This window comes from Bufo gargarizans, unplaced genomic scaffold (genome assembly GCF_014858855.1).
Source record: "Bufo gargarizans isolate SCDJY-AF-19 unplaced genomic scaffold, ASM1485885v1 fragScaff_scaffold_210_pilon, whole genome shotgun sequence".
NCBI classification, from domain to species: domain Eukaryota; kingdom Metazoa; phylum Chordata; class Amphibia; order Anura; family Bufonidae; genus Bufo; species Bufo gargarizans.
This window is the reverse complement of record NW_025334071.1, coordinates 1-142415: the sequence shown is the minus strand read 5'-3', so window position 1 is coordinate 142415 and position 142415 is coordinate 1. Positions and strand designations below refer to the sequence as shown.

At 50.2% G+C, this 142415-nt stretch overlaps 1 protein-coding gene across 1 annotated transcript; it reads right to left on the bottom strand.

Moving 5' to 3' along the window:
• Positions 1–38895: 38895 nt before the first annotated feature.
• On the bottom strand, positions 38896–116564 carry LOC122922335 (inactive dipeptidyl peptidase 10-like). The gene is made up of 7 exons (XM_044272909.1): positions 116350–116564; positions 93290–93344; positions 73016–73115; positions 72175–72233; positions 71961–72033; positions 55314–55387; positions 38896–39611 (listed from the first exon to the last, which is right to left on the bottom strand). Exons 1-7 carry the CDS (start codon positions 116562–116564, stop codon positions 39474–39476), a joined length of 714 nt encoding a protein of 237 aa, XP_044128844.1. The 3' UTR covers positions 38896–39473.
• Between the last annotated feature and the right edge of the window lie 25851 nt (positions 116565–142415).

Below are 142415 nucleotides of genomic sequence, written 5' to 3'. Positions count from 1 at the left end.
GGTGTCATGGAACCATGAACCAGACGTACAACAAGAGATAAGTGGAAAATAAGAAGGTTTTATTGAAGAGCAAGCCGTAGCAAAGTCCGAACGGATGGCTAAACCGAAGCAGGGTCTTGCGGAGACAGAGGTCAGGAACCAGAAGGGTAGTCAGACGAAGCCAGGAACAGGAACCGGAACCAACGGGGTAGTCAGACGAAGCCGGAATCAGGAACCAACGGGGTAGTCAGACGAAGCCGGAATCAGGAACCAACGGGGTAGTCAGACGAGGCCAGGATCAGGAACCAGAAGCAGCAGCAGTCTTGGAAGCATGTGAACACAGGAGGACCAAGCAAGGAACTGAAGCCACAGACCTCCTATATATATGAGCTAGGCATCCAGCTCCTCCCAGTGGGAAGGAGGAGCCGCAGGGTGGGAGGCTACAAGAAAACCCAGAAACCAAGATGGCCGCCAGCACATGTCAAACGAAGGGAACAGCAAGGAGGTAAGACCATGACAGTACCTCCCCCTCAAGGGCCCCTCCTCCGCGGAGTAAGGAACGGTTTCTGAGGGAAGCGTGCGTGGAAGGCTCGGAGCAAGACAGGAGCATGGACATCTGCGGAGGGAACCCAGGAACGCTCCTCTGGACCATAACCACGCCAATGGACCAAAAACTGCACCCGGCCGCGGACCAGGCGTGAGTCCAGGATATTGCTCACCTCATACTCCTCACGATTGCCCACTTGGACCGGACGAGGCCGAGGAATCGAGGAAGTGAAACGATTACACACCAGTGGCTTCAACAGGGAGACATGAAACACGTTGGAGATCCGCATGCCAGGAGGAAGCGCAAGGGCATAGGCTACCGGGTTTACCCTGCGAAGCACTCGGAAGGGACCAACAAAGCGAGGCGCCAGCTTGGGAGTGGGCACTCGAAGGTTGAGGTTGCGGGTGGACAACCATACGCGGTCTCCGACCTGGTAGGAAGGAGCGGGCGCTCGTCTGCGATCAGCCTGGAGTTTCTGGCGCTGCGCAGAGACCTCAAGGGACCTCTGGATCTGTACCCAAGAAGCACGTAGGACGGAAAGGTGATCCTCCACAGCCGGAATATCCTGGGGAGAGAATACCTCCGGTAACACGGCAGGTTGGAACCCATAATTGGCCATGAAGGGAGACGTCCCAGAGGAAGAGTTCACCGCCGTGTTCCTGGCAAACTCAGCCCAAGGCAGGAGGTCAACCCAATTGTCTTGGTGATCGGAGACATAGCAACGAAGGAATTGCTCCAAGGCCTGATTGGATCGTTCTGCGGCCCCATTGGACTGAGGGTGGTAGGCCGAGGAGAAAGAGAGATGAATCCCCAACTGGGAGCAAAAGGCGCGCCAGAACCTGGACACAAACTGACTCCCCCGATCCGACACAATCTCCTTGGGCAAACCGTGCAACCGGAAGACCTCCCTGGCAAAAATCGAGGCCAACTCTTGTGCAGAGGGTAACTTCTTGAGAGGAACACAGTGGCACATTTTGGAAAACCGATCCACAATCATGAGGATGACCGTATGGCCTCGGGATGCAGGGAGGTCCACAATGAAATCCATCCCCAGGTGTGACCATGGACGCTCCCCGGTGGCTATGGGTTGCAAAAGGCCCAACGGAAGGTGCCGAGGGGACTTACTCTGGGCACAAACGGAGCATGCCGCTACATATGCGGCGATGTCGGAACGTAGAGAAGGCCACCAGAACAGACGTGAAACCGCCCAGGACAGCTGATTCTTTCCAGGGTGCCCCGCGGCCTTGGAGTTATGGTAGGTTCGCAACAACCGAGTGCGCAACTCCTCAGGCACAAAACATCTGCCGTTGGGTCTCCCAGAGGGAGCACCAGATTGAGCCGCCAAAATCTGCTCACCCAGAGGAGAAGTCAGGCTGGTGCGAATAGCGGCCAGGATCTGATTCGGGGGTATGACCGTAGTCGGAATCGACTCCTCCCCGGACAGCTCGGAGTACTGCCGTGATAAGGCATCCGCTCTGATGTTCTTGGAGCCGGGTAGGTAGGAGACCACGTAATTAAAACGTGACAAGAACAGAGCCCATCTGGCCTGACGTGGTGTCAATCTCTTGGCCTCAGAGAGGTAGGTCAGATTCTTGTGGTCCGTCAGGATGAGAACCGGAACCACCGAGCCCTCGAGCAAGTGCCTCCATTCTTTAAGGGCCTGCACGATGGCCAATAACTCCCTGTCACCAATCTGATAGTTGCACTCCGCGGAAGACAGTTTCCGGGAGTAAAACCCACAAGGAAGCAGAGGACCCTCTGGTGTTCTACGCTGAGACAGGAGGGCGCCTACTCCCGTCTCAGACGCGTCCACCTCGAGGACAAAAGGCAACCCAGGGTTGGGATGCGACAGAATCGGAGCCGACACAAAGGCGGACTTTAGAGCCTCAAAAGCTCGGATGGCCTCGAGCGGCCAGACCTGAGGATTACTGCCCTTCCTGGTCAGATCCGTGAGAGGCTTGGCTAGCATGGAAAAGTCCCTGATGAACTTCCGATAATAATTGGCGAAGCCCAAAAAGCGCTGCAGGGCACGAAGCCCACTGGGCTGGGGCCACTGTAAGACAGCCGAAACCTTCTCAGGATCCATGGAGAACCCCTCAGCGGAAATGATGTAACCTAAGAAGGTTACCTGGGATCGGCGAAATTCGCATTTCTCAAGCTTACCGAACAGCTTGTTCTCTCGTAAGCGTTGCAACACTCGTCTGACATCCAGAATGTGGGCCTCCATGGATGCAGAATATACCAAGATGTCATCCAAATAGACCACCACACACTGCTGCAACAGGTCACGGAAAACATCGTTGATGAATTCCTGGAAGACTGCGGGCGCATTGCACAACCCAAAGGGCATAACCAAGGATTCATAATGACCGGTCCTGGTGTTAAACGCGGTCTTCCACTCATCGCCCGCCTTGATCCTTACCAGGTTATATGCCGCCCTCAGGTCGAGTTTGGTAAAGACCGTGGCCCCTTTGAGGCGATCGAACAGCTCGGAAATCAAGGGTATCGGGTAAGCGTTCTTGATCGTGATGCGATTGAGACCCCTGTAATCGATGCAAGGCCTCAACTCGCCGCCCTTCTTTTTCACAAAGAAAAATCCAGCCCCTGCCGGGGACGAGGATTTGCGAATGTGTCCGCGTGAAAGCGCCTCCCTCACGTACTCCTCCATGGCCTCATTCTCCGCTACCGACAGTGGATAGACTTTGCCACGAGGAGGAACGGCACCGGATTGTAACTCTATGGCACAATCGTATGGGCGGTGCGGAGGTAGGGCAACCGCGCGCACCTTATCGAATACATCCCGGTACTCTTCGTATTCAGGAGGCAACAGAGAGTCCGAGGAAGTACACAGCAACTTGACAGGCCCATGGATGCAACTAGCCCCACACTGCGGTGACCACGAGAGGATCTCGACCGATCTCCAATCGAAAGTCGGATTATGCTTCTGGAGCCAGGGGTACCCCAAGACTACCGAGTAGTGTGGAGACGAAATAACCTGGAGACAGACCGACTCTCTGTGAACGGCACCAATGGCCATCCCCACTGGAAGGGTCTCATGAGTCACGTGTGGCGGCAGAAGGGGTCTGCCGTCTATCGCCTCAAGAGCCAGTGGGGAACCTCGAGGCTGCAGAGGAATGGAATTGGCGGCAACGAACACTCTATCAATGAACAAACCACCAGCACCAGAGTCCACCAACGCCTGGGTCGTCACCGAGCCCCCGACCCAGGAGAGGACAACCGTGATCAGTGGTTTGTCAACACGGGAAACCGGGGACGAGGAGACTCCACCCAAGATCTGCCCCCGACAGGACCTCAGGTGCGAGCGTTCTCCCGGACGGTTCGGACATGCCAACCGAAAATGCCCACCGAGACCACAGTACATGCATCGGCCCTCGCGTCTCCGGAGTACCCTCTCCCCCTCAGACAGGCGAGCAAACCCCCGCTGCATGGGTTCACCCCCAGACAAGTCATCCCCAGGAGGCGTGGGAGGAGAGGGAGGCACGGGTGGGACAGCAAACGTAGGCGCCAATCTGTTAGGAGACCTCCGCAGGCTCTCCTTAAAGGAAGGTCTCTCCCTGAGTCTGGTGTCAATCAAAATCAGGAAAGAAATAAGAGACTCGAGCTCCACTGGTAGGTCCTTAGCTGCAACCTCATCCTTCAAGGCATCCGAGAGACCATGAGAGAAAGCAGCGACCAGAGCCTCATTATTCCAGCCCACCTCTGCTGCCAGGGTACGAAACTCAATGGCGTATTCAGCTACGGATCGTGAACCCTGTCTGATGGACATAAGGAGCTTCGCAGCAGAGGCAGCACGAGCCGGCACATCGAATACCTTCCGAAGAGAAGCAACAAAACCGGAAAACTCGGCAACCACCGGATTGTTGTTCTCCCATAAAGGGCTGGCCCAGGCCAAGGCCTTGTCCGAGAGCAGCGAGATCAAGAAGCCCACCCTTGATCTCTCAGTAGGAAAGGCATGTGGCAGCAACTCGAAGTAAATGCCCACCTGGTTAAGGAAACCTCGGCACTGAGTTGGCTCTCCCCCAAAGCGCTGTGGAAGGGGGGCAGAACCGGTCATACCCTGAAACACCACAGGCGCAGCAACAGGTGTCAGGGTAGACTCTGGCGCAACAACCGGAGCGGCAGTAGGAGCGGGCCCAGGAGCGACAACCGACCCATCGGCAACGGAAGCTAAATGAGCCGTGCGTTCAAGCAGGGTTTGCAACGCCACAGCGAACCGACCCAACAGGTGATCCTGCTGATCAAGTCTGGCAACCAGCGTAGGTAGCGAGGGTGGCCCTGTACCTTCAGAATTCATGGCTTGGTCCTAATGTCATGGAACCATGAACCAGACGTACAACAAGAGATAAGTGGAAAATAAGAAGGTTTTATTGAAGAGCAAGCCGTAGCAAAGTCCGAACGGATGGCTAAACCGAAGCAGGGTCTTGCGGAGACAGAGGTCAGGAACCAGAAGGGTAGTCAGACGAAGCCAGGAACAGGAACCGGAACCAACGGGGTAGTCAGACGAAGCCGGAATCAGGAACCAACGGGGTAGTCAGACGAAGCCGGAATCAGGAACCAACGGGGTAGTCAGACGAGGCCAGGATCAGGAACCAGAAGCAGCAGCAGTCTTGGAAGCATGTGAACACAGGAGGACCAAGCAAGGAACTGAAGCCACAGACCTCCTATATATATGAGCTAGGCATCCAGCTCCTCCCAGTGGGAAGGAGGAGCCGCAGGGTGGGAGGCTACAAGAAAACCCAGAAACCAAGATGGCCGCCAGCACATGTCAAACGAAGGGAACAGCAAGGAGGTAAGACCATGACAGGGGGGGGGTGATTACAACCCCTATATTCGGGAATCACAGCCTGGATACCAGGACACCAAGCCGATAGGGTGAAAAAACGCGGTACATAAAAAAAAAAAGGCTTAAAAAGGGGGGAAAGGGTATTGTGTTATTCCCCACATTCAACCCCTCACCATAATAAGGGGGAGGGGACGATGACACATTTTAGACCAACTCAAAATTTATTAATAAAACAGGCAAAAGAGATATGTTCGTTCAAACCATATGGTCGGATCGTATTCAGGCGGAAGGTCCACTGAGCCTCCTTCTGAAGAATCCAACGATTCTAATTGCCCCCTCTAGGCGAGGGTCTGATTACCTCAACCCCCTGAACGCTGTGTACAAATATGACGCGCCGCGGGGGTGTCTGCCTGTTTCCTGATGTCGGTGAGGTGCTCGCCTATTCGCCGGCGAAATTGATGGGTGGTTTTACCCACATAAGTATAGGTTAGAGAGGGCTCACCTACTAGTCAAAAATGGTATGGGTGCTCCTACGAGAGGATTCACCCACTCCTCTAAAATTTATGACAAGAAATATAAAAATAGTAGGGCACACCAGCACTTGGATTACACACGGAGAGTTTGGATATAATAATATGTATTTATTAAACACATAAAACAATCTATTCCGACATATTATAATGCATAGCTAAAATCTCTAAAATACATAGATACAGTGGGTATGTGAATATAAAAATATAAAAATATAATATAAAATAAAAGTAAAAATTCCTTATAATGACCTATGGGTCAGAGTCTTTTGAGACAAAAGAGCTTCACGTGCTCGGCGTAATAAATTGTTGCTGCGAAGTCAGTAAAATAAATTCACTATTAGTGGTAGAAAAGATTAGATAGATCGCAGTTGTTTTACTCACTGTTTCGACACTGCTGATTTGATTGTAACACTGGTGGCGTCCCACGAGTGATACTATTCTTAACAAGTTGCGGTGTAATAGGAATTTCCACCGAGTCTATGTGAATATCAGGTCCGGGATCTTCAGTGATATATGAAGCTGTGCTGTCGCAGAAGCCGCTCAGTGGTATCTTTATGCTGCGCTATTTTTTTGTATCACGCAAGCTATAGAGTCACCAGATGCGCTTCCCATGAGTTACCGACAGGTATCCAGCTTTCCTTTAAGAAAGTATATTCTCACCGATCCCTTGGCTGTTGGTTCCTTTTCTTTAAGCGCTTAAATCTTCTGATTCTGTGTCTTATTTCATGGGATTTACCATACGCGTTTCAGAGTGCTCCGACTCCTTCCTCAGTGGCTAAATTTCCCATAGAAATGACCCATTTTTATATCCACCTACACAGGTGCAGTCTAAATTAATTAGCTTCAATTGTGTGCAGGAAATGACGTGGATGGTTGAATTTCACAATATAAGAACATATACGGCTTGTTTTAATCTATATTAAAAACTTATTAAATAAGCAGGTGAATAGATATATCACTAAAAGATTCAATTAATATATGCAATGTCGGAAATAACCTTATATTATACATTTAGTGGGATAGAGCAGAAGAGCTGGATTAAAACCGCATCGCTTGCTAAGCGTTAATTCTGCATTTTACACACTGCGGTTTTCAATGTCTACTTGCGTTTTTACTATAATTCAGCTCATATCTACCCGTACTCGTTATTAAAGGGTGGTCTTTGAAGATTTGCCCAAACACCTGTGTGAACATACTATTATAGAATTAAAAGAAAAATTTGGAGAAAAGAAAAAGAAAAAAATTATATATGCTACATTTGTGTATGTATTTTTGTATATGTAGTAAACCTTTGGGAAAGACGCTATACATCTGATTATTTAGTCTTGTTATCTATTGACTTTATAGATTTATTTCTTAGATGTATATGCTTTATTTATAGGGCATATACCACCCTTTAATAACGAGTACGGGTAGATATGAGCTGAATTATAGTAAAAACGCAAGTAGACATTGAAAACCGCAGTGTGTAAAATGCAGAATTAACGCTTAGCAAGCGATGCGGTTTTAATCCAGCTCTTCTGCTCTATCCCACTAAATGTATAATATAAGGTTATTTCCGACATTGCATATATTAATTGAATCTTTTAGTGATATATCTATTCACCTGCTTATTTAATAAGTTTTTAATATAGATTAAAACAAGCCGTATATGTTCTTATATTGTGAAATTCAACCATCCACGTCATTTCCTGCACACAATTGAAGCTAATTAATTTAGACTGCACCTGTGTAGGTGGATATAAAAATGGGTCATTTCTATGGGAAATTTAGCCACTGAGGAAGGAGTCGGAGCACTCTGAAACGCGTATGGTAAATCCCATGAAATAAGACACAGAATCAGAAGATTTAAGCGCTTAAAGAAAAGGAACCAACAGCCAAGGGATCGGTGAGAATATACTTTCTTAAAGGAAAGCTGGATACCTGTCGGTAACTCATGGGAAGCGCATCTGGTGACTCTATAGCTTGCGTGATACAAAAAAATAGCGCAGCATAAAGATACCACTGAGCGGCTTCTGCGACAGCACAGCTTCATATATCACTGAAGATCCCGGACCTGATATTCACATAGACTCGGTGGAAATTCCTATTACACCGCAACTTGTTAAGAATAGTATCACTCGTGGGACGCCACCAGTGTTACAATCAAATCAGCAGTGTCGAAACAGTGAGTAAAACAACTGCGATCTATCTAATCTTTTCTACCACTAATAGTGAATTTATTTTACTGACTTCGCAGCAACAATTTATTACGCCGAGCACGTGAAGCTCTTTTGTCTCAAAAGACTCTGACCCATAGATCATTATAAGGAATTTTTATTTTTATTTTATATTATATTTTATATTTTTATATTCACATACCCACTGTATCTATGTATTTTAGAGATTTTAGCTATGCATTATAATATGTCGGAATAGATTGTTTTATGTGTTTAATAAATACATATTATTATATCCAAACTCTCCGTGTGTAATCCAAGTGCTGGTGTGCCCTACTATTTTTATATTTCTGGTTTTACCCACATGTTGTGATCCACAAACACACGTTGCTAGGTATACCATACCTGTAGTCCTACAATTAATAAAATATTTAATTGTGTAGGATTTTGATGTAGAGGTTCTGGTAAAAACCCGGCCTGTCTTATAGAGTCACATGCTATACCGCCACTACAACGAATTCACCAGCCATGTACTAGGACGTGTAGGTTGAAAAAAGCTGTGAACAAGTCAGTCTTTTAAGTTGCAGCCCCTACGGAAGGTGACCGCTGGCACACTGCCCACTAGATGCCCTAATATCCATCTGGAGAACACCCCAGTGTTTATGTAGGATGTCTAAAATGGGCCCATTGGCAGCGTCAAATGTTGCAATCAACCGGATTTGATCCTCATTCTCATCCTTCTGTTTGGGGACCAAAAGTGACTCAAGTGTGCATGAAACGGCGTGTTGAGAGGCCGAGGATACCATTTTTTGGGGTACCCCCTGCACAGGAAACGGGACTGAAGTTCATTTGCCCTTATCTGAAAATTCAATAGAGAAGAGCAGTTGCGGTGAACCCGCAGGAACTGCCCCTTCGGTATACCTCTATTTAGAGGAAAAGGGTGGTAACTACCGCAATGGAGAAGGCTGCTTGTTTACGAAAGAGGTCCGTGTGGATTTTACCATCACTATTTTTGGTAATGGTGATATCTAGGAAGGTAATGCACACAGGATCTATTTTAGAAGTAAAAAAAGCCCACATTTGTGGATATTAAGGGCCTTCACGACATGAGTAAAATCCTGCTGCGTACCATTCCAGAAGATGATCACGTCATCTACAGTATATATCTCAGCCATAATGTGATATATGGAAACCAGGCTGCAAGATCATCCCCAAAACAACGGTCCTCTCCCACCAGCCCAGGTACAGGTTAGCATATGACGGCGCGCATGGACTGCCCATCCATGCCCCTGAGCTGGCGGCAAAAACGTCCATTAAAGAGGAACACGTTATGGTGAAGTATAAAATCCAACAAACAGATGATGAACTGGTTATGACATGAGAACTCATTCCCTCGCTCCCGAGGGAAAAATTGGATGGCATCAAGGGCCTCCTGATGGGGGATAGAGCTATGTTTGCAATCTCCATCGAATTCCTAACATACGAGGGAAGAGACACCACAAAAGGTCTCAGAATAATATCCACATGGTTGCTAATGTGACTAGTGAGACTGTTTGCCTTTCAAAGGTTGTAGCCCTTTGTGAACCTTTGGCGGGCTTTAAAAACAAGCCATCTGAGGGCGAGAAGATAATAATGCCTGAAATTCCATCTTGCTGATGAGATTTGATGTCAAGGCGGATGTCAGGATAGTTCTCAACTCCTCTGAGTGCTTCGCGGTGGGATTGCTGGAAGTATGTCATAACAGTCTCTATCACATGAAATATTTAGGCACATATTAAGATATTGCTCGTGTCCTAACACAACTGTATTGCCCCCTTTGTCAGCCATTTTGATGACAATGGAGGAGTCTTCCTCTAATGTTAATAAACCATTTAATTAATCACTGGTTAAGTTACGGTTACCATATTTACGACCCTCCAACTGTTTGAGTTCATCAGTAACAACTTTAAAAAATACATCCATCGGGGTAGTATCGCCAACCAGCGGGTTCAATTGGGAACGCTTTTTGAGAGTGGTAAAGGGACCCTCATCCGGGACCCGCTCGTTCTCCTGCAACAGGTCAACCAGATTTCTCACATCCGCCACATCAGAAACGTCAATACTCAATTCAGCACATCGACGTCTGTCATGGCTAGAAAAGAACTTCCACCATTTTAGCTTTCTGGTAAAAAGGCTCAAGCCTTTCACCCATCCAAATAAATCAAAGGAATGGGTGGGGACAGTTCCCTATCCGATAAATTGATGATCTTCAGATCATCCGAACCAGACGATGAGGGGGCGTTGGGGCACATAGTTACTGCTCCTTCCGCTCCCTCAGCAGGTAGTTCCAGATAGGGAGACCCTGTCCTAAAAAACTGCCCCTATTCTGAGCACCTCTACCCCTATTACCCCTGCCCCAAAACGAGGGCCTTGGGTACTGTGGGTATAAGTCACCTCGGGCTCTGTTTCACCCTCTAGAATCCTGACTGGCTTGGTATTATAATAAAAAAATCGACGCTCTCTAAAATGACTTGTATCCCGCAGGTACGGAGAGTGGTTTGTTTCGTTGAGCCGTGCAGTATACCTCTGGACTGTCTGCTCCAGGCCTGTTCTTTCTTGACAAACTCTTCTTGGGTGGAGAACTTTTTCACACCATCACTTTGTTCCTGCAGAGCTATAGCGCTCTTTTCAAAAAGGGTTTTTCCCCCCTCCAATAATAGACACGAGACGCAGAGAAGATGCGATTAATTCAGTCTCCCATTTTTTTATAAACTCAGGGGATCTTCAAGGCGCAGCAGGAGAGAGTGGGATTCTCAGACCTCTGGGCACAATCTTATTTTTCAAATAGATTTCCAGTCTGGATCTCCCACCAACCCCTGACATTATCCTTATATATACGTGTAAGGTTTTTAAATGAGCTCTTAACAAGCATTGCCTCTAATGCCACCAGATGCAAGTCAGCCACTGATTAAGGTGCTCTCTCCCTAAGGAGTTAAGTGTCGCGTTTGTTTGTATTTATTATATTCCCTGTTGTATCTGAGACAGAGACTTCCATTCGCCCATCTGGGGAGGAATGGGTTGTCTCTGGTGCTAACCTTATTCCAGGGCCTTATAGGGAAATCAGGGCCTAGGTATCCAGCATATGAATATTCCTACCTTCACGGTCTATTCATACTGATAGGTGGTCAGGGCCCGGATCAGGGTTGTCTAGGAGGTGACCTGTTCCGTCCCTAGTTTCCAGGCCCAGTTACTGTTCCCCTTCCCTCCTGTGTTCAGTGTGGAGTTTCCCCCCCACTGATTGTGACACTGATACCAGAATGGACCGACATCAATAATGGAAACATGCTGGAACTTAAAAAAAATCAGGTAATTAGCGGTCTGAAAAAATGGCGAGTTCCAGTTTGTTGCGTATTTTAGGTTCTGTCACAAGTTGTACTTTCTCTGTGAGATCGCTGATCCGTGCGGAGCCGATGAGATGAAGAACACGATCCGTGTAGCAGGGATATACACGTAACAGTGAAATAAATGTGGTAGAGAGGGTTGTATGGCAGGATTATAGACCACGGATTACAGGGCCACGAAGAAACAATGATTGTAGGTAAAAAGCAAGACCAACGAGGCACATGATTGACATAATACGGGGCACATGATGGAGTCACAGTACAGGTAATACAGCACCATTATACACCGCTTATTGCATTCACGTGATTTCCTGACACAAATAGTACTGACATGATATCTGGGGGCGCATAGCTTCATTACTAGTAATCCGGAGACAGTGGAATATGGCTGGGATTAGGGCTGCACGATATAGCGAAAAAATAATCGAATCGCGATAATCACCAAATGCGATATGGCGATTTGGCCGACCCGAAAATGCTGCGATTATATATGAAGGGGCCCCGCACACATAACTGGCTCTGTGTGTAAAGTATGTTACTCCTGTGTGAAGCAATCTCTCTCCTATTGATATCAGGTCCGGCCTCTGTACTCACCGTCACCATGAATGCAATGCTCTGCAGAGAGCGGCCGGACACTTCAGGAAGCAGGAGCGTTACTAAGTGAGGTCAGTCAGGCGCCGGCCCGCTCGCTGCAGAGCATTCATGGTGACAGTGAGTACAGAGGCCGGCCCGCTCGCTGCAGAGCATTCATAGTGACAGTGAGTACAGAGGCCGGCCCGCTCGCTGCAGAGCATTCATGGTGACAGTGAGTACAGAGGCCGGCCCGCTCACTGCAGAGCATTCATGGTGACAGTGAGTACAGAGGCCGGCCCGCTCGCTGCAGAGCATTCATAGTGACAGTGAGTACAGAGGCCGGCCGCTCGCTGCAGAGCATTCATAGTGACAGTGAGTACAGAGGCCGGCCCGCTCGCTGCAGTGCATTCATAGTGACAGTGAGTACAGAGGCCGGCCGCTCGCTGCAGAGCATTCATAGTGACAGTGAGTACAAAGGCCGGCCCGCTCGCTGCAGAGCATTCATAGTGACAGTGAGTACAGAGGCCGGCCCGCTCGCTGCAGAGCATTCATGGTGACAGTGAGTACAGAGGCCGGCCCGCTCGCTGCAGTGCATTCATAGTGACAGTGAGTACAGAGGCCGGCCCGCTCTCTGCAGAGCATTCATAGTGACAGTGAGTACAGAGGCCGGCCCGCTCGCTGCAGAGCATTCATGGTGACAGTGAGTACAGAGGCCGGCCCGCTCGCTGCAGAGCATTCATAGTGACAGTGAGTACAGAGGCCGGCCGCTCGCTGCAGAGCATTCATAGTGACAGTGAGTACAGAGGCCGGCCCGCTCGCTGCAGAGCATTCATGGTGACAGTGAGTACAGAGGCCGGCCCGCTCGCTGCAGTGCATTCATAGTGACAGTGAGTACAGAGGCCGGCCCGCTCGCTGCAGTGCATTCATAGTGACAGTGAGTACAGAGGCCGGCCCGCTCGGTGCAGAGCATTCATAGTGACAGTGAGTACAGAGGCCGGCCCGCTCTCTGCAGAGCATTCATAGTGACAGTGAGTACAGAGGCCGGCCCGCTCTCTGCAGTGCATTCATGGTGACAGTGAGTACAGAGGCCGGCCCGCTCGCTGCAGTGCATTCATAGTGACAGTGAGTACAGAGGCTGGCCCGCTCTCTGCAGAGCATTCATAGTGACAGTGAGTACAGAGGCCGGCCCGCTCGCTGCAGAGCATTCATAGTGACAGTGAGTACAGAGGCCGGCCCGCTCGCTGCAGTGCATTCATAGTGACAGTGAGTACAGAGGCCGGCCCGCTCTCTGCAGAGCATTCATAGTGACAGTGAGTACAGAGGCTGGCCCGCTCGCTGCAGAGCATTCATAGTGACAGTGAGTACAGAGGCCGGCCCGCTCGCTGCAGTGCATTCATAGTGACAGTGAGTACAGAGGCCGGCCCGCTCGCTGCAGTGCATTCATGGTGACAGTGAGTACAGAGGCCGGCCCGCTCGCTGCAGTGCATTCATAGTGACAGTGAGTACAGAGGCCGGCCGCTCGCTGCAGAGCATTCATAGTGACAGTGAGTACAGAGGCCGGCCCGCTCGCTGCAGAGCATTCATAGTGACAGTGAGTACAGAGGCCGGCCCGCTCTCTGCAGAGCATTCATAGTGACAGTGAGTACAGAGGCCGGCCCGCTCGCTGCAGTGCATTCATAGTGACAGTGAGTACAGAGGCCGGCCCGCTCTCTGCAGAGCATTCATAGTGACAGTGAGTACAGAGGCCGGCCCGCTCTCTGCAGTGCATTCATAGTGACAGTGAGTACAGAGGCCGGCCCGCTCGCTGCAGTGCATTCATAGTGACAGTGAGTACAGAGGCCGGCCCGCTCGCTGCAGAGCATTCATAGTGACAGTGAGTACAGAGGCCGGCCGCTCGCTGCAGAGCATTCATAGTGACAGTGAGTACAGAGGCCGGCCCGCTCGCTGCAGAGCATTCATAGTGACAGTGAGTACAGAGGCCGGCCCGCTCGCTGCAGTGCATTCATAGTGACAGTGAGTACAGAGGCCGGCCCGCTCGCTGCAGAGCATTTATAGTGACAGTGAGTACAGAGGCCGGCCCGCTCGCTGCAGAGCATTCATGGTGACAGTGAGTACAGAGGCCGGCCCGCTCGCTGCAGAGCATTCATAGTGACAGTGAGTACAGAGGCCGGCCCGCTCGCTGCAGAGCATTCATAGTGACAGTGAGTACAGAGGCCGGCCCGCTCGCTGCAGAGCATTCATAGTGACAGTGAGTACAGAGGCCGGCCCGCTCGCTGCAGAGCATTCATAGTGACAGTGAGTACAGAGGCCGGCCCGCTCGCTGCAGAGCATTCATAGTGACAGTGAGTACAGAGGCCGGCCCGCTCGCTGCAGAGCATTCATAGTGACAGTGAGTACAGAGGCCGGCCCGCTCGCTGCAGAGCATTCATAGTGACAGTGAGTACAGAGGCCGGCCCGCTCGCTGCAGAGCATTCATAGTGACAGTGAGTACAGAGGCCGGCCCGCTCGCTGCAGAGCATTCATAGTGACAGTGAGTACAGAGGCCGGCCCGCTCGCTGCAGTGCATTCATAGTGACAGTGAGTACAGAGGCCGGCCCGCTCGCTGCAGAGCATTCATAGTGACAGTGAGTACAGAGGCCGGCCCGCTCGCTGCAGAGCATTCATAGTGACAGTGAGTACAGAGGCCGGCCCGCTCGCTGCAGTGCATTCATAGTGACAGTGAGTACAGAGGCCGGCCCGCTCGCTGCAGAGCATTCATAGTGACAGTGAGTACAGAGGCCGGCCCGCTCGCTGCAGAGCATTCATAGTGACAGTGAGTACAGAGGCCGGCCCGCTCGCTGCAGAGCATTCATAGTGACAGTGAGTACAGAGGCCGGCCCGCTCGCTGCAGAGCATTCATAGTGACAGTGAGTACAGAGGCCGGCCCGCTCGCTGCAGAGCATTCATAGTGACAGTGAGTACAGAGGCCGGCCCGCTCGCTGCAGAGCATTCATAGTGACAGTGAGTACAGAGGCCGGCCCGCTCGCTGCAGAGCATTCATAGTGACAGTGAGTACAGAGGCCGGCCCGCTCGCTGCAGAGCATTCATAGTGACAGTGAGTACAGAGGCCGGCCCGCTCGCTGCAGAGCATTCATAGTGACAGTGAGTACAGAGGCCGGCCCGCTCGCTGCAGAGCATTCATAGTGACAGTGAGTACAGAGGCCGGCCCGCTCGCTGCAGAGCATTCATAGTGACAGTGAGTACAGAGGCCGGCCCGCTCGCTGCAGAGCATTCATAGTGACAGTGAGTACAGAGGCCGGCCCGCTCGCTGCAGAGCATTCATAGTGACAGTGAGTACAGAGGCCGGCCCGCTCGCTGCAGAGCATTCATAGTGACAGTGAGTACAGAGGCCGGCCCGCTCGCTGCAGAGCATTCATAGTGACAGTGAGTACAGAGGCCGGCCCGCTCGCTGCAGTGCATTCATAGTGACAGTGAGTACAGAGGCCGGCCCGCTCGCTGCAGAGCATTCATAGTGACAGTGAGTACAGAGGCCGGCCCGCTCGCTGCAGAGCATTCATAGTGACAGTGAGTACAGAGGCCGGCCCGCTCGCTGCAGTGCATTCATAGTGACAGTGAGTACAGAGGCCGGCCCGCTCGCTGCAGAGCATTCATAGTGACAGTGAGTACAGAGGCCGGCCCGCTCGCTGCAGAGCATTCATAGTGACAGTGAGTACAGAGGCCGGCCCGCTCGCTGCAGAGCATTCATAGTGACAGTGAGTACAGAGGCCGGCCCGCTCGCTGCAGAGCATTCATAGTGACAGTGAGTACAGAGGCCGGCCCGCTCGCTGCAGTGCATTCATAGTGACAGTGAGTACAGAGGCCGGCCCGCTCGCTGCAGTGCATTCATAGTGACAGTGAGTACAGAGGCCGGCCCGCTCGCTGCAGTGCATTCATGGTGACAGTGAGTACAGAGGCCGGCCCGCTCGCTGCAGTGCATTCATAGTGACAGTGAGTACAGAGGCCGGCCCGCTCGCTGCAGTGCATTCATAGTGACAGTGAGTACAGAGGCCGGCCCGCTCTCTGCAGAGCATTCATAGTGACAGTGAGTACAGAGGCCGGCCCGCTCTCTGCAGAGCATTCATAGTGACAGTGAGTACAGAGGCCGGCCCGCTCGCTGCAGAGCATTCATAGTGACAGTGAGTACAGAGGCCGGCCCGCTCGCTGCAGTGCATTCATAGTGACTGTGAGTACAGAGGCCGGCCCGCTCGCTGCAGTGCATTCATAGTGACAGTGAGTACAGAGGCCGGCCGCTCGCTGCAGAGCATTCATGGTGACAGTGAGTACAGAGGCCGGCCCGCTCGCTGCAGAGCATTCATAGTGACAGTGAGTACAGAGGCCGGCCGCTCGCTGCAGTGCATTCATAGTGACAGTGAGTACAGAGGCCGGCCCGCTCGCTGCAGTGCATTCATGGTGACAGTGAGTACAGAGGCCGGCCCGCTCGCTGCAGAGCATTCATGGTGACAGTGAGTACAGAGGCCGGCCTGCTCGCTGCAGAGCATTCATGGTGACAGTGAGTACAGAGGCCGGCCCGCTCACTGCAGAGCATTCATGGTGACAGTGAGTACAGAGGCCGGCCCGCTCGCTGCAGAGCATTCATGGTGACAGTGAGTACAGAGGCCGGCCCGCTCGCTGCAGAGCATTCATGGTGACAGTGAGTACAGAGGCCGGCCCGCTCGCTGCAGAGCATTCATGGTGACAGTGAGTACAGAGGCCGGCCCGCTCGCTGCAGAGCATTCATGGTAGGCCCCCGCTCTCTGCAGAGCATTCATGGTGACAGTGAGTACAGAGGCCGGCCCGCTCTCTGCAGAGCATTCATGGTGACAGTGAGTACAGAGGCCGGCCCGCTCGCTGCAGAGCATTCATGGTGACAGTGAGTACAGAGGCCGGCCCGCTCGCTGCAGAGCATTCATGGTGACAGTGAGTACAGAGGCCGGCCCGCTCTCTGCAGAGCATTCATGGTGACAGTGAGTACAGAGGCCGGCCCGCTCTCTGCAGAGCATTCATGGTGACAGTGAGTACAGAGGCCGGACCTGTTATCAATAGGAGAGAGATTGTTTCACACACTAGTAAAATACTTTACACACAAATCCAGTTATGTGCGCGGTCTAGGACACATAGGGCCATGAGGGGGACCAGCATAAGATGCTATATGTGTGTCTTATGCTGGCCCCCCTCATGGCCCTATGTGTCATAGCACACATCCCCCATATAACACTGTCCTCCGCAGATCCCCCATATAACAGCGTCCTCCGCAGATCCCCCATATAACAGCATCCTCCACAGATCCCCCATAACACTGTCCTCCACAGATCCCCCATATAAAAGCATCCTCCACAGATCCCCCATATAACAGCGTCCTCCACAGATCCCCCACATAACAGCGTCCTCCACAGATCCCCCATATAACAGCGTCCTCCACAGATCCCCCATATAACAGCGTCCTCCACAGATCCCCCATATAACAGCGCCCTCCACAGATCCCCCATATAACAGCGTCCTCCACAGATCCACCACATAACAGCGTCCTCCACAGATCCCCCATATAACAGCGTCCTCCACAGATCCCCCACATAACAGCGTCCTCCACAGATCCCCCATATAACAGCGTCCTCCACAGATCCCCCACATAACAGCGTCCTCCACAGATCCCCCATATAACAGCGTCCTCCACAGATCCCCCATATAACAGCGTCCTCCACAGATCCACCACATAACAGCGTCCTCCACAGATCCCCCATATAACAGCGCCCTCCACAGATCCCCCATATAACAGCGTCCTCCACAGATCCATCACATAACAGCGTCCTCCACAGATCCATCACATAACAGCGTCCTCCACAGATCCCCCACATAACAGCGTCCTCCTCAGATCCCCCATATAACAGCGTCCTCCACAGATCCCCCATATAATAGCGTCCTCCACAGATCCCCCATATAACAGCGTCCTCCACAGATCCCCCACATAACAGCGTCCTCCACAGATCCCCCACATAACAGCGTCCTCCACACATCCCCCACATAACAGCGTCCTCCACAGATCCCCCATATAACAGCGTCCTCCACAGATCCACCACATAACAGTGTCCTCCACAGATCCCCCATATAACAGCGTCCTCCACAGATCCCCCACAACACAGTGTCCTCCAAAGATCCACCACATAACAGTGTCCTCCACAGATCCCCCATATAACAGCGCCCTCCACAGATCCCCCACATAACAGTGTCCTCCACAGATCCCCCATATAACAGCGTCCTCCACAGATCCCCCACAACACAGTGTCCTCCAAAGATCCACCACATAACAGCGTCCTCCACAGATCCCCCACATAACAGTGTCATCCACAGATCCCCCACATAACAGCGTCCTCCACAGATCCCCCACATAACAGCGTCCTCCACAGATCCCCCACATAACAGTGTCATCCACAGATCCCCCACAACACAGTGTCCTCCACAGATCCCCCACATAACGGCGTCCTCCACAGATCCCCCACATAACGGCGTCCTCCACAGATCCATCACATAACAGCGTCCTCCACAGATCCCCCACATAACAGTGTCATCCACAGATCCCCCACAACACAGTGTCCTCCAAAGATCCACCACATAACAGCGTCCTCCACAGATCCCCCACATAACAGCGTCCTCCACAGATCCACCACATAACAGTGTCCTCCACAGATCCCCCATAACAGCGCCCTCCACAGATCCACCACATAACAGCGCCCTCCACAGATCCCCCATATAACAGCGCCCTCCACAGATCCACCACATAACAGCGTCCTCCACAGATCCCCCATATAACAGCGTCCTCCACAGATCCCCCACATAACAGCGTCCTCCACAGATCCATCACATAACAGCGTCCTCCACAGATCCCCCATAACAGCGCCCTCCACAGATCCCCCATAACAGCGTCCTCCACAGATCCCCCATATAACAGCGCCCTCCACAGATCCCCCACATAACAGCGTCCTCCACAGGTCCCCCATATAACAGCGTCCTCCACAGATCCACCACATAACAGCGTCCTCCACAGATCCCCCATAACAGCGTCCTCCACAGATCCCCCACATAACAGCATCATCCACAGATCCCCCACATAACAGCGTCATCCACAGATCCCCCATAACAGCGTCCTCCACAGATCCCCCACATAACAGCGCCCTCCACAGATCCATCACATAACAGTGTCCTCCACAGATCCCCCACATAACAGCGTCCTCCACAGATCCACCACATAACAGCGTCCTCCACAGATCCCCCACATAACAGCGTCCTCCACAGATCCACCACATAACAGCGTCCTCCACAGATCCCCCACATAACAGCGTCCTCCACTGATCCCCCATATAACAGCGCCCTCCACAGATCCACCACATAACAGCATCCTCCACAGATCCCCCACATAACAGCGTCCTCCACAGATCCCCCACATAACAGCGTCATCCACAGATCCCCCATAACAGCGCCCTCCACAGATCCACCACATAACAGCGTCCTCCACAGATCCCCCACATAACAGCGCCCTCCACAGATCCCCCATATAACAGCGTCCTCCACAGATCCCCCACATAACAGCGTCCTCCACAGATCCATCACACAACAGTGTCCTCCACAGATCCCCCATAACAGCGCCCTCCACAGATCCCCCATAACAGCGTCCTCCACAGATCCCCCATATAACAGCGCCCTCCACAGATCCCCCACATAACAGCGTCCTCCACAGATCCCCCACATAACAGTGTCCTCCACAGATCCCCCATAACAGCGCCCTCCACAGATCCCCCACATAACAGCGCCCTCCACAGATCCACCACATAACAGCGTCCTCCACAGATCCCCCATATAACAGCGTCCTCCACAGATCCCCCACATAACAGCGTCCTCCACAGATCCATCACATAACAGTGTCCTCCACAGATCCCCCATAACAGCGCCCTCCACAGATCCCCCACATAACAGCGTCATCCACAGATCCCCCACATAACAGTGTCCTCCACAGATCCCCCACATAACAGCGCCCTCCACAGATCTCCCACATAACAGTGTCATCCACAGATCCCCCACATAACGGCGTCCTCCACAGATCCCCCACATAACAGTGTCCTCCACAGATCCCCCACATAACAGCGCCCTCCACAGATCTCCCACATAACAGTGTCATCCACAGATCCCCCACATAACAGCGTCCTCCACAGATCCCCCATATAACAGCGTCCTCCACAGATCCCCTACATAACAGCGTCCTCCACAGATCCCCCACATAACAGCGTCCTCCACAGATCCATCACATAACAGCATCCTCCACAGATCCCCCACATAACAGCGCCCTCCACAGATCCCCCATATAACAGCGTCCTCCAAAGATCCCCCACATAACAGCGTCCTCCACAGATCCCCCACATTACAGCGTCATCCACAGATCCCACATAACGGCGTCCTCCACAGATCCCCCATATAACAGCGTCCTTCACAGATCCATCACATAACGGCGTCCTCCACAGATCCCCCACATAACAGCGTCCTCCACAGATCCCCCATATAACAGCGTCCTCCACAGATCCCCCACATAACAGCGTCCTCCACAGATCCCCCACATAACAGCGTCCTCCACAGATCCCCCACATAACAGCGTCCTCCACAGATCCCCCATATAACAGTGTCCTCCACAGATCTCCCATAAGTGTCCTCCACAGATCTCCCATAACAGTGTCCTCCACAGATCCACCACATAACAGCGTCCTTCACAGATCCATCACATAACGGCGTCCTCCACAGATCCCCCACATAACAGCGTCCTCCACAGATCCCCCATATAACAGCGTCCTCCACAGATCCCCCATATAACAGCGTCCTCCACAGATCCCCCACATAACAGCGTCCTCCACAGATCCCCCACATAACAGCGTCCTCCACAGATCCCCCATATAACAGCGTCATCCACAGATCCCCCATATAACAGCGTCCTCCACAGATCCACCACATAACAGCGTCCTCCACAGATCCCCCATATAACAGCGTCCTCCACAGATCCCCCACATAACAGCGTCCTCCACTGATCCCCCACATAACGGCGTCCTCCACAGATCCCCCACATAACGGCGTCCTCCACAGATCCCCCACATAACAGCGTCCGCCACAGATCCCCCACATAACAGTGTCATCCACAGATCCCCCACAACACAGTGTCCTCCACAGATCCCCCACATAACAGCGTCCGCCACAGATCCCCCACATAACAGCGTCCGCCACAGATCCCCCACATAACAGTGTCCTCCACAGATCCCCCATATAACAGCGTCCTCCACAGATCCCCCACATAACAGCGTCCTCCACAGATCCACCACATAACAGCGTCCTCCACAGATCCCCCATATAACAGCGTCCTCCACAGATCCCCCACATAACAGCGTCCTCCACTGATCCCCCACATAACGGCGTCCTCCACAGATCCCCCACATAACGGCGTCCTCCACAGATCCCCCACATAACGGCGTCCTCCACAGATTCCCCACATAACAGCGTCCTCCACAGATCCCCCACATAACGGCGTCCTCCACAGATCCCCCACATAACAGCGTCCTCCACAGATCCCCCATAACAGCGCCCTCCACAGATCCCCCACATAACAGCGTCCTCCACAGATCCCCCACATAACAGCGTCCTCCACAGATCCCCCATATAACAGTGTCCTCCACAGATCTCCCATAACAGTGTCCTCCACAGATCCACCACATAACAGCGTCCTCCACAGATCTCCCATAACAGTGTCCTCCACAGATCCACCACATAACAGCGTCCTCCACAGATCCACCACATAACAGCGTCCTCCACAGATCCCCCATATAACAGAGCCCTCCACAGATCCCCCACATAACAGCGCCCTCCACAGATCCCCCACATAACAGCGTCATCCACAGATCCCACATAACGGCGTCCTCCACAGATCCACCACATAACAGCGTCCTCCACTGATCCCCCACATAACGGCGTCCTCCACAGATCCCCCACATAACGGCGTCCTCCACAGATCCCCCACATAACAGCGTCCTCCACAGATCCCCCACATAACAGCGTCCTCCACAGATCCCCCATATAACAGTGTCCTCCACAGATCTCCCATAAGTGTCCTCCACAGATCTCCCATAACAGTGTCCTCCACAGATCCACCACATAACAGTGTCATCCACAGATCCCCCATATAACAGCGTCATCCACAGATCCCCCATATAACAGCGTCCTCCACAGATCCCCCACATAACAGCGTCCGCCACAGATCCCCCATATAACAGTGTCATCCACAGATCCCCCATAACAGTGTCCTCCACAGATCCCCCACATAACAGTGTCATCCACAGATCCCCCACAACACAGTGTCCTCCACAGATCCCCCACATAACAGCGTCCGCCACAGCTCCCCCATATAACAGCGTCATCCACAGATCCCCCATATAACAGCGTCCTCCACAGATCCCCCACATAACAGGGTCCGCCACAGATCCCCCATATAACAGTGTCATCCACAGATCCCCCATAACAGTGTCCTCCACAGATCCACCACATAACAGTGTCCTCCACAGATCCCCCACATAACAGTGTCCTCCACAGATCCACCACATAACAGCGTCCTCCACAGATCCCCCACAACACAGTGTCCTCCACAGATCCCCCACATAACAGTGTCATCCACAGATCCCCCACATAACAGCGTCCGCCACAGCTCCCCCACATAACAGTGTCATCCACAGATCCCCCACAACACAGTGTCCTCCACAGATCCCCCACATAACAGCGTCCTCCACAGCTCCCCCACATAACAGTGTCCTCCACAGATCCCCCACATAACAGCGTCCTCCACAGATCCCCCATATAACAGCGTCCTCCACAGATCCCCCACAACACAGTGTCCTCCACAGATCCCCCACAACACAGTGTCCTCCACAGATCCCCCACATAACAGCGTCCGCCACAGCTCCCCCACATAAGTGTCCTCCACAGATCCCCCATATAACAGTGTCATCCACAGATCCCCCATAACTATGTCATACCCAAGTCCCTTAAAATATCGCATCGCATATCGTTATCGTAATTCCCATATTGTGCAGCCCCAGCTGGGATACATTGGAATACCGCAGGTACGACGATACGGAATAATTCTGTTTAGTTGTCAGTTAATATTCCATGTGGAGAATGCCGCTATCATTAGGGGTATAGGGCCCCACCACGTGTATAGGAGTAATATACCAGGACATGGCTGTCGGCGGGTGGTCCCATTACATGCTGGGATAGCTGCAGACCATTAGTGACCAGAAGAGAGTCCGGCGGTGGTGGAGCATATTTAGAAGTACCTAGAGTAGTGGTAGTGTGAGACCTCAGGTGTACGAGAGATGTCCAAGTACCGACTACTGGATTGATGCAGTCACAGGGTACGGTAGGATAGAGGGGGCAGCACTCCTGGTGTCCATTACCTCATCCTATGCTCGGCCATGTGTTACTATGGTGTGCATTGTGCCCTGTGTGTAATAAGCCAATCTGAGGCAGAACTGGAATACTGATCAACAAGGCCGCATATGATAGGCTGTGGCGTCTGTAATGCCGGAGCGCATGGGCATGCACGGTGGGATCGGCACTGTTCAGGCGCCTTTTTGGATTCAAACATGTTGTGCAGGGAATCTTATGTGGCGGCCGAGGTGCGGGGGGACATGCGCACTAGGGTCAGGTGTGCCCGAGCGCCATCTTAACTATGCTGCACAGATCAAGGGTGTCTACTGCAATTTAGCTGGTACTTGGCGCCCTCTGGCGGGAGGGTAAAAAACAAACTAGGATTGCTAGTAATGAAGCTATGCGCCCCCAGATATCATGTCAGTACTATTTGTGTCAGGAAATCACGTGAATGCAATAAGCGGTGTATAATGGTGCTGTATTACCTGTACTGTGACTCCATCATGTGCCCCGTATTATGTCAATCATGTGCCTCGTTGGTCTTGCTTTTTACCTACAATCATTGTTTCTTCGTGGCCCTGTAATACGTGGTCTATAATCCTGCCATATACCCTCTCTACCACATTTATTTCACTGTTACGTGTATATCCCTGCTACACGGATCGTGTTCTTCATCTCATCGGCTCCGCACGGATCAGCGATCTCACAGAGAAAGTACAACTTGTGACAGAACCTAAAATACGCAACAAACTGGAACGCGCCATTTCTTCAGACCGCTAATTACCAGATTTTTTGAAGTTCCAGCATGTTTCCATTATTGATGTCGGTCCATTCTGGTATCCGTGTCACGATCAGTGGGGGGGAAACTCCACACTGAACACAGGAGGGAAGGGGAACAGTAACTGGGCCTGGAAACTAGGGACGGAACAGGTCACCTCCTAGACAACCCTGATCCGGGCCCTGACCACCTATCAGTATGAATAGACCGTGAAGGTAGGAATATTCATATGCTGGATACCTAGGCCCTGATTTCCCTATAAGGCCCTGGAATAAGGTTAGGAGCAGAGACAACCCATTCCTCCCCAGATGGGCGAATGGAAGTCTCTGTCTCAGATACAACAGGGAATATAATAAATACAAACAGGAACACCAGAGACGACCTCACACCAGCTCAGCCAAACCCAAATGAAGCTATCAACCGCATAGTCAGAAGGGTGGGGTCAGACTATAAAGGGTAGAAGTGATGACCAGTGAGCAACAGCTGAGACAAGGGAAGTGGTCATTAACCCTATCAACACAGATTTTTTTTTTTTGTTGAACCATTACCTTATTAGTATGGCAGGCTTCCTTTCAGGAACAAACTGGAACTCGCCATTTCTTCAGACCGCTAATTACCCGATTTTTGGGGAGCTCTAGCATGTTTCCATAAATTATGTCCGTCTATTCTGGGATCAGGCGCCATAGATGCATTATTCTAAAACGGTCTTTTACCTTATATCCATCAGCTTGAAAAAGGGGCCGAAACGTTGCACTGATGAATATTTTGCACTATTTTGTACTTTCTACCACTGGTGTCAAAAACCATTTTAAATTAATTAAATAAAAGAAGCTATGAAATAAATCTAAAAGTATATGAAAGAAGCCCGAGGGCTGGGCCCACAGGTTCCGAGGGTACACGATGCTGCGCAGACAGCGGTTCTCTCCCAGCAGTTTACTGAACAATGTAGGGAACAAGAAGCTGAGAATATATAACAGATCGGTAACAGACAATAAGCCAACAGTAACTGTAACCAGGGCCGTCTTTGCCGCAGGGCAAAAGGGGCAGCTGCCCCGGGCCCAGTTGCTCCCGGGGGCCCATGAGAGCTCCGTTTCCCGACTCCCATTCACTAGTGGGCATCGCAAGGTTAAAACATTCAGGGCCTGGGCCCCGGATGTTTTGTCCCAGGCCCCGAATGTCCTGCCTGCCGGCTAGATACAACTGTATTGCCGTACACAGAACGGCAATACAATGGAATCTCATACACTGGGAAGAGGCGAAGGACCTGTGGTGACATCATAGGTCATGTGATCAGCAAAACAGGCTGTGATAGGATGACCTGGATGATGTCACCATCATGTGACCAGTGCAGGATTGGACTGGAGTGAAGAGGAGAAGGAGCCTAATGCTGATGTCTGTATATCAGGACTGGAGAGGTAAGTGAAGTGAGAGGCAGAGCAATGCTGGGAGTTGTAGTTATTTAACTGGGATGTATGTTAGTGCTGAAGGGAGGGATGTTATTGACATGGGACTGTATGTGGAAAGTGGATGGGGGGGGGAATGATGTTTATGTACATGGGACTTAATGTTTAGGGTAGGCTACGTTCACACTTGCGTTTGGGGATCCGCTTGTGAGATCCGTTTCAAGGCTCTCACAAGCAGCCCCAAATTCATCAGTTTAACCCCAATGCATTCTGTATGGATGCGGATTCATTCAGAATGCATTCGTTCGGCTCCGTACGGCCCTCCGTTCCATTTTGGAGGCGGACCCCAAAATGCTGCAAGCAGCGTTTTTGTGTCCGTATGGCCTTGCGGAGCCAAACGCATCCGTCCTGACTTACAATGTAAGTAAATGGGGACGGATCCCTTTGCATTGACACAAAATGGTGCAATTGTATTGGGACTTAGGCTACTTTCACACTTGCGTTCGGGGCTCCGTTTGTGAGTTCGGTTTGAAGGCTCTCACAAGTGGCCCCGAACGGATCCGTCCAGCCCTAATGCATTCTGAGTGGATGCGGATCCGCTCAGACTGCATCAGTCTGGCAGCGTTTGTCCTCCGCTCCGCTCAGCAGGCGGACACCTGAATGATGCTTGCAGCCTGGCCGTGCGGAGGCGTGCGGATCCGTCCAGCCCTAATGCATTCTGAGTGGATGCGGATCCGCTCAGAATGCCTCAGTCTGGCAGCGTCTGTCCTCTGCTCCGCTCAGCAGGCGGACACCTGAATGATGCTTGCAGCCTGGCCGTGCGGAGGCGTGCGGATCCGTCCAGCCCTAATGCATTCTGAGTGGATGCGGATCCGCTCAGACTGCATCAGTCTTGCACCGTTCAGCCTCCGCTCCGCTCAGCAGGCGGACACCTGAATGATGCTTGCAGCCTGGCCGTGCGGAGGCGTGCGGATCCGTCCAGCCCTAATGCATTCTGAGTGGATGCGGATCCGCTCAGAATGCCTCAGTCTGGCAGCGTCTGTCCTCCGCTCCGCTCAGCAGGCGGACACCTGAATGATGCTTGCAGCCTGGCCGTGCGGAGGCGTGCGAATCCGTCCAGCCCTAATGCATTCTGAGTGGATGCGGATCCGCTCAGACTGCATCAGTCTGGCAGCGTCTGTCCTCTGCTCCGCTCAGCAGGCGGACACCTGAATGATGCTTGCAGCCTGGCCGTGCGGAGGCGTGCGGATCCGTCCAGCCCTAATGCATTCTGAGTGGATGCGGATCCGCTCAGAATGCCTCAGTCTGGCAGCGTTTGTCCTCCGCTCCGCTCAGCAGGCGGACACCTGAATGATGCTTGCAGCCTGGCCGTGCGGAGGCGTGCGGATCCGTCCAGCCCTAATGCATTCTGAGTGGATGCGGATCCGCTCAGACTGCATCAGTCTTGCACCGTTCAGCCTCCGCTCCGCTCAGCAGGCGGACACCTGAATGATGCTTGCAGCCTGGCCGTGCGGAGGCAAACAGATCCGTCCAGCCCTAATGCATTCTGAGTGGATGCGGATCCGCTCAGACTGCATCAGTCTGGCAGCGTCTGTCCTCTGCTCCGCTCAGCAGGCGGACACCTGAATGATGCTTGCAGCGTTCGGGTGTCCGCCTGGCCGTGCGGAGGCGTGCGAATCCGTCCAGCCCTAATGCATTCTGAGTGGATGCGGATCCGCTCAGAATGCCTCAGTCTGGCAGCGTCTGTCCTCTGCTCCGCTCAGCAGGCGGACACCTGAATGATGCTTGCAGCGTTCGGGTGTCCGCCTGGCCGTGCGGAGGCGTGCGAATCCGTCCAGCCCTAATGCATTCTGAGTGGATGCGGATCCGCTCAGAATGCCTCAGTCTGGCAGCGTCTGTCCTCTGCTCCGCTCAGCAGGCGGACACCTGAATGATGCTTGCAGCCTGGCCGTGCGGAGGCGTGCGGATCCGTCCAGCCCTAATGCATTCTGAGTGGATGCGGATCCGCTCAGAATGCCTCAGTCTGGCAGCGTCTGTCCTCTGCTCCGCTCAGCAGGCGGACACCCGAACACTGCTTGCAGCCTGGCCGTGCGGAGGCAAACGGATCCGTCCAGCCCTAATGCATTCTGAGTGGATGCGGATCCGCTCAGAATGCCTCAGTCTGGCAGCGTTTGTCCTCCGCTCCGCTCAGCAGGCGGACACCCGAACACTGCTTGCAGCCTGGCCGTGCGGAGGCAAACGGATCCGTCCAGCCCTAATGCATTCTGAGTGGATGCGGATCCGCTCAGAATGCCTCAGTCTGGCAGCGTCTGTCCTCTGCTCCGCTCAGCAGGCGGACACCTGAATGATGCTTGCAGCGTTCGGGTGTCCGCCTGGCCGTGCGGAGGCGTGCGAATCCGTCCAGCCCTAATGCATTCTGAGTGGATGCGGATCCGCTCAGAATGCCTCAGTCTGGCAGCGTCTGTCCTCTGCTCCGCTCAGCAGGCGGACACCCGAACACTGCTTGCAGCCTGGCCGTGCGGAGGCAAACGGATCCGTCCAGACTTACAATGTAAGTCAATGGGGACGAATCCGTTTGAAGTTGACACAATATGGCTCAATCTTCAAACTGATCCGTCCCCCATTGACTTTCAATGTATTCAATGTAAAGTCTGGACGGATCCGTCTGCGGCTACTTTAACACTTAGGATTTTTTCTAAACTATAATGCAGACGGATCCGCTCTGAACGCAAGTGTGAAAGTAGCCTTAGAAATTCAAATCTAATACAAACGGATCGGTCCTGAACGGATGCATTCGTTTGTATTATATCGGTGCGGATCCGTCCTGTACAAGTACATGACAGATCCGCACGAACGCAAGTGTGAAAGTAGCCTTAGGGGGTGATGTTTACCTGGGATTGTGCGTTGGAGGCAGCTGGGGAGGAGGTGATGTTATTTACATGGGACTGTATGGTGGAGGGAGGATTGGGGGCACTGCAGATCCAGGGGACATTATAGGCGTTCTTATTACTACTGGGGGCTCTATATTAGGGTCTTATAGATCTGCCTTATTTCTACTAAGCGCACTATGGGGGCCTTATTACTACTGAGGGGTCTGTAGGGAGCTTTATTACCACTGGGGAACAATAGGGCGCCTTATTTCTACTAGGGGCTCTGTGAGGGTATTATTAATATGGGAGGGCATTGTTGAGGAGCATTATCACGGTTGGGGCAGTGTTACTAATAAGGGCATTCTAGAAGGGAATTACTATTGGTGGGACTATGAGGAGCACTATTACTCTGGGGGGCAGTAATGTTTCTTCAGGATAGTATTTGGGGGTATTGGGGGGGGGGGGGCGTAACTAAAGGCTCATGGGCTCCGGTGCACGAGTTCAGCTTGGACCCCCCTTCTCTCAGTGCTTTGTGTGTCTTCTTATGCGGCACAAGTGTCCTTGGGCCCCTTCATGCTCCTGGGCCCAGTAGCGACTGCTACCTCTGCACCCCCTATAGCTACACTCCTGGGGGGAGGGGGGGGGGCACAGAAAGCAGCAGGATAAGACTGTGGGGACTCCAGTTGGGGGATAATGATAGAATGGGAGGAAGCTAAGATGTCTGTGCTTCACACTCTGCAGAGACGAGGCGGCTGAGAGAAGTTGTCCAGACCGAGTGGAGAAGATGATAAAAGAGAAGATGATGACAGAGAGGAGACATCACCTGGAGGCCCTGGACGTGACAGGTAAGTGCTGCTGTATAGCAAGTACAGCAAAGTGCGGGCGGGTGGGGAGGGCGGGATCCAGGGGGCCCAAGTAAATTCTTGCCCAGGGTCCAACCAATATTAAAGACGGCCCTGAATGTAACGCTGTCTAACAATAAACCAGTAACTGTGATGTTTTCCCCAAAGTCCATTAAGAAGCCTAGCTGCACTTGTACGTTCCTGGACGAGTTCCTCGTTGGGTGCACCCTAAGTATTGCGCAATACTATTTGTAATCCACAGGGAAATGATGTCTGTCTCTTGTAACTTTCATCCTTTCTCCAGCTCCCAGCATATAACACCCTCTGAGCAGGCAGTGAGATAGGAAGGTGTCAGCATACGAGTCCCTTAGGCCTATGCATTACCTTGGAGCGTTATTGTATGTCTAAATGCTACTCCAACAGTGCGGTTCAATGTGACGCGGAAAAGCCGCACTTACAGTTCCTTGAGCAGGTTCTTGGTGTTTTTTCTTATTTCCTGGTCCACTCCAGAACTTGATACTGCAAACCTCCCCTCCATGCTATCCCCGTAGGGACCGGCTACCATACGCAATGAGTCGTTCCTGTCTGCCTTGTTCTTGGGCTAGTACTGCTCCCAGTCCATGCAAACTTCCATCAGTGTAGAGTGTGAATGGTTTATCATACTGAGCATATGCCAGGATGGGGGCGCTAATCAGGGCTTTCTTCAACTCGTCAAACGCTTGCTGCTGTGGCATCCCCCATGATATGGGCCATGTCTTCGGACCCTGGGCAGTCCCTCTCAAGAGTTTGTGTAGCGGACCGGTGTAGCGGACCGGTGATCTTCTCAAATCTTCGATTCGAAATCCGAGGAATGCTTTCACTTCTCAAAGCGTCGTAGGTTGCGGCCACTTACTCACTGCCTCTACCTTACTATCCGCAGGGCGAAATCCCTTAGCTGATATGATGTGTCCCAGATACTCTAGGCTTGTTTGGAAGAGATGGCACCTTCCTCAGTTTGAGTCGATTCTGATCTACCTGGATAACATGAGGAGACTGCGGGAAGTGTTAGGTAGACTTCACTCTCATGGTCTTAAGATCAAAGTTCAGTTCACCCAGGCAGTGTTCCATTAGGCGTTGGAATGTACCTGGAGCATTTGTCAGCCCCATGGTTAGGATAAAGGTTGTCTTCTGTCTATCCTTCTCTGCCACGGGTACTTGCCAGTAGCCGCTCGCCAAGTCCATAGTTGAGAAAAACTTGGCGCGCTGTATTGCCATCAATGACTCTTCAATCCTAGGCGGGGGAAAAGTGTCCTTTACTGTGGCAGCGTTTAACTGCCGGTAGTCCACACAGAACCTCAAGGACCCATCCTTCTTCCGCACCAAGACCACTGGTGCAGCCCACAGGCTTTGGCTTTCTTTTACCATTCCACTATCTAACATCTGTGACATCATAATTTTCACTTCTTGGTAGAAAGTGGGCAGAATCTGCCGGTACCTTTCTCGAATCGGTATTTCATATTCGATAGCCGTTGTGCACCCGAAGTCCTCCTCACATCGGGTAAAGGCGGATTGAAACCCATAGCACTGCTTCAATCTTCTCCATCTGTTCGGCGGTGAACTGGTTTGCATCAATTTCCATTTGTTCCAAGATCCGCTGGCCATTCCACTCAGGCATGGTTTCATCCACAGAGTTCTGGTCCACTGCCAAAGTCCAGGCATCATTTCCAACAGCCCGTAGGGTGAACTGGCTACCTGCATGATCGCGTATGTTGACACACCGGACTAACACATGCCCCTCCGTGACTGTCACGATAGTCCTGGCAACCACTGGGCTCTGGCTGGCTTCCAACACGCCCAGGGCTATCAGCATATCTATCCCATTCTGTTTCCGCCAGCTTACAACAGGCATTCGTATAGTCTCCTGTTGCGGAGGTATGGAGCAGGCTCTTCCATATGGGGCATACACTTCTCCAACCGGCTTACCCTCAGGAGTGCTTTTGCAGATACTGCATGTTCGGATAAACCTCTGGAATGTTCTCTGGGTAGGCTTGTGGGAAGTAGTTTTCCTCCAATAACTCGGGCCCTCTTTTGTAAACATGAGCTGATCCAATTCCCGCAGAAAGTTAATTCCCAATACAACGGGAGCTCCATCCTGAGTCTGTTTCTCTACAAGCACCACTCCTTTTATGCCGACATCTTGTCCGCATAGCTTCATTCTCATCCAAGCCACTCCGAAGACCAGTATAACAGTCTGATTTACTGCCGTCAGCTTGATCACGGTGCGCTTGTCAGGCTTCATCAGGTGGCTGAAGTATCTGTCAAAGAACTTCACTAGCTTCCGACCCTGTGTCTACAAGACATTCCACCATCTGTTCTTCAATCTGCACCTTTAAGTAGGGGCTTTCGGTCACTAGGTCCCGGAGGTCATTAGGGGTACCTGGCAACTGGCCTCCACTGTGGTGTGCCCCACTACCGCGAGGGGTTCCTGTTTAACGGTGGATGTTCTGGATTCATGGCCTTTTGTGGGCATTAACGGGAGATATGTCCTTTTTTCTCGGGAAATCCAACACTGCGACCCCCTTGCTTTCTGGTAGAGATGGCCTTGCGGTTCGCCCGATGAACTTTGCGTGTTCGCGATTCGCTGAACATATGGAGATATTCGCGCCCGCCATATTCTTTTACATTATGAAGAACTTTGACCCATGGCACATCCATGAGGTGGGACAGGACAGCCAATTGAGACGTTTCAGCACATGGACACACCCCCTACCTTATAAATAAACCCGATCTGGCCGCCATTTTTCATTCAGTCTTTTGCCAGTGTAGGGAGAGGTTGCTGTGTGGAGCAGGGACAGGCTGTTAGGGACACCAAACGCTGGCTAATAGGGCCACAAAAGTCCTTGTAAGGACTGGTATAGGTGCGCTATCGATACGTGTGATATACTTATAATATACTTTTATAATTAGTAAAAAACACAGAGATCTATATAGTGATCACCTGGAAGTCAGGGGCCTCGGGGCTAGGGGCTTACTAGGGCAATTTTTATATAGGGTAAGGTTCCGGACGGGGTCGCTCTTATCAGGGCGGGTGGTCTGTGGTTAGGCTATCAGGGCCAGAATAGCCCCCCCTGTGGGGCAATATCAGGGACAGTTCTTTGCCCCCCCCGTCCTTCAATACCACATCATCATCTAGCCCAGGGATGGATGGTGTTTGCTTTCCCCCGGGATTCATGGATGTGCACTGGAGCCCCCGGATTGTGGTAGGACGTATGGGTTCTGATTTAGTGCCGCCGAGCACCTGATTTAGTGCCGCCGAGCACCTGATTTAGTGCCGCCGAGCACTTGTTATTGCCGACCACATCTAGGCTTTTTGCTTAACTTTTAATAATGTAATTTATTTTCATTTTGAGGGATATCTTTTCCATTCACACGTCCGCAAAATGGGTCCGCATCCGTTCCGCAATTTTGTGGAACAGGTGCAGCCCCATTCATTTTCAATGTGCTGTCCGCTACCGCATTTGCGGATCCGGACTTCCGCATCCGTGCTTCCGTTTCCTCAAAAAAATAGAACATGTTTTATTCTTGTCCGCAATTGCAGACAAGATAAGGCATTTTCTATTATAGTGCGGGCGATGTGCGGTCTGCAGATTGCGGAATGCACATCGCTGGTGTCAGTGTTTTGTGGATCCGCAAAACACTTACGGACGTGTGAATGGACCCTCATAGTAACATTATTAAAGGTTACGTTTTATCTTCATGTACATTCTAATGGATTGCCTTCCTGGTACAATGTTATAATATACTTTCCATGTTAGACGGTATATTATAGTGCATTTGTATTGTGCAGCAGTCGTGTGCGGTTCTGCTGTGATACTGCAGGTATATAGAGGGACAAGCGTTACTGGGACAAATCATTTTTACTGGTGTGATATACCAGTCACCCCCACAAAAAAACTGATTGAAACGGGGTGTTATATACCAATATACTTTCTTTATAGTGCATTTGGGTACTCTATAGTGCATTTGGGTACGCGAAAATTATATTGCCAATATTTTGCATTGAAAAAAATAATAAATGGAGATCGCAAATACGAACAATCCATCTGGTGTCGCTGTCCATGTTGTGGGACTATCTGTGCACTTCTAGTAATTATTTCTTGGCTGCAAATATGAGCTGAAGGTTTTTCAGGTTCGCCTGCCATTAAAATGAATAGGACCCGCCGCAAACTTGCGGTTTGCGAACCGTCCCAGCAGATGTTCGTCCATCACTACTTTTTGGTCTTTTGAAAGACCAAACGTCTGTGCATCTGTAGGTGGTGACAGACCAGGCCAGTGCATGGGAGAGTCTCCTCTGGAGTTGCTCGATATAGTGGGGAACCCATGGGGGCAGCACCCCTTTTCCAGTAATCAGACTGAGCTGGGGCCATCGATGGAGCCTGTAACTGTGCCAATTGCCTCTGAATCTCTCCCAGGGATGCACTAAGTGCCTTCACACTATGTAGCGTCCACCAGTATACGTTCCCTGAGAGCCTGGCGAAGAGGAGGGCTACTCAATCCAAGGACGAACTGGTCTGGGAGGGTTTGATCTCCATTTTCAAGAATGTTAGCACTGTTGGCCTCTCTCTTGCATACATGTGACCAGATCTCCTAAGGGCGTTGGCAAACTGGGGAATAGTATCATCTTCATGCTGGAAGCGAGTGAAGAAACAGGACCTAAGGCTGCCGGTACTGGTCATTTCTCCATAGGTAGACTCGAGAATATAGCATTCAGTTTCTTCCTTTCCTCTTCTGGACGTAGCATTACAGTGCATCTAGCATCCCCTTCCAAGGCGTTCAGTGCCACATCCTATTGTAAATCCAGAGCCAAGTTGTACAACCCGAGGATGCTCTTAAGGTGTGTGGCCCAGTCTTCTAGCAGCATATTTCGGCCATCAAACCGCACTAGTTGATTCAATATTGCTCCGCCGGGCAAACACATGATCAGAGCTACTCCCATGGCAGGAAGGGTGATGTGGGCCACAGCTGGAAACTCCTCGGAAACCGGTTGGGTTCTACATGGCGATCAATGTACCCTGCTTGCAGCGCCAAATGAAAAAAGCCCGAGGGCTGGGTCCACAGGTACAGAGGGTACACGATGCTCTTTCCCAGCAGTTGAGCTGACTGAACAATGTAGTGAACAAGAAGCTGAGAATATATAACAGATCGGTAACAGAAAATAAACTAACAGTAACTGTAACGCTGTCTAACAAACCAGTAATTGTGATGTTTTCCCCAAAGTCCATTAAGCAGCCTAGCTGCACTTGTATGTTCCTGGACGAGTTCCTCGTTGGGTGCACCCTAAGTATTGCGCAATACTATTTGTAATCCACAGGGAAATGATGTCTGTCTCTTGTAACTTTAATCCTTTCTCCAGCTCCCAGCATATAACACCCTATGAGCAGGCAGTGAGATAGGAAGGTGTCAGCATACGAGTCCCTTAGGGCTATGCATTAGCTTGTAGCCCATACACCGTACCCAATGTAACTGTACTTTGAGTGTTATTGTCCAAATGCCACTTCAACAGTGTGGTGCAATGTGAAGCGGCAAAGCCGCACTTACAGTTCCTTGAGTGGGTACTTGGTGCTTTTTCTTATTTTCTGGTCCACTCCAGAACTGGATCCTACAGACACGACACTCCTGTGGTCGTCACTGCAAACCTCCCCTTCATGCTGTCACCAGTCTCCACCGTGAGCCGGTCCATTCCCTTCCAGATTCACTAAAGATCTTCTCTTCTGGTTTCCAGCAGCACCAAGCACAGCCTCCGTCTGCTCACTTCCTGCTTCTGGAGGAACCTCCTCCCCTTACACAGGGAGAGTGTGATGCAATAAGTAATTTGCTAAGTGCAGTGTCAAACCTGCTATCAAACTTGTAAGGGTCCAAAACAGCCCATAAATTAGCTATTTTCCAACTTTGCAAACTGAATAGGCAGGGCCGTCTTTACCAAGGGGCAAAAGGGGCAGCTTCCCCGGGCCCAGTTGCTCCTGGGGGGGCCCAAGGCAGCTGCCTCTTGAGCCCTGCTAGCCACTGCCCCGGGTGTCAGGCTGTCAGCTAGACAGGGAGTGCTGCCATGCCATGCCTGCCGACACTGAGTCCAGGTATCGTACTGTGTTAGAGCTGTGAATGTGATCTAGGACCTTAGATGACATCATCACCATGTGACCAGTAACCTAGCAATATTACTGGTCACATGGCTATGAGGTCATCACAGGTCCTAGCAGGAGTGTTGCAGAAGTTAACTGTGGAGCTTTTTTGTGTGAAGATTACATCAGAAAAAAGGTGACAGGGGCTGTTATGTTAATATACTGTAAACTACTGCATAGTGGGGTGCTATATACTGTGTGGGGGCCTGTATACTGTGGGGGCCTGTATACTGTGTGGGACTGTATACTGTGGGGGTCTGTATACTGTGTGGTGGGCTGTATACTGTGGTGGGCTGTATACTGTGGGGGCCTGTATACTGTGGAGGGGCCTGTATACTGTGGAGGGGCCTGTATAGTGTGGGTGGGGGGCCTGTATAGTGTGGGGGGGGGCCTGTATAGTGTGGGGGGGCCTGTATAGTGTGGGGGGGCCTGTATAGTGTGGGGGGCCTGTATAGTGTGGGGGGCCTGTATAGTGTGGGGGGCCTGTATAGTGTGGGGGCCTGTATACTGTGGGGGGCCTGTATACTGTGGGGGGGGGCCTGTATACTGTGGGGGGGCTGTATATTGTGGAGTGCTATACTGTATACTGTGGGGGTCTGTATACTGTGGGGTACTGTATAGTGTGAGGTGCTATACTGCTGTATAGTGGGGGGGCTGTATAGTGTGGGGTGGGCTGTATATTGTGTGGGGGGCTGTATACTGTGGGGGCCTGTATACTGTGGAGGGGCCTGTATACTGTGGGGGGGCCTGTATACTGTGGGGGGGCCTGTATAGTGTGGGGGGCCTGTATACTGTGGGGGGGGGCTGTATACTGTGGGGGGGGCTGTATATTGTGGAGTGCTATACTGCTGTACTGTATACTGTGGGGGTCTGTATACTGTGGGGTACTGTATAGTGTGAGGTGCTATATTGCTGTATTGTATAGTGGGGGGGGCTGTATCGTGTATAGTTTGGGGTGCTGTATACGGTGAGGTGCTATACTGTGGGGTGCTGTATACTGTGGGCCGCTATACTGCTCTACAATATACTGTGGGGTGCTATACTGCATACTGTGTGGTGCTGTATACTATAGGGTGCTATACTGCATACTGTGTAGTGCTGTATACTATAGGGTGCTATACTGCATACTGTGGGGTGCTGTATACTATAGGGTGCTATACTGCATACTGTGGGGTGCTGGGGTGCACTGTAACACTAGGGTGAGCCGAGCCCTGGTCTCCTTCCTGCAGAGCGGTGCCCACTTCCAGCCTGAGCCCAGCTGCCCAGAGCACTGATCCTGAGCCGCTGGAGTCTTCAGAACTGGAAGTATTTACAGTCATTCACTGGACTCTACCAGATGTGTGGATTTTCTGTGTGTGTGTGTTGTGGTGGAGGCGTGATTACCTGCTAGGGTGTGGTAAGGCAGGATCCAGGGGGCCCAAGGAAATTTTTGCCCAGGGTCCAATCAATATTAAAGACGGCCCTGTGAATCGGTTATTAGTATTCCTCTGATAGGCAGCTCCAATGTAGACTTTTATCATCTTATCCTTTGCTGCCATCTACTGATCAAACTGAGATGTTGCAGTAATTATACAATTTACAACATAGCAGAGTAATATATTTAAGGTCCCTTGCCCCACAGCCTTACATATACACCGGCCTTCAAGTGGAGGGAGACCAATCCGGGGACATGCACCCACAAAAGCCATTTAAGGGAAGAGTGCTGTGGTCAATACCTTGCTCCCCCATAATCCAGTCCAGTTGTCTTAATCCAGTCCAGTAGTGACAACAGTAATCCAGTCTGCTAGTGATCCTCATAGTCCAGTCCTGTAGTGACAACCATAATCCAGTCTGGTACTGAACCTCATAGTCCAGTCTGGTAGTCACCACCATAATCCACAAAATAAATCAGCCGGCACTCACTGTGTTTGCACGCCGCACGGGATAGGAAGTAATCTCCACGTGTAATCAAAGAAAGATCCCAGCAGTCGTGTCTTGAATATACGTGCTGTTTTATTGCATCAAATCAAAAGATGTCCTCAATCCAGGACGTGTTTCGGCAAGCATGCCTTTATCAACGGACTTGATAAAGGCATGCTTGCCAAAACACGTCCTGGATCGAGGACATCTTTTGATTTGATGCAATAAAACAGCACGTATATTCAAGACACGACTGCTGGGATCTTTCTTTGACCACCATAATCCAGTCTGGTAGTGATCCTCATAGTCCAGTCTGGTACTGATCCTCATAGTCCAGTCCAGTAGTGGCCACCATAATCCAGTCCTGTAGTGATCCTCATAGTCCAGTCCAGTAGTGGCCACCATAATCCAGTCTGGTAGTGATCCTCATAGTCCAGTCTGGTACTGATCCTCATAGTCCAGTCCAGTAGTGGCCACCATAATCCAGTCCTGTAGTGATCCTCATAGTCCAGTCTGGTACTGATCCTCATAGTCCAGTAGTGGCCACCATAATCCAGTCCTGTAGTGATCCTCATAGTCCAGTCTGGTACTGATTCTCATAGTCCAGTCCAGTAGTGGCCACCATAATCCAGTCCTGTAGTGATCCTCATAGTCCAGTCTGGTACTGATCCTCATAGTCCAGTCCAGTAGTGGCCACCATAATCCAGTCCTGTAGTGATCCTCATAGTCCAGTCTGGTACTGATTCTCATAGTCCAGTCCAGTAGTGGCCACCATAATCCAGTCCTGTAGTGATCCTCATAGTCCAGTCTGGTACTGATCCTCATAGTCCAGTAGTGGCCACCATAATCCAGTCCTGTAGTGATCCTCATAGTCCAGTCTGGTACTGATCCTCATAGTCCAGTCCAGTAGTGGCCACCATAATCCAGTCGTGTAGTGATCCTCATAGTCCAGTCTGGTACTGATTCTCATAGTCCAGTCCAGTAGTGGCCACCATAATCCAGTCCTGTAGTGATCCTCATAGTCCAGTCTGGTACTGATTCTCATAGTCCAGTCCAGTAGTGGCCACCATAATCCAGTCCTGTAGTGATCCTCATAGTCCAGTCTGGTACTGATCCTCATAGTCCAGTCCAGTAGTGGCCACCATAATCCAGTCCTGTAGTGATCCTCATAGTCCAGTCTAGTAGTGATGCCTCAGTTCATGTCTCTTGTTGGTATGTTTTGCCCTTTTTTTTCATCTTTGGGTTTCTGTATATAGAGAATGCAGTGAGAGCTGCATCTCCTCTTCCAGTGTGAGAGAATGGACACACAGTGGCCCTAATAAAGTAGAAGCAGTGGAAATTAAGTACTGAAGAAGGAGGCCAGAGTTAAATGCAAACCATGGATATCAATCTTTCTTAGTACCTTCCACCATGATTAAATACAATGTAGACACAGCTTGTGATTCTCTACATGACAAGGTTGATAAACAAGGGCTCAAACTTTTCTAGGAAACCATAATTTAATATTGATGTATTCATATATACAAGTGAGAAATTTACATATTAAAGTAAAGCAAATCAGATATTAAACCAATCAGACAAAAAAAAAACACTCTCTTCGTCTTCACTGCAAATCCGCTATGTATCATGGACTTCCTGTCCAACAGAGCCTGAAACATAAGAGTACCTTTAGGTCCGAAGTATAAATAGAAAGGGAGATCGCAAAAATCCTCTAAGCACTGCCCCTCTGGACCAGAAGAAAGAGTCAGGATTTTGCAAAAGTACTGGAGGACCAAATCTGTCAGAAGGAAGAAAGGAGGAAAAACCTGAAGAAATTGCACTTGTTTAGTGACAGATGATGAGATCCAGCGGATTCAGAGACGGGAATAGAAACAATAGGACAAAGTCTAGTAAAGAAACCGAAGAAAACATGCACTACTCTAATTGTATCCAAAACGAGGTTCATGTGGAAAGAACCATCCCCTGTACATCCCCCGCAGGTAGAAACTCCTCTGTGTGCAGGGCTACAGGCCCAGTGTCTGCCAGGACACCAGTGAATAAGAAGAACAAGTCCTGAGCTCATCTTCATTCATCCTCCTCCACCTCCTGTGCCACCACAACAGCCTCTCCCTGCGAGCAGTCACTGAAGAAGCGAAGCAATGTGCTGTACAGATGAAAACGATTCTTGTCAGACAGGATATTGTGACCTTCATCAGGATAAATCTGCAGAAAAAAATGCAATTGTTTCTGAAATGATGAGAGCAGTGTGCCACAAGGACAAGCAAAATGCATTGTGATTCGAAGATGAGAAAATGAAGCATGACCTCAAGATGAGAAGATGAAATGTGGCACGAAGATGAACTGTTCCCGAGGATGATAAAATGAGATGCGACCCCAGGATGACACAATGCATTGTGACCCAAGGATGAGAAGATGCAGTGTGACCCGAGGATGAGAAGATGCAGTGTGACCCGAGGATGAGACGATGCAATGTGACCCGAGGATGAGACGATGAAGTGTGGCCTGAGGATGAAGAGATGAACTGTGTCTTTAGGATGAAAAGATGGACTCTGTCCCGAGGATGAGAAGCTGAGGTGTAACACCAGGATGAGAAGATCAAGCATGACCCAAGGATGAGAAGATGCAGTGCGCGAACTGTATCCAGATGATGAGAAGATTCGGTGTGACCCGATGAAGTGTGACCCAAGAATGTGAAAATGCAGTGAAACCAAAGGATGAGAAGATCTAATGTGACCCGAGGATGAGAAGACGCAGTGTTACCCGAGTATAAGAAAATATATTGTGACCAGAGGATGAGAAGACGCAGTGTTACCCGAGGATGAGAAGATGAAGTGTGACCCGAGGATGAAAAGATGCAGTGTGACCCAAGGCTTAGAAGATAAGGTTTGACCTGAGGATGAGAAGATGCAGTGTGACCCAAGGATGACACGATGCAGTCTGACCCGAGGATGAGAAGATGCAGTGTGACCCAAGGATGAGAAGATGCAGTGTGACATGAGGATGAAAAGATAAACTGAGTCCCGAGGATGAGAAAATGAGGAGTGACCCAATAAAGTGTAACCCAAGGATGAGAAGATAAAGCCTGGCACTAGGATGATCAGACGCAATGTGACCTATGAATGTGAAGATGCTGTTTGACCGGAGGATGAGAAGATAAGGTGTGACTCGATGAAGTGTGACCCAAGGATGAGAAAATGCAGTGTAACTCGAGGATGAGAAGATATAGTGTGACTCGAGGATTATAAGGCGCAGTGTGACCCATGGATGACATGAAGCAGTGTGATCCAAGGATTAGAAGATGCAGTGTGGCCCGAGGATGACACAATGCAGTGTGATCTGAGAATGAGAAGATGAAGTGTAACACGAGGCTGAGAAGATAAGGTGTGACCCAAGGATGAGAAAATGGGGTGTAACCCAAGGATGAGCAGATGTAGCGTGACTTGAGGATGAGAAGACACAGTGTGTGACCCATGGATGAGAAGATGCAATGTGACCCGAGGCTAAGAAGATGAGGCATGATCTGAGGATGAGAAGACGCAGTGTGACCCAAGGATGCCACAATGCAGTGTGACCCAAGCATGAGAAGATGCAATGTGACCTAAGGAAGAGAAGATGAAGCATGACCTCAAGATAAGAATATGAAGTGTGACCCAAGGATGAGAAGATGCAGTGTGACCCGAGACTTAGAAGATGAGGTGTGACCCAAGGATGAGAAGACTCAGTGTGATCCGAGGATGAGAAGACGCAGTGTGATCCAAGGATGACATGAAGCAGTTTGACAGGAGGGTGAGAAGATGCGGTGTGAGCCGAAGATCAGAAGATGAACTGTGACCAGTGGATGAGAAGATGAAGGTTGACCTGAGGATGATAAGACGTAGTGTGACCCGAGGATGACACAATGCAGTGTGATCCTAAGATGATAAGATGTAGTGTGACCCGAGGATGAGAAGATGAGGTGTGACCCGAGGATGAGAAGATGCAATGTGACCCGAGCAATGAGAAGTAGCAGTGTGACCCGAGGGTGACATAATGCAGTGTGATCCTAAGATGAGAAGATGAAATGTGACCAGAGCATGAGAAGATAAAGTGTGACTCAAGACTGAGAAGATGAGGTGTGACCTGAGGATGAGAAGATGAGGTGTGACCTGAGGATGAGAAGATGCAGCATGACCCGAAGATGACACAATGCAGTGTGATCCGAGGATGAAACAATGAAGTGTGTCCCAGTGATCAGAAGATGAAGTGTGACCCGATGAGGTGTGACCTGAGGATGAGAAGATGAAATGTGACCTGAGGATGAGAAGATGAAATGTGACTCAAGGCTGAGAAGATGAGGTTGTGACCCAAGGATGACACGAAGCAGTGTGACCCGAGGATGAGAAGCTTCAGTGTGTCCCGAGGATTAGAAGATGCAGTGTGAACTGAAGCTTAGAAGATGAGGTTTGACCCAAGGATGCGAAAATGCTGTGTGACCTGAGGATGAGAATGTGAATTTTGACCCAAGGATGAGAAGATGAAGTGTGACCCGAGGATGAGAAGATGCAGTGTGGCACAGTATGTAATAATCTATAAATTCCAATTATGAAATACCATTACAGACATAATCACCATCATTATCACCACCACAGTCATTATCACATCATTATTATCTACGCCATCATCATTATTACCACCACTTATTATCACCATCATCATCACCACCATACAAATAGGCACAGAAGTGGTAATGTTCAGGAACATGGGATGGATAATATATGTCATAGACATGTACATTTAGCAGTTGGTCCAAATCGTTTTGATTAGGCTACTTCCACACTGGCGTTTCTGGGTCCGCCTGTGAGATCAATTTCAGGGCTCTGACAAGCGGCCCAAAATGGATCAGTTCAGCCCCGATGCATTCTGAGTGGATAACGATCCGTTCAGAATGCATCAATTTGGCTGCGTTTGGTCTCTGTTACGTTTTTGAGGCGGACACTAAAATGCAGCGTTTTGGTGTCCGCCTGACGATGCAGAGCCAAAAAGATGTACAATGTAAGTCAATGGGGAGGGATGTGTTTTCCTTGACACAATATGGTGCCATTGAAAACGGATCCATCTCCCATTGACTTTCAATTGACTTGGACTTTTTTTTAATGAATAATGCAAATGGCCTCGTTCTGAACGGATACAAGCGTTTGCATTATCGGTGCGGATCCGTCTGTGCAGATACAAGGCGGATCCACACCGAACACAGGTGTGAAAGTAGCCTAAGTGATATGTGCCTAGAGAGGAAAAAATATAGTCCTTACAAATTGAGGTAAGAAGATAATCAAAAACAAACTCATCTGAGTTAGACACCTCCAGCAGAGATACATGAATCTCACACTGGATAGTTTCCCAGAAGAATTTGTTCCTGGTACCAGGTTGAGTAGAGGAAGCTTTCCCGAATGGCCTGTTTGATTTTTGATGGTAATATAGTAATAAAGCTTTCCCATGTCTCAAAGAATTGCTCTGTGCTTGGTTCTTTGTGTGGTGTGGTTTCAGCCCAATCCATTTTTAGGGTAAAGGACATTTTATCTAGAAATGGGCGTAAACGGGGTAGGTTCGGATGTGTCCAAGTGTGTAATCTTGGTATTAGGGCCTCGGTCACAATGATGTGCAATCATTTGTATTTGTCTGGGGTAACGTTGTATTTGTCTGGGTCTAGGTATCCAAAAATGCCCCACATCAGGTCCGATGGTACAAAGTTGGTTAAGTGTTTAGTAGTGATTTTTTTTTTTTGGCAAACTGTTTGGATTACTGGGCAAGATTATAAGCAGTGATATAGGTGTGCGTGAGGTTCAGAGCATCGGAAACACGCGGAGGTAGGGTGAAGACCCTTCCCATTGCCCCTGGTGGGTGTGAGGTAACTCCGTGACAGATGTTTAGTCTCATCTCCCAGAATCTGGTTGATGAGAGACATTTAGAGAAGTATTCGGTTGTTTAGGATTGTGGAATACATGATTTCAGGGATGTCTGTTTGCCATATTTTAAGCGGTGTTACGGCAGACGCATAGTCCAGAGGCTTGTGGAGTAGTTTATAGTTTCTTGTGATTTGGCCTCTTTTCCATCATATTAGGACAAAGCCATAAAGATGGATTCCATTCCTGGTCAGTCAGTTGTGGCTGTATTGTCATGACATAACTCTTTGCCTGTATATAGGAATAGAGAGGTATTTGGATATCTGGATATTTTTGTCGCAGCTTACTCAAGATGAGTATGCGTTTGTAGCGGATCTCCTGGCACCCCGACTGGGAACCGCCGTTGATGGATGCTCCTAGTGCTTCCCGAGGGCTCCAGGCACTCCGTTTGACACTGTAAGCACTGCTGACCCCACGAACCGCCGTAGCTTGGTTGGGATCTCGCTGTCTTCTACCCACCCTGGACCTACAACAAGGCTTCCAGGTTCCAGTGGGTGAGCCTCTCTTCCTTCAGAGAGTGATGCAGGAACAAGCTTTCAAAAGAGGATTATAGCCAGGGGAGTATACAGCGTATAGCATTCCCCAGTGTAGATGCAGCCTTTTCCCCACACACATGAGACAAGGCTCTATGTTGAAGGTAAAACAGGAACTCTTTAATGGGGCTACATGTCAGCCTTTTATACAGGTCTTCCAGCAAGGGACACTCCCCTGGGGACCTTGTGGAAGACTGAGACAGTATTTACATTAGCCAATCACATGCATTGACAGTATGGAAACACTCCCAGCGATTGTACACAATCCCCCTCCCTCTGCCTGTGATACAATTAACAAACACAATGGGCTCTGTCTGTGAAGGTTCCCATTTATCCAGGTCATGATACATCTGTAAAGAATGTTTCACTCGTTCTTCCAACAAGCTTTTTCAATTCTGAGTCTCAATTCTCAGAATTGAGAAAGCTCGTTGGGAGAATGAGTTAAAACATTTTCAAGAAATCTACAGTACGTCCAGTTCCCTTGATTTATTCTTTACAGATATACAATGGGCTCTGCCTATGATACAATTAACAAACACAATGGGCTGCGACTGTGATATAATTACCAAACACAATGGGCTAACTTAATCACTCACACATTTTTCCCCAAAACACAGAAAACACCCCAAAGCCCCACGTATCCCCATAACTTATACATCCCTGGATATCTCTGATCTGGGCGAATAACATATCCAGAAATCACCCAGATCCAAGCAGGAGTTCCCGAATTCCATGGAAGGCACATTTGACCGACCGCAAGCATGGCTTTCCTGCCCAAAACAGTTTCACAGATTTAGGCTGTGCAGCCGGTCTGTCTTCTCCTTCAAAGTTTTAGTATATGGGCCATAATCCTGAGGCAAAAGGCTGGCAAACAGGCCCCTCAAAAACCCAGTGGCGAGGTTATTTCCACCACACATCTCCCCCTTCCAGGGAAGACAAACCAGGTACCTGACCTCATGCCGGGCAATACCCGAGTCTGCCTGCCCACCCACAACCAAATACTGGACCTGTTGAATTTGGTAGCCTGTTTCTGTCTAGTGAGTCCACCAAGGTTGTGTTGGTAACTGGTACTCCCGGTCTCTGTGTTGCTCTCTGGCTGGGAGTGGGGGTTACTTTGTGGGCAGAGATAAGCAGTACTCTGCCCTGGTGCCAGCGCTTAAGCTGGGCAAACTGGTGCACAGTCCTGCCCCATAACAAAGTGACAGGTAGGGCAGAGGCCAGTGGTGCTCTGTCCGGATGCCAGCACTTCTTCTGGGGTAGCCTATGGGGAGTCAGGCTCTGGACACGAGGATAGGGGAGGGAAGAGGACAACTGCGCTCTGCCCTGATGCCAGCTCTTCCGCTGGAATATGGTCAGGGAATCCTACCCCCAGGACCTGGTTGCGGATCTGCTGTTGAGAGGAGGGATCACTTACCTTCTACTCCTGGCATTCCTGCAGGGTTGGGGATTTGTACCGGCTGTCCATCATCCCTGTAGGTCTGGTGCAGAAACCGCAGTCCCATCTGCACCATCGGAGTTAGGGGTGCTGTCCTCCTGTGGTTGGGGAGAGAGACCAGTTGTCTCCTCTCCCTGCAAGGTACACTGCCGCTGGGGAAGGGAGAAGATGCTCTCCTCTCCTGCAAAACATACTGCCGCTGGGGAGCGGGACCGACTCCCTGAAACTTCGGCTGCCGTTGGGGATCTGGGCCAACCGCCCAGCATCCCTGTAGGGCTGGTGGAGAGACCTCGGTCCCATCTCCACCTGCCATATTGAGTTCCCCCCAGAACCCGTTTATCAGGTCCCCTGCCTCTGTAACTGGTTGGGATCTCGCCATCTTCTACCCACCCTGGACCTACAACAAGGCTTCCAGGTTCCAATGGGTGAACCTCTCTTCCTTCAGAGAGTGATGCAGGAACAAGCTTTCAAAAGAGGATTATAGCCAGGGGAGTATACAGCGCATAGCATTCCACAGTGTAGATTCAGCCTTTTCCCCACACACATGAGACAAGGCTTTATGTTGAAGGTAAAACAGGAACTCTTTAATGGGGCTACATGTCAGTCTTTTATACAGATCTTCCAGCAAGGGACACTCCCCTGGGGACCTTGTGGAAGACTGAGACAGTATTTATATTAGCCAATCACATGCATTTACAGTATGGAAACACTCCCAGCGATTGTACACAACCCCCCTCTGCCTGTGATACAATTAACAAACACAATGGGCTCTGCTTGCGATACAATTACCAAACACAATGGGCTCTGTCTGTGAAGGTTCTTATTTATCCAGGTCATGGTATATCTGTAAAGAATAAATCAAGGCAACTGGACTTACTGTAGATTTCTTGAAAATGTTTCACTCGTTCTTCCAACGAGCTTTCTCAAATCTGAGAATTGAGACAGCTCGTTGGAAGAACGAGTGAAACATTTTCAAGAAATCTACAGTAAGTCCAGTTGCCTTGATTTATTCTTTACAGATATACAATGGGCTCTGCCTGTGATATAACTACCAAACACAATGGGCTAACTTAATCACTCACACATTTTTCCCCAAAACACAGAAAACACCCCAAAGCCCCACATATCCCCATAAATTATACATCCCTGGATAGCTCTGATCTGGGCGAATAACATATCCAGAAATCACCCAGATCAGAGGTTCCTAAATTCCATGGAAGGCACATTTGACCGACTGCAAGCATGGCTTTCTTGCCCAAAACAGTTCCACAGATTTAGGCTGTGCGGCCGGTCTGTCTTCTCCTTCAAAGTTTTAGTATATGGGCCATAATCCTGAGGCAAAAGGCTGGCAAACAGGCCCCTCGAAAACCCAGTAGCGAGGTTATTTCCGCCACACATCTCCCCCTTCCAGGGAAGACTAACCAGGTACCTGACCTCACGCCTGGCAATACCTGAGTTAGTCTGGCCACCCACCCACAACCAAATACTGGACCTGTTGAATTTGGTAGCCTGTTTCTGTCTAGTAAGTCCACCAAGGTTGTGTTTGTAACTGGTACTCCCGGTCTCTGTGTTGCTCTCTGGCTGGGAGTGGAGGTTACTTTGTGGGCAGAGATCAGCAGTACTCTGCCCTGGTGCCAGCGTTTCAGCTGGGCAAACTGGTGCGCAGTCCTGCCCCTTAACAAAGGGACAGGTAGGGCAGAGGCCAGTGGTGCTCTGTCCGGATGCCAGCGCTTCTGCTGGGGTAGCCTGTGGGGAGTCAGGCTTTGGACACGAGGATAGGGGGGGAAGAGGCCGACTGCGCTCTGCCCTGATGCCAGATCTCCTGCTGGAATGTGGTCAGGGAATCCTACCCCCAGGACCTGGTTGCGGATCTGCTGTGGAGCAGAGGGATTGCTTACATTCTCCTCCTGGCATTCCTGCAGGGTTGGTTGGGGATCTGTACCGGCTGTCCATCATCCCTGTAGGTCTGGTGCAGAAACCGCGGTCCCATCTGCACTATTGGAGTTAGGGGTGCTGTCCTCCTGTGGTTGGGAGAGAGACCAGTTGTCTCCTCTCCCTGCAAGGTTCACTGCCGCTGGGGAAGGGAGAAGATGCTCTCCTCTCCCTGAATAAACATACTGCCACTGGGGAGCAGGACCAACTGTCCCTACTCCCTGAAACTTCGGCTGCCCTTGGCCAACCACCCAGGTCCCATCTCCACCTGCCATATGGAGTTCCCCCCAGAACCAGTCTATCAGGTCCCCTACCTCTGTAGCTGGTAGTGAAGTAGGGGGTAACTCAGCCGGGTCTTCCCCGCCGCAGGGCTTTAAGTCTGCACTGCCACCCAACTCTCCTGCAGGGTATTCTCAATTACATGGAGCAGATGTCAGTAGTCCTTCTCCAGCCCCCACTCCAGTGTCACTAGATATTCCAAGTCTGGTCTCACCTCGTTGGGGTCAGCCCAATCTTGCATACCCTCCCTGAAGTCGTAGATGTAATAAAATCGGGTCTCCGTAGTGCTCCCGAACTCTGGTTCTGTGAAAGCCTCCCACGGCAGACCAAGGCCATCGTAATCATACCCCTCTGGGTTGTTGTGCTTCGCCGTCCAGGGTGTATGCTGATCAGTATACCACCAGAGCACCTGTTAGGCATTCTTCAGCCACCCACTCCTCTCGGGGCTGCTCTCCCCGGAGTGGCATCCATAGGGCCAGTCGCGTCTACCATCGCTGGGGATTCTCTTGCCCTGACGACGCTGTATGCCCACCAGACGCCTTTCTGGACTGTATCCCGATCGATCAGGTCCTCCTCCTTGAGTAGTGACGCTGTTTGGCTGTACGGGGACAAGCATTGCCCATCATTTTGTGAATCCACGAATAGTGTCTCCGAGCTGCTTCTCCTCGCACTAGGACGCCATCCCACCGCTGCCACCACTGTAATGGATCTCCTGGAACCCCCGACTGGATACCTCCGATGCTCCTAGTGCTTCCCGAGGGCTCCAAGCAATCCGGCTTGGTTGGTATCTCAACGTCTTCTACCCACCCTGGACCTACGACAAGGCTTCCAGGTTCCAGTGGGTCCCTGGACCTACGACAAGGCTTCCAGGTTCCAGTGGGTGAACCTCTCTTCCTTCAGAGAGCAATACAGGAACAAGCTCTTAAAAGAGCTCAGGGATTATAGCCAGGGGAGTATATAGCATATAGCATTCCCCATTTTAGATGCAGCCTTTTCCCCACACACATGAGACGAGGTTCTAGGTTGAGGGTAAAACAGGAACTCTTTAATGGGGCTACATGTCAGCTCTTTATACAGGTATTCAAGTAAGGACACTCCCCTTGGGACCTTGTGGAAGACTGAGACAGTTTTTCATTAGCCAATCACATGCATTTACAGTATGGAAACACTCCCAGCATGTGTACACAACCCCCCCTCTGCCCGTGATACAATTAACAAACACAATGGGCTCTGCTTGCGATACAATTACCAAACACAATGGGCTAACTTAATCACTCACAGGCAGAAAACACACATTTTTCCCCAAAACACAGAAAACACCTCAAAGCCCCACATATCCCCATAAATTATACATCCCTGGATAGCTCTGATCTGGTCGAACACAATATCCATAAATCACCCAGATCCGAGCAGGGGGTTCCCGAATTCCATGGAAGTCATATTTGACCGGTCTGTCTTCTCCTTCAAAGTTAGTATATGGGCCATAATCCTGAGGCAAAAGGCTGGCAAACAGGCCCCTCCAAAACCCAGTGGCGAGGTTATTTCCGCCACCGCGTTTATCTGCCACTAAACTGTATAGGGATGTGGTTCCACCCCTGTGCCATTTCTGAAAAACCAGGTATGATCTGTCTCCTTGGAAGGTTGGATTTTTAGTTGGTGGCAGAAAAAAAGTGGGAAGTATCAAGGCTCAGAAGTGGCCTGATTTTAATAGAAGGTTCTCTTTTGATTTTTCTGGAAGTGCAGAGAATGGTTGGTGGAGAAAGGCTTTTAACGAGAGTGTGGGGAGAAGTGAACTGTCCAGGGTCAAGTAATGTCTAGTAATGAGTGGAGTCTTGTAGCCAGTCGAGTACTATACGGAACTGTGTGGCTAGGTTAGGCTACTTTCACACCAGCGTTTTTGCTGAATCCATCATGGATCAGCAAAAACGCTTCTGTCACGATAATACAACCGTCTGCTTCCGTTATGAACGGATCCGGTTGTATTATCGTTAAAATAGCCAAGACGGATCAGTCATGAAAACCAATGAAAGTCAATGGGGGACGGATCCATTTTCTATTGTGTCAGGATGGATGCGTCTTGCTCCACACCACATCGCGGACAGAAAAACGCAGCTTGCAGCATTATTCTGTCCACGATGGGGAAACAACCAAATGGAAAGGAATGCATTCTGGTGACTCCTTTTCGTTCAGTTTAGTTTTCCCCCGCTATTGAGATCCTATGACAGGTAAGGTTGGGTTGTTTTGTGCCATATGGGGAATTTTATTGTTTGGTGTGTTGTGGCCATGTGTGATGTTATCATCTAGTCATCAGAGTTTGACAAATATGTTGAGTTTTAGGATCAGGATTTATAATATGAAGGGTTAAGGTGATGGGCACATGGTCAGATATGGTTATTGCTTGTATTGATGTGTCATGGATTTTTTTCAAATAAAAAAGGTGAGGTGAAGAAGTAGTCTATTCTGGAGAAGGATCCATGTGATGCCGAATGGCATATGTACTCTTTTGCGTTGGTGTTGAGTGTCCTCCATGGATCACAGAGATTTAGTTGGTCGATGGTTTGTAAAAGGGTGCGAGTTGCTAGGGGTGGTATAGTACTGGTGGAGGGGGACCGAACTAGTTCCGGGGCAATGGTGGTATTGAAATCGCCACAGTTGAGGAGTTGGAATAGTATATTTCTAGTATGTAAGAATCGGCAAACGGGCACAAAATCCTTCCTTTTTTGTGAGACCAATGCAGAAAAGTCTTGTGGCCATTCATCAGGAGTTTCTCTTGCTGGCCCTAGGTGGTGTGCCTGTTCTATCATGAGAGGTTCGGCAGGGAGATCCAGATGAAGGGATTTAGGTAGTTTGGTGGTTAAGTAGTTGATTAGATTGTCTCCTGACACAGTTTCTGGGATGCCCTCGATTCTGAGATTGTTATGTCTGTCCCGGTTTTCTAAGTCCTCTAGCTTTTCCCTCACGGCTTGTTCAGAAGCCTGCAGTTGGGTGATTGATGGTAGAAGTTGTGGAAGATTCACATGAGCTCACTCCTGTTTCGTGGTCAGCACTTTTTTTCTGCATTAGTGTTAATTTGGGCCAGATGAGTGGAGGACTTCTAGACACATGTCAAACAGTGGAAGCAGGACTTTAAATACCTTTTGCGCCACTAAGGATGCATGTTGTGCGTCCGTGGCTGGTGAGGGTGGGGAAAAGGTCATTGGAGACAGGATTGGGGGAGTGATGTCCCCTGAGATTAGTTCTGGTGAGCTTGGTTCCATTTCGGGTTGAGAAGCTGGTAGTGGGATGGCCATTGTTGGCATATTTTACTTGCCTCCCTTGATGTTAGGTTTTGGCTGTGATTTGCCTCCTTGGGTTGCGGAGGTAGCCTGGGACCTTCGCGTAGGTATTTGTGAATGCTGAGGGTTCAAATATTTGTCCCTAACCTGCTGGGTGGTTAGGGGATTGCCAAGGAAAAGCTGGTAGGAAGATCAGTTAGTCGATACATCGGATCAAACGTCCCTTTTTCCTTTGGGGTTAGGGTTACCCTCTCTGTATTACCTCCGCCCGCTACATTGGTGAGGGGGCGGGGGAGTTGTCAGCTAGTGGATAGTTGGTTAACACAAGTTGGCGAAAAGTCATGTTTGGTCCCAAAGACGGTGGTGACCCATCCAGTGGGGTGTAGCTAGTTAAGGTTTCACGGTTTGTTGTCGTCTGTCTGGGGAGCCAGTAAAATGTGAACACGCTAGTTACGCACTCTCCGGAGCTCAGCTTATAGTATTATGTTAACTGCAGGAGCAGGGGGGTACTTATAGGTATCCAATGTCAGACTGAGGTGCCTAAGACCCACCAGTGAAATTTATTTTGGGGGCACACCGTACGGATAAATTCAAATATAACCTGCTCACACAGCAGCAAGATGTGTTTTTTTTATATGAACATCGGCTGGTTGAGGAGCTGTACATTGAATATATGTATGTAGTGCAGTAAGTCTACTGTGTTATGTGCCACGTTAGGCCCACTGCGGGATTCACCTGTACCCCTGTGAGGCCAGTCTGAGCCTGCGGTTATCGCAAACCAGCGTATCTCAACTGTCCGGGCCCTACAGCAGGTATTTGGGACAGGTGACTTTACTGAAGATACTGCGAGGGAGTAAATCCCCTATTCATAGGGCCCTACAGCCTCTAAAGTCCAGGAGTACCTGGAACAGTGCCCCACTTCCCTGCTTGTAATTGTACTGGAGTCCCTGGCTTCCCCTCCGTGCAGGCCTCAGCTGTGGAAGGCCCTTCTGGAGCTGTAGGGGCTCTAGCAGACCTTCTGTTGTATTCATGAGGGAGAGTAGGGAGCCCAGGGAGCCCCCTTGTGATGTTAGCAGGTTCCAGGCAGGTCTTGGAAATCGCTGTTTGGGCCGCCAGAAATTTAGTCTCCGGCTTCAACTGGTGGACTAGGCCACAAAAATAAAGTTTGACCAATCTGGACACTATACTCCTCAAAATGTTCAGGGGGACTTTGGAAAGTGCAGTAGTGGCAGTGGTCGGTGGAAGAAAGGATGGCGCAGGATTCTGGTGAGGGTCAACAGAGCTCTGTGAAAACTCGTCTGCTTGGATCTGTAGCAGCCACGCCAGCTACCACCATCATCATACCTCCCAACATTTGAAAGAAGCAAGAGGGACACTATGTCTGGTGCGCCGCGGCCAATTTTTTCTGCACTAGGCCACGCCTCTAACTCCGCCCAAACCAAAACTAAATACTTTATCCAAACCAGTCCCCTAAGTTCCCCCACCTGGTAATTATTTCCCCTTTATGCCACCACACCTTAGTTATGCCAGCATTGTGCCCGCTCATAGTAGTTATGTCCAGATATGTGCCCCTCACAGTAGTTATGCCCAGATATGTGCCCCTCACAGTAGCTATGCCCAGATATGTGCCCCTCACAGTAGTTATGCCCAGATATGTGCCCCCTCACAGTAGTTATACACAGATATGTGCCCCCTCACAGTAGTTACAGCCAGATATGTGCCCCCTCACAGTAGTTACAGCCAGATATGTGCCCCTCACAGTAGTTATGCCCAGATATGTGCCCCCTCACAGTAGCTATACCCAGATATGTGCCCCTCACAGTAGTTATGTCCAGATATGTGCCCCTCACAGTAGTTATGACCACATATGTGCCCCCTCACAGTAGTTATGACCACATATGTGCCCCCTCACAGTAGTTATACCCAGATTTGTGCCCCCTTACAGTAGTTAAAACCAGATATGTGCCCCTCTCACAGCAGCTATACCCAGATATGTGCCCCCTCACAGTAGTTATACCCAGATATGTGCCCATCTCACAGTAGTTATACCCAGATATGTGCCCCTCTCACAGTAGTTATACCCAGATATGTGCCCACTCACAGTAGCTATACCGAGATATGTGCCCCCTCACAGTAGTTATACCCAGATATGTGCCCCTCACAGTAGCTATACCGAGATATGTGCCCCCTCACAGTAGCTATACCGAGATATGTGCCCCCTCACAGTAGTTATACCCAGATATGTGCCCCCTCACAGTAGTTATACCCAGATATGTGCCCCTCTCACAGTAGTTATACCCAGATATGTGCCCCCTCACAGTAGCTATACCGAGACATGTGCCCCCTCACAGTAGTTATACCCAGATATGTGCCCCTCACAGTAGCTATACCGAGACATGTGCCCCCTCACAGTAGTTATGCCAGATATGTGCCCCCTCACAGTAGCTATACCCAGACATGTGCCCCCTCACAGTAGCTATACCGAGACATGTGCCCCCTCACAGTAGTTATACCCAGATATGTGCCCCTCACAGTAGCTATACCGAGACATGTGCCCCCTCACAGTAGTTATGCCAGATATGTGCCCCCTCACAGTAGTTATACCCAGATATGTGCCCCTCACAGTAGCTATACCGAGACATGTGCCCCCTCACAGTAGTTAAACCCAGATATGTGCCCCCTCACAGTAGCTATACCCAGATATGTGCCCCCTCACAGTAGTTATACCCAGATATGTGCCCCTCACAGTAGTTATACCCAGATATGTGCCCCTCACAGTAGCTATACCGAGATATGTGCCCCCTCACAGTAGTTAAACCCAGATATGTGCCCCCTCACAGTAGCTATACCCAGATATGTGCCCCCTCACAGTAGTTATACCCAGATATGTGCCCCTCTCACAGTAGTTATACCCAGATATGTGCCCCCTCACAGTAGCTATACCGATTGTGCCCCCTCACAGTAGTTATACCCAGATATGTGCCCCCTCACAGTAGCTATACCTATTGTGCCCCCTCACAATAGTTATACCCAGATATGTGCCCCCTCACAGTAGCTATACCGAGATATGTGCCCCCTCACAGTAGTTATACCCAGATATGTGCCCCTCACAGTAGTTATACCCAGATATGTGCCCCCTCACAGTAGTTATACCGAGATATGTGCCCCTCACAGTAGTTATACCGAGATATGTGCCCCTCACAGTAGTTATACCGAGATATGTGCCCCTCACAGTAGTTATACCCAGATATGTGCCCCCTCACAGTAGCTATACCTATTGTGCCCCCTCACAATAGTTATACCCAGATATGTGCCCCCTCACAGTAGCTAAACCTATTGTGCCCCCTCACAATAGTTATACCCAGATATGTGCCCCCTCACAGTAGCTATACCGAGATATGTGCCCCCTCACAGTAGTTATACCCAGATATGTGCCCCTCACAGTAGTTATACCCAGATATGTGCCCCCTTACAGTAGTTATACCGAGATATGTGCCCCTCACAGTAGTTATACCGAGATATGTGCCCCTCACAGTAGTTATACCGAGATATGTGCCCCTCACAGTAGTTATACCCAGATATGTGCCCCCTCACAGTAGTTATACCCTGATGTGCCTCCTCACAGTAGTTATACCCAGATATGTGCCCCTCACAGTAGTTATACCCAGATATGTGCCCCTCACAGTAGTTATACCCAGATATGTGCCTCCTCACAGTAGTTATACCCAGATATGTGCCCCTCACAGTAGTTATACCCAGATATGTGCCTCCTCACAGTAGTTATACCCAGATATGTGCCCCTCACAGTAGTTATACCCAGATATGTGCCTCCTCACAGTAGTTATACCCAGATATGTGCCCCCTCACAGTAGTTATACCCAGATATGTGCCCCTCACAGTAGTTATACCCAGATATGTGCCCCCTCACAGTGGTTATGGCCAGATATGTGCCCCCTCACAGTAGTTATGGCCAGATATGTGCCCCCTCACAGTAATATGCCTAGCTGTGCCCCCTCACAGTAATATGCCTAGCTGTGCCCCCTCACTGTAATACCGTTACCATCACTGCTATCCTCCTCATCACTGTTATCACTACCATCCTCATCACCATCATCTTCATCACCATGCTCCTCATTACCACCATCCTCCTTATCACCGTTAACATAAACACCATTCTACTCATCACCACCACCATCCTCCCCATCACCATCATCGTCATCAACACCATCCTCCTCATCACCATCATCACCACCATCATAGTCATCACCACCATCCTCCTTACTATTATCATCACCATCCTCCTCATCACCATTATCATTGCCACTATCCTCCTCATTACCATTAGCCCCATCACCATTATCATCACCACCATCCTCCTCAATATTATCACTGCCATCCTCCTCATCACCATTATCATCACTACCATCCTCCGCATCAACACCACCATCCTGCTCATCACCACCATCCTCCTCATCACCCTTGTCAGTAAAGTGTGCAGGGGGGAGTCTCACCTGCACCGTGTGGTTCACCCCGACCTTGATCAGCTGTTTGATCAGTTCCGCTGAATGCTGGAAATGGACTTTTGCTGAGGAGACAAACACGGCAGTTAAATGACAGATCTTCTCTCCTGGTGTCATTTGTACCTTTTTCTGGGGCAGTGGTTTTAAGACACGGTCATCCAAAACAAACGACAGCGTGCACCGCGTTAAGTGGAGTGGAGTCATAATGTGCGCCATATTTATTACCAGTGTGCTGCAGGTTTAGGTGCAAGTTAAAGGGGTTCTCCGGAAATTAAGAAAATTAAAATACTTAAATATTACTTTATTATGAATATATTCCCAAATACCTTTCATCAGTTATAGCGGCTCGTTTGGTCTGGGGAGCGATCCTCAGGAGAAATAAAATGGCCGCTGTCCTATTAGTGCACACAGAACCTGTCCTAATCACACAGCAGGACGGGTTACTTCAGTATAGAGCTGATGAGATCTGTAAGAATGGGGGTCATGAGGAGACATGGAGTACAGCAGCTATTATCTGCAGTCTCCATTACCACCGCCCACAGTCTGTCCTCTCTGTACTTCATGTCTCCTCATGAACCCCATTCCTACTGAGAATCAGCTGAAGATCTTATATGTATTCAGGCCCATAAGCCCTGACAAGTTGGAGAGGAGGGGGAGGCCGCTCTTTACTTTACTGTTAGCATTCTGCTGCGCCGGGTAGCCTGTGTCACATGGCCTGTTATAGTCATCTCTCCCACTGCCTGAGGGATGTCACTATGGCTGTAAGTTGGATCTCAGCACCTCTCAGACCGTGTTCACACTCCGTAGGCAGCTTAGTGGTAGGACCCTTGCCACGCTGAGATACCTTGACGGTGGTGCCAAAGGGCTCCGATGTGTTCCTGACAGGACTACATTGGCTAAAGTCTCAGTTCTTAACATCAGCCTGAGGGATTAGCCCGTGTTGTCAGGTGCACATTATTGTAGTGCACCTTTGACATTGATTTACGGGTTCTGTGTGCACTAATAGGACGGCGGCCATTTTATTTCTCCAAATGATTGACAAAACGAGCCATTATAACTGATGAAAGGTACTTGGGAATATATTTATAATAAAGTAATATTTAAGTATTTTCATTTCTTAATTCACGAGGAACCCCTTTAATGGTCTAGAGTAAACCAGCGAAGAGCCGACATAAGTGTCTATCTTTCTCTCAGTGTGCACCACTGTGATCCTGTCCTCTGCGATCCTGTCATTTGCCTGATCCTGTCCCCTGCCTGATCCTGTCCCCTGCCTGATCCTGTCCCCTGCCTGATCCTGTCCTCTGCGATCCTGTCCCCTGCCTGATCCTGTCCTCTGCCTGATCCTGTCCTCTGCGATCCTGTCCCCTGCCTGATCCTGTCCTCTGCCTGATCCTGTCCCCTGCCTGATCCTGTCCTCTGCGATCCTGTCCCCTGCCTGATCCTGTCCCCTGCCTGATCCTGTCCTCTGCGATCCTGTCCCCTGCCTGATCCTGTCCTCTGCCTGATCCTGTCCCCTGCCTGATCCTGTCCCCTGCCTGATCCTGTCCCCTGCCTGATCCTGTCCCCTGCCTGATCCTGTCCCCTGCCTGATCCTGTCCCCTGCCTGATCCTGTCCCCTGCCTGATCCTGTCCCCTGCCTGATCCTGTCCCCTGCCTGATCCTGTCCTCTGCGATCCTGTCATTTGCCTGATCCTGTCCCCTGCCTGATCCTGTCCTCTGCGATCCTGTCATTTGCCTGATCCTGTCCCCTGCCTGATCCTGTCCCCTGCCTGATCCTGTCCCCTGCCTGATCCTGTCCTCTGCCTGATCCTGTCCTCTGCCTGATCCTGTCCCCTGCCTGAACTCAATCTTACCCTAACCCCCCCTCCACATCCCTAACTCTACCAAACCCTCTAACCCAACCTTATCCCTAACTTTCCTCTAACCACACCTTACCGCTAATTCTCCAACTACCCCTTAACCAAACCTTAACCCTAAATCACCACACCCCAAAACCTCCCCTACCACCCTTAACCAAACCGTGACCCTCTCCCTACTACTCCCCTAATCCAACCTTATGCCTAACCATTCCCTTCCACACCCCTAACCAAACCTTACCCCCTAAATCTACAGTACCACAACCACACTGCTAGCCAGACCTTCCACTTACTAAACCGTACCCCTAAACCTGTCCCTTATCACACTGCTACCAAAACGTTACCCGTAAACCTCCTCCTTACCATGTCTCTACCCACAACCCTACCTCTAACCATCCCCATACCTCTTACTCCATCAGTAACCCAACCCCTAAGCTTATCTCTAACCATACTCCTGAATAGAGATGAGCGAACCTTTTGAGATTTGGTTTAGTTCCGGTTTGCCAAATTTAAAAAAAGTTTTTTGGGGGGGATGAACCACATTGGCTCCAGTTGCTCTGGAAATTAGGGTACAGCACCCTCTAGTCCATGAATTTTTAGGAAAAGATGTTATTGCCCCCCCCCCCATGCCAGCATTAGTAACGGATGTCTGAGTGACACTGACACACGTAGCTGTGGGGAAACGCATGTATGATGGCGGTAACATACCGCGTAGTTAATATCACACCGTGCCGGCACATGTCTTCTGCTTCTTCATACTCCAAAGATTGTCCCTTATCAGGGGCAGATGGTGGTTAGTCACACGGCGTTCTGGGATAAAGCGTCCAAAAAGTGTGCCCTGACAGAGTGAGAAGGCTGCCCGAGGGTTAATTATCAGAAGAAAGAGTAAACGAGCAGCAGGAGTGCAGTGTGGAAAGAGAAGGTGGGAGTAGTAGTATTAGTGTGGATGTGGAAAAAGAAGGAGGAAGTAGTAGTAGCAGCAGTGCAGTGTGGATGTGGAAAGAGAAAGTGGGAGTAGTAGTGGTAGTACAGCATAGAGCACACCAGGTCAGCTGTCTGTGGGGGTAGTAGTAGTAGCACACCGGGCAGTAGGTTGGCTGTCTGTGGTAGTAGTAGTTGTGGTAGTAGCACACCGGGCAGTAGGTCAGCTGTCTGCGGGGGTAGTAGTAGTAGCACACCGGGCAGTAGGTTGGCTGTCTGTGGTAGTAGTAGTTGTGGTAGTAGCACACCGGGCAGTAGGTCAGCTGTCTGCGGGGGTAGTAGTAGTACGCCGGGCAGTAGGTTGGCTGTCTGTGGTAGTAGTAGTTGTGGTAGTAGCACACCGGGCAGTAGGTCAGCTGTCTGCGGGGGTAGTAGTAGTAGTAGTACGCCGGGCAGTAGGTCAGCTGTCTGCGGGGGTAGTAGTAGTAGTAGCACACCGGGCAGTAGGTCAGCTGTCTGCGGGGGTAGTAGTAGTACGCCGGGCAGTAGGTTGGCTGTCTGTGGTAGTAGTAGTTGTGGTAGTAGCACACCGGGCAGTAGGTCAGCTGTCTGCGGGGGTAGTAGTAGTAGTAGTACGCCGGGCAGTAGGTCAGCTGTCTGCGGGGGTAGTAGTAGTAGTAGCACACCGGGCAGTAGGTCAGCTGTCTGCGGGGGTAGTAGTAGTACGCCGGGCAGTAGGTTGGCTGTCTGTGGTAGTAGTAGTTGTGGTAGTAGCACACCGGGCAGTAGGTCAGCTGTCTGCGGGGGTAGTAGTAGTAGTAGTACGCCGGGCAGTAGGTCAGCTGTCTGCGGGGGTAGTAGTAGTAGTAGCACACCGGGCAGTAGGTCAGCGGTCTGCGGGGGTAGTAGTAGTAGTAGTACGCCGGGCAGTAGGTTGGCTGTCTGTGGTAGTAGTAGTTGTGGTAGTAGCACACCGGCAGTAGGTCAGCTGTCTGCGGGGGTAGTAGTAGTAGTAGTACGCCGGGCAGTAGGTTGGCTGTCTGTGGTGGTAGTAGTTGTGGTAGTAGCACACCGGGCAGTAGGTCAGTTGTCTGTGGGGGGGGGGTAGTAGTAGTAGCACACCGGGCAGCAGGTTGGCTGTCTGTGGGGGTAGTAGTTGGTGGGGGTAGTAGTTGTGGTAGTAATACAGTCCTGATCAAAAGTTTAAGACCACTTGAAAAATGGCAAAAACTCCTATTTAACATGGCTGGATCTGAACAAGGGTCCAAGTAGAGCTTCAGCATGCAACAATTGCAATTTTCTGAGCATTCAATTTAATGAAAACAACGAATAAACTGAAATCGGCTGTTTTTCAGCTGATCCATAGTTTCGGACCACCTGCCTTTACAAGGCCAAATCTGTGCAGAGATGTGGATTCATTGTCCTCTTCTGTCCGGCAGTCGCACGTTGTGATGGCAAAGGCAAAAAAACTCTCCCTTTTTGACCGTGGTCGGGTTGTTGAGCTGCATAAGCAGGGTCTCTCACAGCGCGCCATCACTGCTGAGGTGGGACGCAGGAAGACAGTCATTTGGAATTTCTTAAATGATCCTGAGGGTTATGGAACAAAAAAGTCAAGTGGAAGACCCCAAAAAATGTCATCAGCACTGAGCCGGAGGATCCAATTGGCTGTCCGTCAAGACTCTGGACGATCCAAATTAAGGCCCTTACTGGTGCTGACTGCAGCCCCATAACCATCAGACGGCATCTGAGACTGAAGGGCTTCAAAAACAAAAAACGTCTTCAAAGACCTCGTCTCCTGGAACGCCACAGAACTGCACCAAACATGGGACATTCAAAGGTGGAAAAAAGTTTTATTCTCTGATGAATCTTTTTTTTAACCTTGATGGTCCTGATGGTTTCCAACGTTACTGGCATGACAAGCAGATCCCACCTGAGATGTTTTCTACGCGCCACAGTGGAGGGGGCGCCATAATGGTCTGGGGTTCTTTTTCCTTCAGTGGAACAATGGAGCTTCAGGAAGTGCAGGGGCGTCAAACGGCCGCTGGCTATGTCCAGATGTTGCAGAGAGCATTCCTCATGACTGAGGCCCTCGTCTGTGTGGTAACAGGACAACGCTACAGTACACAATGCCCGCAGGACAAGGGACTTCTTCCAGGAGAAGAACATCACTCTTTTGGCCCATCCTGCGTGTTCCCCTGATCTGAATCCAATTGAGAACCTTTGGAGATGGATGGCAAGGGAAGTTTACAAAAATGGACAACAGTTCCAGACAGTAGATGGCCTTCGTGCGGCCGTCTTCACCACTTGGAGAAATGTTCCCACTCACTTCATGGAAACGCTTGCATCAAGCATAACGGCGGAGCTACTCATTACTGAGTTCATGTTTGGAAGTTGGATTTCTGTTTTGGGGGGGGTGGGGGGGTTTCGTATTTTTTGGGAGGTGTGGTCCTAAACTTTTGATCAGCTGAAAAACAGCCTGTTTCAGTTTATTCGTTGTTTTCATTAAATTGAATTCTCAAAAATGTTTTGTCTCCCTCCCATTTCTTCTTGTTGCATGTTGAAGCTCTACTTGGAACCTTGTTAAGATTCAGCTATGCTAAATAGGATTTTTTTGCCATTTTTCAAGTGGTGTTAAACTTTTGATCAGGACTGAATATGAGTAGAGGAAGGCCGTAAACGATTTCTTGATGATGCAGGTGGACAGGATCACTCCCCTGTGTAACTTTGACATTAACCAGTGGCAGCTCATGTGTGACACCTGCTGTTTGCTCGGGCCCTTTGAGGAGGCCACTTTATTTTTCAGTCTCCAGGACTAAGGGATGAACAACGTCATTACACTCCTTCACATCCTGCAGCAGATGCTGATAAATCTGGTTGGACAGGGGACAGGAGACGTGGTGCCTATATCTCACAGCCACCTGCGTCCCTGTGGGGGCTGAACTGGAGGAGAAGAACATTCACACATAAGCAATGTATACAGAAATGGGTGGTTTATCTGCACAATTGACAGGAGAGGAGCAGGAGGAGCTAGAGGGCGACGAGGAAGAGCATGCAGATGACCCCTAAAACACTGCGGCAGTATGCAGTGGAGATAGAGGCAGGGAGTCCCTCCAAGTTCCTCGCGCAAATGACCAGATGCATGCTGAGTTGCTTGCGTAGTGACAGCCAAATTGTCAAAACTCGGCAGGGATATGACTAGTTGCTCTCCACCATGTTAGACTCTTGCTACCGTGCCAAAATGGGGGCCTTTTTCTACCCGCTGAGAGGGAGGATAAACTCAACCACTATTGAGACATCCTATGTAATCAGTTGGTCACTGCCTATGTGCACCATTGACCATCCTCACAAAGGTCTGAGTGGGGGAGCCCTCTGCACTCCCGCTCCACTGCCATGACTGCTGGAGGAGGGGAGTGTAGGAGCAGCACCAGCTCCATCAGAAGCAACTTAATTCTGGAGTCTCTAATGAGCAGCTTTTCTCACCCGCCTACTGAAAAGTATACTGATGGCATACTTGGACTGTACCCTGCCACCCCAAATCCAAGATCCCCTGGACTACTGGGCATTCAAACTTCATTTGTCAGACTTTGGTCAAGTTTGCCCTGGCAAGCTTTCCAGCCTGGCCAGTAATGTGGCATCAGGGCGGGTGTTTAGTGCGGCTGAGAGCATAGTTACCCCAAGGAAAACTCGCCTTACCACTCAAAATGTGGAGAGACTGACCCTTTTTGAAGAAGAATCAGGCGTGGATAAGCCAGGATTTCCACACCCGGGTGCCTTATGCATCAGACTAGATCAGGGATGTTCAACCTGTGGCCCTCCAGCTGTTGTAAAACTACAACTCCCACCATGCCCTGCTGTAGGCTGATAGCTGTAAGCAGGGCCGGTGTCAGCACCCGGCCCATCCGGGCAAGTGCCCGGGCCCAATGCTCCTGGGAGGGCACTATGCCCGCTCACTCCAGCAGCATAGCTCCCAACTGTCCCAGATCCAGCAGTCTGCTAAATGTCCCGCTATGTGCTGAGCCCTGTTCTCCTCTTGGCCACTCCACTATTCACTGTGCGTTGCAGCGTCAGCACGTCACGCTGAGAATATTTTCCTCACTTGATAATATGCTCCTGCTCCCTTACATAGTGGCAGCAGCGCGGAGAGTACAGGGCAGGGGTCAGCACTATGTGTCTGGAGAACATCACCATTAGTGGAGGCGTGGAGAGCACCTGGCTGAGCTCAGAGACCCGAGTGCGGTGCAGAGACGTGACAGAGCAGCAGTCACTGGACAAACAGTGGTCAGAGGTCAGAAGTGACCCAGCCGCTCCTCCCTATAACACACCCTGGAAAATAAACGGAGATCCGCATCATCCCTCCGTTGTATTCATAAGCAGTGGCTCAGAAACTAGTGATATTAGTGCAGAGACAGATCTAATAGAGAAATGGCACCGATTCATTATGTGTATTGACTTCACCATCAGTGAGACTGTAGACCAGAAAAGTGTATGTCTGATGATGATGGCCTCTACCTCCCAGCCGTCCCAGACCCAGCGGGACAGTTCTAGATTTCTGTGGCTGTTAGGGTAGCTGCGGAATGTCCTGCCCTCAACCGTCTCTGTGTCCTTAGGATGCATGGACAGTTAAGTGCAGTGGTGAAGCAGGTGCCATCCACTCCTTGCTCCACCATTCAACTGCCGGCACTCCCATTGCGTCTTCAGAGATGACTATCAGACCACAGAGGCCGAAGGATGATGAGGATTTCCCAGTCCCTGCACCCCCATGTGACCAGTGGAGGAGGAGCAGAGAGCTGTGTTCCTGTAGGACAGGAGCCTGGCTGGAATGTGGTGAGGCCTAGCTGTGTGTCTCTCCCTGTGTGTCACCATCACCATGCCCACAGGGCTCCTATGTCTTCACGCAGCTGCATCAAGAAGAAGATGCAAGAGGAGGCAGCGCCGCCAGCATGGAGTCCGTGGGAGAGGCACAGGGAGGCACACTAAGGACGTAGGTAACACTACCACATTATCAGCACTAGTGTTGTCTGTAGTTTCATATAGGACTGCAGGTAACACTAACACATTATCAGCACTAGTGTTATCTGTGGTGCTACATAGGACTGCAGGTAACACTACTACATTATCTGTACTCAGAGTTATCACTGTGTAAGGGGGCCCACTGAGACTTTATCGTTCAGGAGCCCACATGAACCTGGAGCCGGCCCTGGCTGTAGGATGTCTAGGCATGTAACTGGGCCACTCTGTGGACTTCTCATGCTGTTCCCACCCTCCGCACTCTATGACGGGCCCACTATTGTCCCTGTTCAGCCTGGCTGACGTCACCATTTATTTTACTCTTCTCCCGATCTGTCAGAAGGACGGAAAATGAGACGCACAACGGATCCTGTCTGTGTAGCAGCTGTAAGGCCGGTATGGTCCCATCAGAATCGGCTTATGATTTGGTACACAAGTTCGGGACCCAAACTTGACCCCAAACCCAAACCCCATTGAAGCCAAATAGGGACCCGAACTTTTGAGAGCTAAAATGGCTGTAAGAATGTGATGGAAAGGGCTAGAGGGCTGCAAATGTCATCAAAATGTGGTTAAGAGCATGGCAAGTGCTCTGCAAACAAATGTGGATAGGGAAATGACTTTAAAGGGAACCTGTCACCAGTTGTATGGTGTCCTAACTAAGGGCAACATAAATAAGTGACTGATTTGCTTAGCAAAATGCTGGGTCAATGTCTTTAATTGGCCCAGTCAATCTGCCAACATCTTGTATTGAAAAGCTCCAGCTGATAATGATGAGTCCTGAATATTCATGAGCTCCTGACTCTCCCCGCCCACCTGCTGCTGAATGACAGTTATTTTCCATAGGAATCAGCAGCAGGTGGGCAGGGGAGTGGCTATAGCTCTGAATTAAATATTCGCTGGACTCAATGACATCACCCTGGACTCACTGACATCACGCTGGACTCAAATCAGCTCATTAGCATGCGGCATCTTTGTGTGTATATTATCAGGTAACCATCTGTCACACCAGTAAGTGAATACATCTAAGGCACTTTGTAGTAGTTAATGATTGTATATAATTAGTTAGATTATAATCAAATATCCACATGACAGGTTCCCTTTAAATAACATAAAGGTATGAGGTGGAAGCATTGGGAAATATAACCTGTGATGACCCCCTACAGCCGTGCTAAACACACGTTCAGATAATACACTGGCTGCAGGGCAGGCCAGCACCTCCAAGGCGTAAAGGGCAAGCTCAGGCCAGGTGCCCAATTTGGAGACCCAGAAGTTGAAGGGGGCAGACCCGTCATTCAGTCCGTGTAGGCGTGTGCACACAAACTGCTCCACCATGTTGGTGAAATGCTGCCTCCTGCTAAGACGCTCCATATCAGCTGGTGGTGCTGGTTGTTGTGCTGACAAAGCTTTTCCACATGTCGGCCATGCTAACCCTGCCTTCTGAGGTGCTGGCGGTGCCCCAGCTGCGTTGGCGACCTCTTCCTCAGCCTTCGCCTTGTGCTTCCACTGTGCCCCCGCTGTCAGGTGGGAATCTTACGATCACGCTCCAGTGATGGAATTGAGGATGGTACGTTGTCCTTGTAACGGGGATCCAGCAGCGTGGCCACCCAGTAATCAGCACAAGTTAGAATGTGGGCAACTCGGCGGTAGTTGCGGAGACACTGCAGCATGTAATCGCTCCTGTGTGCCAGGCTGCCCAGAGGCAACGAAAAGCTGTCCTCTGTGGGAGGTGTATCGTCTGTATCCTCTGTATCCCCCATCCATGCACCAGTGATGGCCATGAGCTGGTCTGGGTGCCACCCTGCTGTGAACAAGGTTCCTCCTCCTCCTCCATCTCCTCATCCTCCAGAACTGGGCCCTGGCTGGACAATTGTGTACCTGGCGTTTGTGGGTGCAGGAACCCACCCTCGGAGCCACTTGGGAATGACTGGCCGGAAACCCTATGTAATGATCCCTCCTCCTCCTCCTCCTCCTGGGCCACATCCTCTTCCATCATCGCCAGCAGCGTTTTTTCAAGGAGGCATAGAAGTGGGATAGTAACGCTGAGAACAGCGTCATCGCCACTGGCCATGTTGCTGGAGTACTCGAAACAGCGCAACAGGGCACACAGGTCTCGCATGGAGGCCCAGTCATTGGTGGTGAAGTGGTGCTGTTCCGCAGAGCGACTGACCCGTGCGTGCTGCAGCTGAAACTCCACTATGGCCTGCTGCTGCTCGCACAGTCTGTCCAGCATGTGCAAGGTGGAGTTCCACCTGGTGGGCACGTCGCATATGAGGCGGTGAGCGGGAAGGCCGAAGTTACGCTGTAGCGCTGACAAGCGAGCAACAGCAATGTGAGAATGCCGAAAGCGCGAACAGACGGCCCGCACTTTATGCAGCAGCTCTGACATGTCGGGGTAATTTTTAAGGAATCTCTGCACCACCAAATTCAGCACATGCGCCAGGCAAGGGATGTGCTTTAAACCGGCTAGTCCCAGAGCCGCTACGAGATTTCGCCCATTATCACACACCACCAGGCCGGGCTGGAGGCTCACCGGCAGAAACCACTTGTCGGTCTGTTGTTCAAGGCCCGTCCACAGCTCCTGCGCGGTGTGGGGTTTGTCCCCCAAACAGATAAGTTTTAAAAATGCCTGCTCTCGTTTACCCTCAGCTGTGCTGAAGTTGGTGGTGACGGTGTTACGCTGACCGGGTGAGGAGCCGGTAGAGGATGAGGAAGCGGAGTAGGAGGAGGAAGCAACAGGAGGCAAACTGAAGCACCCTGCAATACTCGGTGGTGGAAGGACATGTGCCAAACTGCTATCCGCCTCAGGCCCAGCCGCCACTGCATTTACCCAGTGTGCTGTTATGGAGATATAACGGCCCTGACCATGGTTACTGGTCCACGTATCCGTAGTCAGGTGCACCTTGCCACAGATGGCGTTGCGCAGTGCACACCTGATTTTGTCCCCTACTTGGTTGTGCAGGGCAGGGATGGCTCGTCTGGAAAAGTAGTGGCGGCTGGGCACGACGTACTGTGGGACAGCCACCGCCATAAGGCCTTTAAAACTATCCGTCTCCACCAGACGGAATGACAGCATTTCAAAGGCCAGTAATTTAGAAATGCTGGCATTCAGGGCCAGGAATAGCGGGTGGGTAGGGGGGTACTTCCTCTTCCGCTCCAGTGTTTGGGATATGGAGAGCTGAACGCTTCCATGGGACATTGTGGAGATGCTTGGTGACCCAGGTGGTGGTGTTGCTGGCAGATCCTCTGTTTGCGGGGTGGCAGGTGGCACTGTCACTCCCGAGGAGGATGAAGAGGCCGAGACTGCAGCAGAAGAGGAAGCAGGAGGAGCCAGAGACCTTTGTTGGTGTTTGAGGTGTCTACTCCACTGCAGCTCGTGCTTTGCACTTAGATGCCTGGTCATGCAGGTTGTGCTCAGGTTGAAAAAACGTTTATGCCTCGCTTCAGGCTCTAATGGCACAGCGTGCAAACCACTCGTGTCTTGTCGTCAGCACATCGTCTGAAGAACTGCCACGCCAGGGAACTCCTTGGAGCTGGCTTTGGTGTGCTCGGTCCCTTGCTGCGGTGGGCAGTAGCAGGCGTATTGTCTAGAGGACGGCCGCTCCGCTTTTGCACCCTGCTCCCTCTTCTGGTGGCTCTGTGCGACCACCGCCTTTTCCTCTGAACTACACAGGTCACTCGCATGACCTTGATTCCATGTGGGGTCGAGGACCTCGTCGTCCTCCACATCATCTTCCACCCAGTCTTCACCCCTGCCCTCCTTGTCGGTCTGCACACTGCAGAAAGCCCCAGCAGTTGGCACCTGTGTTTCGTCATCGTCCGAGACGTGCTGCGATGGTCCTCCCATGTACTCATCTTGAAAGATAAGTGGTTGGGCATCGGTGCACTCAATCTCTTCCACTTCTGGGGCAGGGCTAGGTGGATGGCCCTGGGAAACCCTGCTAACAGAGTCATCAAAAAGCAGAAGAGACTGCTGCATGACTCGGGGCTCAGACTGCTTGGCTGATGTGCAAGGGGGTGAGGTGAAAGACTGATGGACATCGGCTGCAGGTGCCAACTGTGGTCTTTCAGCAGGAGACTGGGTGGGAGACAATGTGAAGGAACTGGAGCCACTGTCAGCCACCCAATCTACTATCGCCTGTACTTGTTCTGGCCTCACCATTCATAGAGCCACATTAGGCCCGACCAAATACCGCTGCAGGTTCTGTCGCCTACTCGCACCTGAGGAAGGGGTTTCACTTGTGCGTGTAGCTGGCACAGATCGACCACGTCCTCTCCCTGCAACAGGAGCTCCACCAGCAGCACCACGACCGGGGCCACATTCCTTATTTGACGCTCTCCTCATATTTCTCAAATTTAGGCTCTTGCCCTAAATGGGTGTTTAATTAATAGCAGAATAGAACCACAGTATGTAAAGGGTGTATCTCACACGCCCTGATCCAGACTAGGCCGCAATTCAAGATTTGTGCCCAAAATGGGTGTTTGTTTAATAACTGAATAGAACCACACTATGTAAAGTCTGTATCTCACACGGCCTGAACAGACTAGGCCGCAATTAAAGATTTCTTTGTCCAAAATGGCAGTATTTCAAATACCTGAATATAACCCCTGTATGTAAAGGGTGTATCTCACAATGACATCTGCAGCAAAGGCTGCCAAATAAACTTTTTTTGCCCAAACTCGTGTTTGTTTAATATCTGAATATGGCAGCCGTATATAACCCTGGAATTTCACACGTGCTGATGCTGCAAGGGCGCAAAAATAGTGTATTTTGGCAAAAAAGGGTGTTTTTAAAAACCCAGAAAATTATGGCTGTATTTCTAGCTTAAATTGCACACTGACTAATCCAGATGTTGTAGATTGCCAGAAAAGTGGGTTTTTTTTTACTAACAGAATATGAAAGCTGTATATAACGTATATAACATTTGAATTTCACACATCCAGATGCAGCAAGGGATGTAAAATAGTGGATTTTGCACAAAAAGGGTGTTTTAAAAACCCAGAACACTATGGCTGTATTTCTAGCTTAAATTGCACACTGACTAATCTTGCAAAGGCACCAGATGTTGTATATTGCCAAAAAAGGGTGATTTTTTTTACAACCAGATTATTAGTGCAGCTTTTCAAAGTTGGATTACAATGTCACAAAAGCTCAGATGCTGTGCTGGTGCACTGAGCTTGCATATAATGGCCGCCACCGCCGCCCACCAAACTAACAGACGGATAAAAGTTATATTTTTTCTATCACTGGGCTCAGGGAAGGGTAAAAAGATTGTGTCCTGTACCCACACAACTAAATCTAGGTAGATCGCTGAGTTAGATTCTCTCCTATTCTCTCCCTCACAGCAGCAGCATCCTCTCCCTACACTAAGCACAGCAGCAGCATCCTCTCCCTACACTAAGCACAGCAGCAGCATCCTCTCCCTACACTAAGCACAGCAGCAGCATTCTCTCCCTGCACTAAGCACAGCAGCAGCATCCTCTCCCTGCACTAAGCACAGCAGCAGCATCCTCTCCCTACACTAAGCACAGCAGCAGCATCCTCTCCCTACACTAAGCACAGCAGCAGCATCCTCTCCCTACACTAAGCACAGCAGCAGCATCCTCTCCCTACACTAAGCACAGCAGCAGCATCCTCTCCCTACACTAAGCACAGCAGCAGCATCCTCTCCCTACACTAAGCACAGCAGCAGCATCCTCTCCCTACACTAAGCACAGCAGCAGCATCCTCTCCCTACACTAAGCACAGCAGCAGCATCCTCTCCCTACACTAAGCACAGCAGCAGCATCCTCTCCCTACACTAAGCACAGCAGCAGCATCCTCTCCCTACACTAAGCACAGCAGCAGCATCCTCTCCCTACACTAAGCACAGCAGCAGCATCCTCTCCCTACACTAAGCACAGCAGCAGCATCCTCTCCCTACACTAAGCACAGCAGCAGCATCCTCTCCCTACACTAAGCACAGCAGCAGCATCCTCTCCCTACACTAAGCACAGCAGCAGCATCCTCTCCCTACACTAAGCACAGCAGCAGCATCCTCTCCCTACACTAAGCACAGCAGCAGCATCCTCTCCCTACACTATGCACAGCAGCAGCATCCTCTCCCTACACTAAGCACAGCAGCAGCATCCTCTCCCTACACTAAGCACAGCAGCAGCATCCTCTCCCTACACTAAGCACAGCAGCAGCATCCTCTCCCTACACTAAGCACAGCAGCAGCATCCTCTCCCTACACTAAGCACAGCAGCAGCATCCTCTCCCTACACTGATCAGATTTGGTTACTGGTGTTGTGCTTTTAAATGTATTTCCCTTTGTTGTAAGGATTGGAATGGCCTGGTTGAAATGCAATTGTATGCTAATTACTGTGTACCTCACCTCTCCAGGGCTGTGTAATCTGAGGTTGTAAGAAGGCCATCTGTATGCAAATCCGATGGTCTGATTCCAGCCTGGACATGTCTAGGGTTACATAAGACTTGCAGTGTGTGTATAAATGCTTGTGTCCAAGACCCTAAATAAATCAGTCAGTCCCTGTTTCAAGTCATACAGCAACGTCTGGTGAGTGATTCCAGGGCGCCACACATTGTACCAAGAAGGCCGGGCCACTCGGCAGTCGGGCTGATCTCCACCGTGGGTGCCCCATCCCCTCCGCAGACGTCCGAGACATCACCAACCAGGGGGTCAGATGGAGCAGGACCGCAGGCGGACATCGCATTCCGTCACAATATAGAGCCCGGGTCACATGCTGCTCCGGCCAATCACAGCCATGCCATTAGTAGGCTTCTAAGGTCAGACAGTTAAACGCTTGTTGATTGGGTTTTCAAAAAGCGCCGAACACTGAACCCAAACCTGAACTTTTACTGAAATGTTTGGGTTCGGGTCCAGGGTCCAAAAATCCTAAAGTTCGGTACGAACCCAAAGTTTACAGTTCGGGTTCGCTCAACCCTACACAGAAGACATGCAAATATTCCGTTCACGTGTCATCTGTTGTGGATCCACTCCTGTTTTTTTTTTTTTTTGCCTTTAGCAATACTGATGGATTACTGACCAAATGCTGACAGAGTGAAGGTGGACGCTCCACAGACAGGATCCGTTTTTTGGGGGTTATTGTTCTGACGGATCAGAAGAAGAGCAAAATAATCAGTGACGTCGCCACAAACTTACTGCTGACCCCCTCTCCACTCTGTCGGGGGCTCTACTTGTATAAGGGGTTAATAGAACAGGTTCTGTAGACATCTATGTGGGATCAGCTGACGACGGTGTAAAAGGAGCGCGCTTCTTCTTGGCGCTAACATCGACCTGTAAGGCTGAGTTCACACTGGAGTTATTTGGTCAGTTTTGACCCCATGGAGTGTGCAGAGATTGTAAGAGCGACTGATTGTATACAGGCACAGTGTTCTACACCGCTATACAGGCACAGTGCTCTACACCGCTATACAGGCACAGTGCTCTACACCGCTATACAGGCACAGTGTTCTACACCGCTATACAGGCACAGTGTCCTACACCGCTATACAGGGACAGTGTCCTACACCTCTATACAGGCACAGTGTTCTACACCGCTATACAGGCACAGTGTTCTACACCGCTATACAGGCACAGTGTTCTACACCGCTATACAGGCACAGTGTTCTACACCGCTATACAGGCACAGTGCTCTACACCCCTATACAGGCACAGTGTTCTACACCGCTATACAGGCACAGTGTTCTACACCGCTGTACAGGCACAGTGCTCTACACCGCTATACAGGCACAGTGTTCTACACCTCTATACAGGCACAGTGTTCTACACCGCTATACAGGCACAGTGTTCTACACCGCTATACAGGCACAGTGTTCTACACCGCTATACAGGCACAGTGTTCTACACCGCTATACAGGCACAGTGCTCTACACCGCTATACAGGCACAGTGCTCTACACCGCTATACAGGCACAGTGTTCTACACCGCTATACAGGCACAGTGTTCTACACCGCTATACAGGCACAGTGTTCTACACCGCTATACAGGCACAGTGTTCTACACCGCTGTACAGGCACAGTGCTCTACACCGCTATACAGGCACAGTGTTCTACACCGCTATACAGGCACAGTGTTCTACACCGCTATACAGGCACAGTGTTCTACACCGCTATACAGGCACAGTGTCCTACACCGCTATACAGGCACAGTGTCCTACACCGCTATACAGGGACAGTGTCCTACACCTCTATACAGGCACAGTGTCCTACACCGCTATACAGGCACAGTGCTCTACACCGCTATACAGGCACAGTGCTCTACACCGCTATACAGGCACAGTGCTCTACACCGCTATACAGGCACAGTGTTCTACACCGCTATACAGGCACAGTGCTCTACACCTCTATACAGGCACAGTGTTCTACACCGCTATACAGGCACAGTGTTCTACACCACTATACAGGCACAGTGTTCTACACCGCTATACAGGGACAGTGTCCTACACCTCTATACAGGCACAGTGTCCTACACCGCTATACAGGCACAGTGTTCTACACCGCTATACAGGCACAGTGTTCTACACCGCTGTACAGGCACAGTGCTCTACACCGCTATACAGGCACAGTGTTCTACACCGCTATACAGGCACAGTGTTCTACGCCGCTATACAGGCACAGTGTTCTACGCCGCTATACAGGCACAGTGTTCTACACCGCTATACAGGCACAGTGTTCTACACAGCTATTTTTAACGCGATTCGTCATGAATAAATTTGTATCGACTCTTTTTGGAAAATTCGGCAAACCGTCAGAATTAAATTTTTGAAAAATGTGCTCATCTCTAATTCTAAGATATCGTCGTATTGACTTTATGCAGAAGGCAGGGTCACTCACCGTCCGCCATCCCATGAACCAGGAGCAGGTGTTTCACCCTGAAACCATGAATGTTGTGCAGGACGCTGGAGGCCTAGAACAGAGTGGAGAGCATTATACTACACACTGTTACCCTCATCACCAGAACGGATGGAGTCTGCCCCATTATTACTCCTGAGAGGTGGGGGTCCTGGGGCTCTGGCCGGACCCTCATGGGCCGCTCTAATTCATCTACCTGATAGGTGTTGTCTTCGGCAGATGGCATCCCCAAGTACCGCTCTGAGAAGGCCGAAGCTGGAGGAAAGAGAGAAACAACATTCAGCATCTGGCAGTCCCATGTAAATTCTCCTCCTCTTCAGGAACCATCATGACCAATGACCCTGAACTGTGTGAGCCGTGGGAAATGTAAACCCATGTGTCCCACTATGACCAGTGTCTGTGTTACTGGAACTACTTCTACTGGCCACAGACAGGTAAGTGACCAGTGTTATGGGGCTTATTCTTACAGGTCGTCTCGTGTTATATAATGGTAAGGGGGGACTGGGAACCTTAAAGTGGCCCTGGAAAAAAATAAAAGTGGTCCCATGTTGTAGGCAGGTCCAAACTGACAGAAGGCAGGGCCAGCATTACCATAGTGCGGCACAAAATACCACCCCAAATACCTCAATAAAATGCCCCAGTGGCTCAAAATACCTCCTCAGAAGCTGCGCCTCAGAGGTGGCCGACACCAGCTGCCACGTTCTGGCCTCTTACGCTAGTTGCCTCAGGATGGCAATACAGTTGAATTCAGGACTCAGGAGGGAACCCGTGGTCACCGGCCACTTACATAATTACTTGACACTCTGGGGGGATCATTACTTACCTGGCTGGCAGCCATGCGGAGGGCTCAGCCAGCCCCTTGGGCATCGGCCAACCAGAACATTTCCCTGTAGAGTCTATGGCAAATCCACCCACACAGCTCCTGCCACGCTTAAGACGTATAATCCTGGCCAGTATTTATGGACGCCGTTATCGCAGATGGAATGGTCTTGGGTATAATGTATATAATCTCCAGCCACGTGGCCACATTCACTCACCATATAGCCTCATGTCAGTGATCGGGGCGATTAAGGCTCCACATCTGAACAGTCTTTCATTGGCTTTTAAGATCATGGATGCAATGTAACCGCCATATCCCTGAGGGGAGAAAAGGTACGTGTCCACCATGAGAAGAGGAGCCTCTCCAAAGGAGAATTCGCCCATAACAACTAGTAGCTGGCTTCTGATTGGTGGCTCTGGGCCACACGCTCACTTTTTATCCGTGAGACTCGATATGTCACATGACTCAGAAGTCGCGTCCCAGCTGCACACCATATGGTGGACTGCCATAGACTGCCACCAGTAACAAGGCCACAAAAGGGTAACAAACAGCAAAAATGACTGAATTGGAGGTAAGGTCAGGATCCCTACAGTCAGGGAGATAAGGTCAGGATCCCTACAGTCAGGAGGTAAGGTCAGGATCCCTACAGTCAGGGAGATAAGGTCAGGATCCCTACAGTCAGGGAGGTAAGGTCAGGATCCCTACAGTCAGGGAGGTAAGGTCAGGATCCCTACAGTCAGGGAGGTAAGGTCAGGATCCCTACAGTCAGGGAGGTAAGGTCAGGATCCCTACAGTCAGGAGGTAAGGTCAGGATCCCTACAGTCAGGAGGTAAGGTCAGGATCCCTACAGTCAGGGAGGTAAGGTCAGGATCCGTACAGTCAGGGAGGTAAGGTCAGGATCCCTACAGTCAGGAGGTAAGGTCAGGAATCCTACAGTCAGGAGGTAAGGTCAGGATCCCTACAGTCAGGAGGTAAGGTCAGGATCCCTACAGTCAGGAGGTAAGGTCAGAATTCCTACAGTCAGGAGGTAAGGTCAGAATTCCTACAGTCAGGAGGTAAGGTCAGAATTCCTACAGTCAGGAGGTAAGGTCAGGATCCCTACAGTCAGGAGGTAAGGTCAGGATCCCTACAGTCAGGGAGGTAAGGTCAGGATCCCTACAGTAAGGGAGGTAAGGTCAGGATCCCTACAGTAAGGGAGGTAAGGTCAGGATCCCTACAGTCAGGGAGGTAAGGTCAGGATCCCTACAGTCAGGGAGGTAAGGTCAGGATCCCTACAGTCCAGGGAGGTAAGGTCAGGATCCCTACAGTCAGGGAGGTAAGGTCAGGATCCCTACAGTCAGGGAGGTAAGGTCAGGATCCCTACAGTCAGGGAGGTAAGGTCAGGATCCCTACAGTCAGGGAGGTAAGGTCAGGATCCCTACAGTCAGAGAGGTAAGGTCAGGAGGTAAGGTCAGGATCCCTACAGTCAAGAGGTAAGGTCAGGATCCCTACAGTCAGGGAGGTAAGGTCAGGATCCCTACAGTCAGGGAGGTAAGGTCAGGATCCCTACAGTCAGGGAGGTAAGGTCAGGATCCCTACAGTCAGGGAGGTAAGGTCAGGATCCCTACAGTCAGGGAGGTAAGGTCAGGATCCCTACAGTCAGGGAGGTAAGGTCAGGATCCCTACAGTCAGGGAGGTAAGGTCAGGATCCCTACAGTAAGGGAGGTAAGGCCAGGATCCCTACAGTCAGGGAGGTAAGGCCAGGATCCCTACAGTCAGGGAGGTAAGGTCAGGATCCCTACAGTCAGGGAGGTAAGGCCAGGATCCCTACAGTCAGGGAGGTAAGGCCAGGATCCCTACAGTCAGGGAGGTAAGGCCAGGATCCCTACAGTCAGGGAGGTAAGGTCAGGATCCCTACAGTCAGAGAGGTAAGGTCAGGAGGTAAGGTCAGGATCCCTACAGTCAAGAGGTAAGGTAAGGATCCCTACAGTCAGGGAGGTAAGGTCAGGATCCCTACAGTCAGGGAGGTAAGGTCAGGATCCCTACAGTCAGAGAGGTAAGGTCAGGAGGTAAGGTCAGGATCCCTACAGTCAAGAGGTAAGGTCAGGATCCCTACAGTCAGGGAGGTAAGGTCAGGATCCCTACAGTCAGGGAGGTAAGGTCAGGATCCCTACAGTCAGGGAGGTAAGGTCAGGATCCCTACAGTCAGGGAGGTAAGGTCAGGATCCCTACAGTCAGGGAGGTAAGGTCAGGATCCCTACAGTCAGGGAGGTAAGGTCAGGATCCCTACAGTCAGGGAGGTAAGGTCAGGATCCCTACAGTAAGGGAGGTAAGGCCAGGATCCCTACAGTCAGGGAGGTAAGGCCAGGATCCCTACAGTCAGGGAGGTAAGGTCAGGATCCCTACAGTCAGGGAGGTAAGGCCAGGATCCCTACAGTCAGGGAGGTAAGGCCAGGATCCCTACAGTCAGGGAGGTAAGGCCAGGATCCCTACAGTCAGGGAGGTAAGGTCAGGATCCCTACAGTCAGAGAGGTAAGGTCAGGAGGAAAGGTCAGGATCCCTACAGTCAAGAGGTAAGGTAAGGATCCCTACAGTCAGGGAGGTAAGGTCAGGATCCCTACAGTCAGGGAGGTAAGGTCAGGATCCCTACAGTCAGGAAGGTAAGGCCAGGATCCCTACAGTCAGGGAGGTAAGGCCAGGATCCCTACAGTCAGGGAGGTAAGGTCAGGATCCCTACAGTCAGGGAGGTAAGGTCAGGATCCCTACAGTCAGGGAGGTAAGGCCAGGATCCCTACAGTCAGGGAGGTAAGGCCAGGATCCCTACAGTCAGGGAGGTAAGGCCAGGATCCCTACAGTCAGGGAGGTAAGGTCAGGATCCCTACAGTCAGAGAGGTAAGGTCAGGAGGTAAGGTCAGGATCCCTACAGTCAAGAGGTAAGGTCAGGATCCCTACAGTCAGGGAGGTAAGGTCAGGATCCCTACAGTCAGGGAGGTAAGGTCAGGATCCCTACAGTCAGGGAGGTAAGGCCAGGATCCCTACAGTCAGGGAGGTAAGGTCAGGATCCCTACAGTCAGAGAGGTAAGGTCAGGAGGTAAGGTCAGGATCCCTACAGTCAAGAGGTAAGGTCAGGATCCCTACAGTCAGGATGGTAAGGTCAGGATCCCTACAGTCAGGGAGGTAAGGTCAGGATCCCTACAGTCAGGAGGTAAGGTCAGGATCCCTACAGTCAGGAGGTAAGGTCAGGATCCCTACAGTCAGGATGGTAAGGTCAGGATCTCTACAGCCAGGGAGGTAAGGTCAGGATCCCTACAGTCAGGGAGGTAAGGTCAGGATCCCTACAGTCAGGGAGGTAAGGTCAGGATCCCTACAGTCAGGAGGTAAGGTCAGGATCCCTACAGTCAGGATGGTAAGGTCAGGATCCCTACAGTCAGGGAGGTAAGGTCAGGATCCCTACAGTCAGGGAGGTAAGGTCAGGATCCCTACAGTCAGGAGGTAAGGTCAGGATCCCTACAGTCAGGAGGTAAGGTCAGGATCCCTACAGTCAGGGTGGTAAGGTCAGGATCCCTACAGTCAGGGTGGTAAGGTCAGGATCCCTACAGTCAGGAGGTAAGGTCAGGATCCTTACAGTCAGGGTGTAAGGCCAGGATCCCTACAGTCAGGAGGTAAGGTTAGGATCCCTACAGTCAGGGTGGTAAGGTCAGGATCCCTACAGTCAGGGAGGTAAGATCAGGATCCCTACAGTCAGGGAGGTAAGGTCAGGATCCCTACAGTCAGGGTGGTAAGGTCAGGATCCTTACAGTCAGGAGGTAAGGTCAGGATCCCTACAGTCAGGAGGTAAGGTTAGGATCCCTACAGTCAGGGAGGTAAGGTCAGGATCCCTACAGTCAGGGAGGTAAGGTCAGGATCCCTACAGTCAGGGAGGTAAGGCCAGGATCCCTACAGTCAGGGAGGTAAGATCAGGATCCCTACAGCCAGGGAGGTAAGGTCAGGATCCCTACAGTCAGGGAGGTAAGGCCAGGATCCCTACAGTCAGGGAGGCAAGATCAGGATCCCTACAGTCAGGGAGGTAAGGTCAGGATCCCTACAGTCAGGGAGGTAAGGCCAGGATCCCTACAGTCAGGAGGTAAGGTTAGGATCCCTACAGTCAGGGAGGTAAGGTCAGGATCCCTACAGTCAGGGAGGTAAGGTCAGGATCCCTACAGTCAGGGAGGTAAGGCCAGGATCCCTACAGTCAGGGAGGTAAGGTCAGGATCCCTACAGTCAGGGAGGTAAGGTCAGGATCCCTACAGTCAGGGAGGTAAGGTCAGGATCCCTACAGTCAGGGAGGTAAGGCCAGGATCCCTACAGTCAGGGAGGTAAGATCAGGATCCCTACAGGCAGGGAGGTAAGGTCAGGATCCCTACAGTCAGGGAGGTAAGGCCAGGATCCCTACAGTCAGGGAGGCAAGATCAGGATCCCTACAGTCAGGGAGGTAAGATCAGGATCCCTACAGTCAGGGAGGTAAGGTCAGGATCCCTACAGTCAGGGTGGTAAGGTCAGGATCCTTACAGTCAGGAGGTAAGGTCAGGATCCCTACAGTCAGGGTGGTAAGGTCAGGATCCCTACAGTCAGGAGGTAAGGTCAGGATCCCTACAGTCAGGAGGTAAGGTTAGGATCCCTACAGTCAGGGAGGTAAGGTCAGGATCCCTACAGTCAGGAGGTAAGGTCAGGATCCCTACAGCCAGGGTGGTCAGAATCACATTGTCAGTAGTAATAAGTCAGAGCAGCAGGACTTGTTTTGTTTTCTCTTGACGACATTTCGCTAGTCATCTGTCTGATTGCCTCAATTACAATGACTTATACAAGAAATCTCTGTCATTAAATACTGGTGACTCATGCTTTGGTCAGCATCATTTGTTTATCATACTGAACACAAGTCAAGGACCTGATGGAGGTAAGTTGACTGCAATCTGCATGACTGAAGCTATTAAAGGGATGGACAATCTGTGGTGGAGATGATTCTTACCTGGTCACTGCTGCTGGCTCGGTGTGTAACGCTCCTCCTCTCACTGCTGTGGACAAGGGGACATGTGATTACTGGGGCCAATCACAGGTCGCAGTGGTGACCTATTCCCTTGTGTCATGTGACCAGTTGTTGTGTGGTTGCAGTTCACCACTGTGGCCTCTGATTGGCTGCAGGGATCACATGTCCCTCTGTTGACATATGTTGGCCGGGAGCATTAGGCACCAAACCCAGTATGATCTCCACTGCTGGTCGGCCACTATGGATATCCCTTTAAAGGGGTTGTCCACTTTTTTCTATTGATGACTTATCCTCAGGACTCCTGACACCCCCGCCGATCAGCAGCGCTCATACATCATAGTTGTCCTTACACCTGACACCCCTGCCGATCAGCAGCACTCGTACACCATAGATGTCCTTACACCTGACACCCCCGCCGATCAGCAGCGCTCATACATCATAGTTGTCCCTACACCTGACACCCCCGCCAATCAGCAGCGCTCGTACACCATAGTTGTCCTTACACCTGACACCCCCGCCAATCAGCAGCGCTCGTACACCATAGTTGTCCTTACACCAGACACCCCCGTCGATCAGCAGCGCTGTTACACTATAGTTGTCCTTACACCAGACACCCCCCCCCGATCAGCAGCGCTCGTACACCATAGTTGTCCTTACACCTGACACCCCCGCCGATCAGCAGCGCTCGTACACCATAGTTGTCCTTACACCTGACACCCCCGCCAATCAGCAGCGCTCGTACACCATAGTTGTCCTTACACCAGACACCCCCGTCGATCAGCAGCGCTCGTACACCATAGTTGTCCTTACACCAGACACCCCCCCCGATCAGCAGCGCTCGTACACCATAGTTGTCCTTACACCAGACACCCCCCCCGATCAGCAGCGCTCGTACACCATAGTTGTCCTTACACCTGACACCCCCGCCGATCAGCAGCGCTCGTACACCATAGTTGTCCTTACACCTGACACCCCCGCCAATCAGCAGCGCTCGTACACCATAGTTGTCCTTACACCAGACACCCCCGTCGATCAGCAGCGCTCGTACACCATAGTTGTCCTTACACCAGACACCCCCCCCGATCAGCAGCGCTCGTACACCATAGTTGTCCTTACACCAGACACCCCCCCGATCAGCAGCGCTCGTACACCATAGTTGTCCTTACACCTGACACCCCCGCCGATCAGCAGCGCTCGTACACCATAGTTGTCCTTACACCGGACACCCCCGCCGATCAGCAGCGCTCGTACACCATAGTTGTCCTTACACCTGACACCCCCGCCGATCAGCAGCGCTCATACATCATAGTTGTCCTTACACCTGACACCCCTGCCGATCAGCAGCGCTCGTACACCATAGTTGTCCTTACACCTGACACCCCTGCCGATCAGCAGCGCTCGTACACCATAGTTGTCCTTACACCTGACACCCCGCCGATCAGCAGCGCTCGTACACCATAGTTGTCCTTACACCTGACACCGCTGCCTTCCAGGAAAACGCAGAACAGAATACAATACAAAAAATACAGCTCTCCAGTAAATACATCTCTGCTTTTCTTTATTTTAATTCTCCTATTCCTAAACCCAAAAAATAATTCCTTCCCCTCCCCCCTACCTATACCGCCCCCTAACCCCCCCACCCCCAACACATTCTCTCTGGACAGTAAAAAAAATAAACGAACATCGGCCGGGATGATTAGTGAACGCGCGTTCGCAATCAAATGTTTGCGCGTTCGTGGCGGCCCCATTCACTTTATTGGCCGGCGACCCTGAAAAACCTTCAGGTCATATTTGCAGCCAGCAAACACTTACTAGAAGTGCACAAATAGTCCCACAACGTGGACAGTGACCAGAGGGGGATCATTGGCAAAAATTCCCACAGAAAATATGTATTTTAATCAGGGGCCATTTTTATGTGTCTTAACCGCTTGCCGCCACGCTAACGCCGAAAGGCGTCATCGCGGCGGCTCTCCCAGGTCAAACTAACGCCAATAGGCGTCATCTCGCGTGAGCCGAGATTTCCTGTGAACGCGCGCACACAGGCGCGCGCGCTCACAGGAACGGAAGGTAAGCGAGTGGATCTCCAGCCTGCCAGCAGCGATCGCTCGCTGGCAGGCTGGAGATGTGATTTTTTTAACCCCTAACAGGTATATTAGACGCTGTTTTGATAACAGCGTCTAATATACCTGCTACCTGGTCCTCTGGTGGTCCCTTTTGTTAGGATCGACCACCAGAGGACTCAGGTAGCTCAGTAAAGTAGCACCAAACACCACTACACTACACTACACCCCCCTGTCACTTATTAACCCTTTATAAACCACTGATCAGCCCATATAGACTCCCTGATCACCCCCCTGTCATTGATCACCCCCCTGTCATTGATCACCCCCCTGTAAGGCTCCATTCAGAGGTCCGTATGATTTTTACGGATCCACGGATACATGGATCGGATCCGCAAAACGCATACGGACGTCTGAATGGAGCCTTACAGGGGGGTGATCAATGACAAGGGGGTGATCACGCATATAGACTTCCTGATCACTTCCCTGTCATTGATCACCCCCCTGTAAGGCTCCATTCAGACGTCCGTATGATTTTTACGGATCCACTGATACATGGATCGGATCCGCAAAACACATGCGGACGTCTGAATGGAGCCTTACAGGGGGGTGATCAATGACAGAGGAGTGATCACCCATATAGACTCCCTGATCACCTCCGTCATTGATCACCCCCCTGTAAGGCTCCATTCAGACGTCCGTATGATTTTTACGGATCCACGGATACATGGATCGGATCCGCAAAACGCATACAGACGTCTGAATGGAGCCTTACAGGGGGGTGATCAGTGACAGGGGGGTGATCACCCCATATACACTCCCTGATCACCCCCTGTCATTGATCACCCCCCTGTCATTGATCACCCCCCTGTAAGGCTCCATTCAGACGTCCGTATGATTTTTTACGGATCCACGGATACATGGATCGGATCCGCAAAACACATGCGGACGTCTGAATGGAGCCTTACAGGGGGGTGATCAATGACAGAGGGGTGATCACCCATATAGACTCCCTGATCACCTCCGTCATTGATCACCCCCCTGTAAGGCTCCATTCAGACGTCCGCATGTGTTTTGCGGATCCGATCCATGTATCCGTGGATCCGTAAAAAATCATACGGACGTCTGAATGGAGCCTTACAGGGGGGTGATCAATGACGGAGGTGATCAGGGAGTCTATATGGGTGATCACCCCTCTGTCATTGATCACCCCCCTGTAAGGCTCCATTCAGACGTCCGCATGTGTTTTGCGGATCCGATCCATGTATCCGTGGATCCGTAAAAAATCATACGGACGTGTGAATGGAGCCTTACAGGGGGGTGATCAATGACGGAGGTGATCAGGGAGTCTATATGGATGATCACCCCTCTGTCATTGATCACCCCCCTGTAAGGCTCCATTCAGACGTCCGCATGTGTTTTGCGGATCCGATCCATGTATCCGTGGATCCGTAAAAAATCATACGGACGTCTGAATGGAGCCTTACAGGGGGGTGATCAATGACGAAGGTGATCAGGGAGTCTATATGGGTGATCACCCCTCTGTCATTGATCATCCCCCTGTAAGGCTCCATTCAGACGTCCGCATGTGTTTTGCGGATCCGATCCATGTATCCGTGGATCCGTAAAAAATCATACGGACGTCTGAATGGAGCCTTACAGGGGGGTGATCAATGACAGGGGGGTGATCAATGAAAGGGGGGTGATCACCCCATATAGATTCCCTGATCACCCCCCTGTCATTGATCACCCCCTGTAAGGCACCATTTAGACATTTTTTTGGGCCCAAGTTAGCGGAAAGTTTTTGTTTGTTTTTGTTTTTTCTTACAAAGTCTCATATTCCACTAACTTGTGTCAAAAAATAAAATCTCACATGAACTCGCCGTACCCCTCACGGAATCCAAATGCGTAAATTTTTTTAGACATTTATATTCAAGACTTCTTCTGACGCTGTAGGGCCGCTAAAATGCCAGGGCAGTATAAATACCCCACATGTGACCCCATTCCGGAAAGAAGACACCCCAAGGTATTCGCTGAGGGGCATATTGAGTCCATGAAAGATTGAAATTTTTGTCCTAAGTTAGCGGAAAGGGAGACTTTGTGAGAAAATACAAAAAAAATCAATTTCCGCTAACTTGTGCCAAAAAAAAATAAATTCGATGAACTCGCCAGGCCCCTCATTGAATACCTTAGGGTGTCTTCTTTCCAAAGTGGGGTCACATGTGGGGTATTTATACTGCCCTGGCAGGTTAGGGGCCCGAAAGCGTGAGAAGAAGTCTGGGATCCAAATGTCTAAAAATGCCCTCCTAAAAGGAATTTGGGCCGCTTTGCGCATCTAGGCTGCAAAAAAGTGTCACACATCTGGTATCGCCGTACTCAGGAGAAGTTGGGCAATGTGTTTTGGGGTGTCATTTTACATATACCCATGCTGGGTGAGAAAAATATCTTGGTCAAATGCCAACTTTGTATAAAAAAAATGGGAAAAATTGTCATTTGCAGAGATATTTCTCTCACCCAGCATGGGTATATGTAAAATGACACCCCAAAACACATTCCCCAACTTCTCCTGAGTACGGTGATACCACATGTGTGACACTTTTTTGCAGCCAAGGTGGGCAAAGGGGCACATATTCCAAAGAGCACCTTTCAGATTTCAGAGGTCCTTTTTTACACATTTTGATTTCAAACTACTTACCACACATTAGGGCCCCTAGAATGCCAGGGCAGTATAACTACCCCACAAGTGACCCCATTTTGGAAAGAAGACACCCCAAGGTATTCCGTGAGGGGCACGGCGAGTTCCTAGAATTTTTTATTTTTTGTCACAAGTTAGCGGAAAATGATGATTTTTTTTATTTTATTTTTTTCCTTACAAAGTCTCATATTCCACTAACTTGTGACAAAAAATAAAAAATTCTAGGAACTCGCCGTGCCCCTCACGGAATACCTTGGGGTGTCTTCTTTCCAAAATGGGGTCACTTGTGGGGTAGTTATACTGCCCTGGCATTCTAGGGGCCCAAATGTGTGAGAAGTACTTTGAAATCAAAATCTGTAAAAAATGGCCGGTGAAATCCTAAAGGTGCTCTTTGGAATGTGTGCCCCTTTGCCCACCTTGGCTGCAAAAAAGTGTCACACATCTGGTATCGCCGTACTCAGGAGAAGTTGGGGAATGTGTTTTGGGGTGTCATTTTACATATACCCATGCTGGGTGATATAAATATCTTGGTCAAATGCCAACTGTGTATAAAAAAATGGTAAAAGTTGTCTTTTGCCAAGATATTTCTCTCACCCAGCATGGGTATATGTAAAATGACACCCCAAAACACATTACCCAACTTCTCCTGAGTACGGCGATACCACGTGTGTGACACTTTTTTGCCGCCTAGGTGGGCAAAGGGGCACACATTCCAAAGAGCACCTTTAGGATTTCACCGGCCATTTTTTACAGATTGATTTCAAACTACTTCTCACACATCTGGGCCCCTAAATTGCCAGGGCAGTATAACTACCCCACAAGTGACCCCATTTTGGAAAGAAGACACCCCAAGGTATTTCGTGATGGGCATAGTGAGTTCATGGAAGTTTTTATTTTTTGTCACAAGTTAGTGGAATATGAGACTTTGTAAGAAAAAAATAAATAAATAATAAATCATCATTTTCCGCTAACTTGTGACAAAAAATAAAAAGTTCTATGAACTCACTATGCCCATCAGCGAATACCTTAGGGTGTCTACTTTCCGAAATGGGGTCATTTGTGGGGTGTTTCTACTGTCTGGGCATTGTAGAACCTCAGGAAACATGACAGGTGCTCAGAAAGTCAGAGCTGCTTCAAAAAGCGGAAATTCACATTTTTGTACCATAGTTTGTAAACGCTATAACTTTTACCCAAACCATTTTTTTTTTGCCCAAACATTTTTTTTTAATCAAAGACATGTAGAACTATAAATTTAGCGCAAAATTTATATATGGATGTCGTTTTTTTTGCTAAATTTTACAACTGAAAGTGAAAAATGTCATTTTTTTGCAAAAAAATCATTAAATTTCGATTAATAACAAAAAAAGTAAAAATGTCAGCAGCAATGAAATACCACCAAATGAAAGCTCCATTAGTGAGAAGAAAAGGAGGTAAAATTAATTTGGGTGGTAAGTTGCATGACCGAGCAATAAACCGCTAAAGTTGTGGAGTGCCGATTTGTAAAAAAGGGCCTGGTCACTAGGGGGGTATAAGCCTGTGGTCCTTAAGTGGTTAAAGGGAAACTCTCCAAAATGTGCCCTGCTGGAGCCTAGAATTTTTTTATTTCCTATCAGTTTGATGTATACAAATGTACAGCGCTCCACGTTTTTGTATCCTGCAGAGTCCAGTAAAAAATGAATACGTTAACGTAAAAAAAAAATTCTACAATGGAACTGTATGGTAAATGGACGCCACTGTACGGCATCAGTCTGAGGCATATGGTAACGCAGACATTTTTGGTATGCATTAAATGGATGGCAGAAATAGGATGTGAACCCAGTGTCAGAATAAGCCCCAGTACACAGCGGAGCAGCGTGGCGGAGAGGGGAGGCCGAGCCCTACCTGGACCTGGTGGTCAGGGATATGAGGACTGTGTTTCCCAAGGATCATTTTCAACTGGGAAATACAGGGAACAGTATGATACACTAGAATGTATATAATGTATAGCTATTACCCCTACCCCGAATAATAATACAATTAGGGGGTCATTTATTATATAGAAATATGTCTATGTTCTGCGTATTTCTGACACAGATTGTGGCGCAAAGGTAGTTAGCACCGCAATCTGCATATTTTTCCCGCTCATGCCAGGTTTAAAAAAGGATGGTGTGGGCAGGTAAAGGGATACAGTTATGGCCATCCAGATATTGGATACCACCGCCATAGAGTGACCGGATAACACCGCCATACTGTGACCGGATAAAAGAGTATAATAGGGCACAGTACAGGGAATGACTAGGGGCACTGCACAGGGTGTGGTAAGAGGGCACAATGCAGGGTATAAGGGGGCACAGTCACATGATCCTGTGACGTTAGAAGGTCCTTAAGGTGAATGTTGTTCATACACCACCATAATGAGAGGCAGAGGAGTGAGAGAGGGGTGTGATTATGTGGCTAGAGTTAAAAATGTTGCTGTCAGACAGTACAGGCCCCAAAAATGAGGCATTCACCTGACATAATAGGCCTTTTATGCCGCTGTATATACATAAGACAAGGACCAATATTTGTTCTGGGTGGTGGCGGATATGTGTGGGCTGGCATGAGGAAATTCAATTACACATGGTCGTCACAGATGTTGAATTCCTCCGAGATCCATGCCTCATTCATATTTAGAAATGTGAGGTAGTCCACGCTGTCGTGAGCTAGGCGAGTGCGCTAATCGGTCACGATCCCCCTGCTGCGCTGAACATCCTTTTGGACAGGACACTCGACAAGGGGCAAGCCAAGAGTTCCATGGCAAATTGTGCCAGCTCTGGCCATAGGTCAAGCCTGCACACCCAGTAGTCCAGGGGTTCCTCGCTTCTCAGAGTGTCCACATCGGCCGTTAACCCCATGTAGTCGGACACCTGTCGGTCCATGCATTCCTGGAGACTGGATTCGGAGGGCGGCTGTCGATGGGTTGGCTGCAAGAATGATCTCATATGCAAAGTGAACAACACATCTTCAAACCGCCATCTTTTTGCAAGCGTAGTAGGATTTATACCCGCAACTGTTTCACTGTGGGTGGAAATTCCTCTGCCAGCGCCAGCAGAATGCAGTATATCTCACAGCAAGGCCTGGAAATGCTGCATTCTGACAGCCCTCTATGATGCTGGTAACATGTCCGCCATTTTGTGCTTGTACCGGGGGTCTATGTACGTTGCCACCCAGTGCTGCTCCTTGGCCTTTATGCTTTTTAAACAGGGGTCCCTCTTCAAACACTGGAGCATGAAGGCCCCTAGTTGCACTAAATTGGAAGCGGTGGAGCGGCCTGGCTGCTGCTCATTATCCAGGATAATGTCGTCTTCGGTCTCCCCATTCACGGACAACACCAGGGATCCCAGAAACGTTTAAACCCCGCTCTTCTTGATCCTACTCCCCCCCCCCCCCCGGCACCATCCTCCTCTGACTCCTCTTCAGACTCCTGCTGACTTGTCTCAGATGGAGTAGACCCCCTGGGAATTCATCCAGCATTGTGACTTCCTCATCTTCCTGCTCCTGCTCCTCGACGGCTAGATCAATGACACGACGCAATGCACGCTCCAGAAAGAAGGTGTAAGCTACGAACGATGTCACTGATGGCGCCCTGGCTGCAACTGACCAGTTTGATGATCTCATCATAACAGCGTGTTTCTGCTGGAGCAGCCTATCAAGCATATACAAGGTGGAGTTCCATCGCGTCGGGCAGTCACAAATCAGACGTCTGGCGGGCAGGTGGTGTCGCTGAATGTCAGCAAGGCGAGCCATGGCTGTGTAAGATGTCCGTAAATGGCCAGAGATTTTCCTGTCCTGCCGCAAGACGTCCTGGAACGGGGTCTTTGGCAACGAATCGCTGCACGACTAAGTTCAGGGCAAGTGCCATGCACGGCACGTGTGTCATTTTGCCCTGTTTCAGCGCGCTCAGCAGATTGGCACTGTTGTCGCACACCACTTTAACGACTGTCAAATTGAGCGGGGTTAGCCACTGATCGGACTGTGACCGCAGAGCTGAAAGCAGTGCAGGACCGGTGTGGCTCTTGGCTTCCAGGCACAACAGCCGCAGAACAGCACGGCAACGTCTCACCTGGCACGTCAAAAAGGTTCTGGGGAGCTGGGGGGGGGGGCGCGCAGCGGAAGAGACGGTAGCAGCGGAAAAGGACGAGTCAGCCAAGGAGGAGAGGGAGGATGGAGTAGGAGGAGGAGAAGAGCCAGGCCTGCATGTATTCCGTGGCGGTAACACCAAATCCACACGGGTGCCATGGGTTACATGCTTGACGGCCGTCAGAAGGTTCACTCAGTGGGCAGTAAAAGTTATGTACCTTCCCTGCCCGTGTTTGCTAGACCACGTGTCTGTGGTCAGATTTATCTTGGCACTGAAACTGTGTACCAGAGATACATTCACTTGCCCCCAATCGTGGCCATAAAGCTCTGGGATGCCCTTCTGTGAGAAATATTTCCTTCCGGGGACCTTCCATTGCGGTGCGCCAATGGCCAAAAATGTTCTAAAGGCCTCCGACTCCACCAGTTTATATACGCAGTAGTTGGAGGGCTAGCAGTTCTGACAAGCCGGCGGTCAGCCGATAGGCAAGAAGATTATCCGGCGTCATCATCTTTTTTTCACTCGAACATTTGGGCCACGGAAGCCTGCCTTCTGCCAGATGAACGTGATGACAGCACGGTGGAAGGTGGAGGACAAATGGGAGGAGAAGGAGAAGAGGCAGGACGTGGAGCGCAGGGAGTGTGGCTTTGTGGGTTCTGATGGTGTTGCTCCCACTGGGCTCGGTGATGGGAGGCCAGGTGCCTTCTTAAGGCGGTCGTCCCCAGGTGAGTGTTGGGCTTACCGCGACTTATGTGTTGACAGCACAGGCTGCAGATGGCTACACTATTGTCAGCAGCGGACACGTTAAAAAAAAAGCCCACACTGCGGAACCATGTGCCGGCGTCCTGGGAGTGCCAGATCTGACCGTGCATGGTGGATGGCTCGCTCCAGATACATTAGCAGTCTGCTTTTTGCCTCCTGTGCACTGTAAGTTCTGCCTCCTTCTCCTCCCTATCTGCTGCTCCGTCTCTCCATCTGAACTCCCCTCCTCTTCCTCTCTGGTGGGCACCCACGAAATGTTCATCGACATATCATCGTCACCTTCACCACCACTGACATTAGAGATCTCGGAGTAGGCAGCAACAGCGAGGACCACCCTCCTTGGGCTGATCTGGGTACTGTCGTCAGAACGCTGGGTGGCGGCCGTTGCTATCTCCTCTTCCTCATCCAATGCCAAGAATGGCTGCACATCGGTAAGGTCTTGGAATGGATGGGAAAATAATTCCTCTGAGGGGAAATGGTGGTGGTGGTGTCTTTGGGGGTGGACACACCAGAGAGTGAGGAGGGTGCAGATACAGAGGACGAGGAGAGGGCACATACAGAGGACGAGGAGGGGGCAGAAACGGAGGACGAGGAGGGTGCAGATACGGAGGACGAGGAGGGTGCAGATACGGAGGACGAGGAGGGTGCAGATACGGAGGACGAGGAGGGTGCAGACACGGAGGACGAGGAGGGGGCAGACACGGAGGACGAGGAGGGTGCAGACACGGAGGACGAGGAGGGTGCAGACACGGAGGACGAGGAGGGTGCAGACACGGAGGACGAGGAGGGTGCAGACACGGAGGACGAGGAGGGTGCAGACACGGAGGACGAGGAGGGTGCAGACACGGAGGACGAGGAGGGTGCAGACACGGAGGACGAGGAGGGTGCAGACACGGAGGACGAGGAGGGTGCAGACACGGAGGACGAGGAGGGTGCAGACACGGAGGACGAGGAGGGGGCAGACACGGAGGACGAGGAGGGGGCAGACACGGAGGACGAGGAGGGGGCAGACACGGAGGACGAGGAGGGGGCAGACACGGAGGACGAGGAGGGGGCAGACACGGAGGACGAGGAGGGGGCAGACACGGAGGACGAGGAGGGGGCAGACACGGAGGACGAGGAGGGTGCAGACACGGAGGACGAGGAGGGTGCAGACACGGAGGACGAGGAGGGTGCAGACACGGAGGACGAGGAGGGTGCAGACACGGAGGACGAGGAGGGTGCAGACACGGAGGACGAGGAGGGTGCAGACACGGAGGACGAGGAGGGTGCAGACACGGAGGACGAGGAGGGTGCAGACACGGAGGACGAGGAGGGTGCAGACACGGAGGACGAGGAGGGTGCAGACACGGAGGACGAGGAGGGTGCAGACACGGAGGACGAGGAGGGGGCAGACACGGAGGACGAGGAGGGGGCAGACACGGAGGACGAGGAGGGGGCAGACACGGAGGACGAGGAGGGGGCAGACACGGAGGACGAGGAGGGGGCAGACACGGAGGACGAGGAGGGGGCAGACACGGAGGACGAGGAGGGGGCAGACACGGAGGACGAGGAGGGGGCAGACACGGAGGACGAGGAGGGTGCAGACACGGAGGACGAGGAGGGTGCAGACACGGAGGACGAGGAGGGTGCAGACACGGAGGACGAGGAGGGTGCAGACACGGAGGACGAGGAGGGTGCAGACACGGAGGACGAGGAGGGGGCAGAAGCGGAAGGCTGAGTGAGCCACTCAACCAACTCTGGTTGCTTTCCTCGTGGTGACTTCGCTGTATCCTGGTGAGCCCACCCCGGTACACGGCTTCTAGGAGATCCTGGGCGGACGGCACTTCCGGAGCCGGCGAAGTTATAATATATGTGTGCTTTCTGTGTGTGTATGTCAGTATAAGGGCTCATGCACACAAACGTATTTTCTTTCCATGTCCATTCAGTTTTTTTTGTGGACCGTATACGGAACTAATCGTTTCAATGAGTCAGCAAAAGGATAGGACTGGTCTATGGAAAATACGGAATGCACACAAACATCATCCGTATTTTTTGCAGATCCGTTTTTTTGGGGACCAGAAAATACATACGGTCATGTGCATGAGCCCTTATAGAGACTCTATGGGGCACACTGGTTAAGACTGGGGTTTTAGACGCTGGTGTTAATCAGCCCCTGCGCTGGCGGTGGATCTGTTGGAGCTACGTACAGGCGCCGGCCTCTTCATACCTTCTGCGCATCCACCACCGCTTCTACATGTAAGGAGCTTCCTGTCTTACATTTAGACCTTTTTCTACACCAAAAACAGGCGTAGAAAATGGTAAATGAGACGGACTGCCGGCCCCTCCCCGCCCACAATTTTAGACCTGGGCGAGAGCAGGAAAAAGTCGCAGATAGAGACCGCCATCTGCGTCTTAAATACGCCTAATATACGCATATTTCAGTATGATAAATGATCCCTATGTCTGTACATATAGATATCTGCAGGCATTTACAGGTGGGACTGTGGATCCTGTCAACAGGACTTGTTTCCGCCATACACAACGGAATAAAACGGAATCGTTATTTGTGCCCATAAGTTTGTATTAGGGCGGAGCAAAACGGAGTCCCTCTAAAGCAGGGATGCTCAACCTGTGGCTTTCCAGCTGTTGTAAAACTACAACTCCCACAATGCCCTGCTGTAGGCTGATAGGGCCGCAGGTTGAGCATGCCTGCTCTAAAGGGTTCCATAGTGCATTCCGTCCTACAATTCCATCGTATTCTGTTATAACCCTTTTATTACACAACAGTATAACGGAATTACAAATCCGCCCTTATCAGTAAAGTATTTTTTAAGTATCTGGACGGTTCCACCTGGGGCGGAGAAAGGAGCGGAGGAAGGACCAGAGGGGGCGGAATGAAAGGAGTGGAGGGGGCGGAATGAAAGGAGCGGAGGGGGCGGAATGAAAGGACCCGAGGGGGCGGAATGAAAGGACCCGAGGGGGCGGAATGAAAGGACCCGAGGGGGCGGAATGAAAGGAACCGAGGGGGGCGGAATGAAAGGAACCGGGGGGGGCGGAATGAAAGGAACCGAGGGGGGCGGAATGAAAGGAACCGAGGGGGGCGGAATGAAAGGACCCGAGGGGGTGGAATGAAAGGACCCGAGGGGGCGGAATGAAAGGACCCGAGGGGGTGGAATGAAAGGACCCGAGGGGGAGGAATGAAAGGACCGGAGGGGGCGGAATGAAGGACCGGAGGGGGCGGAATGAAGGACCGGAGGGGGCGGAATGAAGGACCGGAGGGGGGCGGAATGAAGGACCGGAGGGGGGCGGAATGAAGGACCGGAGGGGGGCGGAATGAAGGACCGGAGGGGGGCGGAATGAAGGACCGGAGGGGGGCGGAATGAAGGACCGGAGGGGGGCGGAATGAAGGACCGGAGGGGGCGGAATGAAGGACCGGAGGGTTCAGGGCGTTACATTCCACTGCCACAATGAGTGGTACTGGTGACCCCATGATTTTTTGGCAGCTGTGCATGTGAGGTAAGAGGACACTACTCAGTATCAAGTCTTGGATTTTAATTGTGGCGTTCGGCAGGTCTGCATGTTGGCCATGCTGTAGGTCACGGCCTGAGATGGGGCCCTTCCTTGTATATCGTGAAGTCCACATATGCACCAGGCACAGGGATAATACATGGTCCAGTGCAGTGAGGAGTACCAAGACCGCAGACGCACCAGCACTATGGCCCAGCAGAGCCCACATCTGTGGTCAGGAATGGGCACTTATATCTTTAAGGAGTTCTGCCATGATTGATGCAAAAATGGTAATCAAACCTCATATAGAACATGACAATACAAATCTGGAACCAGCCCTGCACCGCACATGGATCCAGAGATCTCCACATTCATTGCTCCAATTGGTCTGCTAGATTCTCTTCACCAGTGAGACTTGGGGGCAGGTCCTCTCTGCTGCAGATCTTTCCCCATAACTGATTCAGCTTCTAACAGAACATATAACCGGTGACACTTGAAGATTTAAAATGACCACATTCAACCAGCTCAGGAAGACGGACATAAAATACACAATTTTACAAAATTACATGTGTTGTGGAAATGTTATTAGGATGTGTTTCTAATATATTGTGTATGGTCATCATGTCTCTCAGTGTCAGGTAAACCATTGGAGTGGATATCTTCCCGTGTATGTCCTGTCACAGCTGCTGGGCACAGGGGTCTCCATCGGCGAATGGTCCATGTGCTAAGCACTGGGCTGTGGGCCGGGGGAGACTGATGTGTTCAGCAGAGCAGGGTTTTGTTGGCTGATGTATTGCCGCCGGCTAGGGCCCCCACGCAAGACGCGGATTTATTGGTTTGGCGTGGATGCGTTTGTTAAGAGAACAATATATGAAAGGAACGTGCGTTTGCTGTCTCTAGTGCGCCTGATCAGCCGCTGGAGATAATGACGCTGTCCTGTAAATAAACCTGCAGGAGGATCATAGTAACTTTATCTGGCATTGATCACTGAGCGAGGATGGATAACGTTACCTCCAGTGGTTATAGGATAGATGTGTTTGTTAGCTGGCTATGTTATTCTAAATGATGTGTCTTGTCTTCCTGTGTCATCACTTCCTGTGTGTCATCACTTCCTGTGTGTCATCACTTCCCGTGTCTCATCACTTCCCGTGTCTCATCACTTCCCGTGTCTCATCACTTCCCGTGTCTCATCACTTCCTGTGTCTCATCACTTCCTGCATCCTTGTTACAGGAAGTAAGTGGCTGGGTGATGGGCCGGCCCCTTTTCTATTGTTACAATAGAGTAAACAATAAAAGTGTACAGACTGGGCGGGAGCAGGGCAGTTGCTCAGCAGACTGATGAGAGCGGATTTCTACTATTAATATTTCTACAACACATGCAATTAGAGAAGTACTGAGATCCAGGTGCTGGTTTGAAAAATGTGGTATATGTTTAATAGCAAGGTTCACATCTTAGGCTACTTTCACACTAGCGTTCGATCGGATCCGTTTGCATTACCATGAAAAAAAAAAAAAAAAAAAAAAAAAAATTTTTTTTTTTTTTTTTTTTGTTCATGATAGTGCAAACGGATCCGTTTTTACTTTACATTGAAAGTCAATGGGGGACGGATCCGTTTGAAAATTGAGCCATATTGTGTCAACTTCAAACGGATTCGTCCCCATTGACTTACATTGTAAGTCTGGACGGATCCGTTTGCCTCCGCACGGCCAGGCGGACACCCGAACGTTGCAAGCAGCGTTCAGGTGTCCGCCTGCTGAGCGGAGCGGAGGACAGACGGAGCCATACTGATGCATTCTGAGCGGATCCGCATCCACTCAGAATGCATTAGGGCTGGACGGATCCGTTCGGGGCCGCTTGTGAGAGCCTTCAAACGGAACTCACAAGCGGAACCCCGAACGCAAGTGTGAAAGTAGCCTTAAAGTGAGGGGAGGACTGGTTCAAAGGAGGCCTGGAGGTAGAAGGTCGTGACCTCTAGAGTCTGCCACTTACAGGGCAGTGTTAATGTCTCCAAGGAGGCAGTTTAATCACACCTCATCGCTTGGGTCCTGCAAATTGCAGCCAACATCTTACCACCTGAGTTTCTTGACCTCATGTTAATTATGATAAAGAGATTCTGGTCACTGCAACCCGATTCCCCGGTATTTATTGCACAAGTCATTCTAATTGAACAAGCAGGTCATATCAGCAATCATATACCATGAACTGGATACTACAGCTCTTCAGCCCAGTCCCCACAGAAGACCTCGGGTAAGGAAATCCTGTAAACATGACCGGCAGGTGGGCCCCTGAAGGCCAGAGCCGAGGAACACTGATCCCAGGGAAGAACCCCTACTCTAACCACAGAAGCTCTGACCACACAAACAGGACTCTAAAGGAGCATAATTACCTTCCCGAAAATACTCAGTCTGCTGGTGTCAATGTAGGGTTCTCTCAGCAGCCACCTGTAGATGGGAAACACAGGAAGAGTCAGTACACGAAGCAACGGAACGAAGGGACACAGAGCGACAGCGATGGATACAGAGGGGACACAGAGCGACAGCGATGGATACAGAGGGGATACAGAGCGACAGCGATGGATACAGAGGGGACACAGAGCGACAGCGATGGATACAGAGGGGACACAGAGCGACAGCGATGGATACAGAGGGGACACAGAGCGACAGCGATGGATACAGAGGGGACACAGAGCGACAGCGATGGATACAGAGGGGACACAGAGCGACAGCGATGGATACAGAGGGGATACAGAGCGACAACGATGGATACAGAGGGGACACAGAGCGACAGCGATGGATACAGAGGGGACACAGAGCGACAGCGATGGATACAGAGGGGACACAGAGCGACAGCGATGGATACAGAGGGGACACAGAGCGACAGCGATGGATACAGAGGGGACACAGAGCGACAGCGATGGATACAGAGGGGACACAGAGCGACAGCGATGGATACAGAGGGGACACAGAGCGACAGCGATGGATACAGAGGGGACACAGAGCGACAGCGATGGATACAGAGGGGACACAGAGCGACAGCGATGGATACAGAGGGGACACAGAGCGACAGCGATGGATACAGAAGGGACACAGAGCGACAGCGATGGATACAGAGGGGACACAGAGCGACAGCGATGGATACAGAGGGGACACAGAGCGACAGCGATGGATACAGAGGGGACACAGAGCGACAGCGATGGATACAGAGGGGACACAGAGCGACAGCGATGGATACAGAGGGGACACAGGGCGACAGCGATGGATACAGAGGGGACACAGGGCGACAGCGATGGATACAGAGGGGACACAGAGCGACAGCGATGGATACAGAGGGGACACAGAGCGACAGCGATGGATACAGAGGGGACACAGAGCGACAGCGATGGATACAGAGGGGACACAGAGCGACAGCGATGGATACAGAGGGGACACAGCGACAGCGATGGATACAGAGGGGACACAGAGCGACAGCGATGGATACAGAGGGGACACAGAGCGACAGCGATGGATACAGAGGGGACACAGAGCGACAGCGATGGATACAGAGGGGACACAGAGCGACAGCGATGGATACAGAGGGGACACAGAGCGACAGCGATGGATACAGAGGGGACACAGAGCGACAGCGATGGATACAGAGGGGACACAGAGCGACAGCGATGGATACAGAGGGGACACAGAGCGACAGCGATGGATACAGAGGGGACACAGAGCGACAGCGATGGATACAGAGGGGACACAGAGCGACAGCGATGGATACAGAGGGGACACAGAGCGACAGCGATTGAATGATACAGAGGGGACACAGAGCGACAGCGATTGAATGATACAGAGGGGACACAGCACAGCGCGACACTGATGGTCAGAGCTCCACACAACTACTAAGTGTTTCCTCTGGAGTGTGTACTCCATGGAAAATGCTGCTTCAGGAGCTCTGGCTGGAGGGAGGCTCAGACCTCAGTGTGCAGGCACTGGCTGGAGAGAGGCTCAGACCTCAGTGTGCAGGCACTGGCTGGAGGGAGGCTCAGACCTCAGTGTGCAGGCACTGGCTGGAGAGAGGCTCAGACCTCAGTGTGCAGGCACTGGCTGGAGAGAGGCTCAGACCTCAGTGTGCAGGCACTGGCTGGAGAGAGGCTCAGACCTCACTGTGCAGGCACTGGCTGGAGAGAGGCTCAGACCTCACTGTGCAGGCACTGGCTGGAGAGAGGCTCAGACCTCAGTGTGCAGGCACGGGCTGGAGAGAGGCTCAGACCTCAGTGTGCAGCACTGGCTGGAGAGAGGCTCAGACCTCAGTGTGCAGGCACTGGCTGGAGAGAGGCTCAGACCTCAGTGTGCAGGCACTGGCTGGAGAGAGGCTCAGACCTCAGTGGGCAGGCACTGGCTGGAGAGAGGCTCAGACCTCAGTGTGCAGGCACTGGCTGGAGAGAGGCTCAGACCTCACTGTGCAGGCACTGGCTGGAGAGAGGCTCAGACCTCAGTGTGCAGGCACTGGCTGGAGAGAGGCTCAGACCTCACTGTGCAGGCACTGGCTGGAGAGAGGCTCAGACCTCAGTGTGCAGCACTGGCTGGAAAGAGGCTCAGACCTCATTGTGCAGGCACTGGCTGGAGAGAGGCTCAGACCTCAGTGTGCAGGCACTGGCTGGAGGGAGGCTCAGACCTCAGTGTGCAGGCACTGGCTGGAGAGAGGCTCAGACCTCAGTGTGCAGGCACTGGCTGGAGAGAGGCTCAGACCTCAGTGTGCAGGCACTGGCTGGAGAGAGGCTCAGACCTCAGTGTGCAGGCACTGGCTGGAGAGAGGCTCAGACCTCAGTGTGCAGGCACTGGCTGGAGGGAGGCTCAGACCTCAGTGTGCAGGCGCTGGCTGGAGAGAGGCTCAGACCTCAGTGTGCAGGCGCTGGCTGGAGAGAGGCTCAGACGTCAGTGTGCAGGCACTGGCTGGAGAGAGGCTCAGACCTCAGTGTGCAGGCACTGGCTGGAGAGAGGCTCAGACCTCAGTGTGCAGGCACTGGCTGGAGAGAGGCTCAGACCTCAGTGTGCAGGCACTGGCTGGAGAGAGGCTCAGACCTCAGTGTGCAGGCACTGGCTGGAGAGAGGCTCAGACCTCAGTGTGCAGGCACTGGCTGGAGAGAGGCTCAGACCTCACTGTGCAGGCACTGGCTGGAGAGAGGCTCAGACCTCACTGTGCAGGCACTGGCTGGAGAGAGGCTCAGACCTCAGTGTGCAGGCACTGGCTGGAGAGAGGCTCAGACCTCAGTGTGCAGCACTGGCTGGAGAGAGGCTCAGACCTCACTGTGCAGGCACTGGCTGGAGAGAGGCTCAGACCTCAGTGTGCAGGCACTGGCTGGAGAGAGGCTCAGACCTCAGTGTGCAGCACTGGCTGGAGAGAGGCTCAGACCTCAGTGTGCAGGCACTGGCTGGAGAGAGGCTCAGACCTCAGTGTGCAGCACTGGCTGGAGAGAGGCTCAGACCTCAGTGTGCAGGCACTGGCTGGAGAGAGGCTCAGACCTCAGTGTGCAGGCACTGGCTGGAGAGAGGCTCAGACCTCACTGTGCAGGCACTGGCTGGAGAGAGGCTCAGACCTCACTGTGCAGGCACTGGCTGGAGAGAGGCTCAGACCTCAGTGTGCAGCACTGGCTGGAGAGAGGCTCAGACCTCAGTGTGCAGGCACTGGCTGGAGAGAGGCTCAGACCTCACTGTGCAGGCACTGGCTGGAGAGAGGCTCAGACCTCAGTGTGCAGCACTGGCTGGAGAGAGGCTCAGACCTCACTGTGCAGGCACTGGCTGGAGAGAGGCTCAGACCTCAGTGTGCAGGCACTGGCTGGAGAGAGGCTCAGACCTCAGTGTGCAGGCACTGGCTGGAGAGAGGCTCAGACCTCAGTGAGCAGGCACTGGCTGGAGAGAGGCTCAGACCTCAGTGAGCAGGCACTGGCTGGAGAGAGGCTCAGACCTCAGTGTGCAGGCACTGGCTGGAGAGAGGCTCAGACCTCAGTGTGCAGGCACTGGCTGGAGGGAGGCTCAGACCTCAGTGTGCAGGCACTGGCTGGAGAGAGGCTCAGACCTCAGTGTGCAGGCACTGGCTGGAGAGAGGCTCAGACCTCAGTGTGCAGGCACTGGCTGGAGAGAGGCTCAGACCTCAGTGTGCAGGCACTGGCTGGAGAGAGGCTCAGACCTCAGTGTGCAGGCACTGGCTGGAGAGAGGCTCAGACCTCAGTGTGCAGGCACTGGCTGGAGAGAGGCTCAGACCTCAGTGTGCAGGCACTGGCTGGAGAGAGGCTCAGACCTCAGTGAGCAGGCACTGGCTGGAGAGAGGCTCAGACCTCAGTGAGCAGGCACTGGCTGGAGAGAGGCTCAGACCTCAGTGTGCAGGCACTGGCTGGAGAGAGGCTCAGACCTCAGTGTGCAGGCACTGGCTGGAGAGAGGCTCAGACCTCAGTGTGCAGGCACTGGCTGGAGAGAGGCTCAGACCTCAGTGTGCAGGCACTGGCTGGAGAGAGGCTCAGACCTCAGTGTGCAGGCACTGGCTGGAGAGAGGCTCAGACCTCAGTGAGCAGGCACTGGATGGAGGGAGGCTCAGACCTCAGTGTGCAGGCACTGGATGGAGGGAGGCTCAGACCTCAGTGTGCAGGCACTGGCTGGAGAGAGGCTCAGACCTCAGTGTGCAGGCACTGGCTGGAGAGAGGCTCAGACCTCAGTGTGCAGGCACTGGCTGGAGAGAGGCTCAGACCTCAGTGTGCAGGCATTGGCTGGAGAGAGGCTCAGACCTCAGTGTGCAGGCACTGGATGGAGGGAGGCTCAGACCTCAGTGTGCAGGCACTGGCTGGAGAGAGGCTCAGACCTCAGTGTGCAGGCACTGGCTGGAGAGAGGCTCAGACCTCAGTGTGCAGGCACTGGCTGGAGAGAGGCTCAGACCTCACTGTGCAGGCACTGGCTGGAGAGAGGCTCAGACCTCAGTGTGCAGGCACTGGCTGGAGAGAGGCTCAGACCTCACTGTGCAGGCACTGGCTGGAGAGAGGCTCAGACCTCAGTGTGCAGCACTGGCTGGAAAGAGGCTCAGACCTCATTGTGCAGGCACTGGCTGGAGAGAGGCTCAGACCTCAGTGTGCAGGCACTGGCTGGAGGGAGGCTCAGACCTCAGTGTGCAGGCACTGGCTGGAGAGAGGCTCAGACCTCAGTGTGCAGGCACTGGCTGGAGAGAGGCTCAGACCTCAGTGTGCAGGCACTGGCTGGAGAGAGGCTCAGACCTCAGTGTGCAGGCACTGGCTGGAGAGAGGCTCAGACCTCAGTGTGCAGGCACTGGCTGGAGGGAGGCTCAGACCTCAGTGTGCAGGCACTGGCTGGAGAGAGGCTCAGACCTCAGTGTGCAGGCACTGGCTGGAGAGAGGCTCAGACCTCAGTGTGCAGGCACTGGCTGGAGAGAGGCTCAGACCTCAGTGTGCAGGCACTGGCTGGAGAGAGGCTCAGACCTCAGTGTGCAGGCACTGGCTGGAGAGAGGCTCAGACCTCACTGTGCAGGCACTGGCTGGAGAGAGGCTCAGACCTCACTGTGCAGGCACTGGCTGGAGAGAGGCTCAGACCTCAGTGTGCAGGCACTGGCTGGAGAGAGGCTCAGACCTCAGTGTGCAGCACTGGCTGGAGAGAGGCTCAGACCTCACTGTGCAGGCACTGGCTGGAGAGAGGCTCAGACCTCAGTGTGCAGGCACTGGCTGGAGAGAGGCTCAGACCTCAGTGTGCAGCACTGGCTGGAGAGAGGCTCAGACCTCAGTGTGCAGGCACTGGCTGGAGAGAGGCTCAGACCTCAGTGTGCAGCACTGGCTGGAGAGAGGCTCAGACCTCAGTGTGCAGGCACTGGCTGGAGAGAGGCTCAGACCTCAGTGTGCAGGCACTGGCTGGAGAGAGGCTCAGACCTCACTGTGCAGGCACTGGCTGGAGAGAGGCTCAGACCTCACTGTGCAGGCACTGGCTGGAGAGAGGCTCAGACCTCAGTGTGCAGCACTGGCTGGAGAGAGGCTCAGACCTCAGTGTGCAGGCACTGGCTGGAGAGAGGCTCAGACCTCACTGTGCAGGCACTGGCTGGAGAGAGGCTCAGACCTCAGTGTGCAGCACTGGCTGGAGAGAGGCTCAGACCTCACTGTGCAGGCACTGGCTGGAGAGAGGCTCAGACCTCAGTGTGCAGGCACTGGCTGGAGAGAGGCTCAGACCTCAGTGTGCAGGCACTGGCTGGAGAGAGGCTCAGACCTCAGTGAGCAGGCACTGGCTGGAGAGAGGCTCAGACCTCAGTGAGCAGGCACTGGCTGGAGAGAGGCTCAGACCTCAGTGTGCAGGCACTGGCTGGAGAGAGGCTCAGACCTCAGTGTGCAGGCACTGGCTGGAGGGAGGCTCAGACCTCAGTGTGCAGGCACTGGCCTCACCTCAGTGTGCAGGCACTGGCTGGAGAGAGGCTCAGACCTCAGTGTGCAGGCACTGGCTGGAGAGAGGCTCAGACCTCAGTGTGCAGGCACTGGCTGGAGAGAGGCTCAGACCTCAGTGTGCAGGCACTGGCTGGAGAGAGGCTCAGACCTCAGTGTGCAGGCACTGGCTGGAGAGAGGCTCAGACCTCAGTGTGCAGGCACTGGCTGGAGAGAGGCTCAGACCTCAGTGAGCAGGCACTGGCTGGAGAGAGGCTCAGACCTCAGTGAGCAGGCACTGGCTGGAGAGAGGCTCAGACCTCAGTGTGCAGCACTGGCTGGAGAGAGGCTCAGACCTCACTGTGCAGGCACTGGCTGGAGAGAGGCTCAGACCTCAGTGTGCAGGCACTGGCTGGAGAGAGGCTCAGACCTCAGTGTGCAGGCACTGGCTGGAGAGAGGCTCAGACCTCAGTGTGCAGGCACTGGCTGGAGAGAGGCTCAGACCTCAGTGAGCAGGCACTGGATGGAGGGAGGCTCAGACCTCAGTGTGCAGGCACTGGATGGAGGGAGGCTCAGACCTCAGTGTGCAGGCACTGGCTGGAGAGAGGCTCAGACCTCAGTGTGCAGGCACTGGCTGGAGAGAGGCTCAGACCTCAGTGTGCAGGCACTGGCTGGAGAGAGGCTCAGACCTCAGTGTGCAGGCATTGGCTGGAGAGAGGCTCAGACCTCAGTGTGCAGGCACTGGATGGAGGGAGGCTCAGACCTCAGTGTGCAGGCACTGGCTGGAGAGAGGCTCAGACCTCAGTGTGCAGGCACTGGCTGGAGAGAGGCTCAGACCTCAGTGTGCAGGCACTGGCTGGAGAGAGGCTCAGACCTCAGTGTGCAGGCACTGGCTGGAGAGAGGCTCAGACCTCAGTGTGCAGGCACTGGCTGGAGAGTGCCTTAAGAAATTTGCGGAACGGAACAGGAGGCCTATTATAGAAATGCCTATTCTTGTCTGCAAAACGTTTTGTCCGTAAAGATTTTTGTGGGGCCACGGAACGGAGCAATGGATGCGGACAGCACACAGAGTGCTGTACGCATCTTTTGCGGACCTATTATAATAAAGGTTCCGTATACAGAACGCTGATAACGCCCCGTATACGGAACACAAAAAATGTTCGCGTGCATGAGCCCTAAGGGCTGTTTCACACGAGCGAGTCCATTGTGGGAATCGCGCTCCGTGTGCGAGTGTGATCCTCCGCTCTGGACTTGCAGGAGCGCAGGGCATCATCATGATTTATAATGCTATGCGTCTCTGCTTGACCTTTTTTCCACAATATTATAGTGACATAAAGCTGTCAGTATGATTCTGTAGAAATAAGGTCAAGCAGAGGCACATGTAAAGTTCTGCATCTTGGTAGTAATAATCTCCGTGCTTCATATGTCCTAGGGAGAGTAACACTGGAGAGTCACTTATAGAGAAGGATCAGCTACTAATAATACCCATACATCATATGTCCTAGGGGGAGTAACACTGGAGAGTCACTTATAGAGAAGGATCAGGTACTAATAATCTACATACATCATATGTCCTAGGGGGAGTAACACTGGAGAGTCACTTATAGAGAAGGATCAGGTACTAATAATCTACATACATCATATGTCCTAGGAGGAGTAACACTGGAGAGTCACTTATAGAGAAGGATCAGCTACTAATAATCCCCATACATCATATGTCCTAGGGGGAGTAACACTGGAGAGTCACTTATAGAGAAGGATCAGGTACTAATAATCTACATACATCATATGTCCTAGGGGGAGTAACACTGGAGAGTCACTTGTATAGAAGGATCAGGTACTAATAATCTACATACATCATATGTCCTAGGAGGAGTAACACTGGAGAGTCACTTGTATAGAAGGATCAGCTACTAATAATACCCATACATCATATGTCCTAGGGGGAGTAACACTAGAGAGTCACTTGTATAGAAGGATCAGGTACTAATAATTTACATACATCATATGTCCTAGGGGGAGTAACACTGGAGAGTCACTTGTATAGAAGGATCAGGTACTAATAATCTACATACATCATATGTCCTAGGGGGAGTAACACTGGAGAGTCACTTGTATAGAAGGATCAGGTACTAATAATTTACATACATCATATGTCCTAGGGGGAGTAACACTGGAGAGTCACTTGTATAGAAGGATCAGGTAGTAATAACCTACATACATCATATGTCCTAGGGGGAGTAACACTGGAGAGTCACTTGTATAGAAGGATCAGGTAGTAATAACCTACATACATCATATGTCCTAGGGGGAGTAACACTGGAGAGTCACTTGTATAGAAGGATCAGGTACTAATAATCTACATACATCATATGTCCTAGGGGGAGTAACACTGGAGAGTCACTTGTATAGAAGGATCAGGTACTAATAATTTACATACATCATATGTCCTAGGGGGAGTAACACTGGAGAGTCACTTGTATAGAAGGATCAGGTAGTAATAACCTACATACATCATATGTCCTAGGGGGAGTAACACTGGAGAGTCACTTGTATAGAAGGATCAGGTAGTAATAACCTACATACATCATATGTCCTAGGGGGAGTAACACTGGAGAGAAGGATCTGAGCGACTGAACTGATGAGGGGCCTGGAAGGTCTGAGTTATGGGGGAAGAATTACACTTATTTAGTCTTGAGAAGAGACGTCTAAGGGGGGACAGGATTAACCTGTACAAGTATATAATTGGGCCGCGACACGGGGCGCTGCCTCCGACTGGAGAAGAAGACCTCAGTCTCCAGAATCATCAAGGCTTCTTTACTGTAAGAGCTGTGAACCCGCGGGATAGACTCCTCAGGACGTGGTCACAGCAGGAACAGGGGACGGTTTATACAAGGATTCTTTACTGTAAGAGCTGTGAACCCGCGGGATAGACTCCTCAGGACGTGGTCACAGCAGGAACAGGGGACGGTTTATACAAGGATTCTTTACTGTAAGAGCTGTGAACCCGCGGGATAGACGTCCTCAGGACGTGGTCACAGCAGGTACAGGGAGCGGTTTATACAAGGATTCTTTACTGTAAGAGCTGTAAACCCGCGGGATAGACGTCCTCAAGACGTGGTCACAGCAGGAACAGGGGACAGTTTATACAAGGATTCTTTACTGTAAGAGCTGTAAACCCGCAGGATAGACTCCTCAGGACGTGGTCACAGCAGGAACAGGGGGCGGTTTATACAAGGATTCTTTACTGTAAGAGCTGTAAACCCATGGGATAGACTCCTCAGGACGTGGTCACAGCAGGAACAGGGGACGGTTTATACAAGGATTCTTTACTGTAAGAGCTGTGAACCCGCGGGATAGACTCCTCAGGACGTGGTCACAGCAGGAACAGGGGGCGGTTTATACAAGGATTCTTCACTGTAAGAGCTGTAAACCCGCGGGATAGACTCCTCAGGACGTGGTCACAGCAGGAACAGGGGGCGGTTTATACAAGGATTCTTTACTGTAAGAGCTGTAAACCCGCGGGATAGACGTCCTCAGGACGTGGTCACAGCAGGAACAGGGGGCGGTTTATACAAGGATTCTTTACTGTAAGAGCTGTAAACCCGCGGGATAGACGTCCTCAGGACGTGGTCACAGCAGGAACAGGAGACGGGATAAAAAGGGTTTAGATGAATTCTTAAAAGTAAATGACATTAATGCTTATGCATGTGTAGAAATCTGAGTCTCGCTTCCTTCTGGGATTCGCGTCCCCACCGATCCCTTGGTTGAACAACTTATGTCTTTTTTCAACTGTATTAACTACTAACCACAGTATGAAACATTGCAGTGCAACACCGGTGGACAGAGAGGGGACACATTACAGCATGACACCGATACACAGATAGAGGGGACACATTACAGCGTGACACCGACACACAGATAGAGGGGACACATTACAGCGTGACACCGATACACAGATAGAGGGGACATCTTGCCACCACATGTGGTCCTCTCATGGCAGGGCTGACAACTGCTGGTGTGATGATCGGGGGAGCCATTACTTACAGTCAGTCACCACTAGTAGTGATACGAGGACACTAACAGCTCAGTGATATGTGCAGGACATCCTGACACCACATGTGCTCCTCTCATGGCAGGGCTGACAACTGCTGGTGTGATGATCGGGGGAGCCATTACATACAGTCGGTCACCTCTAGTAGTGATACGAGGACACTGACAGCTCAGTGATATCTGCAGGACATCCTGACACCACATGTGCTCCTCTCATGGCAGAGCTGACAACTGCTGGTGTGATGATCGGGGGAGCCATTACTTACAGTCAGTCACCTCTAGTAGTGATACGAGGACACTGACAGCTCAGTGATATCTGCAGGACATCCTGACACCACATGTGCTCCTCTCATGGCAGAGCTGACAACTGCTGGTGTGATGATCGGGGGAGCCATTACATACAGTCAGTCACCTCTAGTAGTGATACGAGGACACTGACAGCTCAGTGATATCTGCAGGACATCCTGACACCACATGTGTCCTCTCATGGCAGAGCTGACAACTGCTGGTGTGATGATCGGGGGAGCCATTACTTACAGTCAGTCACCACTAGTAGTGATACGAGGACACTGACAGCTCAGTGATATGTGCAGGACGTCCTGACACCACATGTGTTCCTCTCATGGCAGGGCTGACAACTGCTGGTGTGATGATCGGGGGAGCCATTACATACAGTCGGTCACCTCTAGTAGTGATACGAGGACACTGACAGCTCAGTGATATCTGCAGGACATCCTGACACCACATGTGCTCCTCTCATGGCAGAGCTGACAACTGCTGGTGTGATGATCGGGGGAGCCATTACTTACAGTCAGTCACCTCTAGTAGTGATACGAGGACACTGACAGCTCAGTGATATGTGCAGGACGTCCTGACACCACATGTGGTCCTCACATGGCAGGGCTGACAACTGCTGGTGTGATGATCGGGGAAGCCATTACATACAGTCGGTCACCTCTAGTAGAGATACGAGGACACTGACAGCTCAGTGAAATGTGCAGGACGTCCTGACACCACATGTGCTCCTCTCATGGCAGGGCTGACAACTGCTGGTGTGATGATCGGGGAAGCCATTACATACAGTCGGTCACCTCTAGTAGTGATACGAGGACACTGACAGCTCAGTGATATCTGCAGGACATCCTGACACCACATGTGCTCCTCTCATGGCAGAGCTGACAACTGCTGGTGTGATGATCGGGGGAGCCATTACATACAGTCAGTCACCCCTAGTAGAGATATGAGGACACTCAGTGATATCTGCAGGACATCCTGACACCACATGTGCTCCTCTCATGGCAAGGCTGACAACTGCTGGTGTGATGATCGGGGGAGCCATTGCATACGACAGTCACCACTAGTAGTGATACGAGGACACTGACAGCTCAGTGATATGTGCAGGACGTCCTGACACCACATGTGGTCCTCTAATGGTGGGGCCTCCATTCATAAGCAAGATAATGCTCCCCCACACACAGGAGGCTTTCCCAGGAATGTCTCCTCCAGATTACAACACTTCCTTGCCGACCCAGTCACCAGATTTATCAATAATCAAGCATTTATGGGACAAGCTGGGACACTAGCTTCAGCAACTAATGAATGTGCAGGATCTCCAGGCCCAGCTGTAATATCTTTAGACAAATATGCTGCAAGATAAGGGATCTGCATGTCTTCATGTCCAACTGTATCTCATCTTGTATCTGGGCTAGAGGCTGTACCTCCTCTTGTATCTGGAATAGGGGATGTATCCCCTCTTGTTTCCAGTCTAGAGGCCGTATCTCAGCTTGTTTCCAGTCTAGAGGCCGTATCTCAGCTTGAATCCAGACTAGAGGCCGTATCTCAGCTTGTTTCCAGTCTAGAGGCCGTATCTCAGCTTGAATCCAGACTAGAGGCCGTATCTCATCTTGAATCCAGGCTAGAGGCCGCATCTCATCTTGAATCCAGACTAGAGGTCGCATCTCATCTTGTATTCAGGCTAGAGGCTGTATCTCATCTTGTATCCAGGCCAGGAGCCGTATCTCATCTTGTATCCAGGCTAGAGTCCGTATCTCATCTTGTATTCAGGCTAGAGTCCGTATCTCATCTTGTATTCAGGCTAGAGGCCGTATCTCATCTTGAATCCAGGCCAGGAGCCGTATCTCATCCTAAAATCCAGGCTAGAGTCCGTATCGCATCTTGAATCCAGCCCAGAGGTTGTATCTCCTCTTACATGCAGTCTACAGGATGTATCTCATCTAGTAGCCAGGCTAGAGGCTGTATCTCATCTGTATCTAGGCCAGTGGTGGCGAACCTATGGCACGAGTTCCAGAGGCGGCACTCAGAGCCCTCTCTGTGGGTACCCACGCCCTGGAAAAAGTCTATGGTGTACCACTATGCCTTAGACTTTTCCTGCTATTCATCAGCGCAGGGCGCACTATAAATGGCACAGGGAGCGCAGGGCAAACTATGTACAGCACAGGGCGCACTATAAATGGCACAGGCAGCGCAGGGCGCACTATGTACAGCACAAGCAGCGCAGGGCGCACTATAAATGGCACAGGCAGCGCAGGGCGCACTATAAATGGCACAGGCAGGGCAGGGCGCACTATAAATGGCACAGGCAGGGCAGGGCGCACTATAAATGGCACAGGCAGGGCAGGGCACACTATAAATGGCACAGGGAGCGCAGGGCAAACTATGTACAGCACAGGGCGCACTATAAATGGCACAGGCAGCGCAGGGCGCACTATAAATGACACAGGCAGCGCAGGGCGCACTATAAATGGCACAGGCAGCGCAGGGCGCACTATAAATGACACAGGCAGCGCAGGGCGCACTATAAATGACACAGGCAGCGCAGGGCGCACTATAAATGACACAGGCAGCGCAGGGCGCACTATGTACAGCACAAGCAGCGCAGGGCGCACTATAAATGGCACAGGGAGCGCAGGGCAAACTATGTACAGCACAGGGCACACTATAAATGGCACAGGCAGCGCAGGGCGCACTATGTACAGCACAAGCAGCGCAGGGCACACTATAAATGACACAGGCAGCGCAGGGCGCACTATAAATGGCACAGGCAGCGCAGGGCGCACTATGTACAGCACAGGCAGCGCAGGGCGCACTATAAATGGCACAGGCAGCGCAGGGCGCACTATAAATGGCACAGGCAGGGCAGGGCGCACTATAAATGGCACAGGCAGGGCAGGGCGCACTATAAATGGCACAGGGAGCGCAGGGCAAACTATGTACAGCGCAGGGCGCACTATAAATGGCACAGGGAGCGCAGGGCAAACTATGTACAGCACAGGGCGCACTATAAATGGCACAGGCAGGGCAGGGCGCACTATAAATGACACAGGCAGCGCAGGGCGCACTATAAATGGCACAGGCAGCGCAGGGCGCACTATAAATGGCACAGGCAGCGCAGGGCGCACTATAAATGGCACAGGCAGCGCAGGGCGCACTATAAATGGCACAGGCAGCGCAGGGCGCACTATAAATGGCACAGGCAGCGCAGGGCGCACTATAATTGGCACAGGCAGCGCAGGGCGCACTATAAATGGCACAGGCAGCGCAGGGCGCACTATAAATGGCACAGGCAGCGCAGGGCGCACTATAAATGGCACAGGCAGCTCAGGGCGCACTATAAATGGCACAGGCAGCGCAGGGCGCACTATAAATGGCACAGGCAGCGCAGGGTGCACTATAAATGGCACAGGCAGCGCAGGGCGCACTATAAATGCCACAGGCAGCACAGGGCGCACTATAAATGCCACAGGCAGCACAGGGCGCACTATAAATGGCACAGGCAGGGCAGGGCGCACTATAAATGGCACAGGCAGCGCAGGGCGCACTATAAATGGCACAAGCAGCGCAGGGCACACTATAAATGGCACAGGCAGCTCAGGGCGCACTATAAATGGCACAGGCAGCGCAGGGCGCACTATAAATGACACAGGCAGCGCAGGGTGCACTATAAATGGCACAGGCAGCGCAGGGCGCACTATAAATGCCACAGGCAGCACAGGGCGCACTATAAATGCCACAGGCAGCACAGGGCGCACTATAAATGGCACAGGCAGCGCAGGGCGCACTATAAATGGCACAAGCAGCGCAGGGCACACTATAAATGGCACAGGCAGCGCAGGGTGCACTATAAATGGCACAGGCAGCGCAGGGCGCACTATAAATGGCACAGGCAGGGCAGGGCGCACTATAAATGGCACAGGGAGCGCAGGGCAAACTATGTACAGCACAGGGCGCACTATAAATGGCACAGGCAGGGCAGGGCGCACTATAAATGACACAGGCAGCGCAGGGCGCACTATAAATGGCACAGGCAGCGCAGGGCGCACTATAAATGGCACAGGCAGCGCAGGGCGCACTATAAATGGCACAGGCAGCGCAGGGCGCACTATAAATGGCACAGGCAGCGCAGGGCGCACTATAAATGGCACAGGCAGCGCAGGGCGCACTATAATTGGCACAGGCAGCGCAGGGCGCACTATAAATGGCACAGGCAGCGCAGGGCGCACTATAAATGGCACAGGCAGCGCAGGGCGCACTATAAATGGCACAGGCAGCTCAGGGCGCACTATAAATGGCACAGGCAGCGCAGGGCGCACTATAAATGGCACAGGCAGGGCAGGGCGCACTATAAATGACACAGGCAGCGCAGGGTGCACTATAAATGGCACAGGCAGCGCAGGGCGCACTATAAATGGCACAGGCAGCGCAGGGCGCACTATAAATGGCACAGGCAGCGCAGGGCGCACTATAAATGGCACAAGCAGCGCAGGGCACACTATAAATGGCACAGGCAGCGCAGGGTGCACTATAAATGGCACAGGCAGCGCAGGGCGCACTATAAATGGCACAGGCAGCGCAGGGTGCACTATAAATGGCACAGGCAGCACAGGGCGCACTATGTACAGCACAAGCAGTGCAGGGCGCACTATGAACGGCACAGGCAGCTCAGGGCACACTATAAATGGCACAGGCAGCGCAGGGCGCACTATAAATGGCACAGGCAGTGCAGGGCGCACTATAAATGGCACAGGCAGCGCAGGGTGCACTATAAATGGCACAGGCAGCGCAGGGCGCACTATGTACAGCACAAGCAGTGCAGGGCGCACTATGAACGGCACAGGCAGCGCAGGGCAAACTATAAATGGCACAGGCAGCTCAGGGCGCACTATAAATGCCACAGGCAGTGCAGGGCGCACTATAAATGCCACAGGCAGCGCAGGGCGCACTATAAATGGCACAGGCAGCTCAGGGCGTACTATGTACAGCACAGGCAGCGCAGGGCGCACTATAAATGGCACAGGCAGCGCAGGGCGCACTATAAATGGCACAGGCAGCGCAGGGCGCACTAAAAATGGCACAGGCAGCGCAGGGCGCACTATAAATGGCACAGGCAGCGCAGGGTGCACTATAAATGACACAGGCAGCGCAGGGCGCACTATAAATGGCACAGGCAGCTCAGGGCGCACTATAAATGGCACAGGCAGCGCAGGGCGCACTATAAATGGCACAGGCAGCGCAGGGCGCACTATAAATGGCACAGGCAGCGCAGGGCGCACTATAAATGGCACAGGCACCACAGGGCGCACTATAGATGGTACAGACACCACAGGGCACAATATGAATGGCACAGGCAGCGCAGGGCACACTATATACAGCACAGGCAGCGCAGGGCGCACTATAAATGCCACAGGCAGCGCAGGGCGCACTATAAATGGTACAGAAACCACAGTGCACAATATGAATGACACAGGCAGACCAGGACGCACTATAAATGGCACAGGCAGCGCACTGAATGTAGGCAGGCTATTATAGCTAAATGATAAAGTACACGGAAGATAAACTATCCTGGAATATACTATTCAGCGTAAATCGCCATGTTGGTACTTTGCGTTAAATAAGTGGGTTCTGGGTTGCAGTTTGGGCACTCAGTCTCTTAAAGGTTCACCATCACTGATCTAGGCTATAGGTGGTACCTCCTGTTTTATCCAGGCCAGAGGCCGTACCTCATCTTGTATCCAGGCTAGAGGCCGTATCTCATCATGTATCCAGGCTAGATGCCATATATCATATTGTATCCAGGTTAGAGGCCGTATCTCATATTGTATCTGGGCTAGAAACCATACCTCATCTAGTATTCGGGCTAGAGGCTGTATCTCATGTTGTATACACTCTACAGGCCGTATCTCCTCTTGTATCCAGGTTAGAGGCCGTATCTCATCATGTATCCAGGCTAGATGCCATATATCATATTGTATCCAGGATAGAGGCCGTATCTCATCTTGTATCCGGGCTAGAAACCGTACCTCATATTGTATCCAGGCTAGAGGTCATATCTCATCTAGTATCCAGGCTAGAGGCCGTATCTCCTCTAGTATCCAGGCTAGAGGCCATATCTCATTGTGTCAAGGCTAGAGGCCGAATCCAATCTTGTATCCAGGCTGGAGGACGTATCATCTAGTATCCAGGTTGGAGGCCGTATCTAATCTTGTAACCAGGTTAGATTCATATTTCTACTTGTATCCAGGTTAGAGGCCGTATCTCATCTTGTATCCGGGCTAGAGGATGTACCTCATCTAGTATCTAGGTTAGAGGCTGTACCTCATCTAGTATCCATGTTGGAGGCTGTATCTCATCTTGAATCCAGGCAAGAAATTGTACCTCATCTAGTGTTCGGGCTAGAGGCCATATCTCCTCTTGTATCCAGGCTAGAGGCCGTATCTCATCATGTCTCCAGCCCAGAGACAATATCTCATTTAGTATCCAGGTTAGAGGCCAAATCTCATCTTGTATTCAGGCTAGGGGCCGTATCTCATCTTGTATCCAGGCTAGAGGCAGTATCTCATCTTGTATCCAGGCTAGAGGCAGTATCTCATCTTGTATCCAGGTTAGAGGCCGTATCTCATCTTGTATCCGGGCTAGAGGCCGTATCTCATCTTGTATCCGGGCTAGAGGCCGTATTTCATCTTGTATCTAGGCTATAGGGCGTATCTCATCTAGTAGCCAGGCAAGAGGATGTACCTCATCTAGTATCCAGGTTAGAGGCTGTACCTCATCTAGTATCCAGGTTAGAGGCCGTATCTCATCTTGTATCCAGGCAAGAAACCGTACCTCATATAGTGTTCGGGCTAGAGGCCATATCTCCTCTTGTATCCAGGCTGGAGGACGTATCATCTAGTATCCAAGTTGGAGGCCGTATCTCATCATGTATCCAGCCCAGAGGCAATATCTCATTTAGTATCCATGTTAGAGGCCAAATCTCAGCTTGTATTCAGGCTAGGGGCCGTATCTCATCTTGTATCCAGGCTAGAGGCAGTATCTAATTTTGTATCCGGGCTATAACCCGTACCTCATCTTGTATCCAGGCTAGAGGCCATATCTCATCCAGTATCCAGTCTAGAGGCTGTATCTCCTCTTGTATCCAAGCTAAAGGCTGTATCTCATCTAGTATCCAGGCTAGAGGCCGAATCTCATCTTGTATCTAGGCTAGATGCCGTATCTCATCTTGTATCCAGGCTTGAGGCCATATCTCATCATGTATCCAGGCTAGAGGCCATATCTCATCTTGTATCCAGGCTAGATGCCGTATCTCATCATGTATCCAGGCTAGAGGAGGCCTCCTTTCACTTGCACAGTTCTCCCTGATAACCTCCACCTTTCCTCCTTGTGATCTCTTCCATTTACCATCATTATAGTCACACACAGAAAGCCTCATTCCAACACTTTCTTGGCCCAAAATCTTTTTGCCGATGAGTGGATATCTACAGTGCTTTGGAGGAAGAATGATTGGTATTATAGCTTACTGCTTTTCCAAGACTGCTTTACCAAGAGCTGATCTACAAGAGCATTGGAGATATTCAGCAGATACTCAGGAGGTAATCTGGAGGTCGATACAATCTAAACAAGTAAGATTTGTTTGTTTAAAATCTTTCCCCTCTTTACAATGGCAGACCTGGTTCTGTGCAGAAATTGTTGTGCTTTTATTTCAGGTTCCACTCATCAGAGGTTTGGATACTGTCTGATCTGTAGACAGCTCTCCATAATGCAGCAGGAAATTACCTTTTTGAAATATGAGATTTTTAAATTAACCACTAAATAAACTCAGGCTGAGAACATTGCAATACCACTGCCACAGAGGCCCCCTAGAAATGGAAGATGGGTTACTGTAGGTTCTGGTAGACTGAGAGTTGTGGATAGAAGGCATGTCCCACAGTCTGTGGCTCTCCATAATTCATTTGCAGCACTTTCAGAGTGAAAGAGCAACATGGAGGATGGCTCAAGCACAGTGGGTGAGAAACAATCATCTCCCATGCCTAAAGTATTTAAGACTGCAGCCAAAGACAAAAAGGAGAAGGTGAGGAATAATAGTAAGCAGCTGTTGGTGGGCGATTCCATCATAAGAGGTGTGAAGTTTGAGGAGAATGGTGTTGTAAGATGTCTCCCTGGTGCTACCGCTAGCAGGGATAGACGACGGATCCTTAATATTGTTAGGCAAGCAAAGCAGGAAAGGGAAGTGGATGTTATTCTCCATCTTGGGACAAACGATCTGGCTTGCAATGAGGTTTCAAAGGTGTAAGAAGCTTTCCACACAATGTATAACCTTCAGCATTACAGGAAAATGAGCATTAAGGAATTCAATGTATGGCTTGGTGAATGGTGTCTGAACCAAGGGTTTGGCTTTGTGTCTCATGTTAGATCTTGTTGGAATGGAAAAGAACTGTACAAGAAAGATGGTTTGCATCTTTCTCTCAAGGGAACAAATGTCCTCGGTGAACAGTTCCAAGTATTTGCTAAGAAGCATTTCAACTAGGAAAGAGGGGCAAAAGAGTGATAATCCAGCAGTCCTACTGCCCTCCGGAACAATGCCAGAAGAGGCCAGTAGCACAAAGGTTAAGAAATGACAAGCTCAGAGTCTTGTCTACAAATGCTCGCAGTCTAGGTAATAAGATCAATGAATCTGAGGCTATAATGGCATCTGAGAATATAGATGTAGTGGCTGTTACTGAGACGTGGTTCAAGGGGAGTAATGACTGGGATATATCAATACCAGGGTTCTCTTTATACAGGAAAGACAGAGAAGGCAAGAAGGGGGAGGGGTGGCCCTGTATGTGAAAGATAGCATAAAATCTAATTTGATACAAGTTAGCGAGAACAATTTAGAGTCAGTTTGGGTTACCTTGCAGCTTGATAATTATACGGTAACTCGTGTAGGTGTGATATATAGACCACCTAGCCAAGTCAAAGAATTAGATGATCTACTAGTTGAGGAAATAGCTAAAATGACATTGAAGGGGGACGTTATCATTATGGGAGACTTCAATCTTCCAGATGTAAACTGGAAAACCAAAATAGCTAGTTCTGCCAGAAGTACAGATATTCTAAATTCCCTACTGGGATCATCTCTACAGCAAGTAGTGGAGGAGCCGACCCGGAAGGAGGCCATTTTAGATTTAGTATTCACAAATTGGAATTTGGTATCTGATATTACTGTAGGGGAAAGCTTGGGATCTAGTGATCACCAGTCAGTGTGGTTTACTATAAGTACAGTGACTGAGTCACACCACACAAAAACAAAAGTTATACGAGTCCCTATCAGACTGGAACAGTTTCATTGGAGTCCAGGAAAATTGGGACTACTTAAAAGTGTCACTATTGAAGGCAACAGAAAATTGCATTAGGCTTGTCAGTAAAAGCAAAAAAAGGAAGAGACCACTGTGGTACTCAGCAGAAGTGGCCAAAATCATTAAAAACAAAAAGATAGCATTTAGGAATTATAAAAAAAAAAAAACGAGGATGACAGGCAAATTTATAAGATTAGGCAGAGAGAGGCCAAACAAGTTATAAGAGCTTCTAAAGCACAGGCAGAAGAGAAATTAGCTCAGTCAGGGAAAAAGGCGATAAGGCATTCTTCAGATACATAAATGAAAAAAGGAAACTAAAACAAGGAATTACCAAATTAAAAACAAAAGAAGGAAGGTATATGGAAGAAGATACAGAACTAGCTGACTGCCTCAGTGAACACTTCTGTTCAGTTCTTTCAAAGGAAAATGAAGGAGAAGGACCTCAGTCAGGAAGGAAGACTAATGAATCTTTTGACGCATGTGTCTTTACAGAGGAAGAGGTTCTAAGTCAACTGTCTAAAATTACTACAAATAAGTCACAGGGGCCTGATGAGATACACCCAAAGCTATTAAAAGAGCTCAGCGGGGAACTAGCAAAACCATTAACAGATTTATTTAACCAATCACTGGCAACAGGAGTCGTCCCAGAAGATTGGAAATTAGCAAGTGTGCCCATTCACAAGAAAGGTAGTAGGGAGGAATCGGGCAACTATAGGCCAGTAAGCCTGACATCAATAGTGGGGAAATTACTGGAAACCATACTTAAGGAGAGGATTGTGGAACATCTAAAATCCCATGGATTGAAAGATGAAAAACAGCATGGGTTTACTGCAGGGAGGTCATGTCAAACTAATCTTATAGATTTTTTTGATTGGGTGACTAAAATAATAGATGGCGGAGGTGCAGTAGACATCGCTTATCTGGGCTTCAGTAAGGCTTTTGATACTGTCCCACATAGAAGGCTTATCAATAAAGTGCAGTTTTTGGGCTTGGACTCCCATATTGGTGAATGGATTAGGCAGTGGCTGAGGGACAGGCAACAGAGGGTTGTAGTCAATGGAGTATATTCAGACCAAGGTCTTGTTACCAGTGGGGACCTCAGGGATCTGTTCTGGGACCCATGTTGCTTAATATCTTTATCAGCGACATTGCAGAAGGCCTCGATGGTAAGGTGTGTCTTTTTACTGATAACACAAAGATGTATAACAGGGGTGATGTTCCTGGAGGGATACACCAAATGGAAAAGGATTTAGGAAAACTAGAGAAATGGTCAAAAATCTGGCAACTAAAATGTAATGTTGATAAGTGCAAGATAATGCAGCTGGGGCGTAAAAACCCAAGAGCAGAATATACAATCAGTGATACAGTCCTGACCTCAGTATCTGAGGAAAGGGGTTTAGGGGTCATTATTTCAGAAGACTTAAAGGTAGGCAGACCATGTCACAGAGCAGCAGGAAATGCTAGCAGAATGCTGGGTGTATAGGGAGAGGCATTACCAGGAGAAAGAGGGGGCGCTCATGCCGCTCTACAGAGCACTAGTGAGACCTCATCTGGAGTATTGTGCGCAGTACTGGAGACCATATCTCCAGAAGGATATTGATACTTTGGAGAGAGTTCAGAGAAGAGCTACTAAACTGGTACATGGATTGCAGGATAAAACTTACCAGGAAAGATGAAAGGACCTTAACATGTAGAGCTTGGAAGAAAGACGAGACAGAGGGGAGATGAGAGAGACGGCTAAATACATAAAGGGAATCAACAAGGGAAAAGAGGAGGGAAGATTTACAAGAAGGAAAACTGCTACAAGAGGACATAGTGTTACATCAGAGGGGCAAAGGGTTAACAGTAATATAAGGAAGTATTACTTTACTGAGAGAGTAGTGGGTGCATGGAATAGCCTTCCTGCAGAAGTGGTAGCTGCAAATACAGTGGAGGAGGTTAAGCATGCATGGGATAGGCATAAGGCCATCCTTCATATAAGATAGGGCCGGGGCTATTCATAGTATTCAGTAGTGTTGAGCGCGAATATTCGAATTGCGAATTTTTTTCTCGAATATCGCAATTTCGAGATTTCGCGAATATTTAGAATATTGTTCTATATATTCGCGAATTCGAATATTCGTTTTTTTTTATTTTTATTATAATATTTTTTTCTTTCCCACTTCTCTAAAGTTGTTCTTACCTGTCCTTTGGATTCCTGGCTTCCTGGCTGCTCCAGTCAGTGGCGTTTTCAACTTACTGCTATATTCCATATTAGCTAAATTACAATCTAATCTATATGTGTATTTTACGAAATTTCGCAAATTGCGATGCGAGTAATATAACACGAAATAATCGCATGAAGATTTCCATTTAGCACTGCTGTATTCCATATTCTAGCCTAGTATGGAGTATAGCTGTGCTAAGTTGAAATCTTCATGCGATTATTTCGTGTTATATTACTCGCATCGCAATTTCGGCTTTTGCAAATGTTCTTAATATTGCTCTAACTTCGTCTTTTAGAATATTACGAATATTCTAAAAGACGAAGTTAGAGCAATATTACGAAATTTCGTAAAATACACATAGATTGTATTTAAGCTAATATACTGCTATAGTAATATTTTTTAATAGTGCACATATTTTACAAAACTTAAGTTCAGAAGAGGCAAAAAAAAATTTGAGGCAAAAAAAGGGATTCTAGCACTATATTAGCTAAATTACAATCTATATGTGTATTTTACGAAATTTCGTAATATTGCTCTAACTTCGTCTTTTAGAATATTCGTAATATTCTAAGAGACGAAGTTAGAGCAAATCACGAAATTTCGTAAAATACACATATTAGCCTAGCCATAGTCAATTAGCATAGGAACGTTGCCTTATACTATCAAGATAAATAATCGCAATACGCGGAAAAAAAAAATTCGTATATTATTCGCGATAATTGGAATAATTACGAATATTCGATTTCGACGAATATAACACGAATATTCATTCGAATATTCGCGAAATATCGCGAAATCGAATATGGCACCTCCCGCTCATCACTAGTATTCAGTATATTGGGCAGACTAGATGGGCCAAATGGGTCTTATCTGCCGACACATTCTAGTTTTTTTTATGGTTTACAATGTTTGGTTCTTGATATCTCATTCTGAAATATAACCCTCAGTGGTCACAGATCCTAGATTATATTATGAAAACACATGAATGTGGATTAGGAGACATGACTATGTGATGACACAACATCCCGAGGGAAGTGCACAAGTCTGACGAAGCCTCAGTGTCTCTAGGTATGAGCTGTATTGAGCAGGAGTCCGTCACAATGTGTCGCACATGCCAATACACAGATTTCTAAAGAGAGTAAGGGAGGATTATAGAATAGGTGATAATTCTCACTCTACAGCAGATATTTGGTCCTTTACTTCCACAGATCCAAGTCCTCGGTGAACCTGCTGCAAGATCTTAAGTCCTTGAAAGCCACTGCCACGGCCATCGAATCGTGCCACAATCACGTTGTCTGTGTTTATAAGCACGGAATCCCAGTCAATGTGAAACTTGTCAGTGACGAGCTGACTTCCCGGAGATTCATCCCTGAAAAAGCAGAGAAGCATGGATCAGATGGTGAAGGAACCAGGACATCACAAGATTGTGCTAAAGAAAATACATAAAGGAACCACAGACGAATCCAGAGATACCAGTGAATGAAAGAGAAAATACAATAAATAATCTAATACCCCACCCTAAAAATAATACCTAAAAATAAAGAGATTATTCCCTCTTAATACTAATCGCACCTGCCCTGTTATAAGACCAACGACATCCGCTCTGCCCCAACGCTGGCGACATCCGCTCCGCCCCAACGCTGGCGACATCCGCTCCGCCCCAACGCTGGCGACATCCGCTCCGCCCCAACGCTGGCGACATCCGCTCCGCCCCAACGCTGGCGACATCCGCTCCGCCCCAACGCTGGCGACATCCGCTCCGCCCCAACGCTGGAGACATCCGCTCCGCCCCAACGCTGGCGACATCCGCTCCGCCCCAACGCTGGCGACATCCGCTCCGCCCCAACGCTGGCGATATCCGCTCCGCCCCAACGCTGGCGACATCCGCTCCGCCCCAACGCTGGCGACATCCGCTCCGCCCCAACGCTGGCGACATCCGCTCCGCCCCAACGCTGGCGACATCCGCTCCGCCCCAACGCTGGCGACATCTGCTCCGCCCCAACGCTGGCGACATCCGCTCCGCCCCAACGCTGGCGACATCCGCTCCGCCTCAACGCTGGCGACATCCGCTCCGCCCCAACGCTGGCGATATCCGCTCCGCCCCAACGCTGGCGACATCCGCTCCGCCTCAACGCTGGCGACATCCGCTCCGCCCCAACGCTGGCGACATCCGCTCCGCCCCAACGCTGGCGACATCCGCTCCGCCCCAACGCTGGCGACATCTGCTCCGCCCCAACGCTGACGACATCTGCTCTGCCCCAATGCTAACGATATCCGCTCCGCCCCAACGCTGGCGACATCCGCTCCGCCCCAAACGCTGACGACATCCGCTCCGCCCCAACGCTGGCGACATCCGCTCTGCCCCAACGCTGGCGACATTTGCTCCGCCCCAACGCTGGCGACATCCGCTCTGCCCCAACACTGGCGACATCCGCTCCGTCCTAAATGTAACATCTACTGTGTGAACATGCAGGAGCCAGATGGTTGGTGGACTGTGGCATATGTGATATACCGCCCGTCATATCACTAGTGTGAAGTCCCCAACTCCTGATCTGCTCACGCTCAGACCATAGGCACGCTCACATCAGGGTCACACTTTTCTTCCATTTTTAGGGCTTAGTGGGTGGTATGGTGCTACTAATGATTGAGGACGCCCCACCTCAATGTAATGGGTATATGAAAAGAGTAGGGTAGCGAGCACTCACTCTATGGCAACACTCAGATTTAATAGTTAAAATGGCAATTAATACACTTGAAATAAAATGAAATACAAAATACAATAATTAAAACACTATAAATATAGTTAGACGGTCGACCGTGTATATAGCACTGATGCAATTGGCACAATAAAATGTAGGGGGCTTATTCAAGCAAGAAAGGTTCTCCAGTGGTGTCCTCGGGAAGAGGTGATGCAACAAAGAAGTGAAAACACAACAGTGATAAAAGGTAATAATAAATATTCCTGAGATCAGGATAAATTGATAATCATATCCATAATATGCAAAAACGTGATTAGAAGCGTGGGTGCCTGTGAAAAGTAATAGAAATCAAGAAAGGACACCTGCTGGAGTCCTGCGCAATAGAGGACACTATTATGCTTGTGTCCCTTCCTGTGGCAAATAAAAAACGTCCGAGTCACTAAATGCACTTGACGGCAACAAACGCTTGATCCGTTGTCTGTAGTCCGCTGTTTAATGTTCCATTCATATAGACAGTTTAAGGTAGCGGCTGAAGTCTTACCTCTGTCTGGAGGAAGCGGTCAGCGGTCTTACCTCCTGTGGTACTATGTTAGAAGATCACTTCCTTGGAACGCTATACGAAATCTGCTGGAGACGCCGCTCCGTCTTCGCGGCTTGCAGGCTCTGACAATCCAGCCCAGTCTCGCGATAATACACGTGGGACTTCCGTCCGGTCTCTGTATTCGCTCAGATGGTCAGGGCGGTTCAATTGTCACAATCGTAGCAGTTCTTAATTCAATAGTTTCTCTTTAGAGCATGGCCATGCAATAAGTCCTTTTTATGGAGGTATGATCGCAGTGTCTGATAACCCAGACGCGTTTCGGGATACTCTAATCCCTTCCTCAGTGGTAAATCATGCACTCCTAACCTCCGCCTTTTTAAACGTTCATAGGGTCCTCTGTAAATCCCGGTTACCATAGTCCAGAATTGGAGTGTTTTCGGCAGTTTTCCGCCATGATGCGGTTATGTTGCGGTTTTTTACTTATGGGTGCGTTTTTGCTCGTTTTTTATTCTAATAGTGGTAATCGGTCGATATACCCTTTAAAACTACAATTGCTAATATCTTAAGAAATTGTGATAAAATAGTAAAATTGATTAAAAAGCAGCTAAAAATAATAAAACCTAATAGGCATAATATAAGGATTCACATAGATCATCGGCAGTGATGTTGGGTTGACATGTAGATGGTCGGGCCTGGATAGGGTCCCAAACCAGAGGGGGGGTCCCAGCGCCGATAAACGGCCAAGCTTGGGATCCGCCGTCGGGGATGGGGCCCAAGCCTTATATAAACCCAAACAGCTCCATGTCAGAATTCAGTCCGAACGGTAGTAGGGAGCCGAATTGATATATCTGCCTGGATTCTGCTCTGGACATCTTCTGAATGTAGTCTCCTCCTCTCCAATGTTGATTGATCCTCCAGTCCAACAAACATTAGGTTCCCTGGGTTACTATTACGCGTGTCTTTATAATGTTTTGACAATGAGTGCTTCTCATACCCTTTTTTGATATTCGAGATGTGTTCCCTAATTCTTGTTTTTAAGGGGCGTTTCGTACGCCCTATGTATTGACGATTGCAGGGGCATTGAATCAAATAAATAACCCCTGTCGTATTACAAGAAATACAATCTTCAATTTTCCATTTGTATTTATTCTGGGTAGAACAAATCTCTAGGGTTTTCCGTGGTAGAGTGTTGGATTTACAGCCTACGCACCTTCCGCATTTATAGAACCCTTTCATCTTCATAAAAGAGCCTAACGTGTGGTCTTTCTGAATCTTATTCGGGACTGATGGAGCTACTTTCAAACCCAAATTAGGGGCTTTAGTAAAGGTCATTTTGGGTGTATGTGGCAGGAGGTGACCTACTATTTTGTCACTCAGTAAATATGGCCAATGAGCCCTAATCACTTTTTGAATCCTTTTGTAATTATTGTTAAAAGGGAGGACAAGTCTGATATCCAGAAAGGAATCATCTGTCTGCAGCTTTATCTAGTTGTCTCACATTGATTAGAGCCTGATTAATTGTTCCTATGGGATAATGTTTATCCTCAAAATAGGATTTCATTTTAATGGCCTCCTCCTCAAATTTCGCATCTTCCGTACAATTGCGTCTAATCCGTCTAAACTGTCCGATGGGAACATTGATCAACCACCCTGGGAGGTGACAGCTGGAAAAAGGGATAAAATTATTAGTCGCTGTAGGTTTTTGAAAGGTGCTGCATTTATATCTCCCATCTAATGCTTCAATTGATAAATCTAGGTATTCCGTCTTGTTCTTAATATTTGAGGTAAAAATCAGGCCCTTGTCATTCATATTCAGGCTCCTCAAAAATACTTCCAATGTGGTCATATGTGGTCATATCTTCTTTCCAAATAATCGATATAGCGCCGCCATAGGACTAGGTCCCCCCCCAGTATGGGGTCTATGGTAGTCATCTCCCAATCAGCCAAAAATAAATTGGCATAATTGGGGGCGAACCTAGTCCCCATGGCGGTGCCCTGTTGCTGCAGATAGTAGTCTCCCTCAAAAAATAATTGTGCTGCAAAATATATTTAATAGCCTTCAAAATAAAATCAATCTGAGTATTACGTAAGGCAGCATCTATAGTCAATTGTATGGCATCTAATCCTTGTTGGTGATCAATCACCGTATACAGGGACTGTATATCCAATGTACCCATTATCCAGTTAGGCTCCACCCTCAATTGCTCCAAGATCTCTATTATGTGGGTAGTGTCCTTCACGTAACATCGAGATTTCTTCACCAATGGTTGAAGGAGAGTATCAATATACTTGGACAAATTCGAGGTAATGGAGCCTATGCCGGATACTTAGAGAAAATTCACTCATTGACCTTGTGTGCAGCTGCCTTGAGCTGTTGGTCCTTGATCGGCCGGTGAGGTACAAGGAGAGAGTTGCACTTCCCTGCGCAGTGTTCCAGGGGGCCAAAGGACAGGGCAGACAAGCCTCAATTATTACTCAAAGCATTACAGACAGACAGAACATTTGGAATTTGTTTACAAATTAATTTGACCTTCATCGAAAGTGCTCAAATTGCCCTGAGAAGTTGTGTGTATGACAATCCAGGGACTGGTAGACCAGTATCCAACCCCTTACAGGATCTTTAATGCACACAGCATGAGTAATGTCTGAGGGAAAGTTTTGTGGAACATGATGGACCAGGCAGGAGATGTGCAGCTCTGCAGGGGTAGTATTCGCAGCAGTGGTATAGTATGAGACATGATGGACCAGGCAGGAGATGTGCCGCTCTGCAGGGGTAGTAGTAGTAGCAGCAGTGGTATAGTATGAGACATGATGGACCAGGCAGGAGATGTGCAGCTCTGCAGGGGTAGTATTCGCAGCAGTGGTATAGTATGAGACATGATGGACCAGGCAGGAGATGTGCAGCTCTGCAGGGGTAGTATTCGCAGCAGTGGTATAGTATGAGACATGATAGACCAGGCAGGAGATGTGCCGCTCTGCAGGGGTAGTAGTATTCGCAGCAGTGGTATAGTATGAGACATGATGGACCAGGCAGGAGATGTGCAGCTCTGCAGGGGTAGTAGTACTCGCAGCAGTGGTATAGTATGAGACATGATGGACCAGGCAGGAGATCTGCAGCTCTGCAGGGGTAGTATTCGCAGCAGTGGTATAGTATGAGACATGATAGACCAGGCAGGAGATGTGCAGCTCTGCAGGGGTAGTATTCGCAGCAGTGGTATAGTATGAGACATGATAGACCAGGCAGGAGATGTGCAGCTCTGCAGGGGTAGTATTCGCAGCAGTGGTATAGTATGAGACATGATGGACCAGGCAGGAGATGTGCCGCTCTGCAGGGGTAGTAGTAGTAGCAGCAGTGGTATAGTATGAGACATGATGGACCAGGCAGGAGATGTGCAGCTCTGCAGGGGTAGTAGTAGCAGCAGTGGTATAGTATGAGACATGATGGACCAGGCAGGAGATGTGCAGCTCTGCAGGGGTAGTATTCGCAGCAGTGGTATAGTATGAGACATGATGGACCAGGCAGGAGATGTGCAGCTCTGCAGGGGTAGTAGTAGTAGCAGCAGTGGTATAGTATGAGACATGATGGACCAGGCAGGAGATGTGCAGCTCTGCAGGGGTAGTAGTAGCAGCAGTGGTATAGTATGAGACATGATGGACCAGGCAGGAGATGTGCAGCTCTGCAGGGGTAGTAGTAGTAGCAGCAGCGGTAGAGTATGAGACATGATGGACCAGGCAGGAGATGTGCAGCTCTGCAGGGGTAGTATTCGCAGCAGTGGTATAGTATGAGACATGATAGACCAGGCAGGAGATGTGCAGCTCTGCAGGGGTAGTATTCGCAGCAGTGGTATAGTATGAGACATGATAGACCAGGCAGGAGATGTGCAGCTCTGCAGGGGTAGTATTCGCAGCAGTGGTATAGTATGAGACATGATGGACCAGGCAGGAGATGTGCAGCTCTGCAGAGGTAGTAGTAGTAGCAGCAGTGGTATAGTATAAGACATGATGGACCAGGCAGGAGATGTGCAGCTCTGCAGGGGTAGTAGTAGTAGCAGCAGTGGTATAGTATGAGACATGATGGACCAGGCAGGAGATGTGCCGCTCTGCAGGGGTAGTAGTAGTAGCAGCAGTGGTATAGTATGAGACATGATGGACCAGGCAGGAGATGTGCAGCTCTGCAGGGGTAGTAGTAGCAGCAGTGGTATAGTATGAGACATGATGGACCAGGCAGGAGATGTGCAGCTCTGCAGGGGTAGTAGTAGTAGCAGCAGCGGTAGAGTATGAGACATGATGGACCAGGCAGGAGATCTGCAGCTCTGCAGGGGTAGTAGTAGCAGCAGCGGTATAGTATGAGACATGATGGACCAGGCAGGAGATGTGCAGCTCTGCAGGGGTAGTAGTAGCAGCAGTGGTATAGTATGAGACATGATGGACCAGGCAGGAGATGTGCAGTTCTGCAGGGGTAGTAGTAGTAGCAGCAGCGGTAGAGTATGAGACATGATGGACCAGGCAGGAGATCTGCAGCTCTGCAGGGGTAGTAGTAGCAGCAGCGGTATAGTATGAGACATGATGGACCAGGCAGGAGATGTGCAGCTCTGCAGGGGTAGTATTCGCAGCAGTGGTATAGTATGAGACATGATGGACCAGGCAGGAGATGTGCAGCTCTGCAGGGGTAGTAGTAGTAGCAGCAGTGGTATAGTATGAGGACATGATGGACCAGGCAGGAGATGTGCAGCTCTGCAGGGGGTAGTAGTAGTAGCAGCAGTGGTATAGTATGAGACATGATGGACCAGGCAGGAGATGTGCAGCTCTGCAGGGGTAGTAGTAGTAGCAGCAGTGGTATAGTATGAGACATGATGGACCAGGCAGGAGAAGGAGATGTGCAGCTCTGCAGGGGTAGTAGTAGCAGCAGCAGCGGTATAGTATGAGACATGATGGACCAGGCAGGAGATGTGCAGCTCTGCAGGGGTAGTAGTAGTAGCAGCAGCGGTAGAGTATGAGACATGATGGACCAGGCAGGAGATGTGCAGCTCTGCAGGGGTAGTAGTAGCAGCAGCAGTAGAGTATGAGACATGATGGACCAGGCAGGAGATGTGCAGCTCTGCAGGGGTAGTAGTAGTAGCAGCAGTGGTATAGTATGAGACATGATGGACCAGGCAGGAGAAGGAGATGTGCAGCTCTGCAGGGGTAGTAGTATTCGCAGCAGTGGTATAGTATGAGACATGATGGACCAGGCAGGAGATGTGCAGCTCTGCAGGGGTAGTATTCGCAGCAGTGGTATAGTATGAGACATGATGGACCAGGCAGGAGATGTGCAGCTCTGCAGGGGTAGTAATAGCAGCAGCAGCGGTAGAGTATGAGACATGATGGACCAGGCAGGAGATGTGCAGCTCTGCAGGGGTAGTAGTATTCGCAGCAGTAATATAGTATGAGACATGATGGACCAGGCAGGAGATGTGCAGCTCTGCAGGGGTAGTAGTAGTAGCAGCAGTGGTATAGTATGAGACATGATGGACCAGGCAGGAGATGTGCAGCTCTGCAGGGGTAGTAGTAGTATTCGCAGCAGTAATATAGTATGAGACATGATGGACCAGGCAGGAGATCTGCAGCTCTGCAGGGGTAGTATTCGCAGCAGTGGTATAGTATGAGACATGATGGACCAGGCAGGAGATGTGCAGCTCTGCAGGGGTAGTAGTAGTAGCAGCAGCGGTAGAGTATGAGACATGATGGACCAGGCAGGAGATGGCAGCTCTGCAGGGGTAGTAGTATTCGCAGCAGTAATATAGTATGAGACATGATGGACCAGGCAGGAGATCTGCAGCTCTGCAGGGGTAGTATTCGCAGCAGTGGTATAGTATGAGACATGATGGACCAGGCAGGAGATGTGCAGCTCTGCAGGGGTAGTAGTAGTAGCAGCAGCGGTAGAGTATGGGACATGATGGACCAGGCAGGAGATGTGCAGCTCTGCAGAGGTAGTAGTAGTAGCAGCAGTGGTATAGTATGAGACATGATGGACCAGGCAGGAGATGTGCAGCTCTGCAGGGGTAGTAGTAGTAGCAGCAGTGGTATAGTATGAGATATGATGGACCAGGCAGGAGATCTGCAGCTCTGCAGGGGTAGTAGTAGTAGCTGCAGCGGTAGAGTATGAGACATGATGGACCAGGCAGGAGATGTGCAGCTCTGCAGGGGTAGTAGTAGTATTCGCAGCAGTAATATAGTATGAGACATGATGGACCAGGCAGGAGATGTGCAGCTCTGCAGGGGTAGTAGTAGGAGTAGTAGCAGTAGAGTATGAGACATGATGGACCAGGCAGGAGATGTGCGGCTCTGCAGGGGTAGTAGTAGCAGCAGCAGTGGTATAGTATGAGACATGATGGACCAGGCAGGAGATGTGCGGCTCTGCAGGGGTAGTAGTAGCAGCAGTGGTATAGTATGAGACATGATGGACCAGGCAGGAGATGTGCCGCTCTGCAGGGGTAGTAGTAGCAGCAGTAATATAGTATGAGACATGATGGACCAGGCAGGAGATGTGCAGTTCTGCAGGGGTAGTAGTAGTAGCAGCAGTGGTATAGTATGAGACATGATGGACCAGGCAGGAGATGTGCAGCTCTGCAGGGGTAGTAGTAGTAGCAGCAGTGGTATAGTATGAGACATGATGGACCAGGCAGGAGATGTGCAGCTCTGCAGGGGTAGTAGTAGTAGCAGCAGCGGTAGAGTATGAGACATGATGGACCAGGCAGGAGATGTGCCGCTCTGCAGGGGTAGTAGTAGTAGTAGCAGTGGTATAGTATGAGACATGATGGACCAGGCAGGAGATGTGCAGCTCTGCAGGGGTAGTAGTAGTAGCAGTGGTATAGTATGAGACATGATGGACCAGGCAGGAGATGTGCAGCTCTGCAGGGGTAGTAGTAGTAGCAGTGGTATAGTATGAGACATGATGGACCAGGCAGGAGATGTGCAGCTCTGCAGGGGTAGTAGTAGCAGCAGCGGTATAGTATGAGACATGATGGACCAGGCAGGAGATGTGCAGCTCTGCAGGGGTAGTAGTAGTAGTAGCAGTGGTATAGTATGAGACATGATGGACCAGGCAGGAGATGGCAGCTCTGCAGGGGTAGTAGTAGTAGCAGCAGCGGTAGAGTATGAGACATGATGGACCAGGCAGGAGATGTGCCGCTCTGCAGGGGTAGTAGTAGCAGCAGCGGTATAGTATGAGACATGATGGACCAGGCAGGAGATGTGCCGCTCTGCAGGGGTAGTAGTAGTAGTAGTAGCAGTGGTATAGTATGAGACATGATGGACCAGGCAGGAGATCTGCAGCTCTGCAGGGGTAGTATTCGCAGCAGTGGTATAGTATGAGACATGATGGACCAGGCAGGAGATGTGCAGCTCTGCAGGGGTAGTATTCGCAGCAGCGGTATAGTATGAGACATGATGGACCAGGCAGGAGATGTGCCGCTCTGCAGGGGTAGTAGTAGTAGCAGCAGTGGTATAGTATGAGACATGATGGACCAGGCAGGAGATCTGCAGCTCTGCAGGGGTAGTATTCGCAGCAGTGGTATAGTATGAGACATGATGGACCAGGCAGGAGATGTGCAGCTCTGCAGGGGTAGTAGTAGTAGCAGCAGCAGCGGTATAGTATGAGACATGATGGACCAGGCAGGAGATCTGCAGGGGTAGTAGTAGTAGCAGCGGTAGAGTATGAGACATGATGGACCAGGCAGGAGATGTGCAGCTCTGCAGGGGTAGTAGTAGCAGCAGTGGTATAGTATGAGACATGATGGACCAGGCAGGAGATGTGCAGCTCTGCAGGGGTAGTAGTAGTAGTAGCAGTGGTATAGTATGAGACATGATGGACCAGGCAGGAGATGTGCAGCTCTGCAGGGGTAGTAGTAGCAGCAGTGGTATAGTATGAGACATGATGGACCAGGCAGGAGATGTGCAGCTCTGCAGGGGTAGTAGTAGTAGCAGCAGCAGCGGTATAGTATGAGACATGATGGACCAGGCAGGAGATCTGCAGGGGTAGTAGTAGTAGCAGCGGTAGAGTATGAGACATGATGGACCAGGCAGGAGATGTGCCGCTCTGCAGGGGTAGTAGTAGTAGCAGCAGCGGTATAGTATGAGACATGATGGACCAGGCAGGAGATGGCAGCTCTGCAGGGGTAGTAGTAGCAGCAGCGGTAGAGTATGATACATGATGGACCAGGCAGGAGATGTGCAGCTCTGCAGGGATAGTAGTAGCAGCAGCGGTATAGTATGAGACATGATGGACCAGGCAGGAGATGTGCCGCTCTGCAGGGGTAGTAGTAGTAGCAGCAGTGGTATAGTATGAGACATGATGGACCAGGCAGGAGATATGAAGCTCTGCAGGGGTAGTATTCGCAGCAGTGGTATAGTATGAGACATGATGGACCAGGCAGGAGATGTGCAGCTCTGCAGGGGTAGTAGTAGTAGCAGCAGTGGTATAGTATGAGACATGATGGACCAGGCAGGAGATATGAAGCTCTGCAGGGGTAGTATTCGCAGCAGTGGTATAGTATGAGACATGATGGACCAGGCAGGAGATGTGCAGTTCTGCAGGGGTAGTAGTAGTAGCAGCAGTGGTATAGTATGAGACATGATGGACCAGGCAGGAGATCTGCAGCTCTGCAGGGGTAGTAGTAGCAGCAGCGGTATAGTATGAGACATGATGGACCAGGCAGGAGATGTGCAGCTCTGCAGGGGTAGTAGTAGTAGCAGCAGCAGCAGCGGTATAGTATGAGACATGATGGACCAGGCAGGAGATCTGCAGGGGTAGTAGTAGTAGCAGCGGTAGAGTATGAGACATGATGGACCAGGCAGGAGATGTGCAGCTCTGCAGGGGTAGTAGTAGTAGTAGCAGTGGTATAGTATGAGACATGATGGACCAGGCAGAAGATGTGCAGCTCTGCAGGGGTAGTAGTAGCAGCAGCAGCGGTATAGTATGAGACATGATGGACCAGGCAGGAGATGTGCAGCTCTGCAGGGGTAGTAGTAGTAGCAGCAGTGGTATAGTATGAGACATTATGGACCAGGCAGGAGATGTGCCGCTCTGCAGGGGTAGTAGTAGTAGTAGCAGTGGTATAGTATGAGACATTATGGACCAGGCAGGAGATGTGCAGCTCTGCAGGGGTAGTAGTAGCAGCAGCGGTATAGTATGAGACATGATGGACCAGGCAGGAGATGTGCAGCTCTGCAGGGGTAGTAGTAGTAGCAGCAGTGGTATAGTATGAGACATGATGGACCAGGCAGGAGATGGCAGCTCTGCAGGGGTAGTAGTAGTAGCAGCAGCGGTAGAGTATGAGACATGATGGACCAGGCAGGAGATGTGCAGCTCTGCAGGGGTAGTAGTAGTAGCAGTGGTATAGTATGAGACATGATGGACCAGGCAGGAGATGTGCAGTTCTGCAGGGGTAGTAATAGTAGCAGCAGCGGTAGAGTATGAGACATGATGGACCAGGCAGGAGATCTGCAGCTCTGCAGGGGTAGTATTCGCAGCAGTGGTATAGTATGAGACATGATGGACCAGGCAGGAGATGTGCAGCTCTGCAGGGGTAGTATTCGCAGCAGCGGTATAGTATGAGACATGATGGACCAGGCAGGAGATGTGCCGCTCTGCAGGGGTAGTAGTAGTAGCAGCAGTGGTATAGTATGAGACATGATGGACCAGGCAGGAGATCTGCAGCTCTGCAGGGGTAGTATTCGCAGCAGTGGTATAGTATGAGACATGATGGACCAGGCAGGAGATGTGCAGCTCTGCAGGGGTAGTAGTAGTAGCAGCAGCAGCGGTATAGTATGAGACATGATGGACCAGGCAGGAGATCTGCAGGGGTAGTAGTAGTAGCAGCGGTAGAGTATGAGACATGATGGACCAGGCAGGAGATGTGCAGCTCTGCAGGGGTAGTAGTAGCAGCAGTGGTATAGTATGAGACATGATGGACCAGGCAGGAGATGTGCAGCTCTGCAGGGGTAGTAGTAGCAGTGGTATAGTATGAGACATGATGGACCAGGCAGGAGATGTGCAGCTCTGCAGGGGTAGTAGTAGCAGCAGCGGTAGAGTATGAGACATGATGGACCAGGCAGGAGATGTGCAGCTCTGCAGGGATAGTAGTAGCAGCAGCGGTATAGTATGAGACATGATGGACCAGGCAGGAGATGTGCCGCTCTGCAGGGGTAGTAGTAGTAGCAGCAGTGGTATAGTATGAGACATGATGGACCAGGCAGGAGATATGAAGCTCTGCAGGGGTAGTATTCGGAGCAGTGGTATAGTATGAGACATGATGGACCAGGCAGGAGATCTGCAGGGGTAGTAGTAGTAGCAGCGGTAGAGTATGAGACATGATGGACCAGGCAGGAGATCTGCAGGGATAGTAGTAGCAGCAGCGGTATAGTATGAGACATGATGGACCAGGCAGGAGATGTGCCGCTCTGCAGGGGTAGTAGTAGTAGCAGCAGTGGTATAGTATGAGACATGATGGACCAGGCAGGAGATATGAAGCTCTGCAGGGGTAGTATTCGGAGCAGTGGTATAGTATGAGACATGATGGACCAGGCAGGAGATCTGCAGGGGTAGTAGTAGTAGCAGCGGTAGAGTATGAGACATGATGGACCAGGCAGGAGATGTGCAGCTCTGCAGGGGTAGTAGTATTCGCTGCAGTATATAGTTGCTTCTTGCCTACACATTCAATTATGGATGACTGACGATGAAGCAGAAGAGCAGTAGGAGCCCAGTAGAAGCAGATCTGCCCCAGCAGGATTCTCTGATGTTCTGGCCATTCATCAGCTCCATTCTTTATTGCCACCCCCACCCTACTCTGATGTAATCATCTCCTCATCACCATGATCCGGTTCACAAATCCTGCCACACAGTCATCGTCATCATCCCTGCCCCTTTTCTCAGGTTGTGAAAAGTCATGGGCACCTTGTCCCCTCATGATTCCTACATCTATATTTTCTCCAAGTGTCACTACTGCCATAGCTGCCAATGCCCCTACCACCACCACCATTGCTGCAAGTGCTAGCCATCATGTCCTCCTCCTCCGCATTAACTTCCTCCTCATGGCAGACTACATGCTGACTGTTCTCTTGGATCTCATCAACACTATTATAAATGCCTTCCTCAGCACCTGGGGATTTGTCACCGCACTAGGAGCAGTCAGTGAAGACATGATGGGACAGGAATGCTTCTATTGGACCTCAAATTAAAGGGGTATTCCCATCTCACACAGTGGGGGCATATCACTAGGATGTACCCAATGTCCGATAGGTGCGGGTCGCATCTATCTCTTCAAAACGCAGCTGAAAATGAAGCCGAGCGGCGGGTGAAGTGGGGTATGGGAAGGCCAACGGTGATGGCACCCTAACAATTAGTGCCGGGCTAGGCCCAACACTAGGAATCTGCAAAGTACCCCCACAACGGAAGGAAGGACCAGGCTGCTGCGCTGGACACTTCAGGAAGCCAGAAGATACTGGATCCAACGACACATAGAATGTGTCGGCAGATAAGAACCATTTGTCCCATCTAGTCTGCCCAATATGCTGAATACTATGGATAGCCCCGGCCCTATCTTATATGAAGGATGGCCTTATGCCTATCCCATGCATGCTTAACCCCCTCCACTGTATTTGCAGCTACCACTTCTGCAGGAAGGCTATTCCATGCATCCACTACTCTCTCAGTACAGTAATACTTCCTGATATTACTGTTAACCCTTTGCCCCTCTAATGTAACACTCTGTCCTCTTGTAGCAGTTTTCCTTCCTGTAAATCTTCTCTCCTCTTTTCCCTTGTTGACTCCCTTTATGTATTTTGCCGTCTCTCTCATCTCCCCTCTGTCTCGTCTTTCTTCCAAGCTCTACATGTTAAGGTCCTTTCATCTTTCCTGGTAACTTTTATCCTGCAATCCATGTACCAGTTTAGTAGCTCTTCTCTGAACTCTCCCCAAAGTATCACTATCCTTCTGGAGATATGGCCTCCAGTACTGAGCACAATACTCCAGATGAGGTCTCACTAGTGCTCTGTAGAGCGGCATGAGCACCTCCCTCTGTCTACTGGTAATGCCTCTTCCTATACACCCCAGCATTCTGCTAGCATCTCCTGCTGCTCTATGACATGGTCTGCCTACCTTTAAGTCTTCTGAAATAATGACCCCTAAATCCCTTTCCTCAGATACTGAGGTCAGGACTGTATCACTGATTGTATATTCTGCTCTTGGGTTTTTACACCCCAGGTGCATTATCTTGCACTTATCAACATTACATTTTAGTTGCCAGATTTTTGACCATTTCTCTAGTTTTCCTAAATCCTTTTCCATTTGGTGTATCCCTCCAGGAACATCAACCCTGTTACACATCTTTGTGTCATCAGCAAAAAGACACACCTTACCATCGGGGCCTTCTGCAATGTCGCTGATAAAGATATTAAACAATATGGGTCCCAGAACAGATCCCTGAGGTACCCACTGGTAACAGGACCCTGGTCTGAATATACTCCATTGACTACAACCCTCTGTTGCCTGTCCCTCAGCCACTGCCTAATCCATTCACCAATATGGGAGTCCAAGCTGAAAGACTGTAATTTAATGATGAGCCTTCTATGTGGGACAGTATCGAAAGCCTTACTAAAGTCCAGATAAGCGATGTCTACTGCACCTCCGCCATCTATTATTTTAGTTACCCAATCAAAAAAAATCAATAAGATTAGTTTGACATGATCTCCCTGAAGTAAACCCATGCTGTTTTTCATTCATTTAATTAATCCATGGGATTTTAGATGTTCCACAATCCTCTCCTTAGTTATGGTTTCCATTAATTTCCCCACTATTGATGTCAGGCTATAAGAGCTTCTAAAGCACAGGCAGAAGAGAAATGAGCTCAGTCAGGGGAAAAAAGGCGCCCAGACATTCTTCAGATACATAAATGAAAAAAGGAAACTAAAACAAGGAATTACCAAATTAAAAACTAAAGAAGGAAGGTATATGGAAGAAGATAAAGAACTAGCTGACGGCCTCAGTGAACACTTCTGTTCAGTTCTTACAAAGGAAAATGAAGGAGAAGGACCTCAGTTAGGAAGGAAGACTAATGAATCTTTTGATGCATGTCTCTTTACAGAGGAAGAGGTTCTAAGTCAGCTGTCTAAAATTACTACAAATAAGTGACAGGGGCCTGATGGGATACACCCAAAGCTATTAAAAGAGCTCAGCGGGGAACTAGCAAAACCATTAACAGATTTATTTAACCAATCACTGGCAACAGGAGTCGTCCCAGAAGATTGGAAATGAGCAAATGTTGTGCCCATTCACAAGAAAGGTAGTAGGGAGGAATCGGGCAACTATAGGCCAGTAAACTTGTTTGGCCTCTCTCTAACTTGTTTGGCCTAATCTTATAAATTTGCTTCTCATCCTCGTTTTGTTTTTTATTATAATTCCTAAATGCTATCTTTTTGTTTTGAATGATTTTGGCCACTTCTGCTGAGTACCACAGTGGTCTCTTCCTTTTTTTGCTTTTACTGACAAGCCTAATGCAATTACCTGTTGCCTTCAATAGTGACACTTTTAAGTAGTCCCATTTCTCCTGGACTCCATTGAAACTGTTCCAGTCTGATAGGGACTCGTATACCACTAATCTAAATTTAGAAAAGTCAGTTTTTCTAAAATCTAAAACTTTTGTCTTTGTGTGGTGTGACTCAGTCACTGTACTTATAGTAAACCATCACTAGATCCCAAGCTTTCCCCTACAGCAATATCAGATACCAAATTCCCATTTGTGAAAACGAAATCTAAAATGGCCTCCTTCCGGGTTGGCTCCTCCACTACTTACTGTAGAGATAATCCCAGTAGGGAATTTAGAATATCTGTGCTCCTGGCAGAACTCGCTATTTTGGTTTTCCAGTTTACATCAGGAAGATTAAAGTCTCCCATAATGATAACTTCCCCTTTTAATGTCATTTTAGCCATTTCCTCAACTAGTAGATCATCTAATTCTTTGACTTGACTAGGTGGTCTATATATTACACCCACACGAGTTACCTTATGATTATCAAGCTGCAAGGTAACCCAAACTGACTCTGAATTGGTCTCGCTAACTTGTATCAAATTAGATTTTATGCTATCTTTCACATACAAGGCCACCCCTCCTCCTTTTTTGCCTTCTCTGTCTTTCCTGAATAGCGAGAACCCTGGTATTGATATATCCCAGTCATTACTCCCCTTGAACCACGTCTCAGTAACAGCCACTACATCTATATTCTCAGATGCCATTATAGCCTCAGACTCATTGATCTTATTCCCTAGACTGCGAGCATTTGTAGACAAGAATCTGAGCTTGTCATTTCTAAAACTTTGTGCTACTGGCCTCTTCTGGCATTGTTCCGGGGGGCAGTTGGACTGCTGGATTATCATTCTTTTGCCCTCCTTTCCTAGTTTAAATGCTCTTTAGCAAATACTTGGAACTGTTCACTGAGGACATTCGTTCCCTTGAGAGAAAGATGCAAACATCTTTCTTGTACAGTTCTTTTCCATTCCAACGAGAGCTAACATGAGACACAAAGCCAAACCCTTGGTTCAGACACCATTCACCAAGCCATACATTGAATTCCTTAATGCACATCTTCCTTTCATGCTGAAGGTTATGCACAGGCAAAACTGCAGAGAATGAAACAGTTGATGCAACCTCCCGTAAATCATTTCCAAGTGTGTGAAAAGCTTCCTTCACCTTTGAAACCTCATTGCAAGCCAGATCATTTGTCCCAAGATGGACAATAACATCCACCTCCCTTTCCTGCTTTGCTTGCCTAACAATATTAAGAATATGTTGTCTATCCCTGCTAGCGGTAGCACCAGGGAGACATCTCACAACACAATTTTCCTCAAACTTCACACCACTTATGATAGAATCGCCCACCAACAGCTGCTTACTATCACTCCTCATCTTCTCCTTTTTGTCTTTGGCTGCAGTCTTGCATACTTTAGGCATGGGAGATGATTGTTTCTGACCCACTGTGCTTGAGCCATCCTCTATGTTTCTCTTGCACTCTGAAAGTGCTGCAAATGAATTATGGAGAGCCACAGACTGTGGAACATGTCTTCTATCAACAACTCTGTCTACCAGAACCTGAAGTAACCCATCTTCCATTTCTAGGGGGCCTCTGTGGCATTGGCATTGCAATGTTCTCAGCCTGAATTTGTTTAATGTTTAATTTACAAATCTCATATTTCAGAAAGGCTATTTTCTGCTGCATTATGGAGAGCTGTCTACAGATCAGACAGTATCCAAACCTCCGAAGAGTGGAACCTGAAATAAAAGCACAACATTTTCTGCACAGAACCAGGTCTGCCATTGTAAAGAGGGGAAAGATTATAAACAAACAAATCTTACTTCTTTAGATTGTATCCACCTCCAGATTACCTCCTGAGTATCTCCTGTATATCTTAGATGCACTTGGAAAAATCAGCAAGCTATAATTAGGCAAGCTAATACTATGTGGCTATATATACACACACGCCAACAAAAGATCCTCCCCAACAACAAATTTAACACCTTTATCACCTATGCTCATTTGCAATCAGACAATAGTGATAACCTGTCTAACAAATTCCTCACCTGTTTTGAAACACAGTGTCTGAGTATCCACCAGAAACACCGCTGAAGTTCTACTACAGTGGAAAAGCTCGGAGTTAGTCTAAGTTAGTCTCCTGAATATCTACAATGCACTTATAAAAATCAGCACTTGGAAAAAAGTTTCCGTGGCGGTCAGCCACCAAAACGTGTAGCGTGCTTTTTATGTTATTATTTATGTGCTTAAAAAAATTGCTACTGACTTTGAAGTCCTCCAGTGCTTGTCTTTCTTCCGCCTCTCGGCAGAGTGGCTCCGCTTCAGCCTTGTGGCGGAGATGATGAGTGTGACGAAAGCACCTTCGTCACTGGGAGTTGCAGAGGCCTGCTTACCCGCCTCTTGCCTTGTGACACTATTTGGGCATATTGGATATTAAAAGGAACTGTTTCTGCCCCTTGGACTTTTAACTGGAACAGATTTAAACATGTGGTGGCGGCGGCCATTTTAAATTGTCCAGCAGTGTTTTGCTGTCGAGTGTATGGAACTATTTTGGGCATGGGACCATGTGCACAGTGGGGCAAAAATAAGACTTCCAGGAAATTCCTGAACCAATCTGGGTGATGTTTGGATAGGTTGTTCACCCAGATCGAGGCTATTAGGGGATGGAACTGTTATGGAGATATGTGATGTTTTAGGGTGTTTTCTGTGGTTAGGAAAAATTTGTGTTTTCTGCCTGTGAGTGATTAATTTAATTGTATCACAGGCAGAGCCCATTGTGTTTGGTAATTGTATCACAGGCAGAGCCCATTGTATTTTGTTAATTGTATAAGAGGGGGAGGGGGGGTTGTGTACAATTGCTGGGAATGTTTCCATACTGTAAATGGATGTGATTGGCTAATGTATAAACTGTCTCAGTCTTCCCCAAGGTCCCCAGCGGAGTGTCCTTTGCTGGAAGACCTGCATAAAAGGCTGATAGGTAGCCCCATTAAAGAGTCCTGCTTTACCCCTTCATGCGTCTTGGCTTATGTTTGGGGGATGGGATAACTACACTCTTGAGGATTGCTATATCTCAATACTCCCCTGAGTATAAGCTCTTGTAAGAGCTTGTTCCTGGTTCCTGGATTTAGGAGAGGTTCACCCACTGGAAGCTGAAGCCCAGTCTTGGGTCCAGTGTGGGTGGAGGACGGCGAGACCCCGACCAAGCTGCGGCGGTTCGTGGGGTCTGTGGTGGTTATGGTGACCGGTGGAGTGCTTGGAGCCCTCGGAAAGCGCTAAGAGCATCAGTCAGCAGAAGGTGCCCAGTCGGGGTACCAGGCAAGGAAGAACCGTGGCCTGCTACATTCACCCAGACAGCTGGTGCTGACAATGCTGGCTGAAGACGTGGCACATGTGCTACAACTTACATCACTCCGTCCACAGTCACTCAGTCTTTTACCAGACATTTTATTTTTAAGCCTATTTATGAAGACACTCCATCAGAAGTCACACAGTCTATCCGTTAAACATGCATTGTATTTTTAGACAGAGCCCCGTTTTGCTGGATAACGGTGACACTCACCATTCGTCAGGTACACTGATCAGTGATTAAGTTTTCCTGATAAACTTTGAATTTTTATTTTATTTAAAAAGGGCAATTTGACAGATTCCAGTAGGATTTACTGTCAGTAGCTGTGACACACACCATTACGTCAGGTGGCGGCCACCATCAGCTCCAGGATTAATATTGTGAATTATGAGGACCAGGCTGATTCACATGCATAATACACTGAGCAGTACGGCTTTCCAGTCTGCAAGTCTCCAATGGCTGCCGCTGCCAGCCTCCCTGAGGCAGCCTGAATGAGTTACACAATGTCACACACCAACTCCTGTCCCTACTGCCCCTAATTCTAACACCTCCTCTGTGAAATAACTTTGCTGACACTAAACTAGCTGTATTCTCTAGGCGTGCAGACTGTTCAAGCCAACAGAAAAAACATGGCATGGTGTTAAACAGGCAGGAAGTGCTCACACCCATATGCAGTTGTGCATGTGTATACAGGGAAGCAAATCCTGCACTTGTAGCCTGTTGCTAATGGCGATCCCCAGCACAAATGCATACAGTGGAGGATGCCTGCAGCGGACCACAAGTACCACAATAGACATCCTACACAAGATAGCAATTATGTGTATGTGATAACCAATATAACAATATAATAATATTTGTAAAGACAGGTGCACTCTGCGGTCTTACTAAACCCTCATACTGATATTAAAATTGAGAGATTAGCCAACATATCCTACTGTGGAGGGCATGTCTGTCACGGAAGGTGTACAGGAAACAAGACAATACAAAATGAATATATATGACTCACTGGATCCAAAACTAAGGAACAAAAGGGGAGACCCCTGCATAAGACCTGGCACTCTCCCTGACTGCTCAGCCTATGCGAACATCCCAATGGTAGATGATCGCATATCCTCGTACCTCGACTGTATAACACCTGAACAGCCTATAATAGTGAGGGGACACGACCCCCGGCTCCCTACACTAGACACGGAGGGAGTCAGGGTCACCTGGGATCCAGCAAACATAAGATCACAAATGAATGTACAACACTTATCTTGTAGAAGACTGGGAAATAGGATCAGCATGCACACACACTCCAGGAAGTTGTATAAACCGCACACTAATGCATTATGGGGAGGAATTTAAAGGGATGCAATCAGTCCAACTACAAGACAGCTGAGAGAGGCTAACGAGATGAGGAACTGAAAACCAAAACAAAGAAAGCTCAAGGAGGAGGTTCTGAAAGGCATCTGTCTGTCACGGAAGGTGTACAGGAAACAAGACAATGCAATATGAATATATGACTCACTGGATCCAAAACTAAGGAACAAAAAGGGAGACCCCTGCATCAGACCTGGCTCTCTCCCTTACTGCTCAGCCTATGCGATAATCCCAATGGTGGATGATCACATATCCTCATACCTCGACTATATAACACCTGAAAACCCTACAATAGTGAAGGGACACGACCACCGGCTCCCTACACTAGACACGAAGGGAGTCAGGGTCACCTGGGACCCAGCAAACAGAAAATCACAAATGAATGTACAACACTTATCTTGTAAAAGACTGGGAAATAGGATCAGCATGCACACACACTCCAGGAAGCTGTATAAACCGCACACTAATGCATTATGGGGAGGAATCTAAAGGGATACAATCAGTCCAACTACAAGACAGCTGAGAGAGGCTAACGAGATGAGGAACTGAAAACCAAAAACAAAGAAAACTCAAGAAGGAGGTTCTGAAAGGCTTCTGTCAGAGCTTCTCAGCTGTCTGGTTGTGACAGTACCCCTCCCTCTACGAGTAGACTCCGGACACTCAGAGCCCACCTTCTCAGGATGGGACCTATGGAAAGCCCTGATGAGACGAGTGGCCTTAATGTCCGTCACTGGGACCCACATCCTCTCCTCAGGACCATAACCCTCCCAATGAACGAGGTACCGGAGAGAACCGCGGACAAGACGAGAATCCACAATCCTAGAGACCTGAAATTCAAGATTCCCATCAACCATAATCGGAGGAGGAGGAGGAGGCAAAGGCGAGGGTACAATGGGTTGGACATAAGGTTTTAATAAGGACTTATGAAAAACATTATAGATCTTCCAAGTCTGAGGAAGATCAAGACGGTAGGCAACAGGATTGATGACGGACAAGATTTTGTAAGGCCCAATAAACTTAGGACCCAACTTCCAGGAGGGAACCTTCAATTTGATATTCTTGGTAGACAACCACACCAGATCACCAACATTCAGGTCCGGACCAGGCACACGTCTCTTATCTGCCACACGCTTATATCTCTCACTCATGCTCTTTAGATTATCCTGAATCTTTTGCCAAATAGATGACAAAGACGAGGAGAATCTGTCCTCATCAGGTAAACCAGAAGACCCCTCTCCCGAGAAAGTCCCAAACTGGGGATGAAACCCATATGCACCAAAAAATGGTGACTTATCAGAAGACTCCTGACGACGGTTATTTAAAGCAAACTCAGCAAGGGACAAAAAAGAACACCAATCCTCCTGATTCTCCGCCACAAAACAGCGCAGATATGTCTCCAGATTCTAATTGACGCGTTCTGTCTGGCCATTCGACTGCGGGTGGAAAGCAGAAGAGAATGACAACCGAACCCCCAGGCGAGAACAGAAAGCCTTCCAGAATCTGGAAACAAACTGTGTGCCCCTATCAGAGACTATGTCTGAAGGAATACCATGCAATTTGACAATGTGATCAATAAATGCCTGCGCCAGCGTCTTAGCATTGGGCAAACCAGGAAAAGGGATGAAATGTACCATTTTGCTAAAACGGTCCACCACCACCAGAATCACAGTCTTCCCCAAGGAACAAGGCAGGTCCGTTATGAAGTCCATGGACAGATGTGTCCAAGGACGGGAAGGAATGGGTAAGGGAAGGAGAGGACCTGATGGCCGTGAATGAGGGACTTTGGCACGAGCGCAACTCTCGCAGGCTGCCACAAAACCCTCAACCGACTTACGAAGCGCAGGCCACCAGAATCTCCGAGCGATGAGATCCACTGTGGCTCTTGCCCCCGGGTGCCCAGCAAGGACCATATCGTGGTGTTCCTTAAAAATCTTGTGTCTTAAAGCGAGAGGCACAAACAACCTCCCAGGAGGACAAAGATCAGGAGCCTCTGACTGGGGTGCCTGCACCTCTGCCTCCAATTCAGGAAAAAGAGCAGAGACCACCACACCTTCAGCCAAAATGGGACCTGGGTCTTCAAAATTCCCACCTCCCGGAAAACAACGTGACAGGGCATCTGCCTTCACATTCTTAACCCCAGGGCAGAACGTGACAACAAAATTAAACCTTGAAAAGAACAAAGACCATCTGGCCTGTCTCGGGTTCAGACGCTTGGCTGACTCCAAGTAGGCCAGATTCTTATGGTCGGTAAATACGGTAATAGGGTGTCTGGCTCCCTCTAGCCAATGGCGCCATTCCTCAAAAGCCAACATGATGGCCAACAACTCCCTATCTCCCACATCGTAATTTCTCTCTGCGGAGGAGAGTTTCTTCGAGAAAAAGGCACACGGTCGCCATTTGGCAGGAGAGGAACCCTGAGACAAGGCCGCACCCACACCCACCTCAGAAGCATCAACCTCAACTATGAAGGGTAGAGAAATATCAGGTTGTACCAAGATGGGAGCGGAAGCAAAACTCTCCTTGATATTAGAAAAGGCCTTACACGCCTCTACCGACCAGGAAGAAAAATCTACCCCCTTTCTGGTCATATCAGTGAGTGGTTTAACAACAGAGGAATAATTCAAAATAAACTTCCTGTAATAATTGGCAAAGCCTAAAAAACGCATCAGCGCCTTCTGATTCTCAGGAAGCTCCCACTCAAGCACAGCGCGGACCGTCTCGGGGTCCATGCGAAAACCAGAAGCGGAGAGAAGAAACCCCAGAAATTGAATTTCTGGAACCGCAAATACACATTTTTCCAGTTTAGCGTACAATTTATTCTCCCGCAGGATAAGCAAGACCTGACGTAAGTGTTCCTTATGAGTTTTGAAATCAGGAGAAAAAATCAAAATGTCATCCAAATACACTAATACAAATTTTCCCATTAAATGATAAAAAATGCTGTTCACGAAATGCTGAAAAACGGCTGGGGCATTCATCAAACCAAAAGGCATAACCAAATTCTCAAAATGGCCCTCAGGGGTATTGAAGGCCGTCTTCCATTCGTCTCCTTCTCTGTCCCTGTCCAGGTTGTATGCCCCTCTTAGATCCAACTTGGAAAAGACTTTAGCCCCAACAATCTGGTTAAACAGGTCCGGGATCAAAGGAAGCGGATAAGGGTCACGAATAGTGATACTGTTCAGCTCCCTGAAATCCAGACAAGGTCTTAAAGAACCATCTTTTTTCTTAACAAAGAAAAAACCAGCGGAAACAGGTGACTTCGAGGGTCGTATGTGTCCTTTTCTCAGACTCTCAGAGATATAAGCACGCATAGCGACCCTTTCAGGTTGGGAGAGGTTGTATAAACGAGATTTAGGAGGCTTGGCGTCTGGGATGAGATTAATAGGGCAATCGTACTCCCTGTGCGGGGGCAAATCCTGAACTCCACTGTCAGAGAAGACATCCGAAAATTCTGAGAGAGAAGGTGGTACAGTCTTAGTAGAAACCTCAGAAACAAATGTCGTGAGGCAATTCTCTCTGCACAAGTCACTCCAACCATTTATTTGCCTCGCTTGCCAATCAATGGTGGGGTTATGTTTAGTGAGCCAGGGTAGCCCCAACACTAGAGGAGTAGGCAACCATCTTAGGACAAAACATGACACATCATCAACATGAGCATCACTCACAATTAAACGAATATTGTGAACTATGCCCTTTAATGATTTCTGAGAAAATGGAACGGAATCAATAGCAGAAACAGGAATATCCTTTCCCAAAGTGCGCACCTGGAAACCATGAGTTATCGCAAATTGATTATCAATGAGATTGACAGCTGCTCCACTATCTACAAAAATCTCACAGAAAATGTTCATGCTCTCTAGCGCCACCCTGGCAGGCAGGACAAAACGGGAACTACAAGCAAACCTTCAATTTCCGCCTCAACCCTGCCAATAGTAACAGATGGAACATTTTTTAAAGATTTTTTCCTCTTTGTTTCTTTATTACTCCCAAAAAACTGCCTGAATCTCCTAGAGGGACAAACATTTGCCAAATGATTTATACCTCCACAACAAAAACAAACCTTCCCATGCGAGCTGAATCTTCTATTGTCAGAAGCAATCAACCCCAGCTGCATGGGCTCCTGCCTAGAAGGGGCTGACAGCGACTGAGACCCCTGCGCACAGAATGGGACCGCTGCACAGTCCTGGGACCGAGTATGACAGGAAGGAGAGATCTCTCCTCTCTCTCTAAGACGCCTGTCAAAACGAACGGCCTGAGACATAGCAGAGTCCAAGGAGATAGGCCTCTCATGAAAAGCAAATGCATCTTTCAATCCCTCTGAAAGACCATGGCAAAATTGACTTCGGAGTGCAGCATCATTCCAACCAGTATCAGCTGCCCATCTTCGAAATTCTGAGCAGTATATCTCTGCGGACTGTTTACCCTGGCATAAGAGACGTAGTCTAGACTCAGCCAGAGCGATACGATCCGGATCATCATATATCTGACCCAGGGCTAAAAAAAAGATTCATCCACTGAACGGAGAGGCCGTGCCCCCACCGGCAGCGAAAAGGCCCAGGACTGAGCGTTATCCCTGAGCAGCGATATAATGATCCCCACCCTCCATTCCTCATCACCAGAGGAATGGGGAAGAAGGCGAAAATGGAGTTTGCAAGCCTCTCTAAAACGCACAAAATTCTCACTACCCCCGGAGAACGTATCCGGGAGCGAGATCTTAGGTTCAGAACGAACTCCATGAACGCAAGCTGAAACGGTCACTAGAAACTGAGAAAGAGTCTTACGGAGATCAGCTACCTCCAATGAAAGACCTTGGAAGCGTTTAGTCAAAAGTGAAACCGGATCCATGCTTGAGACGGTTTTGGCGGTTTATAATGTCACGGAAGGTGTACAGGAAACAAGACAATACAAAATGAATATATGACTCACTGGATCCAAAACGAAGGAACAAAAGGGGAGAGCCCTGCATAAGACCTGGCACTCTCCCTGAATGCTCAGCCTATGCGAACATCACAATGGTAGATGATCGCATATCCTCGTACCTCGACTGTATAACACCTAAACACCCTATAATAGTGAGGGGACACGACCCCCGCCTCCCTACACTAGACACGGAGGGAGTCAGGGTCACCTGGGATCCAGCAAACATAAGATCACAAATGAATGTACAACACTTATCTTGTAGAAGACTGGGAAATAGGATCAGCATGCACACACACTCCAGGAAGTTGTATAAACCGCACACTAATGCATTATGGGGAGGAATTTAAAGGGATGCAATCAGTTCAACTACAAGACAGCTGAGAGAGGCTAACGAGATGAGGAACTGAAAGCAAAACAAAGAAAGCTCAAGGAGGAGGTTCTGAAAGGCATCTGTCAGAGCTTCTCAGATGTCTGGTTGTGACAATGTCTGAGCCAGTCTTGAGTCGGACTCGCAGACTGCTCCCTCCTCCCATTGCAAGCACGGCTACATGCTGGAGGTAACTGGGAGTTTGCTGTGAGTCGGACCTTACGCTCCTGTAATTCGCCCACTGGCTCCTGGTATTGCCCATATGGCACAGGTAGGTGAGTGTTAGATCCCGAGCTACTTGAGAAACCTTGGCGTGGTGCTCGGGCTCAGACATGGCCTCCACAGTAGGATATGTTGGCTAATCTCTCAATTTCAATTTCTAATCTGTCAATTTTAACATCAGTAGGAGGGTTTAGTAGGACCGCAGAGTGCACCTGTCTTT

Bases quoted from the DNA above. Each gene is read 5' to 3' on its own strand.
- LOC122922335 (XM_044272909.1), bottom strand. From the start codon at position 116,564: ATGCTTCTCTGCTTTTTCAGGGATGAATCTCCGGGAAGTCAGCTCGTC. The intron at 93,345-116,349 runs GTGAGAATTATC...TCCCATCTACAG, and splicing joins GACCAAATATCTGCTGTAGA to GTGGCTGCTGAGAGAACCCT. The intron at 39,612-55,313 runs GTGAGACTCCCC...TTTTTTCTGCAG, and splicing joins GGGTGAACCACACGGTGCAG to ATTTATCCTGATGAAGGTCA.